The 111,385-nt window shown below is 41.3% G+C and overlaps 8 protein-coding genes and 1 long non-coding RNA gene across 15 annotated transcripts; 8 read left to right on the forward strand and 1 right to left on the reverse strand.

Moving 5' to 3' along the window:
* The first annotated feature begins 392 nt into the window (after positions 1-392).
* atp6v0a2a (ATPase H+ transporting V0 subunit a2a) lies at positions 393-15,247 on the forward strand. Of its 2 annotated transcripts, none has more exons than XM_049604541.1 (20): positions 393-1,069; positions 2,850-2,928; positions 3,115-3,212; positions 5,022-5,159; positions 5,548-5,645; positions 5,751-5,877; positions 7,882-7,964; positions 8,058-8,151; positions 8,224-8,436; positions 9,052-9,202; positions 9,853-9,992; positions 10,077-10,234; positions 10,330-10,420; positions 10,512-10,630; positions 12,328-12,538; positions 12,627-12,746; positions 12,858-12,974; positions 13,074-13,191; positions 13,322-13,493; positions 14,305-15,247. In XM_049604541.1, exons 1-20 carry the CDS (start codon positions 959-961, stop codon positions 14,405-14,407), a joined length of 2,541 nt encoding a protein of 846 aa, XP_049460498.1. In that variant the 5' UTR covers positions 393-958; the 3' UTR covers positions 14,408-15,247. The 2 variants fall into 2 exon arrangements, with proteins under 2 accessions (XP_049460498.1, XP_049460499.1); XM_049604542.1 differs by having other exon boundaries at positions 5,569-5,645.
* Positions 15,248-17,268: 2,021 nt separating this feature from the next.
* Positions 17,269-34,257, forward strand: LOC125905960 (oxysterol-binding protein 2-like). Its single transcript, XM_049604295.1, has 14 exons — positions 17,269-17,802; positions 18,848-19,053; positions 22,770-23,020; positions 23,143-23,311; positions 23,699-23,819; positions 25,041-25,107; positions 25,204-25,341; positions 25,438-25,683; positions 25,823-25,943; positions 26,032-26,135; positions 26,381-26,476; positions 27,319-27,503; positions 27,627-27,847; positions 29,829-34,257. Exons 1-14 carry the CDS (start codon positions 17,636-17,638, stop codon positions 29,969-29,971), a joined length of 2,235 nt encoding a protein of 744 aa, XP_049460252.1. The 5' UTR covers positions 17,269-17,635; the 3' UTR covers positions 29,972-34,257.
* Positions 34,258-34,423: 166 nt separating this feature from the next.
* Positions 34,424-41,438, forward strand: slc35e4 (solute carrier family 35 member E4). Of its 3 annotated transcripts, none has more exons than XM_049604297.1 (3): positions 34,424-34,559; positions 35,589-36,199; positions 38,350-41,438. In XM_049604297.1, exons 2-3 carry the CDS (start codon positions 35,608-35,610, stop codon positions 38,880-38,882), a joined length of 1,125 nt encoding a protein of 374 aa, XP_049460254.1. In that variant the 5' UTR covers positions 34,424-34,559; positions 35,589-35,607; the 3' UTR covers positions 38,883-41,438. The 3 variants fall into 3 exon arrangements, with proteins under 3 accessions (XP_049460254.1, XP_049460255.1, XP_049460253.1); XM_049604298.1 differs by lacking the exon at positions 34,424-34,559 and adding an exon at positions 35,175-35,363; XM_049604296.1 differs by lacking the exon at positions 34,424-34,559 and having other exon boundaries at positions 35,377-36,199.
* A 1,722-nt stretch (positions 41,439-43,160) lies between these two features.
* Positions 43,161-48,388, forward strand: smtna (smoothelin a). 3 transcript variants are annotated; one of them, XM_049604530.1, is made up of 8 exons: positions 43,161-43,377; positions 43,904-44,030; positions 44,730-44,805; positions 44,922-45,050; positions 45,136-45,169; positions 45,996-46,110; positions 46,237-46,388; positions 46,548-48,388. In XM_049604530.1, the coding sequence occupies exons 2-8, from the start codon at positions 43,944-43,946 to the stop codon at positions 46,693-46,695; spliced, it is 741 nt and encodes a 246-aa protein (XP_049460487.1). In that variant the 5' UTR covers positions 43,161-43,377; positions 43,904-43,943; the 3' UTR covers positions 46,696-48,388. The 3 variants fall into 3 exon arrangements, with proteins under 3 accessions (XP_049460487.1, XP_049460486.1, XP_049460484.1); XM_049604529.1 differs by having other exon boundaries at positions 43,926-44,030; XM_049604527.1 differs by having other exon boundaries at positions 43,929-44,030.
* A 112-nt stretch (positions 48,389-48,500) lies between these two features.
* Positions 48,501-63,572, forward strand: LOC125906107 (inositol polyphosphate 5-phosphatase K). The gene is made up of 13 exons (XM_049604526.1): positions 48,501-49,714; positions 50,987-51,622; positions 55,128-55,235; positions 55,411-55,519; positions 55,636-55,752; positions 56,177-56,352; positions 58,265-58,376; positions 58,904-59,013; positions 59,095-59,305; positions 59,422-59,559; positions 59,660-59,725; positions 59,810-59,914; positions 62,323-63,572. The coding sequence occupies exons 2-13, from the start codon at positions 50,991-50,993 to the stop codon at positions 62,785-62,787; spliced, it is 2,349 nt and encodes a 782-aa protein (XP_049460483.1). The 5' UTR covers positions 48,501-49,714; positions 50,987-50,990; the 3' UTR covers positions 62,788-63,572.
* Positions 63,573-66,716: 3,144 nt separating this feature from the next.
* mat2aa (methionine adenosyltransferase II, alpha a) lies at positions 66,717-75,607 on the forward strand. Its single transcript, XM_049604682.1, has 9 exons — positions 66,717-67,026; positions 69,115-69,192; positions 69,565-69,687; positions 70,321-70,433; positions 70,535-70,678; positions 71,287-71,505; positions 71,745-71,927; positions 72,816-72,949; positions 73,049-75,607. The coding sequence occupies exons 1-9, from the start codon at positions 66,939-66,941 to the stop codon at positions 73,149-73,151; spliced, it is 1,185 nt and encodes a 394-aa protein (XP_049460639.1). The 5' UTR covers positions 66,717-66,938; the 3' UTR covers positions 73,152-75,607.
* A 1,084-nt stretch (positions 75,608-76,691) lies between these two features.
* LOC125905613 (prosaposin) lies at positions 76,692-84,951 on the reverse strand. Its single transcript, XM_049603705.1, has 10 exons — positions 84,794-84,951; positions 84,641-84,699; positions 82,579-82,653; positions 78,551-78,676; positions 78,352-78,465; positions 78,180-78,260; positions 77,833-78,016; positions 77,319-77,377; positions 77,174-77,231; positions 76,692-77,082 (listed from the first exon to the last, which is right to left on the reverse strand). Exons 1-9 carry the CDS (start codon positions 84,843-84,845, stop codon positions 77,175-77,177), a joined length of 807 nt encoding a protein of 268 aa, XP_049459662.1. The 5' UTR covers positions 84,846-84,951; the 3' UTR covers positions 76,692-77,082; position 77,174.
* Positions 78,686-87,372, forward strand: LOC125905614 (uncharacterized). The gene is made up of 3 exons (XR_007451670.1): positions 78,686-82,191; positions 83,090-83,239; positions 87,284-87,372. It is a non-coding gene; the product is annotated as an uncharacterized LOC125905614 (long non-coding RNA).
* Positions 87,373-95,727: 8,355 nt separating this feature from the next.
* Positions 95,728-103,608, forward strand: mpx (myeloid-specific peroxidase). Of its 2 annotated transcripts, XM_049603704.1 has the most exons (16): positions 95,728-95,817; positions 95,927-95,992; positions 96,074-96,161; positions 96,368-96,543; positions 96,759-96,891; positions 97,359-97,485; positions 97,566-97,772; positions 97,864-98,227; positions 99,110-99,270; positions 99,364-99,622; positions 99,703-99,873; positions 99,968-100,205; positions 100,307-100,515; positions 100,681-100,718; positions 100,989-101,057; positions 102,672-102,812. In XM_049603704.1, the coding sequence occupies exons 2-16, from the start codon at positions 95,929-95,931 to the stop codon at positions 102,678-102,680; spliced, it is 2,313 nt and encodes a 770-aa protein (XP_049459661.1). In that variant the 5' UTR covers positions 95,728-95,817; positions 95,927-95,928; the 3' UTR covers positions 102,681-102,812. The 2 variants fall into 2 exon arrangements, with proteins under 2 accessions (XP_049459661.1, XP_049459660.1); XM_049603703.1 differs by lacking the exon at positions 100,681-100,718 and having other exon boundaries at positions 102,672-103,608.
* The last annotated feature ends 7,777 nt before the right edge of the window (positions 103,609-111,385 follow it).

A 111,385-nucleotide genomic window follows, 5' to 3' on the forward strand; every position in this document is an offset into this window, starting at 1 on the left:
TTGTAGTTTGATATGGCAACAAATTTGACCAATTTTAGCACTAGTAACAGGCTAAGACACTGCTCATTAGGAGGTAGGCTATTTGTTTGACATTGAGACTATATTACTGTCTCATTCAAGGACATTGGGTCTTAATTATCATTGACAATGTTTAGTTTTTTACACTTAATGGGTCCTTCTGATCCCAAATAGCAAGATAAATTAAAAATGCATACCAAACAAAAGGAGGATAAAACTTAGACAGATATAATTTAGTTGTCTGTACTGTAATCAGGCTGTTAACATTCAAATCAACCCTATTTTAACACCTCTCCTTTACAACCTAAAGAAACAGCGATTATTTTAGAGGATGCTGCCATACCTGGCAACCCGGAGACGCAATCTGTGTCAATTGCCGGGCGACGTAGCGGGAATAAAGGCCGTAGCCTATTTCTGACTGAGGCTTTTTATAACGGACCGTGTTGCCCTCAGCCCCGTTTGTCTCCATGGCGGGTTGCTGATTTATATTTCAGGTTGCCTGTTGCTCGTGTCTCTTTGCCGCCAGCGTCGCGCCGTCGCCGTGTTTTTGCGCCGTAATGACAGGTGTTGGAGGTAAAGCGCCCTCAGGATGACGCCTTTCTCCAGGATCGCTCGATGCAAAAGGTGCATTAGGGAGGTTTCTGCCTTTGTTTTCATTATGGTTATTTAATCTGGCTACTTTGGAGGAGAGGGGGAGACAAAACGGTGCGACACCCAGAGTGAGAAAAATGTCCCTTCTGAGAATCATCAATAGTATTAATAGCCGATAATTAATCCTCCAGGGGATGTTAATTGGTTAAGGGGGGGTTTAAAGCCGCGCACCGACTCGTTGCGTTTGTGATGTCCTGTTGTCGCCTGTAGTGAGCGGCTCGTTGTGCAGCTTCAGTAGGCTACAGACAGATTATAAAGCGGCGGAGCAGATCTGTCTGGCAGATAAAAGATGGTGTTTCGGAGTGAGGAGATGTGCTTGGCGCAATTGTTCCTGCAGTCCGGCTCTGAATATGACTGCATCAGTGAGCTCGGGGAGCTGGGACTGGTCGAGTTCCGAGATGTGAGTAGATACAGATGATGCACACTCAGTGTTTGAATGAATGTTTGTACCATCTGCATGGAACCGTCATTTGGGCCTGTGTGTTGTATTATTATAGTAGGCCTCTCTTTATTATAGGGATAAAATAATTCTACATTTTTCTCTGAGGATGCATGTTTGGGGGAGGGGGTGAATGAGGTAACTTCGCATAGGTGTACATGTCGGGGGGGGGGGGGACCAGGGGACACATCCCCCTCAATCTTTAGACCTTTTGTCTTTCTCAGTAAAAGCATGAAAGTTGCTTTTATTTTGACAAAATCAGAGACATGACATCGCAAATTGATGCAGAAAAAGCACAAAATGGTGCAGAAAAATTCCCCAGAATGCAACAAATGAAACCCCCCTGTCTAAGTGTGTGTGTGTGTGTGTGTGTGTGTGTGTGTGTGTGTGTGAGTGACTTTGAGGAACACCATAGAAAATACATGCTGTGATTAGTTAAGCTAAAAACCTGATTTGAAATGCAAATCAGCACAGTGTGTCAAATTTTTCGAGTCAAAAATACTCGGTTATGTCTCATAAGGTCTTGCAGCAATTTTAGGAATAATACAACTTTGATACAAGAACCAGAATTTATAAAAATGGTGGAAAAACATCCCTCCAGAATACACATACACACTAAGACACTAAGATCTTGAGCAACACCATTAAATAAATACTCGCTGTGATTTGGTATCAAAGACTTTTCAGATTTGGAGATTTCTGTAGGAATTGCATCTCTCAGCGATCTGTTCTGGAAACTGCTGAGAAACCCCCTTATTGTCAATATATCTTGGAAAGCTATACATCTTCTGAATGCCAGATGCCTCTTGTTTGTGGCTGTGATGTTCGTTTAAAAAAACAAAACGGTTGCATAACAGTGAAATAGCTACTGTGGGGGCTAACGTCATCAACATGCAAAATGTAGATCAACTTAACTCACTCTAATAACTATATTCCTACATAACACCTACCTCTGCACAATACCACATAGGCTGTATACTTTTTACCTGCAGTGCTTCAATAAGTAAGACATGATTTCTCCAAAAATCTTTCCTAAATTTGGTTAAAAGGTGTCTTGAAATAGTCTTCAAAAGCATTGAAATTAACTGTCTGATACCTCTAGACCCCCTGATCTAGGAAAGCCATACATCCTTTGAATGCCAGATGCCTCTAGTTTGTGACTGTAAAATTTCATAAGGCCATATTAGGTCATTTCACACAGTGATGTCTGTTTAAAAAAAACATCTCATCACAGTGAAACAGTTACTCTGGGGGCTGACATCATCAAACATGGTATCCACAAGAGTCTCAGCTTTCCGGCCATCACCAATTTATGCAATTACAATCCTGCTGAGGGACGCCGGTGTGCTGAAATATTCAAATACACCATTTTTAGAATAGGCGGAAATAACACATTTGTACTGTTTGAGAAAAACTGCATGGTTTTTGCCCCAAACTGCATGGGATTACCAAAAAGTGGGCATGTCTGTGAAGGTAAGACTCATAGGTGCCAATAGAATGCATTTTCATTGAGGTATCTTGAGGTTAAGAGGTCAAGTGACCCTGTGAAAATGGCCAAACCTCCCTTTTATATGTGTTAAAACAAAAACTACGCCCTTGGATTATAAAGTGTAAAGACCATATCTATCTATCTATCTATCTATCTAAAACTGTGTAACGACGCCATGCTTGTTATTACACATGCACCGACTGATGCAGTAACTCGCAGCTCACCTGACCCGTGATGCTCCTCTGGTTTCAGCTCAACCCGAGTGTCAGCTCATTCCAGCGGCGCTTCGTCAGCGAAATCAAGAGATGCGAGGAGATGGAGAGGATTCTGGGTAAGAGAGAGCACCTGGGGCGGTTGTGTGTGTGGGTGTAGCCTTGAGCACACACCTGGACAATATATCATCGGGGGCTGATCGTGTTTTGTATAAATGGTCTCTCAGAGAGATTCAGACAGCTCGCTCTGACACTCCGGCAGTAATTACCATGAAATAAACCATCAGCATTTTTGTTGTGGACAGGATACCTTCTGAGGGAGATTCAAAAGGCTAACATAGCCGTGCCAGAGGAGGATGAGAGCCCGCTGGCTCCTCCCCCCAGACAAGTCCTGGAGATCATGGTAAGTGTCATTTCAGTCACATTTCACTGTGAAACTGCCCATTTTGTTCACTTTACCTGGTGTTTAATTGAATATATCTATATGCACGCTAGTATCCTAGATATATGGAACATAGCTCTCTCTTTATAGGATAATATTTTACAGGTTTGTGATAACTAGTTCAGGTGTGATGTTGCCTCCTCCACATCATAAGTCTTTAATTTTCCCCTCAAGTAACTTTACAGTTGGAAAAATCATATATTATTTCACACTGTCTGACAGTATCATGCATATCTATTATATCATCTTTCCGCTCTTGCATCTATTTATAAGTGCACCAATCCAGAAAATGGAAATATTATAGATTTTTCCCCAAATGAAGCCTGACACATTTGGTATCTTTAGAAACTTCGGGATCTCTACTCTGCATCAGTAAACCCAGTGCAGGTTTTGGCTATTAGCGTCTTCCTGTAGGTATCAGTAGTAGAAGATAAGACAATAAAATTCTGTATTTCTGACATCAGACTTTCACTTTCATTTCAGCACGTAGCCAATCCTTGCATCATTTATCATCATATTTACTGTTTTTCTGACACACTGCTACAAAATTAAAGTTGAGGACTCACCTACATACTGTGCATGGTGGAGGATGATTATAAATCTGGATGATAAAGCATTTAGCTGGCAAACTCGCACCCAACCTATCAAATTGTGTCAACTCATCCCTGATCTGCAAAGCACTCACAATCACATATGACCCAGATCATCGTCCACTCCATCAGTGCGTTACCTCCCTTCCCTCTGGATGCAGGTATGAGCTGCCCATGTGCAGAAAGGCCCGTGTTCCCACGTGTACAACAGACAACCAAGAAAGGACGGCAGAGGAGATATCTGCACACCAATACAACTGGACTGGACTTATTTAGGACATCAGTACAAAAAAAGACATGTGCTCAAAGTGCAAAAAAAAAAAAAAATTTAAAAAAGGGAATGAAAACAGCAGCAAATGTTTCAGTCCTTGGCTTTTATCTGTGATCTCAGCCTGTGAACCTTTTTTGTGGCTGTCCAGTGTACTTGCATCTGTGTGCGGGTATCTCCTCTGCCGTCTGTTCTGTATAAATTATGTAGAATTCTGTACATCTTACTTGTTTAAACTATGTATGCACTGACTTTGTCCGCCTGCTATTAATCATTTTATTTATCGACAGTGATAAAATTTTATATCTTAAGTTTCACTCCCCCGCTTCATACCATAGTCCCATTTTTGTCTTTTTGTAGGAGGGGCAGGGGATCTGTGCATGTGACTGTATATGTCACATATAAGTGGTATACACATCGTTTAGAGGCTAAGAACCTGATTGGAAATGCAAATCAGCACACTGTGTCAGGTTTTCCAGTCAAAAATATGTATTAACATTGTGTTCTGGGTAGCTGCCTATTCAAACTTTTAACGTTTAGTGTGTCTGTGTGTGAGAACATAATGATGAAAGTAAATGATGGTCATTCCCACACTCAGTTATGTCTCATAAGGTCTTGCAGCAATTTTAGGAATAAAACAACTTTGATAAAAGAACCAGAATTGAAAAAAATGGTCGAAAATCCTTCCAAAATACCACATTAAGACAATAAGATATCGATCATTTCATTGAGGTATCTTGAGCTGAGAGGTCAAGAGATCCCTGTGAAAATGGCCATGCCAGTTTTGTCCTTGCCAGTATCCTGCTGCGAGTCATATTTACTGTTTATTCTCGGCTACCTAAATTAACTGAATGAGTCATCTTGTTGCTGAATGCAGACTTAAGCTAATGTTCACTGTGTGTTGATGTGCAGGAGCAGCTTCAGCGGCTGGAGATGGAGCTCAGCGAAGTGGCCCGAAACAAAGAGAAGCTGCGGAGGAACCTCCTGGAGCTCACCGAGTACACGCACATGCTAAAGATCACACGGACCTTCATACACAGCCGCTCCAGAGTAAGTGTGTGTCTGTCACACCCTGCTTTTTGTTCCAGTCCCACCCTGTTAGCATCACAGTCAAGATGCTTCCCCTCACCTTGCCAGTAGCGTCTTGTTTTCTTGTCATGTTTTGTTTCCCTGGGTGACGGGTGGAACAAGAGCCGCCTTTAATTAAAGACACGGCCACAGTGCAGCCGTTACAAGCAGCACCTGACTCATCCGGGCTCCCGTTTTAGAAAAGGGATACAGCAAAGAGCAGCAATGGTGTCTTTTGTGAGACAGGCATTTGTGAGAATAAACATCACATTCCAGCGTGTGCAAACACCACATCGGCTTTATGTCGGACCATGTAAGGAGCAGTTAATGTAAGCTGTCATGAATGAAACATGTTCCCTTTTATAATTAGCATGAGGCTCTTGGTCCCCAGTATGAAGAATTCCCCACCATGGAGACAGACTCGGTGACAGGATGCACCGGTATGCAAAGACTCGGAGCCAAGCTGGGGTGAGCTGCGATACGTGTCATTTACATCCAAACAACAGGTCGTCTTAATGTGCACTGTCAGTAAGAAATAAACCTTAAAACTAATTTGATCTCTTCCTGCTGTAGGTTTGTGTCAGGTCTCATCCAGCGGGTGAAGGTGGAGGCGTTTGAGCGCATGTTGTGGAGAGTGTGTAAGGGTTACACCATCCTCAGCTACGCAGAAGTGGATGAAAACCTCGCTGATCTCGACACTGTGAGTCAAATTTAATTCAGACTTCTTGATAGATGCCAGGAAAGATATTCTAACTTTTGCCTTGCCTGTTGAAATCAAACAGGAGTTGCTGTCTTTTTGTTTCGTTTTTTAAACCATTGAAAACCTTGTTCTCCATCAGCTTCTTACTCTGAGCAGTGGGGTCCTACACGGATGCTATTTTCTGCTAAAGTTGGAACTTTTGATCATTTCACATGAGAGATTTCTGCAGTCGTGTGTTTGATCTTGTTGTATTCACTGGTTTTGAGTTGACAGACGGAAAAAGGTGATGTCACGTATTTCCATGCACCAATCAGAGCTTAGAATAGCTGCGAGGATGGTTGGCTTATGTTGTGTCTGTAAATCCGATCAAACCACATTGATACTTCATATGGGTTTAAATATTTAGGTTTAAATTAGACATCTTTGAGCTTTAGTTATTTCCAACATTTCAATGTGGGGTCCATGTGGGTGGTAAACAGGCTGAAAAATGGGCCCTATATAAAGAAGAGGAAGATATACTTTTTAATTTAATGATTCAAATTCTTTCACGCTGTTGTCATACACACACAGGCCTGAAATAGACACACAAACAGAACCCATACATGCATGAAATGGAGAGATGTCAGAGTGAGGGGGCTGCCCATGGACAGGCGTCTCTAGCAGTTGGGGGTTTGGTGCCTTGCTCAAGGGTACTGCGACAGTGCCCAGGAAACAAACTGACACCTCTCCAGCTACCAGTCCACACTCCATGTTTGGTCCGGACGGGGACTTCAGCTGGTGATTCACCTGTTCCCAACCCAAGTCCCTATGGACTGAGCTACCACCGCCCCAAATGGGATTGTCCACGGGTTCCATTTTGACTCCATGTCAGTTGCCCACATAGGTGGGTTTATATAAGTGGACCCCACATGGGTTATGCTATGGCTACCTGGGAACCAAGTGGGTATGGGCCCATCCATGGGGCTCACTTGGATAAACCCACCCATGTGGGCAACAGGCATGGGGTCAATGTGGAACCTGTGGAAAGTCCCATATTGGGCCCATTCTTCAGCCCAGTTACCACCCACATTGGCCCCATACACAAGTGTTGGTTGGTTTAGTTATTTGTGAATGTTAAAAGGTAAATGTAATAAAAAGATTTGGATTCAATAAGTGGATTCATTAACGGATTTGAATTCAGTACAATGCTGTTGAGCCTCATCTCCCACCCACACAGTTGTGGTGAAGCAAATTTGCTGAGTTTTGGATCTAAAGTCATAATAAATAAGGATGTTTTTTCAAAACTTCAACTTTGGTTGTGACTTATATAGTAATGAATATTTATAGTTACAATAAAATAGGGAAATAATAGAGAGATAATTTCAGGATTTAGCTGGCATTTCAGTAAAATTATGCTGCAGTGATAAAACAAATGATAAAATGATTAAACTAACGATGACATTTTTTTAAAGGGAAAGAAGGGAACGCCATTACCCTTGTTAGCAAAATGACCAAAATGTGTCCCCCTTGTTGACCTGCCATCTCTCTCCATCCTCCTGGTCCAGGCTCAGACGCCACCCTGTCCGGACCCAGACCTATAATTGATTTATTACTGAGAATTATTCAATTGTGACAGGGCGATTTAGTGGATTCACAGACCAATTGCTTGCGTTAAATCATCTCACGTGATGCTACACAGCCGGTCACATCTGTGCATTCTGATAAGCATTGCTACTCAAGTGAGTGATACACACACACAGGGGAGAGACAAGAAACAAGAGTTGGAGAACAAACTGTGTTTTATAGACAGAAAACTCCCTCAAATCCAAACAGAGGGCAAAGAAAATAGAATATTTTTATAGCACTGAATCATTACCAATTAGCACCTACTGGATACATCCCACTTGTGTGGCAGCAGAGGGGAAAGTATTGTGGTAGCGATACATGTAAAAGTCATATTTCATCACTTTATGATTTTTTATTGTGTTGTACTTGTAATAACTTCCCTGATGTGTGTTGTTTCAGGGTGAGATCAGCAAAAGCGTTGTGTTTCTCATCTCTTTCTGGGGAGACCAGATTGGACAAAAAGTGCAAAAAATCTGCGATTGGTGAGAACGCCATCATTGCATGACTTTATCTTTAAACTCCTTGTTGTATTCTCCTTCATCATCAGCCCACATGTCCGTCTCTGTTGTCCTCAGTTACCACTGCCATCTTTATCCTCACCCTGAGAATGACGAAGAGCGGGCAGATGTGCTGGACAGCTTGAGGACACGCATCCAAGACCTTAACAATGTAAGGCTGATGGAGACACGTAACATTTAACACATTCTCAGTGAGGTGGGAGTAACTGTTGTGTTGGTCCAGGTGCTGCACCGCACTGAGGACTACCTGAGGCAGGTTCTGCAGAAGGCCTCGGAGTCGGCCTACACCTGGGTCGTGCAGGTGAAAAAGATGAAGGCGATCTACCATATCTTGAACCTCTGCAGCTTCGACGTCACCAACAAGTGTCTGATCGCGGAGGTGTGGTGTCCTGTCAGTGACCTGGCAAACCTGCGCGGGGCGCTAGAGGAGGGCTCGGTGAGAGGAAGTATTGATTATCTATTAATGGTGACAGAACACTTGTTTGCAGACGTTTGATGCAGCCTCTCTAAACCCAAAGCATCAATCTTGCAGCTAGGGATAAGAGAATAATCATTTTTTCTCCCTTGAGCTCGTTATATGAATCATCTTTGGCCTGTGAATTGAATTGGCTTTGCTTATCAGCTGTTATTTACTTAATTTGTATCACTAAGATGCATTTTTAATTCTTTCACATTATTCTGGCTGTCAGCTTTTTGGATGACTTCATCTCCTGAACCCCTCCATCTGTCATGTTTTTTTTTCTTTTTCTTTTTTTGGTATTGTTGGCCGAATCATTTGATTTGTTGTTGTTTGCATCGCTTAGCATTTTCTTCTCTCACTGCCCAGTGTGTGCCAGCAATTCCTTCTGCTCCAGGCTGCAGATTTGGTTGTTTTCGGATCAAATTTCTCACCTAGAATTCACAATTGAGAAAAACTTTCTGGTCAGAGGATCACTCAAACCTGGGAAAATTTCACACAGCTGAATTAATGGAGCTCTAAAAATCATCGGTGTGTCTCTTAATTGATACAGTAGTGTTTCTAGATTTTTACACTTTTGTTTTTTTTAAACAGAGAAAAGGCGATGCCACCGTACCGTCCTTTGTGAACCGCATCCCAAGTACTGACACTCCACCCACCCTGTTAAGAACCAACAAGTTCACATCAGGCTTTCAGAGCATTGTTGAGGCGTATGGGGTGGGGGACTATCGCGAGGTAAGCCCAGGTAAGAACTCACACTGTGTTTTGTAAAGGTTAAACTTTAAAGGAATACCAAAATGATCATATGTGTGTCAGTTACTCACTCTGCATTGCCTTGAATTCATAAATAAAACTGTTTTTTCTCGCATGCCTCCAAGCCTCCAATAATGTTAGCATGATATATTTGTTTAGAAAACGTGTTTAGCATAAGACAGTTGTTTTGTCAGTGAACCTTGTGAGTTGTAATGGAGCCAAACTTTGTAACCTTGTCATCCCTGAGACTGTTTATGCTGAAGTGCTTTAAATTGTAAGGATACAGTAAAAATGCATGTGTTTGGGAAGTACTGAGCATACAACTGGATAAATAAGACCTATACTTCACAAGTTGTGTGAGAGTTTGTGAACAGATGTTTTGATAAGTTTTGCTGCTGATAAACGTGGCCCCCATTTACTTTAATTTATCAGGAATTTTCTCTGTTTATGGATTCTCTGTTCACTGTGGAAGAATGCGAGAAAGCAATGTTTTCTTCACGATTTTAGCACAACACAGGGTGAGTAATTGGTAAACAAATGATCATTTTGGGGGTGAGGTATTCCTTTAAAGTGTGTTTTTATTGGGTACAGCTATGGAGAAGTTTAGACTAAGCACACTGAAGACATTTTTCTCATCCACAGCTCCCTACACCATCATCACTTTCCCCTTTCTGTTTGCTGTGATGTTTGGCGACCTCGGGCACGGGATGGTAATGAGTCTCTTTGCCTTGTGGATGGTGCTGACGGAAAAAAAACAGAAGAAGAAACGATCCAGTAATGAGGTAGGAATGAGTTGTTCCTCTCATCCATAATGCAGAGTCTGGTGGTTGTAAATTAGTTTTAGCTGATAGCTCTGTTGATCTCAGATATGGGCGACGTTCTTCAACGGACGTTACATCATCCTGATGATGGGGCTTTTCTCTGTCTACACGGGGCTGATTTACAACGACTGTTTCTCCAAGTCGCTCAACATTTTCGGCTCTGGCTGGAGTGTCAAGGCTATGTTTACCAACCAGCAGTGGACGTGAGTTACACAAAAAAAAAAAAAAACGACACTTAGAGAAATAATTGTGTTTTAATGTTTTTTTCTAATTGATGCTTGATCTTTTCACATTGCAGAAATAAAACCCTCCAAACAAATGCTTTGCTCACGTTAGACCCTAACATCAGCGGTGTTTTCAGCGGACCGTACCCATTTGGCATCGACCCTGTGAGTAAATGCATTCAGACATTACAGTCAAGATATAATCAATTTGTTCACATATCATTTTCACCAAGATGCTTTCTAAATATCCCCTCAGATATGGAACATGGCAGTGAACCGGCTGTCCTTCCTCAACTCCTACAAGATGAAGATGTCTGTTGTTATCGGGGTCATCCACATGAGCTTTGGAGTGGTGTTGAGTGTCTTCAATCACTTGTGAGTGGCACGAGATATACGTCCCTGGCAGTGACCTTACATCACTTTTGTGCGTGTAGTTACAGCACGGGCATCCATCAGTGTCAGGCAGCAACATTTACAGATAAAATTTATTTTCTGAGCGTAGAAACGTATTAACAACTGCCAGAAAGGCTAAACACACAAACTAAATAACCAGCATTGAAGCTCTACTGGATGAAAATGAACTCTATTTATTTGGCAAGTGTATTGGCCCTGAAAATTTGGATCAGTTTGTGCCATAGACCTCCATTAACAAGACTACAGCCATGCTAGCAGCTCTGAGAGGTTGTATAAGGCAAATCTGTGATTCGAGCTAAATGCTAATGTACAAAATGTGCTCAGGGTGCAGATTCCAGGTTATGATTCCCTAAATTTAATTTTTTATCTTTCAAAGCCAGCTACTTCCTATCCAAAACAGCTAATATGAGCAAAAACCTGATGAAGCCATGTTTGTAACATTTCAAATGAAGACCAAATCAAAAGAAGACGCAATTCAGCCTACTTCTTTACTATCAGCGTGATGTTTCCTACCATCACCTGCACCAAGTTATGAGGACGTACAGTGCTCTGCACGGGGCACGTGCTTTTGAATGAGCTAATATGAGCGTATTAACATGCTGATGTTTAGCAGGTGTAATATTACTATGTTTGTTGTCTCATTAGCCCTCCCTACAGCCATGCCACCAGTGTGTCTAAAAATAACTCAGTGAGCCACACTAGACCTGTAGTTTATTTTGAATAATAATTTCTGCTGCCATAAATACTCACTACACTGTAAAAATAATGTATTTGTTTTGACTTTAAAAATGTTAGTGTCCGGACTGCCTTTGAATGTTAAGTTGACTGAATTTGAGACGATAAGTATTAATAATTTTGCAATGATTCAACTTGTCTTTTCAAATTCAGTCAACTAAGATTTTCAAGGCAGCTCAGACACTAGCTTTTTAATCAATAGTTAATTTGTACAGTGTAGAGGACCAAATTAGCAGCTAAAACATGGTCTCAAACAAAAATGATTTACTTCATTCTAAGTAACATTTGCTAAAAACTAAAGTGCACTCCTGTTTTAGCCTTTTTAACAGGTATGCTATGCAGGAATTATCAGCTACTGTTTGTGAACAGTATCACCAGCAGAAGTGAACCCCAGCTTTGTCCACATGGTGTTCTGCCTCGCTATATTTGTATTTTTTTAGGCACTGTGTCTGCAATTTTTGGAGCTTCCTCTTGGATTTGTGCTGCTTATAGTCTGACACCTGGTCGCTACCTTTTTATAAGACCTCACCTGCACACTGTGCCCAAGAATACAGCAAAATAAGAACAAAATACAGGCAGAGGGCAGAGTCTCTGCAGATAAATACACACACACACACACACACACTTCTATACATTGTTTTTAAGGAATATCCTGCATTGTATACCTTTAAGGCAGCTGTCTTACAAGGAGGTCCAATGCAGCAACCACAGCATGGAGTAATATCTCAAGAGAGATATTACAAGGTTTTCTTTAAGGAAACTTATCTAGAAGCCAATGAAATAGGACACATGATGAAGTACCCATGTGTCATATCCCATAAAAATGCTTTTTCCTGTCACTAATGAAACTGGTGCAGTATTTGGGATCTAGTCATTAAAACCTTTCCCTCTCTATTTCCATACTTTGTTCTCTCTCTCTTCAGGCACTTCCGACAGAAGTTTAACGTCTACCTGCTGTTTCTTCCTGAGCTGCTCTTCCTGCTCTGTCTCTTTGGCTACCTGGTCTTCATGATTCTGTACAAGTGGCTGGCGTTTGGTGCGCGAGACTCCAGCCAGGCTCCCAGCATCCTCATCCACTTCATTAACATGTTTGTCATGCAGGGGAAGGATATCACTCCTCTCTACCCAGGACAGGTATGTGTTGAAACATTATCTATTTATCAGCTCTGGATGTATTTTGATGCTTGTTAATGCATTTTTTGTTGTCTTGTCTTGATTCCAGACTGGGCTGCAGATTTTCTTAGTTGTGATAGCTATGCTGTCAGTTCCTGTGCTGCTGTTAGGAAAACCTCTTTACTTGTACTGGCTGTACCGTGGAGGCAAAGGCCTGCGCAGACGCAGAGTATGTGTGATCAACCATTTTGAAATATGTTTGTATGTTCAGCCTCAGTAGTGTTTGGTCACTTGTCAGTACTTCAAAACTTCTAAAATCAACACTGATGTCTCACCTCAGGGTTATGAGAGGGTGAGGCGTGTGAGTGAGGATGACAATTCCACAGCACCATCCTATGAAGATGATGAAGAGGAGGGACTCGATGAAACGCCAAGCAGAGAAGCTCTTCCCAAAGAGGTCACACACACCGGGATGAATGAATTATGTGAATTAAGTGAATTAATCATGAATTAAGTGTAATGTCATATCTATTGTTTGATCTAATCTGTTTTGCAGTTTGACTTTGGGGATGTGCTCCTGTACCAGACCATTCACACCATAGAGTACTGCCTGGGCTGCATTTCCAACACTGCATCATACCTGCGTCTCTGGGCCCTCAGCTTGGCTCATGCCCGTAAGTGCAGTCACGAAAAGTAGTTCACCCTGAGCTGTCCATGTGTCTTTGTTTCTGCTGACTTCTACTTTGCATTTCTTTACCTTAAATAAGAGATCATGTTTGTGTGTGTCTATTTGTGTTGTTTCAGAGCTCTCAGAGGTGTTGTGGGGCATGGTGATGCGCCTGGGTCTGAGGATCACCACAAGAGTAGGGGTGGTGTTGTTGGTCCCTGTGTTCGGCCTCTTTGCCATGCTCACCGTCTCCATCCTGCTGGTCATGGAAGGTTTATCAGCGTTCCTCCATGCTCTTCGACTTCACTGGTGAGTCTCAACTGATGCTAATGCTTAAATAATGGATCTTTAGAAACATCATTAGGGCCCTGATACACCAAGGTGACGGTCGGCTGTCGGTAAGCATCTGTCGCCCTAGTTTTTGCAGGGTGTCCCGCATCGTTGGCACTAGTCAACCCTTGTTGTCTGTTTTTTGGCTGATTCAGTGTATTCAATCGGTGTTGGAGCCGACGCAGCCTGTCAGTGAGTGAAATCTCTCTGATTGGCAGCTCAGCTCAGTGCATGAGAAGAGAAACAACTGAAGTCAAGAGTGTGTGAGATCAAAATAAACTTATGAGTTTAAATATACTTTTTTTTAGCCATTTAGCTCTTAAGCAAAAACAGAAACTGCATAATTGGTCGCTAGCGTACGATAAATATCCTTTGCTCTTTCAACATCAAATTGTGTTATCATGGTAACTGGCTAACTAGCGTCTTGAATCCATCCTGCTGGTCTTACGCGTTTCTTTTTTTAATGATGCATACAGACAACCGCCACCTGCTGGTATGGAGAAGTAGTTCCTGTCACTCAGGCACAGAGCACACGGGCTAGTTGGCCATTTGTTGTAGTGTTTGCGGTGTGTTCAAGTGCAACTTTTTGACTGAGACAAAGGTGATGTGTGACAAGGAAACAGCCAGCTGTCATCGCCACTAGTTCTTTGATGTCGGTTTGGCGTGTCTGGGCCTTTAAGACAGAGACATTGAATTAACAATGTAGTGACATCGGATTATTTTTTCAATGTGCTGAGCTCTGCTTTATTCAGTTTCCTGTGTCCTTACTCGCTTGAACATTTGTCTTCAGGGTGGAGTTCCAGAACAAATTCTACCATGGGAACGGTGTCAAGTTTGTGCCCTTCGACTTCTCCCTCCTGCCCTCCGTTTTTGAACAAGATGGCTTGCTTTAGAAATATGTGGACTCTGATGTACTGCATATGAGTGGAGGCAGACTTTATAATTGGAAAGGATGCTGGATGCTGGAATAATTCACACTGTGATGACGACAACAAACCTTGAAGACAATGGACTGAAACTCACTCTTGTAGCAACGTTTTTCACCGTGACGATTTTTAAAAATGTTATCGGCTGTGCTGACTGCCTTACTACTGTACCCAGCAAACCTCTGGATACGCAGAGGTTCGAAATTCTTCTTCTGTTAATAATTTAATTTTGTAGTTGAGATAACGCTCAACGCTGCTTAAAGTTGGGTGAGTTTAAATATTTTATTTGCATTGTGCTGCGTAAACTGGTTTTGTATTATTTACAACATGGTATTTAAACAGTTATACAGTGCAATGTAAAGTCACAACAATATCTATCAAAGACCATGTCGAGCATCCTGATGTAGTGCCATAGAGATTTATTTCTGACGATGATATAGGGATGCCTTTAGGTCTTTTAAAACTGCTCCTCCAAATGATGAGAGAAAACCTGCGGGCATCAAAATCTGAAGAAGGATTCAAAACATGACAACCTTTCTAGTGAGGCATACTGTCACAAAGCACTTTGCAGAAATGATTGTACAATGACAAGTTTTCACTGACTGTGATGATGCCAAATGAAAATAATCTTCAACTGTTCGCTGTTTGCTTCTTTACTTATTAACGCATTTATTTAAGCATAACCTCCCCTGTAATCGATAGAGAAATGTCAAATACTCCAGAAGAAGTCAAGAAGCCGTGGGCCTTTCTTTGATGATACTGCTTGTTGCATTTGTTAATGATAATTAATCATTGTATTTATTTAAATTATTGTCTGTACAAGAGTCTAATATTTTACCATTTTGATGTGTTGAATAAAGGTTTCAAGAAATGCAAGCAAGTAAAGCATTTGTGTCCAGTGCCATTTTATTCGCTGTGTTATATATTGATTTAGTGGGCAGTTAATTGATGACAAATAATCATCACTATTAATTTACAGGCTCCTCTGTCAGAATCTTAATTGGGTGAATGAGCAAGTGTGTGGTGTTTGTGCCAACAAAGCGCTTGTCTGACAAATCTGATGCTTATCGTCAGCTGTTACACTGACAGCAATGTGCATTTTGACAAGGCATCATACTTAGCCTGACTCTGTTTTTCTGTTTTTCTTTTTACTTTTCAGAGACATGTGTCAAAAAAATGTAGGCTTCAAAAGTCTTAAAGTGACAGTTCACCCCAAAATCACAACCACATATTTTCCCCTTACCTGTAGTGCTGTTTGTCAGTCTAGATTGTTTTGGTGTAAGTTGCAGTGTTGGAGACACTGGCTGTAGAGATGTCTGCCTTCTCTTGAATATAAAGAAACTAGATAGCACTCTGCTTGTGGTGCTCAAAGCGCCAAATGGTAAGATAATCCACACACCTTGCTGTGAGTAGCTTTACGGTACGTAGTACCTATTTTCTCTCAACCAAACACCGCCAACAATATCACCACACAGACAGAACCATGCATCTGCACATGGACAAGAGGTTTGTGCTTCTCAGCTGAGTAGTATCATTAGCTAGCTCAGTGGTGCTGGGTAAGTTAGCAGTAGATGCATGTTTCCATCTGTGCAGTGATGCAGTTGGCAGGCTGTAACTGCTCACAACAAGGTCTATGTTATTGTCTCATGATTCCTGGAAAGAGACATTTCTGTTCCTCGTTCAGTTTCTCAAATGTGTTTTTTTCTTGGCGCTCTGAGCACCACAATTTGAATGCCATCTGGATCCAGAAGAGAAGGCAGACATCTCCACAGTCGGTATCTCCAACACTGTGCAACCCACACAAAAACGGTGTAGACTGAAAAATAAAATTACAGGTTAAGAGGAAAAAATTTATTTTTTGATTCTGGGGTGTACTATCCCTTTAAATACTCCAAAATGTGAGCAGAATAATAGCATAAAAGCATATTGTTTATGTGAGATCTTTGTTTGTTTATTAAGATCCCCATTAACTTTTGCATTGCAGCAGCTATTCTCCATAGGGTCTACACAGGTACATAGTGACAATACTAAACATACATTCATGCTACACAACACAATACAACAATACGTCATAAAGCACATCCACTGTATAAGAAACACTAACAGTTAACATAGTTTACAAAACACACATACAGTAAAGACTAAATAAATTGGCTTGACTGAATCCATCATATTCTAACAGATAAATATCATATAACATACAACAGAATAGAATACCCATGAAACATCTACTTATACTAACAGAATACTATGAATTAGTTAATTTTATAAAGTATATAAGATATAAGCCATCTTTGGAGTGGCTTTAACCTCACAGTGTAAACTAGAGATGCAACACACACAGTATATGTACTATAATGAAAGTCACCATGTAAACATTTGATTCTGATTTAATTTTAAAACTAAATTTTGATTAGAAATGTTTGTTTTAAATCTTAAAATATCTGACTCTAATCTGCAACTAATTATTTCTTTGACTATTCTGACTTGTTTTAGCTGTTTTAATAGGTCTCATAATTCAGTATTTTTTCTCAGATATCTGAAAGTTATCTCAAAATAATAATAAAAAAAACATGTAAATCTTAAATATCTGGCCTTTCTTTTATGTTGCTGCTCTGGCCTTTTGTTAAAATGAATATCAACCCCTTTCTGAGGCAGTATTGCGTCCTCCAACAGACTCCTGCATCCTGCAATGATGTAGAAAACTGCAGTGTATGCCATATGTGTGACACGCGCGCGCGCACACACACACACACAGACGCACGCTATGCACGCACGCACACACAGACCTGCACCCATATGCTACAATCCTGTGATGAGGACGTCATCATGATCTCCCCTCTCTCACATCCACAGGCTTTATTATAACACGCAGTCAAAGTGCAGGCTCAGCCGCTTTATAGTCTCATATAATAATGTGATTGCTCTGTATCTAATTCCAGCCGCAATATTTAGCGCAGCGACCATGTTAACGACATAGATATTTTTAAAACTATCTCGGAGTAAAGAGGGACACTGGCACTGGCATAGCATCACCAAACAGCTGCAAGCTAACAGTAGCGTTAGCGGAGGATACAGTGCGGTGCAGCTAACGTTAGCTTAACCGCACAGCTGTTGACAGGCGGCAACTCCACGCAAACTGCACCGACTCTCCGTCCATCCCGCTGGAGTAACGTTACCGTCCGAGAGGAGCAAATGAACGAGCTGGTGAGGTGTTTGCCCTCCCCGACTCTCCCGGGGCTCCACCTGCCGTGTCTGGACACCGGTACCTACAAAGGCTGGCTCTTTAAATGGACCAACTATCTGAAGGGTTACCAACGGCGGTGGTTCGTCCTCAGTAACGGCCTGCTGTCCTACTACAGGTAACGGTAACTAACGGTTACAGCGACCGTTGGTGCTCGACCTGGCACCTGTTTAAGCTAACATTTATGTCGTTAGCATAAAAAGTTTAGAATAATTAAATGTGTAAGCCACACGTTAGCAGAGTTAATATGTTGCTAAATTAATTTTAAAAAACGTCAAATAAAACTTTTTACGTTAACATTATCTTATCTGACCGAAGAGGGAGTGCCCTGAATGATGCCAGTATAGCTACAACAAAAATCACCTGAGTCATAGCATGAATTAAAAAGAAAAAAAGAAGTCCATTTATGAGTTATGAATAATTAATATATTAATTGAAAAGCTAACCCAGGGTACATACGGTGTCCTTTTGTATTTCAACCCATTTAATGCGTTTGTAATAGATTATAGGTTAACTAAACCAGCAAACCAATGTTAGCTAGTTTAAGCTAATTGAATGCGTTGTAAGCTAAATAATTGTAACATAAATAGCGTTATGACAATTATAAATACAGAAGGGTGATGTAGGAAGAGGTGGATAAAGCCCTTAAAATAGTCTTTTCGTTTCCTGTTACCTTGAATAATAGAGAATTAATCAGTAACATTATGTAGACATAAGTTAAATAGGTTATGACATGACATGCTCTTCTGAAAGAGATGTAAAGGTATCTGACATAAAGGAGCCTAAAAGGGTGCCTTATTTCTTTGCATACTATACATTTTGAATTTGGCATTTATTCCATGTACAAATTGTGCTCTAAAGATAAAATGGCTATCCTCTCTATGTTTTGCATGATACATGTCATACACAAACCATTAGGGAATGATGAACTACCTTAATCATTGAGACTAAATAGGTCAAAGTGTTGAGCATGCATACTGTCCAAAGCCTCCACAAAAATGTAGGCTGCACATTGTCCAAAGCATGACAATAAAAGGATTAATCATGTTTGACAGACTTATTGGGATGCTATTTCAGCAGTAAACTAATTTGAAGCCAGTCTAAAACATAGCTGCCCCCATCTTGTTCATCCTTAGTCCAACTGTTTTGTCTGCTTCCCTCAGGACTCATGCAGAGATGGCGCACACCTGCCGGGGCACAATTCCCTTGGCAACAGCACACATTGAGGTGGGTGACACCTGCCACCTGGTGTTAACCAGCGGAGGCCGAAGCTACCACCTAAAGGCCACCTCGGAGGGAGAGTGCCAGCGGTGGGTCTCAGCCCTGCAGCAAGCTAAGGCCAATTCCTCTATGCTGATGCATCACTCAGGTAAGATGGACATTGTATATTCTGTATGAGTGTCTGTTGAAAATGTTGATGTAATTGTTAATTGGATTAAGCTCTACTAAGGTATGGTGATCAATCATGCAAATTACTGTCCTGGTTGAAAGAAATAATGTGACTTCTTAAAATGGTCAGCCCAGCAAACTAGCCTAGATTTGTTGTTCCTTTTAAGAAATGCCTTGCAGAATGCCTCAAATATTTAAAGGAGCTACATTCCTCACCTGACAAAGTCCAAGGTAGACAAACTAATTTTAGCTGTAACCTGAATGCAGGCCCTGCAGCCAAGAAGACCCACTTACCTAAATGCATATTTTATTTGCAGCCTTTAATGTTATATAAACAACAAGCCACAAGAGGGCAATGCTGCACCATATGTTCGGATGGAGGATGGAGGCGTCAGCCAGGGCAAGTGTGTGATGTGTGTTAATGCAAATTTGCATTTAATCATGTCATTTTAAATCACTTATTCCGTACAATATTCCCTTTTTTTACCACGGGCCACTATCACGTAGTGTAATTTGATATGATATAATGTATTATAATATATCTTGAATGCTAAGAGTCTGGCAGACATTTTCTGCATTGGCTGTCTAACCTTATTTGTTTCTTATGGACATTTAAAATTAAAAACAAACAGGAGCAAAGATGCACAGTGGATTATTTCCCCGCACCGTCTTTCTCCCCCTCTCTTCCACATAAATGTGCACAGACATATATGCAGCTACCACCTCCCTCCCACTCCGTCTCCGTTCTCCCTCCCTGTCTCCTTCAGTATGACGACAGTGAGAGCTGAATGAAATGACCTTCCTTTAGACTCCTCCTCCCGTTCTGGTAGCAGGAGGGGTAAAAAAAAAAAGAGAGAGGGTGTGAGGATTTTCATTGAAAATATTTTCGACCATACACTCAGTGGACAATAGGATGATAAGAGTGTTGCATTTGCAGTGAGTGTCACCTTGTAAGTAACCTTTTAATTATTTTACTAAGAGCAGAATAAGAATTAAGACAGCAGCTGTGTCCTTGCATGTATTTTACGTGTGTGTTTTTAATTGTTGAGTGTTTGTTCATGGAGTTCAGCAAGTTTGGCTGTATTGGTGCAAATGTCTGTGTAAATATTCCAGTTGGATTTCTTAGAAACCAGAATTTGCTTTAAAGTTTACAAAGGGCAGCATAATTCATAAGTCACTGCAGAACAACCGAACAATATGTAACAATCAGTCTCAGCCAGATTTGCCGTATTTTGGCTGATATAAGACCTGCTGCTAATACTGCTGCTAGAGGGATCGTGCTATAAGAGGTGTGTGCCCTTTAAGCATCCTTTACTGCTGAGTAAAAGGTTTGCACCTGCAAGATGCGAATCAATGCTCTCCGTTAGTCTGGCCACATTAGCATATGGAGCGGTGTTTAACTGCCATTGTGTAACAATGGACTTTGCCTTACTGGTGGTGCTTACAGCCAGAATACTAAGCAGGGTTTAAGGAGTTAAGCCCATTTAGATTATAATACACAGCCTTATTTTCTTTCTGAGGTTTCCCATGGTGTAGAGATTGTGTTAGACAGTGCTGTTACTGTTTTGTCTAGATTGTTTTTAATTATTTGCTTTCATCATATATTTATAACCTGACTACAGCAGTTTATGTCAATATCCTGGTAATCTAATGTCTTATTTGTGAAGAAACATCTAATACTGTGACTGTCTACTGTACACAATTTTAAACAGAACAAGTTACATGTTTATATGCATGTGCAAGCACAGATACATGTATTTTGGTGTGTGAGATGTGATTACAGATTATTAGTGCATGAGCCTTTGGTCATGTGCTTACTGGCAACAATAGCAGGGCATATTAACTGGCTACACGAGGATTAGAACAGCAGTAATTAAGTGGATGTTGCAGAAGTTATCTGGCACCTGTCTTGTAATAGCTGTCACATAACCACTACCACTTTTAGACTACATGTAAATAAGTATGTTGTGATATAAAATTCAAAGCTCTCTGACAACCACTAAGTCCAGGGTGAAAGTTTAACGTGTGTGAGGATGAATCCAAATAAGTGTTTACAAGGAGGAGAGCTTGTAACTGAGGTTGTGCTACAGCAGGCTTTCATCATAATACAGTCAGATTCTGATTGCTTCATCTATATTGCAGAAGCTAACAGTGCTTCCTCTGATTTTTAACTCTGATTCTCCCTTCCCACACTGTGTCCATATTGGTGCTCCCTCTATCACCTGTGGGTGTGTTTTCATGATTCAACGATGAGTCACCAATTTGTCTCAGAATCTCCACTGTCCTGCGTGAAAAATAATCCATTAGTAGACAGAACAGACCAGTAAGCCACTCTCCCCTTGATGCATGGTAATATTCCACAGATGCTTTTATGGTTGTAAGATCAAATGCACTATGCATAAATAGTAGCTGGATCAAATTCAGAATGTAATGTCTTAACATCTTGAGCACAAGAAGTCGTGAGATCCTTTTCTATCTACTGTATACGGGTCATGAAACCATTACAGAAGCCTAAAGGATTTTTTTTTTACCCTCTCATTTTTAATCTTCTCCTCCTGAGACTTTGTAATTCCAGTGTGCCCTGATTGTTTTGTATTACTTTTCCCCTTTGATAGAGTAGTAGTAGTTTGTCTGCCTTGCTTTGGTACTCACAGGCAAAGCAGACACTGGCCTAGATTCAGTCTGTGTGCACGGGAGTTTTCAGAGTGCACGCACAATCTGTTTCTTTTAGCAGAGAAGAAATGTTTTGACCTCGAAAAGTTCCATCACATATGATGGGGGCTGTCATTTGCATTTTATAGATAGATTATTTTTATTGAAATAAATGTCTAGAGTATGAAACCAGCATAATCTAAATTTGTACTTCAGACAGTCGAGGTTTATAGGTGTCTTGAAGCTTTTTAACAATGTCTTGGCACAATGTGCTCTATTTCTCGCTCCGACCCTCACACTCTTTCCATGTTCAGCATTACAAGTACTATTCAAAGCCTCAGGATTTATTCAAAAGTCCTGTCAAAATCCAAGGGCTGTGTCTTAAATTCCCCAAAAAATGTGTATAAATTATTGCACAAAACATTTACAGTTTCCATTTGATGAAATGCAGCCAAAAAATACAAAAAGTTTGAGGCTTTGAGGCTAGTTGTCAGTATAAGAGGCTGTATGGTTTAAGTTGTTCAGGAATTTAAAGTCAGTGTCATTATTCTTGTGTTATGATGCCCAGTAATCAGTCCAGTCTCTCTGCTCTCCCTCTAAAATCCCTGAGACTGATGGCTCAGCTCATGCCAGCAAGGGGGTAGAGAGAGAGAAAGAGAGGAGGAAAAGGCTAGTGCGTCATCCTTTTTCTCCCTTTTCTTCTAAAAATAGCCCAGCCTCCTGATTGCACAGGCCTACGTTTCCAGGGCAACGGTGTTCATTCACAGCTTTCTGATCTTGTAGAGGAAGGGGTGTGGGGGATCAGGGTGTGAAGTGTTATTATCTGCCTCCATCCATTCCCCACAAACACTCTCTCAACTCTATTTAATCTTAATTTAGAGTATTAAAATAGCTTTTCCAAGGTCTGATGAGACATGCACTGTTTACTATAATTTCCCCACCATGATCACCCAATTTTTCCAGACAGAATAGCCTCAAATGACACCCATTATCTTTGGTAAATTATATCATTTGTGCACTGCCTTTTTTTGTCTTTGTGTGAAGATGACTCAGGAGATGAAGGCCCTGTACCTCAGGACGACCGAGCCCTAACCCAAGGGGTGCTCAAGACTCTGGCCACCAAGCTAGACGACCTGAGCACCTGTAATGAGCTGATCGGAAAGCACGGCGCCGCCCTCCAGCGCTCCCTCAGCGAACTTGAGGAACTGCGTGGATCCGCTGACAGCACAGACAGAGTGAAAGCTGTTAATGAGCGAGCCACCCTCTTTCGCATCACCTCCAATGCTATGATCAATGTGAGTTCATTCGGCGCAAGCCTCAGCAAGTATGTAACTGGGAGACTTTCTCGTTTTAATGAGGGAATGCAGTTTGAGGGCTCTGCCTGCATCTTTTGATGTGTGTTGTGTTCACACCTCAGGCTTGTCGTGACTTCCTGGACGTAGCTGAATCTCACAGCCGGAGATGGCAAAAGACCCTGCAGCATGAGAGAGAACAGCGTCACCATCTGGAGGAGACCATTGAACAGTTAGCCAAACAGCACAACAGCTTAGAGAGAGCCTGGAGGGAGAATCCTACCTCATACACAGGTGAGGCACAATACTCTTAAGTGGGAAAAGAAAAGTACATGTTGTCTCTTAAACTAAAAATATGGCCCTCTTCTGGCCAATAGAAGTGATAGATTTCTGTCATAGAAATGTGGCTCAGTCAGTCTTATTAAATCTCACACCCACATTCCCTGTTTTTTATTTTTTATGGCAACACACAGCCACTTACAGATCTATAAAGAGGCCTGTTACTTCACTTGAAAACAATTAAGCAATGAAACTCAAGTTGAAACAAGAAAACGAAAGTTTTCTTAGCTATTGTGTATTATGGTAAGATGTAAAGCAGCACTACAATGTGTATATTTCTTATATATATAGATTGAAGAAACTCAAATAACTCATTGCCTTGTCCTGTGTTTGTTGCCATAGGTGTGGAGCGGTCTCAGGAGGGGGACGCGAGTGATGAGAATGACGACGCAGAGTTCTTTGATGCCATGGAGGACTCCCCTGCATTCATAACTGTGACTGCTAGTGGCAACATACAGCACAAGTGAGACATCATCTCTGTACAGAGTTATCTCAGAGCTGTGTTCTCAATTTGCTACAAGTGCAGATACTTTGAACTGTATTTCAATCAGCAGAGACAGGTGCATGAAGTAAAGATAATTGTTTATTACAGATTACAGGTGTACAAATTGACAGATGATTTGTGATGATTAAGATTTGACAGAAAGACTTTGGCGCTTAGACTCTACAGGGAGATTTTGTAATCAAGGGGCATCTACCCTGAGCAGCCGCAAGATAACCCCTCCATGGAGTTCAGACACTGGTGGTGGTGGCTGTTGACTGCTGACACTGCTGAGGCGGATGAAATAACGAAATGATGAAGCTAATGAATTTGTGAAGAGTAGGCAGTGATGTGTCGCTGTGCTATTGGTTAAATGTGATACAATATCTATGTTTATGTGCACAAAATATTCCAAAAAAGACAACATTCCTGCTAAGCTGTTTACATGGCTAATGAAAATGAATATTTTCACTAATATTCCTCTTTTCATCTGTCCATACTCAGATTAAAGTGCACCACACATGTCCTTTATCATCTTAAAACATGGAAAGGTGAAACAGCTGGAGCCACTTTGACTATTTTGGTTCTTTAAAGCAAAACAGGACATGGTGTAGACTTGTTCAGCCAATGTTTGCGCACATCCAAAAACCTGTTGACATCCAAGTCTTTCATAATGTTTAAAAGTAGGTGTGTTTCTCCTTCCGACACGGAAATGTGGGCTTTTCTTTTGGGCATGCATCCCTACCCCAGCTTTGCAAACTGTTGGCATAACAACACACAGAGCTGACCATAAACAGGCAATAGGCCATGCGTTGCAAACTGCACTAAAACCCCCACATATTTTGAATTTGCATTATACATTTCCAAAGAATGCCCCTAAAACCCAAATAATGCTCACACATCCCACATTCCTTAATCAGAAAATTCTATATATTGAAAAGACCTAAGTCGGAACATCCAAACAAAATATGGTGTTTACATGACCCTTATTAAATTCAGAACATTATCATATCCAAAACGATGTTGGAATGTTGCTGTGCATGTAAACATAGCCAATGACAGCATAAATTATGAGTAAGCATATGTGCAAGGAGTGACTGGCAGATGGTATGAAAAATAAATGACAGGCCTCAGCATGCTCAAGTATAGTCTTCCTGACTGAACTTGCTAGAGCTTCACTTAAATGATGTTGCTTTCTCTCAGGCGCTCAGGGAGTAATCAGAGTATGATGAGTGGAGGAATGTCCAATGACTGGACTCACAATGAGAATGTAAGTCCCATTCTAGCTCACTTATCTTACTATTTCTTGCTATACACATCCATATGCACTTAAATTAAAATTACAAATATCGTTTTTGTTTTTTAGGACACCTCAGGCACAAACCACATACAGCTACGAAGAACAAGACGCAGTCGTATTCCTGACAAACCAAACTACTCCCTCAACCTGTGGAGCATCATGAAGAACTGTATTGGCAAAGACCTGTCCAAGATACCCATGCCTGTAAATGAAAAGCATACAATGCGCACATTGGCTGTAATATAGTTTTTGAATTTCAGTGACTTGTAAGAAACTCTTTCTGTCTGCTTGTGATTGCAGGTAAACTTCAACGAGCCGTTGTCGATGCTGCAGCGTCTGACGGAGGATCTGGAGTACAGCGAGCTCCTGGACCGGGCAGCTCGCTGTGACTCCTCTCTGGAGCAGATGTGCCTGGTGGCTGCCTTTTCTGTCTCCTCCTACTCTACCACAGTTCATCGTACAGCCAAGCCCTTCAACCCTCTGCTGGGGGAGACTTACGAGCTGGACCGACTCGACGAGTATGGTTATCGCTCCATCTGTGAGCAGGTGAGACAAAGACAAGCAGACACATATGCTTAGCGGTATATTTTGCACACACAGACACTTGGAGTTTCACTTGTACAAAAACATAAATACAATATGTCATGTATTTTGCCTGACACCAGCTGATACCATTCACCCTCAGGTCAGTCATCACCCACCAGCTGCTGCCCACCATGTGGCATCACAACGAGGATGGACACTGTGGCAGCATATCACTATTGATAGCAAGTTTCGTGGGAAATATATTTCCGTCATGCCATTAGGTAAGAAACAGGTTAATTGACTCTGTTCATGCTGACAGTTAGTCAATGGTATTTTGATGTTTGTGCATTTTCCTTCTCTTCACTGTAGGAAACATTCACCTGCAGTTCCACTCAAGCGGAAACCATTATGTGTGGAGCAAAGTGACGTCAACAGTGCATAACATTATTGTGGGGAAACTTTGGATTGATCAGGTGTGTCTCTCTATTTTAACTGTCAAAACCACAACCTGACTTTGACTTGTGAGGTTGTGCTTATTTTTAAACCAGTAAAAAGGCAAGTACTGTTCAGAAAGACAAAATTGACAGAAATTAAATTAAATGTGCTTTGAGTAGGTGTGTGTTTGTTTACGATACTGAGTGAAGTCATCTGGCTCATCATACCCTTAAAAGTCTCATCTGTTTTTCCTTGCTGTTTTCCTGTCTGTTGCTGTTGGCAGTCTGGGGACATTGACATTGTAAACAACACTACCAAGGACACCTGCCGTCTCAAATTCTCCCCCTACAGCTATTTTTCCAGAGAAGTCCCTCGCAAAGTAAGTCTGTTGTGCTTTTCCATTCTGTGGTGAGTTGTTTCAGATGGGAAACAGACAGCAGCTAGCATCTTTATTGGTTGTCTCCCTTCACGTTTTATTGCATTTACACTGTTTCACACGACAGCTACACAAGCTTGTGTCAAGAAACACTGTTAGCATCGCTCTTGCCTAGCATTGGGTCTTAATATGTTTAACAAATCTTGTATCCTCCATGCTTAGTGCTTACCAGTGAGTAACTCTCAAGAGGTGTCTTGTTCCTGAAAAATATGTCGTAATATCAGAATTATTCCTTAAAACTTAAATCTTCTATTTGATAAGTCAAATATACAGAGTTGATTCAAACATACTCAAAATCTGAAGGTAAGTGAAGATATATTTTGCGAGATTTTCCTAAAAAACAGTCTATAAACTTACATACATACAAACTAGAAGTGTGTGGTGATGTATTTTTCTACAGAGACTCTTTGCTCTGCCTGTATTTTCTTATTATCCTCCTATGACTGTGTTTGAGATGCAAGTGAGGTTGGGACTCTGAAAATGTAGTGACAAGACTGTAAGCTGCACACATCCAAGAGGAAGCTACAAAAATCAGGGACACAGTGACAAATAACTGCAAATATGGCGATCTGAAACACAAAGCAGACAAAGCTTGTTCCAAGACGAGACTGAATCTGGGGTTGGCTTTCAATTTCACTGGTGATAGTTTTTTTTCAAACAGTAACCAACAATGCCTGCATAGTATACTTTGAAGTAAAGTACAACACGGGTGTGAAAATGTCAGCACCGTGCAGTGTGCATGTAACTGATCTCTTCCTGTGTGTCATCTTCTCTGGTGTCTCTAGGTGACAGGAGTGGTGGAGGACAGAGAGGGCACAGCCCATTACATCCTCTCAGGAACCTGGGACGACAAGATGGAGAGTGCCAAAATAGTGGACAGCAGCCAAGGATGCGGAGGCTCTGAAGGCAAACAAAAGACCGTTTATAAGACTCTTCAGCCCAAACTGTTATGGAAAAAATATCCCCTCCCGTATGTTTGTCTTATCTAACACATTTCTACCTTACCTTGAAGATTGAATGTGGCATTTCAGCTTACTCCCCTTTTTCATCTTCCTCTCCTATTTGTCTTTCTCTTCTATGTTTCACTCTCCAGAGAAAATGCAGAGAACATGCACTATTTCTCCTCCTTGGCTCTGACTCTCAATGAGCCAGAGGACGGTATTGCGCCCACTGACAGTCGTCTGCGGCCAGACCAGCGGCTAATGGAGGCAGGTGTGTGGGATGAAGCAAATGTAGAGAAGCAGCGTCTGGAGGAGTGTCAGAGGCTGGAGAGGAAAAGGAGGGAGGCGCAAGCCAATCAGGCCCTGGAGGAAGGTGAGAATAAGGGCCCCTTCACTCAAAAATGCATTTTGCTTACTGTTACTACTTTCATATTTTAGCGTAACTGTGCAGAATGACGTATGTGCAGTTTAACACTAAAAGGCTGTTCTCTAATTCATCTGCTGAAGGGGGAAAGTTTCTCTGTGCTCAGCCTAAATCTAAGTTTATCACGTACAATCAAGACACCAATCATTGTCGTCTTATACAGTTGTTCTCAACCTTTTTCTTGTCAGATACCCCTAAACTGATACCCATTAAATCACAGACCTTCATTTAATAAAATTTCACTTCAGGCACCTCCTACTGGAAAGATTCTGGTTGTTAAATATGATTAAAACCTGTTTTATAGTTGTCAACAACAGCTGGTATAATCGCAGAGGAGTTTAATCTCAATAGATCTAAATAGTCACTCATATGACTCTTGGGGTACTTTTCATTATGCTAACATGTCTCCTCACTTTCCTCACTTGGGTCTCTTCCTCGCGGTTTAGGAAGGCTTAGGAAGAGAAGCCTAGGATACACCTGTGTTTCCTTGCTCAAAGCTTCTCCAGAAGCATCCTCTCTTGAGGCGCATTTAAGGGATTGTAAGATCCTCTGCCATGGTGGAGGGCGAATGATTTCTGGGTCACAGAGGATGCGAGGAAACATTAGTTAGCACACTGGGCTCACTCCTGTAGTTAATTTAATAGTGAAAATACATTTTTCCCCACTCGAACTCCCTCTAGGACCCCTGCAGGTTCCCAGACCCCTGGTTGAGAACCACTGGTCTAATATGCAACTTACACAAATGTGATGTAGAGACTTGAACCTTCCAGTACATACACTGAGAGTGCGCTTTAAGTGAAGTAGGAGACATCTTGTATCTAACAGTTTTGCATCCAGTGTATCCAGTATTTGCATTTTCATATATTCTGGATTTTTTAATAAGTGAGAAGGACGATGAAATTGAACTTTTTTTATCCGACACAAATTTTTATTCAAAGTAAAGTAACAGTTGTTTTAAAACACATCTGGGGAGGATTTTAAGACAGAGATTCTGCCTTTAAGCTGTAAACATGGCATTCACATTAGCTTCTACACAGATGATGGTGTAAAGGAACTGTGTGCAACATTCAGAACATTCATAAAGCAGCAAAACAATGTTTGCTTTGTAACCATACAGTAGAGTAATGGCATCCTAAGCAGAGAGTGCTCCTGTGTGTGTTGGAATTCAAGCTTCTCTGTGGGTTAACGTGGTAACTGTTGTGTCAACATGTTAGTGCTTGTAAGTCGCTCTGAGTGTGTCCCACTGGCTAGCAAATTGCCACTGCTTTGCATTGTGCTCATATGACAGTTATCGTTGATTTCTGTATGGCATAGTCGCATACCCTCCCATTTCCCACAGGTAGCAATGTTAGCTCTTTTGCTGTTGCCAACGCTCTTTATTGAATTAGTACCATTAGCTGCTCGCTGTTAGCTCAGCCAGCTCAATACAGAGAACCGTGTGCAGACTATCCCGCCCCAGGCTGTCAATCATAGACATGCTCTGAGTGTTTCACATAGCTCCTTTAACCACTATGGGTACAGTATGTTGTGGTTGGTGTTGGAGTGCCTGTCTTTTGCCTTGGGCAACAACAAAAACTAAATTTGTATCCAACAAGACTAGAGGTTCCTGACCTTCATCCTTTGTTCTTACTAGAGCCATGAACTGTTAACTTTTTTGTCTGTTTCTTAAAGTGGAACATACACAGTCAAAAGCTAAGTTGCACCTTAACGGCAGACCTGATATTAATTGACAAGGAATTAACTGAAGAAGCCTTTTGGACAAAGCAAAGTTGAGTAATTTGGATTCAGCTTTTCTCTGACAGGTTTCAGATTTTTTAACAATGAAGAGTACAATAGCGAGAATGAATAAAGAAAGTAAGACATTTTGATATTCTAGAAACTAGTACACATTCGAACCACGATGAGTCTGAACATGATTCTGTGTCATTAGGGCAAGACGTTGAGGGTTACCAGCCACTGTGGTTTGAGAAGAGGACAAATGATACAACGGGGGAAAGCACCTACATCTACAGGGGCGGATATTGGGAGGCCAAAGACAGACAGGACTGGAGCCAATGCCCTGAGATCTTTTAGGACAAAAGCACCCCTTACATCCCGGCATCAGACAGGCTGAGTGGTTCATCCTGATGTAAGGACACTCTGTGAGTTACAGACAGTTGTTTGTGTGTGGATGTGACTATGTGAGTGAGCAAACCAGCCGTTGAAAGAAGCCGACACTCCCAGAATTTCAAGCACAAAACAAGCTCCTGCTTCCACTTACTTCTCTATCTCTTCTGCTCTGTTATAACTTGTGTTTTCAGGATGCATGGCCTCAGTTTGTGTGTGTGTGTGTGTGTTGTGTGTACGCTTATTCAGCACCGTAGAGAACTGGTTTATGAGAGTACATAGAGTTCTTATGTGTGCCTATGTGTGTGTGTGGGGCTGAAAGATTCATATATGCTTTACACAGAAAGGATTTCTGTACCAAAACACGTTTCAGTGAGTGAGTGAGTGAGTAACCTGGGAGCAAAGGAGTGCCGCGGAAGTTTTGGTACAAGCACTGAATGTTTTGTTCTCCTCAAAGTTGGAACAACGTGTCCCTCATGCTGAGCTCTGACAGAGACCCCAGGCTTTTTAAAGGACCGTAGCAGGACTGCACATTCTTCTGCGCTTAAAGGATTTTTCACAGAAGACCTTCAGTTATTGAGCCCTCTGATTCGGGGGGATTTTTACTATTCTGGTTCTCAAAATTTCCCAAACTGTAGATTCTTGAAGAATTCGCTGTTATTGTCCAGCCTGACCGGCCTCTAACAAGCACGTACTCGGCCATGAAAACCAAAGCAGATGTCATTCTCTTTGGATGGACGACTGACTGAATACACGTGCTGTTTTACAGACAACTGCTGCTTTCCACATGATTTTGAAATGATTTGTCTATTTGCATAAAAGGGGCACGCCACTTTTTACTAGCATGACGATTACTACACAGCCTGTAAAACCAGTGCATGTTTTCACAGGCTCTGGAATTTGTCGAGTCAGAGAAAATTATTTAAGTGACCTCACTTGAGTGATATCAACTTGAAGTTGTGCCAACTGGAGGCGTACAGTTTCAAAAGTTTACAAAGCTGCAGGTTTTAACTAAAGACACCATTTGAGTTGCATTATGAGAAATGTAGGATCCAGTATTTTTGGAGCTTTACCCATCCTAAGGACTGAAAATCAGAATATCTTGACCTCTCCTGCATCTATTTTTGACCATCTATTAAATTATTCTCTTACAACTTGCCAAACTTATGGAAATTAAAGTTGCTGGAGTACCACTTCAGATATCGCAAAACTGAAGTCCCACTGAAGTATAAATCTGCTTGGCCTGGGTGATTTTCTTCAGCAAGGAATTATATTGGTGCTCAATAGTAATTTTAGCCTTAACTATGTAATGAAGTAGTAAGTCCCCACTGGATTCAGAGATTCTGTACATATTATAAACATCCGGTACACTAATTTTACATGTATCCTTCAGGGTGAATTGTAATATCAGGGTTTATCATCTTGGTAAGTAGCAGCAAACTTGTCTCCCCAAGTACAAACAGTAGAAATGGCTAGCACTATGAGTGGTTTCTATCTTAAAACTGCTTTATTTGGATATGGCAGCAATAACACAACAGCACAGTCGCCTGAGAAGAAAGCATTCCCAGGGCAGGGAGCTTCATGCAGCACAAAAAGTATGTTTTGGTAACAGTAGTCCATTAGCTGAATGATAGTTATGTAAAGAAATCAGATTTATACACATCAGTCAAGGACCAGAAAACTATTAAAAAAGGCTTGGCAGTGTGTATGGTAAGGATGTACATTAGTAGTAAATATACATTCTATAACCAATAATATTTATTTATAGTTTTCAGTTTACTGTGAATTATAATAGGGCATGATGCACACGTAGGATTGCCTGATTGCTTTCTGCCTGTACATAGCAAGAATATACTAGAAATAGAACTGCCTCATGTATAATCACTGTAAGAAAATATTGTTTCACATTACTTGAACATTCACATTTTGGGCACTACTTAAACTTCATCTGTGTATACTTAATCTTAAATGGAGTCAAGATTGTATACCAGTTAATTAGATGTTGGGGAGATTAAATTATGACTATGTGTTTATAAGATCTATATAATACTGACGATGCAAATAAGGTGTTGTTCAAATAAAGCACAATGTTATGTTTTCCTGCAGGTAATGATACATGCTACATAATCTCAAAGGTTTTCATGGCAACATATAGCTATGCATGGTTTAAATTGTCCGTGGACTCTTACTGAAACATGATGTGAACTCACCTTTTGTGCCCAATGACCTCAAAAATGTTACATTTTTGAGCTCCAATAAAAACATAAAGCTGTCACTGCACTGTTGTTTACTGTCAAACCGATGTTGTTCAAATCCTTCAATTCACAAGGGGCAGATGATGCGTCCAGGGAAACAGTGTCTGACATGATGCCTCGAGGTCAACAATAAATGTATCCTGGGAAAGTGTCGCTGATCTGGGCTGAGGTTGAATGTCAGCTGCTGTCATCAATGCAAAATAACAAACCCACACACCAGAAGTGTCTCATCGGACAAACAATTAAAGGTGTGTCAACTCAGTTTGAAGATTTGCAAAAGGAAATATGGATTTCTAGACATTCCATAAACTTCTACTTGTGATTGTACTCTGATATGTCACCAGAACTATATAATAAATACATAATATTATATTTGTGGTACTTTTAAAAACTCCAAAACAATAATAAACAGAACACAGGTGAAAAAGATTAAACAAAGCATGACATTGATTTGGTTCATCTGAACTTTGTTTTCATTGTGTGATTAGCTATTTTCCTCTGATGAATTTAAGGAAAGAAAAAGTAAACCCTCTGCATTTCCGTGTGGTATATGTGATGATTTATACTTTCACTTTCACTTGAACACATTAACCACATCACAACATTAACTGTGAATATTTCAATAAAGTTTATACCCTGAAAGAGTATGATTAACAACTCCATCACCTCATTTAGAAAAAACAGGATGTCATAAAAATATGAACACTGTGTAAAGCCGGTGCAAAGAAGGAACACTGAGTTGTATGGGATGGAGACATTGCACTGATAGGCTTGGTTTACATCACCTTATTGCAGAGGTGTGGACTCAAGTCACATGACTTGGACGGGAGTCATATCCAGGTCAGAAATTCGATGACTTTAGAATCGACTAAACAAAATCAAAAAAGACTTACTTCACTTTACTTGAATGCCAGTGACTCCTGACTTCACATGGACTTGAGCCTTTTGACTTGAAAACACTTGTTACTTTCCCTCAAGCCCAAAGATTAACCAACATCAACTTCAGTCCATCCATCTATTTTCATCCACTTTATCCGGGGCCGGGTCATGGAGGTAACAGGCCAAGCAACCCAGATGTTCCTCTCCCCAGCAACACTATCCGGCACCTCCTGGGGGACCCCAAGGTGTTCCGAGGCCAGATGAGATATGTAATCCCTCCAGCGTATTCTGGGGTCTCCTACCAGTGGGACGTACCCGAAACACCTGTGACAGGAGGTGCTTAGGAGGCATCCTGATGAGATGCCCGAACCACCTCAACTGACCCCTTTTGACGCGAAGGTCAATGTAGATGGACCAGTAAATAAACTCTATTCATTCCCAGCAAGTCAACACTTAATTCCCCAGATCCTTGTTTGAATGAATCAGACAGCATCCAGTCAAGTTACAGGAGAAAACAATGAAGAACTAATGTTACCTTACCTTGGAAAAATAAATATCAAAGATAAATTTGTTTGCATACAAAAAATATGTGGTGACCAACAAATAAAAACAAAAATGCAGAATGCAATAACACATGGAGAGGCAGCAACTTCCAACTTTGTTTAGCATTTAAAGTTGCACAAAGAATAGTGAGTCAAGACTATCGTTAACATAGTTAGCATGCTAATGCTTAGCTAATGTTAACAGCTAAGTAACTTTATCACAAACTTGTTTAACAAATAAAAACATGTTTGAAAAGTATCATGATTTTTGTAAATAATATTATTACTCTTGTCAAAGTGGCATTACATTTGATGAAGTGCTTTATGACTGGTTTAGGACTCGAAACTCAAAATGTAGGACTTGGGACCTGTCAGTCTTGACTCTGGACTTGACCTGGGACTTGAATGCAAAGACTTGAGACTTACTTGTGACTTGTAAAGCAAAGACTTGGTCCCACCTCTGCCTTATTGTTATTACTTTAGGTCAAACAAAAAAAAACATATCCATCTTTTATTGGTACTTATTTGCATGGTGCACCCTGTGTCTGCGGTTTCCTAACTCATCCTGAACACTTCACATGGTGACAGTAGCGCTACTCACCGTTGTCACTGGATGTCTCATGACCATGTGAGGCTCCAGGCTCCAACACCTCAGAACCTGCACAGCAGAGGTTACACTCAGCTTGCACCATGCCTGCACGGAGCGAGCCGCCCATAAATGAGTGGCATTGCCCTTTAAATAAACCATCCAATGACACTGAGGCGCGTCCACTGCCTCGGCTTGCTCTGCTCTGCTCTGCTCTGACAGCACGGTGACCGACCGACGGAGATTTAGGGATGCCGCCTGTACTGTCAAGGTACTCGACGAAGAATAACAAGGTAAAAACGACGACGCTTATTTTGTGAGAAAATGTCACTGATAGCAGTCGTGTTGAAGCTAACGGTTGTTTTACAAATGTAAGCTAACCGCGTCGTGTCGGCGGTTGTTTGGTAGCGGACAACCTGACGTTAGCTAACCTCCTCACAGGGTGCTAGCTACCGTTAGCATGATAGACGTTGAGCTGCCTGGTGTAGAGTGACAACCGGTAGCGGAGGGCTGCTAACTTCACCCACCTGACCTTTTTATTACAGACAAAGACGGTGTTGTGCTGTTTTGTAAACGGGTATTAGTCCGCCCAGCTGTTTGACATAAGCTGCTGTTAATTAAAAACACCCCAACATCACGTATGTAACTGCAACCGCCGTTTTAACAAGCTAACCGTTGTGCGGTGTAATGTTTGAGAACAACAGTGTCAGTTGTCAGGGTTTCCCTTAGCTCCAGTGCTCGGAAAGAGAATCACAAGATCCCCTCCGGCAGTGAAGTAAGCTGCTATTTAAAGCCAGCATGGAGAAAAAACATAACTCATGTGAGCTGCTGCTGCGCTGCCTGGTATATATACGGTTTGTTTACAGGCACGTCCAGCACCTGAGTTGCCCCTTATGTTTACTACAGTGCTGAGGTTTTTGGTGCATCACAGTGAAGTCACCGTCAGTCCATTGCTGCATGTCAGGAGAATAACCAATCCTGTCAGCCCCAGTCGTGGAGAAGGCGCGTACTGTTTCCCAGCCCGCCCTGAACACCTCTCCTCTTTCCTCCCCCTGTGTGCCTTCATGGTCCAGCATATGTCATTTTGTCTGCGCAGGGTAAGTTACACAACCAGCCCGTCATGCAAAATAGAAACACGTGTCTGTAGGCGGCGCTGGGAAACTGCAAGTCTACTAAACAACAAAGACCGGCTAACACCGCAGAGGAGAGAAACAGTTATGTCGCAGGGTGTTTTCACGATTTGTAGCTTCAGCTTTGCCGGTTTGATCATGCATTGCAGTTGGAGATGAGAGGCGCGGATTCAACATGTGTTTTCCTTTCAGAGAGGACAATGATACGAACATGATCAGCGCCGATGGCTTCTCAAAATGCGCGGCGACTCTGCAAGAGAGAGGCAGGAGGAGGCCACCCGCAGAGATGCTCCATCTGCTGTCAGCTGTCATTGTCTGGCTGGTGACGGGGACCACCATCTCCAGCCTCAACAAATGGATATTTGCCGTTTACAACTTCAGGTACCCTCTGCTGCTGTCTGCGCTGCACATGCTGACAGCCATAGTGGTGGACTATGGGCTGATCAAATTTCGAGTGATCCGCCACAGAGCGGACGGAGAGCAGGACCTGACCCCGAGCGCAAAATGTAAGGTGTTCCTGTTGAGCTTGACATTTTGTGCCAGTATTGCTTTTGGGAACATGGGTCTGAACTATGTCCAGCTGTCATTTGCACAAATGATCTATACCACCACCCCACTCTTTACTCTGGCCATATCAACGCTGATCCTGGGCAAACAACATCACATCCTCAAATACACAGCCATGATGCCCATCTGCCTGGGAGCCTCCTTCAGCATCATGGGAGAGGTCCAGTTCGACCAGACTGGCTGCTTCTTTGTGTTCGCAGCAACCATGTTGAGGGGTGTCAAGTCCATTCAGCAGAGTAAGTACCACTTTTACTGTGTCACTCAAGTGTTTTCTGTCCTGCTTGCCACCTCAGACTGTTTTTGTTTTGTTGTCGCCATAGAAAGTAGCCATTTTACTCTTTTTAATGCTGGAAAAAATGTCATCTCTTGCCACAGACATCAGAGGTTATTTGAGGGTTTCCCTCCAGACGCTGCAGCAGTCTGCGGTCCTGGAACTTTTTACTGATTCAGTGATTCACCCTTCAGTCCAGTAAAACACACCCACATATGAAGGTGGAAAGTCACAGTGGCATATTTTCTGGTTTCTTTGGAAACGTGATACAAACAACAACAGGGATCTAGAATGGGCAGGGTTTGTACACACCCTGGGCACATGCTGATCTGGTAATCTTTGTTTTTGAAAGAAAGGCAGAACCCTCTTTTACATTCATGAGTCATCATCTGGTCAGCTGATAGATTCAAGGAGGCTCTGAAAAGTTTCTCTTATTTGGCACTCACGTCTCTGTCTCTATTCATACAAACTGAATTCAAGAAAGAGAGGCCCAGAGCCGCTGTTTAGTAATGGATAAGTTAGAGGTTGGTAATTTCTTAGATCATTTCTCCGAGTAAATAAATAATTGTTTGTGTGTTTTTTATTGAGTGTATTTTTTTAACAAAGTAAACTTTCAGTGCAAAACAACCATTTTGAGATTTAATGTGTGGCTGTAGTTTAAGCAAACATATCCTGGGAATGAGGCAGATTCCTCTCTTGACGTGATGTCATACAGGCTGCCGTTACTACAATTATCCAATGTACTCACTTATCTAATGTTCTGAACTCCCAGGGAAGTTTTGGGAAAGGAATTCCTGTAAAGTTGGTTTCAGTGTGCAGGGGATTAGGTTCTCTAACGTCATTAGTCTCCACAACATTTGGATAGTTGAAATGAGTTTCTAAAAATAAACAGAGGAATATATAATTGTTACGTAACACGAAAGCAGATATTCAGCTTTGCTCAGACGATGGAATGTAAGATGAAAGTAATGCTACATACTTTGTACCTAGAGGAGCACGGGGGCACCTCATGGTTATGGGGGCAGGCTTGTGACTATAAGGTCATCCGTTCAAATACTCCTCTATAGCTGCTCAGTGTCGAACAGTACAAGACTGCACGTGTGTTTAGAAAGGAGCCAGTTTTCTTTCTTAAATAAGGGTAACATAAACAGAAAGGAAAGTCCTGCTTTTGTATTTGGAGCATAGCTGCTGCATATTGCTTTTATTTTAAATCGTGACTACAAATTTGAGTCCATCCCGAGGTGCCAAACTAGCTAGACGATGTCGTTTCAAGTTTCAGCAAGCTATTTTCATCCTCTCTGACTAGTTGTTGTTGTAACAGTTTCCCTTATAAGTTAACTTTTCTCCGATACAGCGCACATGTTTTTGTTTAAAAGCTCAGACTCAAAGCATTTTCAAAGGTTTGGCTCTATATGTCAGTAAACACTATCAAGTGTTTACAGTGAGGGAAGAGTGTTAGAGTGTTAAAGCTGCTTCAGCTCATACTAAAACATCAAGTGGTTTTGTTGATGTGTTTTGCATCCTACATGTCCAGACACCAGGGCCCATAACATGCAAGTTGCCAAACAGGTGCTTTGCATAATACCTTGCCATTTTCCCTGCTGTCAGACAGCTTCAGAGCTTGGTGTCAAATTTGAATAAGCTGAACAGTAAACAGAATACAGTCTGTTGTTGGTATTTGACTAGAAAAACACAGCAGCCCTCTGTCACCTGAACAGTCCACTAAAATACTGCATGTTTCTCTTAATATTTGAAGTGAGAAGTAGGCTTTGAAGTTGCAGAATCAGATATTTCTCCTAAGTAGAAAATATAGTGGAAGACAAATGGGTTTTGTTTTTGACATCTCTCGGGTCGTTTGCTTGTAGTCACATTTGTAACCGCTGCACACATTTCTCTTTACTCTGGCATTTCAGTTCAGGTAGAGAAAATCAAGTTTCAACAAGCTAGTCTCCTCATCCTCTAACTTGTTTTTGTCACTTCTTGAACACAGTTTGTAGTGCATGTCTTTTTGTTTCAAGGTCTCTAGTCAAAGCGTTTGCTTAACACGATACTGTCAGTGTGAGTAAACATTATGTCATGTTCGTAACCACTGTGTACATGTCTCTATTTACTCAGGCATCTTGCTCCAGGAGGAGAAAATCAACTCTGTGTTCCTGCTCTACCTGATGTCCATTCCTAGCTTCTGCATCCTAGCCGTGGCAGCTCTGGCCTTAGAAAACTGGGCTCTGCTGGAGTCACCGCTGCATTACGACCGCCACCTGTGGGTGTTTATCTTGCTCAGCTGCCTCGGCTCGGTCATGTACAACCTGGCCAGCTGCTGCGTCATCACGCTCACCTCTGCCGTCACCCTGCATATCCTCGGCAACCTGAGCGTGGTGGGAAACCTGCTGTTGTCTCAGCTGCTCTTCGGCAGCGAGTTGTCTGCCCTGAGCTGTGCCGGCGCGGTGCTGACGTTGTCTGGCATGCTTATCTATCAGAACTCAGAGTTTATCGTCAGCTTTCTGGACGCACGCAGGGCCAAAGCTGAAAAGTCTGCACTAGTGGATTTTCACACGGCATGTGGAGAGGACTTTGACAAAGTTAATACATCTGAACCAACATATCATCAGCAGAGAACAGATGGGAAACAGGAAGACAAGATAGACTGAACTGAAAGGATGAAGGAGAGAATACAATGTTTGACGGATAAAATAATGAAAACCCAGGCTGTAGTTTGCTATCCTTTTATGTCTGTAGGTGGTCAAGAGCAGCAGAGGGAGTGTGACCTTATAAGGCCATCATACTGAGATGATGTGACAGATCTTTTTATTATTATTTTATTTTTTTTTACTTCCTCACTGTGCCAGTTTATTTCTCCTCTGGTCACACAGAAATCTGCAGAGGGAAAAAGGTTGCCTTGTGACGATGATGGTTAAATTCTCTCCTTCATCTGTAAATCACTCATACATAGCCTATAACGGTATATGCATGCATGAGCACACTAAACTGTTTGATACCTCATGAGGTATTCACACTGTCACTCATACTACTCCACTGTGAAAATGTTCTCATTGACAGAGGGCTGTAATTGAAATTTTGGGTGGCTGGTGTGGATATTGCAGGCTGCAGAAAGCCTCATGTGACACTGAGGCTCAGAGAGCACTCCGCCTCAAATCTGAACGGGCACAATTTGTATAAAAAAATATATATATTAATGGTACTGTTACCTGACATTCACCTGGCCCTGTCATGGTAAGGGACTGGGTTTTTGGCAGCTTTTTTTGTTGGTTTGTGAAGCAGAAAGCTCTTAAATGAGGAAGCTAAACTTTTATTTAGAGTCAGAAGTTACAGAGACAGACAAAGCCAACATTTTTAGTGCAATGAGACGCCTCCTTTCCTCTGCTGAAGCACATTTTTAACAAGAGGCTTGAGCTGTGTGTTTCGTCCTCCCCTATGAACCTCAGTGTGGCTTCCCACTTAAGGCCTAGATTTTGTTCCCAGGCGGTCTCTGTGGAATTAGTCCAATTATTTCCATCTTTTACAGCTGTGCGCTCGCTGCAGCTTTCCTTGATAATTAGGTGCACGAGTTCTCTAAGGAGTGTCACTCAACTTTAGCTGTCTTTTCCCCTGTGGAAGAGATGAGGAAGAAGAAGATTAAGATGTCCTTTAAGGTTGCTTCTTAAATCCTAACCAATATCATCTGTTAGGTTTAATTTTTCACTTTCTATAGGTGAGACTTTTAAAAAAGTTCACATCTGGAAAAACTGACCTCTGCTGGACAGTGTTATGTTTTATCTCAGTATTTTATTTTGTTACAAAACATATTTTATTCCCCCCTTTTAATATTTATGTGGAAGAGAATATTTATTTTTGAATGGCTATAGCAGCCACTGGCTCTGTAATGCTGTAAATTTTGGTCCTCAAGTGTCTTGCACATGCATACATGTAATATTACACTAGATGGCACTAGTCTCTCCTGTCCTGTCTCTCCAAGTCAGATACACGAGGCAGAAGACTGCATGCCGCTGCTCCTGAAAGCATCTTAAATGATCCAGGATGTCTGTTGCTGTGCACTCCCTCCTACATGTATGTACACTCCCTCCTACATGTATGCCAAATGTTTACTTTGAAAGCTTTTTTGTACACACTGTTTGGAAATACTGGTTATGTCAATGACCAGATATGATCACTTCTCACGTACAGTTTGAGCTCTCACAAGACGACAACAACAAAGCCATGCGTCAAAGGTTTTTTTATGACACCCTGCTACATTTTCTGCATACTTTGCCATAAGAACAAACACAGGCAGGACTGTATGTTGACAGATTTTACTTCATATATCACTTCATCATATCAAGACACTAAGATGCATTTCAAAAATCCCTAGTTGATTAAAAATAGAGGGGAAAAAACTTTTGTTGTTTGATAAATAATTTTGTGAGATTGTCATTTAAAAACTGTTGTCAGCAATTCCCAATTACAGGTTTAACGATTATGTACAGTGGCTCATTTCACTGGTTTTACATTATTGAATACCTTAGCTGTTAAATAGGACTTGTGTCCCCCGATTATTAACTCCTGAACTGACATCAAGCAGCATTTCAACAACCACAATAAAACTGCAGCATGTGAATGAAGGATTTTACTGTGTTCAGTAGATGTCAACATGTTTTAAGACATACTCATGTTGTCCTATGATCAGAAATGCCTTGGCGGCCATTTTTTAGTTTTATAATCAGGATCATGGACTTTACAAAGTTTGGCAGATTTGGCTGCGTTCCCGTGGATATCATGACAAGTAGATGATGATGAGCGTGGGGCAAAGAAACCGTTGCACTGACGAGGCACGAAGACGCTGCCTTCAAAGCCTACGTTTCCTGTGTACATACTGGTTTTGATTGTTTGCAAAGCTAGTTTGGTGTAAATAGTTATTTTATGATAATAATGTATTTTATAGTCATATGTGGCTGGTTTTAACTATACTGGTTTAAGAATGAAACATTTGCCTCATGCCTTATTTGGACATACTGTTGGAGGAGAGAGGGGTGATTTGGTTTGTCATTCTGTCCATTTTTTTGATTCACACTTTGGATGCCAACAGCAGCTGCAGGTGCTTCTGTATAAGGACAAAGATATGGGCGATTCATATACACATGATCTGCAACTGCTTGAGTAATAATTCAATAAATGGACTGGTACAATAAACAAACCACCTCATTACTGAATCAGAGTTGTTGCCTTCATCAAATAACCCAATTTCATACCTTTTGCATGTGTTAATTACCTGCAGGAGGTCTGTGTAAAACGAGCATGTTGTTTCCTGTGAATATTGCATCTGAGATGAGTTTTCTTGACATTCTTAGAAACTTCTTATTTGTATTTTCTTAACAATCATACATATTTAATAGACTTATTTTTTGACAGGCTGAGTGTTTTCTTGTCTCTGACCCTTAGCCATTGCTCTGTTAGCTGTTTGGTTGTTTTAACTGTGTACTTTTGTAATGCAGGATGAGGCTGTTAAGCAGAGAGTGAAGGCTCTGTGAATATAGCTTGTGTTCTTCACTGTGCCCTTATCCTGCATTTTTTAAGTTTCTTTAAAAAAAAAATAAGGTTTATATCTTGTATAATATTTTAAACCTTAAAAATAACAAATTTATTTTGTTATTTTCACAGAAATGAACTAAATTCTGAGATATAGGCCCACTGCATGTGTATATAAAAACTTTTTTACACCCCCTCAAATCAAGAAGGCCTCCTGACTCCCCCTTATGGGGGCCAGAATCCCCAGGGTGGTCACTACTAAATAACAGCTCAAAATCACATCTATAAATAGCTGTTTTACATCACCAACAACACAAACTAAAAAGAAATATTAAACCTGAACTTCTGTAATTCAGCAAAAGCTTCACACTTAAAAGCTGGAACCTATGACTTACACAAATAATTCATTTTTGAAACTGTTGCTGACTAATTTTTGTCAGTCATGCCTTTCCAGAAATGAGGATAAGTCTTATTTACAGACATTTGGTGGGTCGCAGTTCATTCTGAATGGGCCGCAAGTGACTCACAAATGTGTCAAGTTTGTCAAAAACACACTTTATTCTGGGATACGACACAGAGCTTTTATTTTGAAGTGCTGTTCCCCACTGTAAAGTGAGTGAATAATAGACAGCTACTTAACAGAAACAGCAAACTACTTGATGATATGGCCAAAAGCAAGTGTGACGCTGAATATGAATATAACTGTGTGGACCTTGAACTAATGACTAAGGACAAATCTGGAGCCCATGATTGGACCAGTTGGGAATCACTGTGTTAGAGTATTAAAAGCACAGATAATAATATGATAATAATAAAAATAATAATAATAATAAATTGAATGGTGGCTGGATTCCATTTAGCTGCTAAAGTTTAGGAGTCCTGGTATTATGCATACTGTCTGTCTGTCACACAGTCTGTAGTGACAGGTATTGAATATGTTGCCATACATTGTGGAGTTATACTGAAGCAATTCTGAGTGTTCACCACATGGTGGAGCAATTTGTCTGATTTATTACATAGCTCTCTATATCTGTCTTACATGTTTAACACTTAATAATCATTGGTGAAGTTGAAGAGTGTGTTTTACTTATGGTTCTTTCCACCGTGTGTGTGTGTGTCTGTGTGTGTGTTTGCGTTCTCGGTCCTCTTGTACAGATTCCTCTACTTCTGTAAACAGAGTGCCTTTTGCCTGAATAAGGCAGTGCTCCTCACTTTTTCCCCCCTTGTTAACTCTTTGTTTCCCAGCCAATAGATTTCCCTGCAGCACCCTCCAAATGAAGCATAACCAAGTGAAAATTGTGAATTAAAAAAAAGTGTTTGGCCTTGTAACATTTCACATGACATCATCCGGGATGGCAAGAGGAGGTGAGATTCTGGTGAGGGTGACGGAGACTTCTCCCCTCCTCCTTTCCTCCCATCTTGGGTGGTTCATGTAAGCAACCTCCACTCGCTCTCCCAACATGCATCCTTATGAAGCGCTGCGGTGTTAGGTGTGATGTCAGGACTGAGCTATCACAGCTCTCCAGACAAGTCTGAAGGAGGATCGAGGAGAGGGGAGCGCTGAGGACTTCTAAGAAACCCAAAGACTTCTACTAGATACACAAGTTTGTATCCTGAAAACAGGTGAGTGACACTGCACCTCAACAGCCACCACTCACTGTTGTCATTTGTCCCCTCTTTATTACATAATTCTTCCCATCTTGTCTCATCCTGACTCCTTCTTTCCCTGCGCATACTTTGACGCTGTTATCAGATTCTTTTTGTAATGGTCCTGTTCCACTACATTACTATATTTGTACGTGTTTTTGCCCCTCCTGTGCTGCACTCAGCCAGTTGCTGCAATACACTGAGGGGTACTTAAGTAAGACAAACATTTCTTTCCATGGCTGTTCAGTTTGTTAAGACTTATAGTGAGTTACTGCAGTGTGATTTAAGCTCTGTTTGCACATTGTTTAGTGTAAATAACTGTATCTGGTCTGTGTAGATAATTCAAACATCTTCAAATCTATGTGTATGATGACAGTATGATCATTCAGGCCAAGTCGCTGCATTTCCATGTGAGAAAGGTGAAGTTCTTCTGCCGCTCTTTTAGTTCATGTCCTGTTCAAGACTCTCAAGAAGTGTATGTATCTTAAATATTTGTCACCAGCGTGTGTTTCTGCGCAATCCAGCAGATTTGCTCCTCAGACATGGAGTCAAAAACTGATGGTGGATCAGCCTCAGTGACCAGTGAAGAACTGGCTGCTATTGAGGATGAAGAGGTTCTCAACAAGATGGTGAGTCAATTATTTGTGACTTATATAAACTATATATGATATAGTTTATGCCTCCTACCACCGTGTAAATGTATCATGCAAACAGGGCTGTAAGAGGAGGGAGGGAATTGCCTCTGGCTCTTTAATGACTGTTTAAAAATTGTGTTTAGATGTCCTTTTGTCATGCCTTTTGGACTTTGTAATGTTTTATGTGAAGTATTTTGAATTATCCTATTGCTGAAATCTGCTATAGCTCTATACAAGGGTTTAGGTTTTGTTTCAGCATTGGGCAGGGGTGTGCACACATGAAACAATGGGTTCTGCTGTCCTCCACCAGAAAATTTTGAGCATCAAATACCTAATTTCCTGCATTCTGGTGAATTTATATGCACCAATATGTGCCTTTTTTACATCGATTTATGGTGTAAAAGACTTTTTATTTTCAAAATAAAAGTCCTCCAACTCCTTCTACTAGTTTTTATTTTTCTGAATACTGAGGGGAACATATCGCCTTCATCCACACCTATGGGTTTATACATAAACTTGCCTTGCCTTGTGCAAAAAGAAAACCAAAATCTCCTAAATGTCTCATTCAAAATCAGCTTTTTGTATTTGCAATTTTCCTAACTCTGACAATAGGACTTTTATCACACCTTCTTTTCGAAAATTAGGTGATCCTTAAGTCAGTTATTAACTTTAACCTGTGCTTTCTCTTCTTAGCTGGACAATACAACAGATTTTGAGGAGAGAAGAATGCTTCGTGCTGCATTAAGGGACCTGCTCAAGAAGAAGAGAGGTAAAGGCTGACTTTTGCTTCCATGCGAGAATTAGCCCGAAGTTACCATTATAATATCTGCCATTATTCCTCTGCTTCTTTGCTTCCTCTCTAAATTCTCCACCATCTCTCATCAGATAAACGGGAGCAGGATCGAGGGTCGAGGCAGCAGGACCTGAGACAGCAGGGCCTGAGCAAAGGAGGGACAACAGGCGGGGCTGTTAGCATAGGCAGAGCGTCCATGAACCAGCAGCCACCAACAAACAGTGAGTTTATGAACACGCTTTTATGATATTTGTATGTTTTATTCAAATGATCTTGATGTTAATTTGATTCTCTGCATGTTGTTAGAGCCATCAGGCCAGCTCTCTCCATCAGCAGTCAGGTGAGTTGATTGTATGATTAGTTTTGCATATTTGGGTTTATTTACTTTACAACCAAACAGGACGAGCATTCATTTAATCCCAGACACGCCCGTATAATGTGCATCATTTAGCAAATGAATTACATTTTTGTTAAAATTATGTTGGCCTTGCATGCAAAGCCATTTTTTGAAGCTTAAAGGAGAAGTGTGTAAGATTTAGGGGGATTTAGCGGCATTTAGCAGTGAGAATTGCCTCCACCTGAAACTTCTCCTGGTCAGAATTTCTTCACTGTTCATTGTTCAGGAGGTTTTTCCCATGAGCCGAATTATCTGCAGAAGTCTCTTCCTCTCCAAAACAAACGGACCTGATGATTAAAACTGATAAAAAAAACACTTAATAAAGCACTTTCATGTTAAAAAGTCAGTTTCTCCTATGCTGTTTGGCATGTTGGAGATGATCTCCGCTGACAAGGGCCTGCTTCCTATGTAGATAAATGCCTCACTCTAAGGTAACAAACACACAGTAATTCATATTTTCAGGTGATTATACACTAAAGACAGCATACTTATTATATTATATTCCATTTCTGCCAATATAACCCCCTAAATCCTACACACTGGACCGCCAGATTTGCAAGATGTTACATAGTGCTACCTGTGAGGTAAAGTCCTAATGAGATATCTATTGGGGGTCTGATGGCTGCTAAGAAAAGTCCTCTTGTATGTTTAGAAATTCACCCAAAAAGGGAAAAAATACTTTTGTCAGGCAAAACATTTGCACAGTTGAAAGATGAGGTAAACTACTTTTTGTTCATGCAGTGTAAATCTCCTTGTTTCCTCTCCTCAGCAAGGCCAGTCCTGCTGTGGTCTCAGCCCAGAAATGTCCTGGTGCAGCACCAAATGTTAAAAATGTCAAACAGATGCTTCTGGACTGGTGCAGGGCCAAAACAGAGCCATATGAGGTAAACATGCCCTGACTCTCTTTGTCTGTGAATTATTGCCCAGTGGAGCTATACATAGCTCTGCCCCTTGTGTCTCGATCTCTGCCACCATTTCTTCTAAACTGACTCCACTCTGGTGTGAAACAGGGGGTGGACATCCAGAACTTCTCCTCAAGTTGGAGGGATGGCATAGCCTTCTGTGCCTTGGTGCATCGCTTCTTCCCCGATGCGTTCGAGTACTCCATCCTCAACCCCAACAAGCCTAGAGACAACTTCCAGCTGGCTTTCAGCACTGCAGAGTGAGCTGTCACTCCTTATATGAAGAAGCAGATGCATCTTGTCTGGAACAAACTCCAGCAGTGCATTGCAGATAAAACAAAGTCACTTTATAGTTCTCTGTCATAGTTTGTCTCAAGTCGTTTGTCAGTGGCGCCCTCTCTCTCTCTCTGTATCTGCAGGAGGCTGGCAGGCTGCCCCCCTCTGCTGGACGCCGATGACTTAGTCCGGATGAAAGAGCCCGACTGGAAGTGTGTTTACACATACATCCAGGAGTTCTACCGCTGCCTGGTGGAGAAAGGCCTGGTCAAAACCAAGAAGCGAGTGTAGAGTCTGACAGCTTTCAAGATTGGCTGTGATTTTAAATTTTTATAAGTAATACACATACGTGTGAGCTTAGGTCAAAAAGATAATATTAAGCACCTTTCTCAACTGAATACTTACATTTTGAGTTGATTTTAAAGGGACCGTTCACCCCCAAATGAAAAACACATATTTTTCCTTTTACCTATAGTGCTGTTATCAGTCTAAATTGTTTTGGTGTGAGTTGCTGAGTGTTGGAGATATCGGCTATAGAGATGTCTGCCTTCTCTTGAATATAATGGAACTAGATGGCACTCAGCTTGTGGTGCTCAAAGCGCCCAAAAAATGAATTTGAAAAACTCAACAGCAATGTCTCTTTCCAGAAATCATGACCCAGTTACTCAAGATAATCTACAGACCTTTTGTAAGCAGTTTCATGCAGGAACTATTTTCTCTCTACTGAACTACATCCACCAACAGTATCTTTGTGCAGAAGGGAGCGTGCATCTACTGCTAGCTCACCTGGCACCACTGAGCTAGCTAATGTCAGAGCTCAGCTGAGGAGGGCCTAATGCATTTTTTTGCGACCCCAAATTAATTGTTTTCAATGAAGACGCGTGGCCAGAGCGCTCTGAGATAAACCAAGTTCAACTTTTGGAATGTAGCAGCGCACACTGCACGTCATGTGACGAGGAACAACAGTCCGACCGATATCTTTTCCTTATTCTGTAAATATTCAGTCTGTGATATATATATATAGAAAAGTTGATCATTTTGGTACAGGGCTGCCAGAGCTTAACATCTGTCCCACGGACAATAGGCCTACACAGTTATAAACAGTGCCTGGAAGAAGATCAGCTCAGCACTCAGGATTTCAGGCAAACAGACTATGATACGTGTTTGTTAAGGTTACTTATTAACCTCAGACACAATCTGTTGCCGCGCTCTTGAGAGTTGGCACAAATGTAGCACCCAGTGCCTGACCTCACGTTTCCCAGGCTGTTAAAGACGTGGCATGTGTACAGCTCCTGTGAATGTTTACATCTCGAGCTGTCATGAGCTTGAGCCTCTTGTCCACAAGTAGATGCGTCCTTCTGCACGGTGATATGTTTGGCAAGTGCATTTTAATAGAAGGAAAATAGTTCCTGCATGAAACTGCTCACAACAAGGTCTGTGGATTATCTTGAGGAACCAGGTCATAATTTCTGCGAAGAGACATTGCTGTTGAGTTTTTCCAAATGTAGTTTTTTGGCACTTTGAGCACCACAAGCTGAGTGCCATCTAGTTCTGTTATATTGGAGAGAAGGCAGACATCTCTGTGGTCGATTTCTTCATCACCCGGGTAACTCACACCAAAACAGTCTAGACTAATAAATAGCACTACAGGTAAGAGGAGGATTATGTGTTGTTGAGTTGGTTTTTAAAAAATGTTTGGGTGAACTGTCCCTTTAAGCATTTAATCATCATGTGAATGTAAATGCACAGTGGCTGCTGACTAGTATCTGTACTGGTTTGTGTGTTAGCAGGGCCTGACGGGTGTCTATGTGCTCTCAGTAGACAGCTGGGGCTTAGGATCAGTGCATTCCACTGAGATTACACATCTGCATTAATCCCAGTCAGAGCCACAGAGAATCTGGGAGCAAATTTTTATCATGATGCTGTTGAGGGCCTGAGGTTGTGAGTACTACAGACACATTTAATAAACATCCATTCCATTATACATACTGTTGTCCTCTGTAACTGATGGTGGAACTAAATGGTGATGTTGTCAAATATAATATTCAGCAAGTCCTCATGTTTTATTTAATACTTTTCAGCGAGGACTTTGGTATAAATGGTTTTCATTTGTGCATTTATAAATCTGCTTTACAAACTTGGGGCTGTGACAAAGTATGATGACCTATGCACAGTTTATCTGCTGAATAATTTAGATACTCTATAGGCACTGCTAGAAGTAAAGTTACAATTAATAATAATCAGCAGCAGCAGCTGAGATTATCTTTTTTTAATATGAAAAATGAGGACAATATAAGCAAAATTTCAACTTAATAATGACGTTATAGAATCAACATAACTTATGGGGTTTGACACAGCATTTTGACACTGCACAGTTCATATGCTGAATTATTTATATACTTATGCTCTAGCAGAACTAAAACTACTATTAATAACAATAATCATCAACAGCAGCTGAGATTATCTTTTTAGAATATACAAAATGAGGAACATATTAGTAAAATCTCAATTTAATAATGAAATTACATAGAATCAACATGGTTTTTATATCTACAGAGATGTAACTGTATAAGCAACAAGCCGGGAGTAGGTATAATTGATTGCATATCACAGATAGCCGAGGTAGCTTTGCCAAACTGAATTTTAGATATTGGCATGCTGATCAATTCCCCCATCAGTGACGCACTAATGCCAGATTAATGCGTCACTGATAGAACAGATGCTCAATTATTTCTGGCCGGATGCACTTTGGCAGCTGATTTTTGTTTTGCCTCTCCTGCTCAGCTCAGCCCGCCCCCTCAGGTGCCCACAGAGAGAGGGAGGTGCACTGAGAGCGCGCGTGATGGGTCTCTGTACGGCCGGTGTGCGGGAGGTGCAGGAGGCGGGATGCTGCTGACCGGAAAAGTGCACATCTGCTCCGGTCAAACTGCGCTGCGCTATAGACAGAGATAAGTAGGATGAGGTGTAATCAGCTCGGGTATCGCAGCGCAAACATCAACATGCAAGAGTCCGGACACATCAACCGTGACCGCCTCCTGTCCTGACAGCCCCGCGGCGCGGTCTGCAACCGTGACGGAGACGTCCGCTGTCTGTCCGCGGTACCGACGGGGGTCGCAGCCGTCCATCCTGCAGGCTGGCTGGGTCGGTCCGGTTCCGGACTGTTTAATCCATCTTTATGTGACAGTCTTGTCGGAGTACTGATTGGCGTGTGAGACAAAAGGAGACAGATGCTGATCCCCACTGTGAATTTGTGAGATCACCTTTGCGGTTCACCTTGGACATCACATTTAATTAAAAAAGCGCATGAAAGGTAAGACAGATCTTTTCTCTGCACCTGTGTGTTGATTTTGTGCGTAAAATTGATCTTTGTGGTGTTTGTCCTGAATCCCAGCTCGCACCTTTGAAGATAATGGAGCTGTCATTCAGACTTGCAGCCTCATGCACTGTGAAAAATGAGAAAGGGGGCCCACATGCACTGTGGTACTTAATCTATGAAAGTTACCTTTTCACTTTTAAAGTGAATTCACCTCAAACCAGTCTGATCACTATCTGTCAGAGCTCTGTGCTGCAGGATACTACTGTGGTCACATGAGATCCTCTGATACAAAGAGATCCTAATTTGCATGTGATGAATGATTAAGAGAGGTGTATAATTTCTGTGTGGGAGGGCACGTAAACAAAATGGTGGGTGCTCCTATCGTGTCAGGCGTTCTCCTCCTCCTCGTGACCTACAGTGTCTGTTGACATTGTCTGATGTGCTCTTTTATCTGCGGCTGTGACAGACATCAAATGGGTAGCTGAGCGGCGAGCAGCAGAGCGCCCCACGCTGTGATGCCATCCCATAATGATCACCATCGGTTCTGTCTTTTGCTCAGCAAAAAGGGTCAGGAGGCTAATTAACGTTGCTAGGCAACAAGGACGTAATCCAGGTCGGAGGTACAAAGTTAGCTCCTGCAGACACTGGTTGGAAATAACTGGGTACATACATCTGTCTTACAGCTGTGGTTCCTATATTTTACAGATTCAAATCACCAATACAGAATATAATCAACTAATCAATTATGGTGCAATATAAAGCAACTAATGCTTACACATTAATGCATCCATAGTTATAATCCAATGTTATATATACAGTTGTAAAATGGGTGCCTTTACTTTACTTTTGATGCTTATATTTACGCACTTTCACTTCACATTTTGAGTGCACGACTTTGCCTTGCAACAGAGGTTTGAGCACTTCTTCAGTCACTGTCTCAGCCCAATTGCCTACTCACGATAACGTCATCAGTGATGCCTGGGGAGCGTGATGTGGACAGGTGCTCAATATTACGTGATAAATCCTCACAGCTCCAGCTCATTGCAGCCAAATCCTTTGCTGTTTTACCTGTTTACTGAGGACCCACTAACCAGTGTTGAGGCTAAGTGGAGGCAGGATCAAGACATGCTGAAGGACAAATGATGCAAAGGTCATTTTATGCAGTCTGCAGGCCACATTATATTGTTTTCATGTGAAATTCTTTTCTCTCAAACACTATGAAGAAAAAATATTGTGTTACAGTTATCCACATTCTCCCTGTTGCAGGTTGATGGAGCGCACGCAGCAGAAGCAAATTAGCACTGACCCTTGTGGTCCCAAAGTGCAACCTGGACCCTGTCCATTGATCGGAGTTGGCCCGGGTTTACCTCCAAAGCTCGCAGTCCAGGAGCCCCCTCTCATCAGCCCACCGGAGGCGCTCAAGAAACAGTCTGGATTGAGCCCCGTGCAGCCTGTACCTGCACCTGTGAAAGTGACAGACCAGAAGCAGTCAGGGCAGACAAAGGCAGGGTCCATACCAACAACTCTGGTGAGCATAAGCCGGCCGAGACCGACTGCTCTCGGGACTAAACCTGCTCCAAAGACAACCAGACTCTTAGTGGACCCCTCCAAGGAAATAGATTTGATCCCAGTTTGTATCCCAGGACCTCAGAGTGCCAATGTCCTGCCGCATTCCCCAACAGAGTCCCCCCTCTGCCGTCACAGTCCTCAGAGTCCCCGCAGCCCTCAGTCTTACACCAGCCAGCCTTACCTGAGCCCCAGTCCCACCTTGCCCCATCCCAACCCCAGCCTCAGCCCCAAATCCAGCCTCAGCCCTCAGCCACAGAGGACCCCCTCACCTGGGAGCTCCACACAGAGCCAAGTGCAGCCCGAGAAGCCAGCAGGAGACAACGATGACTTCAGGTGAGACAAATAATGCCACTTTTATTAAAACGTTACGTAGCCTGTGATGCTTCAAAAGGATTCTGTGCTGTGAATGTTGTTCCCTGTCATGTCTAAATACAGCTGCAGGAGCTGTCCTGCAGTCAGCGGCTGTAAGAAAGCTGATGCGTGCCAGACCATGTCACATGAATCAAAGCTGCACATGTCACTAAGAGCTTTGTGAACCTGAGTGACACAGCCACATTTTGTTGGCAGACTTCCCAGAGGCATACTTCTGTTGTGATCCTTGCTCATAAACATCAGCTGCCTGTAAAAAAAACTTGTTTAAATTTGTGGAACTGTGTTTATGTGGAGGGGAAAATAATGTCTTTGGAGGTGCTAAGATGGCAGCAACCTCTGCCAGGCCTACTGTCACACTTAAAGACACGTTCCTCATCATATTCTAATGGACCAAACTAAGGAAAACAGACAAGTACAACTATCACACATCACAAATGAGGGAGCACAACATCTAGTTAAAATGCAGCACAAAAAGACAGTTATAATACATAAACAGGAAGCACTTTGCTAGCGATATCAGTGAAACATTTATGAGCAATCACACTTACCAAGATCATTGATCAAGCTTTTTCTCGATCCATTAAAAATGACTCAAATTACCTGGAATAATCACCTCAGATTTCAGGTCCTCCTGGGGCTGCGTATTTAAAAGCTTTTCGCCCCTAGTTCTGTTCAAACCTTTTGGACCATGTCTGTCGAATATTGTAAGTAATTAAATTTGGATACAAGTCTATATGTTTATTGCTAAAACTGTTTTCATGTGAGGGCAGAAATCATGACTCAGACAGCAACCAGCCCAGTTTAATGACTGATGTAGTGATGATATCGCTGATTTATCAAATTGGAAGAAAATGAATTGGCAACTAATTTTAACTGAATAATCATTTCAGTCATATTTGAAGCAAAAAAAAAACCCAAATATTTGTTGGCTCCCGCTTCTTAAATGTGAGGATTTGTTATTTTTCTTCATTTTCTGTTATGAAAAAAGTGAATATCTTTGGTTTTTGGAAAAAATAAGACATTAAAGGGATAGTTCAGTTTTGTTTTGTTTTTTTAAGTGGGGCTGTATCGGATACTTGTCCATGGTCAGTGTATTACCTACAGTAGATGTCTGTTGGCACGCCCCCAGTTTGGAGAAGTGGCAGGAGTGCTGACACAGACATAAAGCAGTGTACTGCTGTGGATGGGGGCAGCAGCTAAACATATTTAACCACCTAAAAACAGTCCCACCTAAAACAATCAATGACAGTTTAGCTGTATGCTACATTTAGGGTATTTTCACTGCTTTACCTTTCAATCAGACAGCCTGCTCCAACAAAGATGTCGTTAACTGTTTCTGTCTCCATCTATGCTCTCATCAGCTACCAGACTCCTTTGAATAAAATACAGTCATTTTATCTCACTTCACACAAGACCTACTGGTTTACCGCTGCCTCAGTCAGTTAGTTTGTGTTGCTGTGTGACTTTGGTGAATCTGAACTAACCATTTTAGCTAAAGACACAGTCATGTAATATCATCAGGCCTTGACTTGTGTCCATGTAGCTCACTTTGCCACTCATCACCCCTCTTAATCCAAAGCCAACGGGAAGCCTTTTCAGCGGCTTCCAAGATGTTCTTGATGGCTCTGTGTCGCTGCAGATCCCTAAGAGTCCCAGGACCCGGTGCAGAGATCGTCCTGCGAAGCCTCTGCAGCCCACTCACAGCAGGCCTTCCACCCCTGCCTTCGACACTCTGCCACCAGAGCTGAATACTTGGCAATACTCAATACACAATAACACAAACAAAACAACTGATTGAGGCAGCTGCAAACCAGCAACTCCTGTGTTCAGCAATGTTGAATCACTGTTTTTCTCAATGGAGTCTGGAGTCTGGCTTTGAGTGATGTAATTCAGTTCCCCGTCAAAAATTGCTGTCTGACAACCGCACCGCCACAGCCCAATATGATAATCATCAATCATAATCATAGGTATTGCATCAACTCACAAATCTTGCATTAACAGCAGCAGCACGACTTCGCTTTTTTATAACAGTTATTAATGTAGCCAGTTGCCTCTGCTGAGCAAAGTGTTTAAAAACTGAAGCTCATTAGAATATACTTGTGTTCAAAATGGTACAGAAATGTCTTAATGGTCTTGCTGTCTTCAGTATCAGTGCAGAACTTGCTCAGAAGCTGTCATATAAGGACCTAATTAACAACCTTGCAGCCAGGAAATGCAGACAAGTGTGCCTCTGTAGAGCCTCCAGCAGCTACTGAACACCTGTTCTATAGTTCGTCAGTAGAGGAACATACATGCAGAGTTTGTAAAGCTTTGTGACTTTTCAAAGCAATTACCACTCAGGGCACCTACTGTAAATGGCCAATAGCAGCCGTGTCTGACAGTCAGGTAAAGCAGTGAAAATATTCTCAATATAGCGTACACTTAAAATGATATTGATTAATTTAGGTGTGACCTTTTTTTAGGTGGCTGAAATACATTTTGTTGCGGACCCCGAGCAATACATTGCTTTGTTTCCAAGATGGTACTCCTGTTCTCCAAACTGGAGGCGTCTTTACCGCCATCTGCTGCATGTAATACACCGACGATGGATAAGCACCGCATACAACCCCACTTCTAAAGATCTGACCTATCCCTTTAAAGCAGGGATTCCCAACTGGTGGGTCACGGGTCCTTTCTTTTTTTAATCACTTAAGCTTTATTGGGTTTTTAAGGTAACACAATTGCACATATTTTTTGCTCAGAGTACAAAAACACCTGAGTAGATAAAATAATTGAAGGCCTTTCTAAATGGACCGCAGGTGACTCGAGAGTGTGTCAAGTTTGTAAAAACACACTTTACTTTAAAGTACAATGAATTTCCGGCACAGAGCTTTTAGTTCAAGTGCTGTTTCCTGCTGTAGAGTGAGCAACTAATGGACAGCTACTTAACAGAGACAGCAAACTAGTTTGAAGACATGTTCAAATGCAAGTATGACACTGAATATATTTTCCTCATGTGGACCTTGAACTAATGACTAAGGAGAAACCTGGACCCTGTGGATGAACCAGTTGGGAACCACTGCTTTAAAGGACACCTTGGATCACCTTGGATTTCGGGAGACTGTAATTGTTATTTTTTCAATAGAAAAAATGATTAATTGAATATATAAATGTTAGTTGCAGCCCTAATAAGTTGCTTCTTTTTTGTGTAATGAAATGTGTTGTTGGTAGTTTAATTGGAAAGGACAGTTTGCTCCATCTCTGGTTCTCTCTCTCCTCTGACACACTCACACACACCTTAGTCATCATCGAGGTACAAAGCGGTGCTTAATTGTGCGTATCTTTTTTTTTCTATATACAGCACCACGGGTAAAAAGCTATTTCTCTGAGGATTACAGCACAGATTATGTCCTCGCTCACCCTACAGTACACAGTATAGAGTGCTCAAATCTAATGCAGCATTTCCACTGTTTCTATCCTCTGAAAGGGTCTACATCGTCACGTGGAACGTGGGATCAGCTGTCCCGCCAGATGACATCACTTCTCTGTTCGGACCAAATGTTTCAGATGGGAGCGTTGACATGTTTATCATCGGGTAAGCAAGTATTTCCACCAGGCTCAGCAGTGCCAGAGAGACAGCCGCGAGTGCCCACTCAGTCATCTGTGTTCATTTTTGATCCGTCCCCTACTGTTACCCGTCACTGTCCTTTTTATTCATCTTTCATTTTCACTTGTTAATGACTTTTCTCTACTTTCCTGGCAACAAACAGACTCCAGGAAGTCAACTCCATGATAAACAAGCGGCTGAAGGATGTTCTTTTCTCAGACCAGTGGAGTGAGCTCTGCATGGACACGCTCAGTCCTTTTGGATATGTTTTGGTCAGTCCAGACTCAAATCTGTTCTCATAAGTCACACTGTAGATTTTTTTACTCCTGTACAATTTGTACCACTATAAAACCACGGTAATATATTATTTTTCATGTCATCTGTTCAGGTGGCGTCCCAGCGTATGCAGGGAGTGCTGCTGCTGGTTTTCTCTAAGTTCTGCCATCTTCCATTCCTCAGAGGTGTGCAGACAGAGAGTACGCGCACAGGACTTGGGGGATATTGGGTACGTGCTACGCATTGAAACGTGCTGTTCTGAATTCTGAGATTTATTACGTTGCAACATTTGTGGTGGGTTTGTGTCAGTGGGATTTAGGGTGTGGGGCGGGGTGTCGAAAAGGTGACGCGTGTGTGCTCCCTCCTGCCAGCAGCAGGCGCGTGCATGCGTGGGTGCATATGTCAGTGTGTGACCCTCCTGTGCGTGTTGATGTCAGCATCACCCTGGTGCAGTCTCCTTCTCTTTGAGGTCAGTGCAGCAGCAGGCTGTCTGGCTCTCTGGTTCTGTGACTCTGGCAGAAAAAACATCCTGACTTTGTCCCCGAGCACAGAAATGGTTGATACATGCTGGTGTTTAAAAATCGCGTTATTTAATGAATAACGGGGTACATTTATCACTGTGTCCTCTCTCTGTCCTTTTTTCTTACTCTAAGGGGAATAAAGGGGGTGTCAGCGCTAGGATGACAGTGTTTGGCCACCCGGTGTGCTTTCTCAACTGTCACCTGCCAGCTCACATGAGGAACCTGGAGCAGCGGATGGAAGACTTTGAAAGCATCCTGCAACAGCAGCAGTTTGAAGGAGGGACTGCCACTGGTGTGCTGGACCATGAGTGGGTGACATCATTTTTTAACATCTGTTTATTGGTGTTTTAGTTAACATATATGGAATACTTATATGGAATATTAAAAAAAAACAGCACAGAATTTACATACATGGACACACAATAGGATGCATACAATAAATACACTGTTTAAATATTAACAAAGGTACGATGTTGTTTAACATGGTGATTATTGACATCTCACAATAGGGGTTACCGAGTTATGTAGCAAAGGGTTAAGAGGATACTTACCACCTAAGCTGTGCATACTCAATGAAGGGTTGCCAGGTTTAATGGAGAATCTCAGTGAAACCTCCCAGAATTTTTCTCAGTTAATCTTAACAATATGACCTCCTGTCTGTGGGTCCTTGTAGGGTTTTATTTGATAATTATGATATCTAAACAACTGCTGTATTTGGTGTAGTTAACTGGTTTACTCATATGACCTATCCTTCAAAAGCTTAGCTCCTTGCAGTTTGATTGACATGGACCATTTCAAGATACAACCATCACTACAGGTTCAATAAATGCCTTTGTCTGACAGAATAAACTCACCCAGTATGGTTAATCATAATCCACAGATCAATAATATTCCAACAAAAACGGTCCTCATGCACTCTCAAAGGTCCAGACGATCTGAATCCAGCAAAACAGTAAATCCAAACATATTATAGATATCCACAGACTGCTGTTGACTCATTTGAAGGGGTCATATTCCTCTTGTTGTTGTAGGTATTAACATCCATTGGCGTGTAAATATAGCGACTCCTCAATATCAAAATGGTGGCTAAACTCTGACCTTTTGGTTGACACCTCACTTGAGCCAACAGGAGCTTCCGTGCTTTACATACATTGTTTTTCCCCCTTTTTTAAAGCACCTGGACAGAACCTTAGAAAAACATGTGAAATGTTTATTTTCTGATATTGTCATCTACTTTAAATTTGGACTAGGTGAGGCTTCGTGCTATGATCCCATTGTGGTTCCAAGCTGATACCTCCGAGTGTTAGTCATCTGTAGCATCTTTTTTTTTTTTTTCGAGAATGTATTCAGGCGAAGACCAAAAAAGCTTTTATTTCAGTGTGTTGAAACTTATATAACTGTGATTCTGACTGTTGGGGAAAAAACTTCAGAGAGTTGCCTTTCAAATGAGACAATGCATGTACATGCACTGAAAACTGAACAAGAACATCTTTCAGTTTACTGACTACTTGGTGTGCCTTGGATTGGCGATTTAGGTGAATTTTACAGGAATGGTAAGAGGTTTTAAATGTGTTGCAAAACATCTTTGATCAATGTAGTGTAAGAATGAGGTTGTGCCTTTTTCTAGTTCAATAGAATTGATGTGTGTGCTAAAAGGTTGCGAACTTTGCCACAGTGGAAGTGAGTCCCTTTAAGAGCACTATCTTCTCTCAGTACCCCAAATATAGCCAACACTGGCTCAGGTTCTATCATTTGTCTCAGGATATAAGACAAAGTTTTAAATACTGAGTTTCAAAAATTTGACGAGCGTCATTAATTCAGCTAAAGAGAGGTCACCCATATAAAAGATGAACACCAACATTCACCCGTCAAAATTCACAAATAGATGTCAAACATTCATTCAAAAAATATTCTGTTTTAGTTTTTATTGGCACCAAAATATTTCAGACCTGACCTGAGCTGTAACTTGTGGCAGCTGCTCACTATTGATAAATACATCTTAGGGGCCAATATTACATTACTGAGCTTAAAGTCTCATTAGTTGATCTTTTATGTGTCTTGAGTTTCAAGTAACAAACTTTTATGACTGAAGGTGTTACAGCTTTCTCAGGATATTGCAACAAACATTAAATTAAGTATGATATTTAACAGAGCCTTTATGTCAACATCCTTTCCTTTCTGTAAATTGATATGTCATAATTGTATTTCGTCTGTCCCCAGTGTCGTGTTTTGGTTTGGGGATCTAAATTTCCGCATTGAGGACTACGACATCCATGTGGTGAAATGTGCTATCGACAGCAATAAGCTGCCTCTTCTGTGGGAGCGAGATCAGGTGAGGCATTTTTAACATGATTGCCTCTTCACAGACATACCTGGATTTTTCTGGAAGGCTTTACAGCATTTGTTTGTCTCTTGATCCCTGACTACAGCCAGCAGAGGGCGCTGTGGCACAAAGTGAATAGATATCAGTCTGTCAGGGTGAATGAGATTCATCCAGACACATCCAGGTGTAATTTCAAAATGCCATTTGTCTCCCCACACTTTCAAACTCTTTATCATTTTTTTAACCACAAAAATTGTGCTTAATATGCTGCTGCTGAACCAGCTGTCAGATCCTGGCTGAGAATGTGAATTTGCCTGCAGAGTTTGCTCTGATATACTCCCAAAAAATGCCTCAGAGGAGTTTCTGTAGTTCCTACATGTATATAGAAATGCAGGAAATAGAATTCAAATCACAGATTTTTTTCCATACCCCAGGCACCCTGTTTTATTGTGCCACACCCACCTCTCAAACCAAAGTTATGCCTTTGTCCAGGCATGTGACCTGCTCTGCTTTTCCATCATTTGTCTGATCTGCAGCTCAACATGGCTAAAAACACAGAGTCCATCCTGGAAGGCTTCATCGAGGGACCACTCAAATTCCCACCCACTTATAAGTTTGATGTGGGCACTCATACGTACGACACCAGGTTAGTTATTATGTCATAACGGCTGTTAAAGTGTTTCTGCCTGCTTTGACAGTCTGTCCCATTTTACATATTTTCTGTTAGTGCAAAAAAGAGGAAACCTGCCTGGACAGATCGCATCCTCTGGCGCCATCGTCGCACCGGCTCCCCAGTTCCAACCCACAATGCAGCACTGCAGCGGGGTCTGACCTCGTGGCTGGGTGGGGCAACTAAAGTGCAACAGCATGTGTACCGAAGTCACATGGGCTTCACCATCAGCGACCACAAGCCTGTGTCTGCCGTGTTTTCACTGCATGTGAGACAGTAATTCCTCAAATACACTCTCACCACATTCATTAATAACATCACTCTTTGTTTCACTTGCTTTTGTTTTACTTACCTGTCTTGTGCTGTTTTTTTTTTTTTTAATAGTTCCCATTCAGGGTGGATATGCCCCTGGTGGAGCTGCAGGTGAACAAGGAGTGGTGTAAAGTCTCAGATGCTACAGTAAGATTCACTGTTGCATCGACTTATCAGCGCAGCTCGTGGGACTGGGTAGCAATATACAAGGTAACTCTCAGATTGTTTTGCTCAGAAGCTCAGGATAGATTCTTACAATTTGATGCCCAGTCTCAGGATTTGAAGTGATCCATTTGTTGCTTCTGCACAGGTCGGATTCAGACATCATAAAGATTACCAGGCATACATATGGGCCAAGGGAGAGCACGCAACACAGGTGTGTCACACAGTCAAATTCACACTTTATTTGGTGCGACAGCTGAATTCACAGTTAATTTCTCTCTGTTCCTGTCTTGACCAGGTGATATTTGCTGAGGAGGATTTGCCGAGAGATGACTGTGATTACATCCTGGGTTTCTACAGTCATAACATGAACAGCATTGTCGGCTTGTCGACACCAATTCAGGTAACAAAAGTCAGAGGTCATTGTCAAAAAGAAAGCCATCTCACTGCCTCTTATGATGCATTCATGAATGGATATGCACATACATACTGCCGTACATATGTGGACTCCCAAGCATTAACACCATACTCCCACAAGACCAGGCTGCAGGGTCAAGAGCAATAATGAAGTCAGCCACTGATGTTGGGCGTTAGGCCGACTCACAATCTGCCTTCCACATCATCCCAAAGGTGTTTGATGGGCCTGAGTTCAGAGCTCAGTGCAGTCATCTGACTCCATTCAAATGCACAAACTTATTTGGCTGGATAACTACAACCCAACCACAGTGTTCCACATCACCCAAAGTGGACTCTAGTGAAACCACACCCCATTTTTTTTAACAAGCATGGCCGGCCTTGAGGCAAGGAAAAGCACGAGGCACATACTCACCTATTAATCATATTGTTAAAGTAAATAATTTGTTATGCAAGATGAGATGTTATATAACTTATTTGTCAAAATATCATCTTCAAGATTTATAGCTGTCCATTGGAATGGACAGGGGATCTGAGCGTGAACAGGAAAATACTGCCCTGATTTCTAATGATACAATCATCTTCTAACGCATCCTATTGCTTATGTACACAGAACATTTGCCTCAGAAGGGTTTGAACACACTGTTTTGTGCAGGTACTTCAGAAATTGAGGATATTTTGAGTAGTGATGACAAATATACAAAATATATATGCAGTATTGTTTTTTTAAAGCATCACTTTATTCATTGCAATGAGTTCATTATTCATGAAAAATAAATGTACTTGTGTTTTTTGTTGAAAAATAGGGTCTGTCAATGTCCATACAAAGTTCAAAAGTTAAAACAGTATGACAATGCAGTGCAAGTATGTGGATTCTAAGCATTACAGTAGTCATACCTGACTGTTAAATAACAGCCTCCACCCCTCAGGGAAAGTTTTTCGACAAGATTTTTAGACCAGGCTACAGAGACATGAGCAGTTGTGGAGTCAACCACTGATGTTGGGCAATAGGCTGCATTCCAGTTCATCCCAGCGGTGCTGGATGTGCGGGCCAGACAAGTTCTTCTGCACCAAACTAGGAATTCCAGTGTGCCCAGATGTGACAAGTTAAAACAGAGAAGGAAAGTACATCTACTCAGATACTGTCCTTAAATACAATTCTGAGATATCAAAGTTGTATGGTGATCGGTGAAACCCTTGAGATGTTATACACCTTTATGTGATGATATTCATTACCTTATAGAAGCTCAGTTTTAGTAAGTTTTCCAACTTTTGCCAAGAGGGAACTTTAGATATTGGTCCCTAGATGGTGTTCACCGAGTTTCATGCAGATCGGTCAAACTTCCTAGGAAGAGATTGATTTTACCGTAAGTGATTTTCAAAAAATTCAAAATGGCGGAAAATCTATATAACCGGAAGTTATGGGTTCTTGAGGCAGATTTGTTCCTCATGAGGAGAGACATCTCTGTGCAAAGTTTCATGTCTCTATGACATACCGGCCATGAAATATGCCCATTCAAAGTTTGCAATTTCAATCGGTTGCTATAGCGACCCCCTTTGGCCAATTGATGTAATAGTGCTTCATTCGCATCCTCCCATGACCCTCTACCACTACGCCAAATTTCACATGGATTGACCAAGTCAGGGAGGAGAAAAACGTGGAACAGAGACACAGACACACACACAGACAGAGTTTTCATTATATAGTAAGATAGTAAGATTAAGTGGAGATTTATTTTCGTGAGGACGCATCAAGTAGATTGTCTTGTTTTTCTCCGTTCATCATTTTGCAGCTTTTTACATATTTTATTTTGCTCCTCACTTACATTTGGGAACTATTTAATCTCGCGCACCTTACGTGTAGGTGATAAGAGTTATGATGAAGTTTGGCAGAGTGGTATATAAGATGTGAGGTGCCACTCCTGGTGTTATCCTGCGTTCTTTTTGGGAGAGTTAAGTGGATCAAGTCACTCCCAGAAGCTGTCCCGACAGCCCTTTGATAGATAATTCAGTAACTAACAAGTTTATAGATAAGACAGGAGGAAGAAACCTGCCTTACGTTATGATTTATAATGTTTGTTGTTTGATATGGCAACACATTTCACCAATTTTAGCAACAGTAACAAGCTAACACACTGTTAATTAGTGCTTGGAAGTACTTGTTTGAAGACATTAGGAATTTATTATCAGCTTGTTTTAGGACATTGAGACTTTATCATTGTTGACAATGTTTAGTTTTTTTATGCTCATTATTATCAGGTCCTACTGATCCCAAATAGCTGGGAGAAATAAAAAATGTGAACCAAACAGAGAGGTGTGCCCACATATGTTTGGTCAATTCCTTTTTGGCGACCTTGTTCATGACCTTATCCTCTCTTGATTCCTCCATCCTTACAGATCAAGATTCCAGTCCACAGTCCCACCGCACATCGCTCTGACGGCTCAGACATCAGCTCAGAAGACGACAGCACTCTGGTTCTGCTGGCTCCAAACTCCCGCAGCCCGAGCCCTAAAACAGGCAAACACCACCATCGCCACCGTCGCAGCCGCAGCCCTGCTGTCCCTGCTCTTACCTCCAACCCCCTCCCCTCCCTGCAGGGCCTCAGCCTCTGTCCTCGCTCCAAAGAAGGCCAGACTCGCAGCCGCTCTCCCTGCTCCAAGAAGGAGCGACTGGTCTCCCCCGACACTGTGACATCCCCCGTCATCAGCCCGCTCAGTCCCCGCAGCCCTGTGTCTCCAGGCAGCGGGGTGACTGCACCGGAGGCCCTGGTCGCTGCCATCTTAGGTGAACACAGACCAGCTCAGGTTAGCCCCACAGGGCTCAAACAGATAGGGAAGACAGGGGAAACAGACACTGCATAGAATATAGACATCAATAGTTACAAGGAGGTGCAGTACAAGGAGAACGATGGCAATATCCATGCATTCAGCATCTGATCTGATCCCACAACGTCACTGTGCTCGTAGAAGCAGCACATGTGGTGACTCCTAATGTAGTTTGCAAACATTCCACATTGTAGCCCTGCAGCTCTCTGTCTCAGACTCTACCATCATCTCATACACTGTGTGTATCTTGGAGTCAAATGTGTCCAGACTCTTGACAACAAGTGCTTTTATAGACTCATAAGCTATATCATACATAAACATATTGAATGTGAAACCAAAGTTGGAGTAAACATGTGATGGATGTGACCAGTTATTACTGACGGAAATATGGATCCAACAGTCTGGTATCAAAACAAGGACCCTGGACCAGAAGTATTGATGGTATCATAGTTCATAATAGAGAGAGTGAGCGTGTGTGTGTGTGTGTGTGTGTCTGTGTGTGTGTTGGGGGGGGGTGTAGGACTACATGTTAAAACTTAAATGTGTGAAACATTTGGACCAGATGACAACTTTTAACTCTATAGTTCTTGGTCTGTATTCATGAAATTATTCAGCAGCAGAGGTAGAGCATTTACAACAGCAGTCAGTCTGAACTGTACGTGTGAACATGTGACTTTAATCTTAGATCAATGTTACATTTCTTAGCAGCTTTGTGAATACAGCCCCTGTTCTATAGAGGTCAGTGAGCGTGTGTCAAGGCTAATGTGTTTGTTTTTGCTTCAAGGAAAACAGTGTCGTGTACCTGTGTGAGTGTGCAAATAAAAGAGGAACAAACAAAGTTAACGGTCAAAATGCTGTTTATTGGGCAAACACAATCGCGCCGTTAAGAAGAAGTGTATACATAGACTCAATTCACTTAATGACACATAATCAGTCTGTGAGGCTGGGCAGCGACAGCTCGTCCAGCAGGATGTCAATGATATGCTGATATCACTTCACACACACAGATGGTGTGAAAAAATCTGACATTTTTCAAATAGAAACAACCAAACAGAATTGAAACATCCGTACAATTAGTTAAAGCAAAGAAGATCTTGAGGTTTCTCAGAAGCGTGTGCGCAGCTTATGGTTTGCCCTGATGTTTGTAATCAAGATAATCAGTCTTTGGATTAGTAAGCAGGTCTAAAACCAAATATAGACACCAGGGAGGAGAGGCAAAACAAGCCGCACACACACAAAGGAATCATCCCCTCAATAATATCAGTTGAGCAGCTATAAATAAGGCATATGATCCCAACTGCATAGCTGGCTGCATACGGGGCCAACCCTCAATCATCATTACAGATCCAATGAAGCAACTGCCACTGACAGTTTTTTCCCTCTCCACATATTGAGCGAACAATCAAACTGTTTAATTCATATGACATTGTTGGAGTGAATGAGATGGGATTGGGAGATTTTTAGATGAAGGGTTCAAATAAGGACAAGGCCATTCTAAGTCAGTGGCTCCCAAGCCAGGGGTTAGGAACTGAGAAAAATCTGAGGAGCCTCCAGATGATGACACAGATGTGGAAAAAAAACTTTTACATACAAATTTCTATCTTTCTGCTATTTTCCTATGAATTATCAGATACCAGCACCTCTTTGGGCATCTAGAAATCCTTAAGATACTTGATATTTTTACCTTTCAGGCCTTTAAAATCCTTGAAATAAGTAAAACACTAGATACATTCACTTCTTTAAGTGTCAAAAATCCCTAAAATCCTAAACAAAGTGAAACACTCAATACATTCACCGTTTTAAACCTATTAAAATTATTAAAATATGCAAAATACTTAATAGTCTCACCTCTTAAAATCCTTACAATACGTCAAATGCTTGATATTTTCTGCTCTTCATTTTGTTGCATTTGCATATCTGCACTCTGACTCTATTTCTGGTCTATACCATTTGGATTTTTATTTCATGTTATCTTTTTTTTTTCATTTAATTCTGTCTTAATTGTAATTCTGTGTCTGCTGGTTGTTTTTGCAAGTCACTCTAATTCTTGTCTTATCTCATGTTAAATTGTTGCTGTGTTTGCCTCACCCTCCAGCGCTTACCAGTCCTCAAACAAGAGGAACAGGCTATGCTTCCATCTCTTTATTCCTCTAAAAATCCCCAAATAAGTGAAATTCTTAATACGTCCGTTTATTTCTGGTCTATTCTTTTTGTGTTATTTCATTTTATCTATTTTTAAATCCATTTTTTATATTTTAATTGTTTTGTTTTCTCTTTTATCACCTGTTGATTTTGGGTGTCATTCTAATGCTTGCTGTTGCCTATGCAAAGAACTTTAACCTGTTTGAAATGTGCTGTATAAACAAAGCTGCTTTGCCCTCTGGCCTCTACAAATCCTCAAACAAGCAGAATATTTGATACTTTCACCTCTTCGAGCCTCTAAAGATTCTTTAATGATGTGAAACCCTTTATCCGTCAGCTGTTTAAAGACTCTAAATGTTCTTAAATTGAGACAAATCTGAGATTGGAATATTTCAGCCAGTGGTGCAGTGGTAGTTTACGAGGTGGGTGTACGGCTAGATAGACTGGTTAGTTAGGTTACTGAAGGGGATATACTGTACTATATATTCCAATGGCTTTTTGGCCGATAAATGGCCAGAAAAAGAGCCGGCTATGCCTTGTATACCTGCGTGTACCCTCCACTACACCACTGATTTCAGCCCTCTAAAGCCATAATCTGTCATAATGCCTTAGAAACATAATCAGCTTTAATGGCCAAGTTTGTGATACAAGGAATGTGACTCTATGTTAATGATGTGCATACAAAGAAACAGACATACAGCTAAAACAAGCACAACACGGCTGAACAAAGCAAATATAATTGAATATGACGCTAGTGTGGATAACTTATTATTTGGCAAATGTCTGTTAACTGGGGCGGCAGTAGCTCAGCACATAGAGACCTGGGTTGAGAACCAGAGGGTCACCAGGTCAAGCCCCATCAAGACCAAATATGGAGCATGGACTGGCAGGTTGAGAGGTGCCAGCTTACCACCGAAGTGCCCCCAGGCAATGCACCCCATCCAAGGCATCTGACATCTCTCCATTTAATGCATGTACAGGTCCTGTTTGTGCATGTGTGTGTATTTCAGGCGTGTGTGTTTATGTATATGACAACAGAGTGAAAAGTTGAATTTCCCCTTTGGGATTAATAAAGTATATAAAATTAAATTAAATAAAAAACACAATTTGTATGCTGCTAAATGACCCTGTCGCTTGACTAACCTTAGTGCTACTGTTGTCTCGCTGCTCATATTTGCTTTTGCTTGTGTCTGTTTCCGTGAAGCTGAAATGTAATGTAATATAAGATGTACAGTACTGTCTGTTTTTGCTTTGCTGAACTGTAATTGAGTTTGCCCATGTCTGTGTTCAGCTTATGTCTGTCTTTGTTTTGTTCTTATCATAACTGATATGGTTTGCCTCATGGTTATTATTCTTGAAGTTGTTTCTTGCTTTTAGGCTGCCAAACTCCCACCTTGCCAGGGACGACAGATGAAAACTAGCCTTCTGGGTGATTCTGGAATATTAACAGTCATGTTTTTAACACCCTGAGAAAAATATAATAACTATAAAATGTACAGATATAACTATGCATAAAAAGGTATATCACAGTGGAGTGTTTAAAGCAGTAGGAGAGTAATGGAGATGGTGCTGGAGTAAACATGGGATAATTGCTGCTGCATATAGCCTACATTTAGTAGGTATTACGTCATTATAAGGGCCATGAGCCAAACAGACTGATAACCACTGTCCGGGTAAACACAATACTGTATGTAATACTGTTGGGATGGTAGCCTGGAGTTACTCATGTAGTACTGTTAGCTCAGGGACTGTTGTTTGCTAATTAGCTCACGCCCATTTGCACCACGTGGTCTGTGCCCAACAACAACATTGGCTACGGAGAAATCACTTGAAGGGTCTGAGGAAGTTGTTCAGTCAGATAAATACAGCCGTCTGGACCACGCTACACTACACCCGGTGAGCTGAGCCCTCAAACAGCGTGGTCACCCTTTGCGTGTGTGAGCAGGAGATACAGGTAACAGCTGTGGAAACACCCACCCGGCTCCTTCTAACTACAGTATCTGAGCAGCTAGCTTGTTAGCTAACAGTGTGTTTATTGGCTCAAAATGAACGGCCACCAGAACGGTTTCCATAACAACTGCGATGAAAACGGCTTCCTCTTCACTTCTGAATCTGTCGGAGAGGGACACCCCGGTAAGTTTCTCATTTATATCTCTGCTAACATGACAATTAGCCTGATAGCATAGCCTCTCACACAAGGTCAGGTTACTATGTTACTGTTAGCGTGTTGTTGTATGTCAGCTGTCCACTAAGTACCCCGGTCATCCTCTCTGTAACGTTAACTAAGTTACCCATGTCACACTTATTTTTTTTAAAGTGGGACCTCGTGGTGTTAAAGTGGCTTAGATACATGTAACCCAGACAAACAACAAAATGAAGAGAACAAAAGACTGTTAAGGAGGTTACGTTAATTTAAGTTAACTTAGAGCGCCCCGGCTACATGCTAACAACACGGCGGCTAGCTGTTAAGCTAACATGTCAGTTGGGACTGTTGGTGCCCGTCACTCACATGAAGCTCCACGCTGCCTTCTTACATGAATGTACAACATGAGCTGGGGTGTTTTTGTCGGCAAAAGCTAACACCACAAAACCACAAACACAGCTAAAGCTTCTTGTGTTAAGTTTTCACTTTTAATCAGACAGTATAGCTAGCTAGCATACGTTGTTGCATCATTTCAGTATCACATTACTGGATGGGACATGTGCTCTGTAACTGTTCACTGGAAGTACCTATACCTTCCTATAAGTTATTGCGTCACAGATTTTAACCTTAAAAACTGCACTTCAACAGAGAAAATACCAGTCAGCTGTAATATTCACTTAATTGCCCGGTTATTAGCTGCACCTTCCCAAAAATGAATGAGATCTGATAGGACAACAACCCCTCCACATATCCTAATTTCACACAATGTTCATTTTGTGTTGCAGCTGTTTTTAGAAAGACCACATTCCACTTTAAAGTCGTTTTTGAGCCTGTAGAAAATGGTGTTATGCTGTTAATGTCAGCAAGGGTAGAGGAGATGTTACACTGCACCATTCAGCCTCCAAAATGTCTAGAAACACCTCTCAAAAATAAAACAAAAAACAACTCTTCTGATGGTAGGATTTTTTTCACAGCTGGTTTAATTGACTTAGTTTTAGCCATGTGTACCTAATAAACTGCCAAACGCGCATGCATCTGCAGCATACAACATTTTTAATTGCAGAATTTCTCAGCAGCTTATCGCACAATACGGTGCAGTTTTCAATCTTCCATCGGGGCAGTGGGGGCAGCTTCATTGTAACAGATAATAGGCTTACCAGTAGTCCTAAATATAGGTACTGCAGGGGCTGCTGCTCAACTGTGGGTGTAACGCAGCCACATACACACTTTATTGTTTAAGAGAACGCAATGCAATGATGTGCCTCAGAGTGCCCCTTTGCATTTGCATTTGGGATATGTCTGAACAGCTTCAGTCGTCCTTGACATGCTGTCACACCGATCCAGAATTGTGGGAATTTTTACTGCACAGTTCACGTAGGAAAAGCCTCTGGGTGAAGGAGGTTGAGCTACTTAACATTGTAAACTCTTGACCCAAGAGAGAAAAGGTCAGAAGTTATTGTCAGTATACAGTGAGGTTGAAATCATTGCTTTTTGGTTCACTCATGTCCAAAAATGTATTTAGACCATCTTCCTTCTAATGCTAAACCCTAACTAAGGGATCACTAGTGTAAATAATTGCATCTAGTAGTAATTCATTTATAAAACCCTTTTGCCTGTGACGTATTTGTTTGTCCCTAAATTTTAACTCGACACTTTCTTCATGACAGCTGTATGTAGACTATTAAATCAATTCGGAAACATAGCTGAATCATGAAACAGTTGCAAGTATAGTACCACATCTTAAACACCTGTGATTAAAACCCGTTAAGTTAGCTCTGCAGATCAGATCTGGACGCCATTGCTGCTGGAGTGAAACCAGTCTAACACTATTATGTTTTCATCTGTCTTGCGTGGTAACAGAACCTCCAGATAAACAAGCTGGATTTATTTGATGAAATTTGTCATTTTTAAGAATTATTTAATCTCTCTTTGCACCAATTTACAATGTTTGTATTTTTAGTGGCGTGAAATTTAGCTTGGTGGATAATCCATTTGCTTTATTTCAGTATGTAATGTACAAAGTGTTTTCATTTGTGTTGATAAGTGTTTTAAAAAAATATTTCTGTGTTGTTTTACAGATAAGATTTGCGACCAGATCAGTGATGCTGTGTTGGATGCTCATCTCTCACAAGACCCTGATGCCAAAGTAGCATGTGGTAAGTCAAGAAAGCAAAGCAGGTCGACCCTAAAGGCTGACATTTACTGCACATTCATTGTTGAAACCTGCATGTGCAAGCTAAAGCATTTCCCAAAACAAAGGTGTGGTCCATGCAGTCATGGTACTTGTTGCATCTTTTAGTTGCACTATTGAGATTTTGTTTCTCGTGTATGCTATAGTTTTCTTTGAGGTAAAGGCCCAGAGAGATGTAGGTGATGAAAGCTTGAAAATTCTCCAATGGGTTTTATTTCAACCGTAGACTTAGGGCAGCTTTCCTGTGGCTATGACAACCTTCCCCTCCTTGTTTCTAAAGATCTATTACACTTAGTCTTACTCTCATCCCTCACACTGCATTTCATTGTGTCCACAGAGACTGCTGCTAAGACGGGGATGATCCTGCTGGCGGGGGAGATCACCTCCAGGGCCAACGTTGACTACCAGAAGATTGTCAGGGACGCAATCAAACACATAGGCTATGATGACTCCTCCAAAGGTACAGTGCCTAACGTTGGGACAATTAAGATTCACAATAGGACTGCATCAGTACTATAGAAGTAGCAGTGGTAGCCATATTGTCAGAATATCAAATGAGAAGTATACTGTATTGCTGACTCAAATTATCCCACATTGCACTATGAGAAGTAGTGAGCAATATTTAGCAACCAAGGGCTAACTATCAGTACGCACTGTGAAGACTGAAAAGAGGTAAATGTAGTAGCCTTTGGCGTGTGAGTGACCTGAGTAATGTCTGAACATGTTTTTGAGTGAGTAAGTGAATGATTTCCGACACAGTCAAAGTAGCCGGTGGCCTCAAACCAGTAAGGTTACTGGAGGCACTCAAAGTTACGTAACCAATGTACTGCGTTATTTGGGAGATGCCTCCAGCTTTTTAACTACAGTCAAGCGGATGGTTTCCATTCTACCTGACATTACACTATTGTGAAGGAGAAGAATCTGCACAAATCTGCTCCATACGTGTTGACATGCAATGTGACAAATGTCACAAAGTTCACATGTAAAACTGCGAGAGAGTTTTATAATTGAAGTGCATATTTGCTGGAGGCTTGGTGAAGATTGATATGCACAGTGAAACAGTTTACTGAGGTTCAGTTGTCGTGTTTCACAGGCTTTGACTACAAGACCTGCAATGTGCTGGTGGCCTTGGAACAGCAGTCCCCCGACATTGCTCAGGGTGTCCACCTGGATCGCAAAGAAGAAGACGTTGGAGCCGGTGACCAGGTTGGAGGCTTTATACATTCATGTTTGTGGCTAACTGTAGCAGGAAATGTGGTGGTTGTGATGTTATTTTTGACCTCCCGTCTGATCTGCGCCTCTCACAGGGTCTGATGTTTGGATATGCCACTGATGAGACTGAAGAGTGCATGCCCCTCACTATTGTCCTGGCTCACAAGCTCAACGCCAAGATGGCTGAATTGCGCCGTAATGGAACTCTGCCATGGCTCCGACCTGATTCCAAAACTCAGGTACGGCAAGGAAGCAGTTCCTCCACTTCTCCTTAGTCCATCTGCATCGCTTAGAAAATAAAACACTGTATTTTTTCTGCCTCCTGTAATATTTGATTTCTATGCGCTTTCTTTCCACATATACATTTTCAAAGACGGGGTGCAGAGATATACATCTGAGTTGCATAAATAATTTTGTCAGTTTATATTTTTTAAGCTCATTGTGCAGTCTATAAGATGTCAAGAAATGGTAAATACCAATTTGCTCTGAGAGCCCAGAGCAATGTCTAGAAAATGTCTTGTTTAAGTCCCAAAACCAAAGCTGCTCAGTGTACAAAGGCAGAAACGGAGGCTAAAACAGATGCGATGATGACCTCACATCAAATACGATACAGCTCTTAGGCTTTGGGGCATTTTAGAATCCCTTTGGGAAAAAACACACATAATTTACAATTCCATATTTACATTACTAAAGGCAAATGTTTGTTTCTACAAGCTGTTTTACATATATTTGTTAAAACCTGGAAGGCTCTTTCCCCAAACAAATGTAAACAACAGTAGACCGTTACATCCTATTTACATTTTTTAAATATTTATTTTTCATTGTTCAATGTTTTCTTTTTTTCCAGGTGACTGTTCAGTACAAACAGGATAGAGGCGCCACCGTGCCACTGCGTGTCCACACCATTGTAATCTCTGTGCAGCATGACGAGCATATAACTTTGGAGGAGATGCGCAAATGTCTGAAGGAGCAGGTGGTGAAAGCAGTGGTTCCCAGTGGCTACCTGGATGATGAAACCGTATACCACCTGCAGCCCAGTGGCCGCTTTGTCATTGGAGGACCACAGGTGAGATAAAAACTTCTTTTAAACTGTTTACCTCATTGATTCTCCTGCACAGTCACATCAAGACACCTGAAATTAACAGACACATTAAAGGAATCTGGATTTCTTGTCACTACATTATGGTCCATCCATCCCCATGTACCATAATGTATTACTGAAATAGCTGTTCTTGCATGCTTCACTCACAGTAAACAAAGTGTTACATGTACACAAAACTCAAAGTCCCGTGTTTCTTCTCGCAGGGTGATGCTGGTCTGACTGGCCGTAAGATCATTGTTGATACCTATGGTGGTTGGGGTGCCCATGGAGGCGGAGCCTTTTCTGGGAAGGACTACACAAAGGTGGATCGCTCTGCTGCCTATGCAGCCCGCTGGGTGGCCAAATCTCTGGTGAAAGCCGGGCTCTGCAGGCGTGTGTTGGTCCAGGTGAGCGTAAAATATATCACAGTGCTAAAGTGAAACCTTGCCCGAAACTATATATGATACAGCATCATAGACTCAACCACCTGTAGGCTTAAAGATGGCTGTTAAAAGTTGGTAGTTTTTGGGGCGTTGGTGGCTGAGTGGTAGAGCACGCGCCTCATGTGCAAGGCTGTTGCCACAGCGGCTCGGGTTCGACTCCAGCCTTTGGCCCTTTGCTGCATGTCACTCCCTCTCTCTCTCTCCCCCTTTCACACTTGTCCATCCTATTGATTAAAGGCTTAAAAATGACCCAAAAATATTTTTCAAAAAAAAAAAAAAAAGTTGGTAGTTTCCCACTTGCACAGAGCAGAGACCACAGTCGGCTTGAATTATTCACTCAAACACCGTTGTGTTGTCTGTCACATTCTGCTAGAGTGATTTGTAAAGTTTTTGTGGATGTTTTGATGCCCTTTTCCTGCTCTGAAATCAGTTCTTCTTCACTGCTCTAAAACAGCAGTTGCCACACGCTGCAACTATTTGTGTAGAGTACTGTTTCAGAGCAGTGGAGAAGAAAAAATGTCCAGAAACACTGCAGTTTTATCTGGGTGTGAATGTACTTTGAAATTTATTAATAAATTACGTGGTATCAGATCAGTACATACACTCACGTACCCACCGATACCCGGTATTGTGGTTTAGGAATGGCAGCACTTGCAGATAATTTTTTTTCACAGTCCTTTTCAGTGAGTTTCTGTTCATACTTAATTTCAGATGGAAATTAAAATAATGAGGAAAAAAACTTAGTGAAGAATATGCTGAGCGCTCTCTGTTTTTTTTTTTTGTTTGTTTGTTTTTTAATTGTCCCTTCTTTCTCTGCAAAACTCTTAATGTAATCTTTGAAAACTGTTTTAGGTATCCTATGCTATTGGAATCGCCCATCCACTCTCCATCTCCATCTTCACCTACGGGACCTCCCAGAAGAGCGAGAGGGAGCTGCTGGAAATTGTGAAGAAGAACTTTGACCTCCGTCCAGGAGTTATCGTGAGGTATGTCGTGGTGTTTAATTTCAGATTTCAGCCAACAAACATGCAGTTAACACCCCCGCTATGAGGTTTCTATAAATCATTGTTTTATCTCTGTCTTAGGGATCTTGACCTGAAGAGGCCCATCTACCAGCGCACAGCAGCCTATGGTCACTTCGGTCGTGACATCTTCCCATGGGAGGTTCCCAAGCCAATGAAGTTCTGAACCCCCTCCAACCCCCTCTCTTATCTCCAGGCGGGCCTTAGGTGTACTACAGATGAACCTTTGTGTCTGTCTACCTTTCTCCTCCTCCTCCTCCCTCTATTTCCTCCTCACACACACAGCCACATCACCACAGCCTCTACTTCATGAAAAGATGCCCACTCTCCACAATATTGCACACATCTCTGTGAGATTATGATAGTATTTCAGTTGCAGATATTAAGTTGAACAAACGTGTTGGATAAATTGTGCGTACAAATTTGAGCAGAGCTGCCAGCTTTTATTCATCTTCTGGCAGCTCACCTCATGTTTTTTTGTATGATTAGTGGTCATCTAGTTTTCTGACAATGCTCATCAGGAGTGATTAATTTAATCTGTGCAGTATATATTTAAACCATATTTATAGCAGATTTCCACAAAGACCATATGGGTATTTGCCATTGCTGATGATGTTTTGTGAGATGATTCTGGTATTCATCAGATTTTAAACTCAGAATCTCACTGCAGTTTAGTTGACATGAACAGTGGTTGGCATCCTCTGTTGCCTTGTCTTTAATGGCAACATGTCATTTCCCATTTTACCCAACTCTGTTGGGTTAATGGCAGTTGAGAATTGCAAAACCATCAGCTGTGTTCCCCTCACATCCAGTGTTCTTGACATTTTGTTGGCACATACAGGGTCAAATACTTGTCCAGTGAACTAAAATCTGCTCCTTTTCTTATTTGTGCTGACCCTTCAGACCACTTATTTTCTGACGTTTTACAGAGAAGTCAGAAGCTGCTAATGACCTAGTGGTTATGTTGGGCTGCGCCATGACATCACTCCATTTTTTTGTATTTATTTTGTTAGTTTATATGTCATGTGAATATTACAAATGATGTTCAATGTGTCAACTGACCAAGATAAAGGCATGTTTAAGTACTCATCCCTCCTGGGACTGACTCTGGGTGTAGCTACAGAGAAACCCAGCACAGTCACCTCTGGGCAGGGACTGCCTTCATCCCATGGCAACATCCTACTTGAAATAATTTATACAACTACACTACTGTGGGACCTAACAGTTTGACCAGCAAGGAAAGACAGTTTAGCAATGTGTGCCACAAGTTTTTTTTTTTTATTTATTTATCTAAAGATAGTTTTCCACTCAGTCACACATGTTTAGGGTACTGACACCTTCAGTCTCACATACGCACAATATGAAAGGTTGAATGGCACGGAAGAAACAAAAGAGCAGAGCCACAGACAGACCAAGACGTAAGAGGCAGCACACAGTCGCCGTAATGAATGTAAGACATGGTGATACTGTTCTTGTCTTCTCGGCAGAGTTAGTTTAGTACACATGAGGACGTGGGATCAGAATATGATATGGTTACATTTGTGGATTTTCAATCATCCACTGGAGTTGCACAGCATGTTGGTTCTTGAGTTACCAGAAGTGGAAAGGCCTCTATTTCTAATGTTGTATATACAGTAGTCCCAAAATGCTTGCTGAGCTTGCAGCTGAAGCTTTTGTTTTTAATTTATTTATGTGTTTTTAAAGAAAACATTCTTGACACCATACCCCATGGGTCGTGGATGGCACAAGTCCAAATTTTCCTGATTAGTACACTTGAAACGATCTTGGTTAGTCAAGGTTGCTCCTCTCCTTGTTCTTTTTTAAGACTGTTTTGTTGAGATTTAAGTGAGTAAATTAAAAGATAATGATGCATGCCAGAGACTCTGGCCAGATTTGAATATACAGTATATGCCTTTGAATGCTTTCCTGGTTGCCCCTCTCTTAGTTAAAGCTAAGCCAAATGTAAACCTGTGTGAGGTTGTTATTAAATCACCACAGTTGGTACTTAGTGTGAACTGTGTGTGCAGTTAGTCAAAGTGTCCTCATCGTGTAGCTAGGTGGCACTGTGTCCTTATATACATATACAACTGAAGTTAAGATTGTTTTCTACTTTCAGAGCACTGATGTGTGTCTGTCTTTAGCTTGGCTCCTCTGCCACCACCATGTGGCTCTTTGAGTGCACTGCAGAGAAACCTCAGACAGGAGCCATACATTGTTGCTGAGAACATTTTAGACTGTCTGTTTGATTATTTATCCGGTGAAATGATCCACCTCCCAAAGACGTTTTACAATATGTTTGCATCTCATCTACAGAAGAGACAAAATGATTGGTTGGTGTTGTACAGAGAAACCAGCCTGTTTACATGGTCTCCTGTGGGGGGATGTTGACGAGCATTTTTTTCTATGTTGATTAGAAGTTAGTCTGTCATTGTGGTTGCTGAATGTGTAAAAGTGCCTTTTCTCATTTTTTTGCAATGCCCCTATCCTTATATATCTGACTCCCTACCCTGTTTCTACCCTGAGGTTGCAAAATCTCCCTCTTCAATAATTCATGCTGAGGAGTTTGATTTGTTGTTGAGTTTCTCTTTCAAACCCTTCAAATAAACTGCACCATTCCCTGTGCTCACTGGCTGTGCTGTTGGTTATTTATTTTGTGTTGTGAAGCAGATTCATGTGATTCAATTATGACCCATAACAGTTACTTAAATGATTATTTGTATATAGAGGTTCTTGCCAACAGCAATTACAATGTTGTTGATGGAGATAAAAATGATAAAACATGAAGGCAGAAGTAGGTATCAGAATCAAGAGGTTGAAAACATGATCACTTCCTCTGACAGAATATAAGTACCTTGATTTAATCCCATGAGAGAAGTTTCATTTCTGGCTTTCATACTCCTACTGTGTGAACGTTAACAGCAGTGATATACCTATACAAACCCTTACACTCGGTGATAGACTTTTGATTGAACAAAGACTCATTCACTTCACTTTAAAAATGCAAATACAAAGTTCAAGTTCAGAAAACATTACCACTAAAGTTAGACTTAAAAGGTTTTGTATGTGAAATTCAGAGCATGAATATAGAAGCAAACACCTATTAGCTATGTGAAGAATGAAGTCATGCTACCTCTGTGTATTGTAAATATGAGCTTCTCTTAGGTTTGTTGCAGTAAACTGGTTTGGCAGCACATGAATGGTAGGGCATGTGTGTATCTCACTGACTAGATCATCGCCACTGTGCTTGTGCAGCAGTTACAGCTGATATTAGGTCGTCCCAGAGACGTAGCACCCATCTTCTGGTTCCCCCTTGTTAACACCATTAGCTCTGCCAACACTGTTGCCTAGCACTGTTTATGGAGTTAGCTTCGTTAGCTGCTAGCTGCTGACTCAGCCACCTTCATGTTAAGAACCGTGTGCAGACAAATCATGCTCTGAATTTCTCATAGAGCTGCTTTAACTACTTCACCAGGGTAGGGATAAAGACCTGTAAAAAAAGAACTGCCTACAAAATACAGAGTGCTGAATGGTATAAGCATTTGAACACGTAATAGCCGAAGAGAAGTCAGACCCAGTGATGGTTTTTTTATCATTTATTCAGATAATTCTCCTGAAATCATCTGACTGTATGTGAAAGATTACAAGAAGAAACTTAAAAGCAGATGGAGCCATAAAACTTTATATGTAGAGGACAGTACACACATCTAAAAAAAAAAAAAAAAAGTGAAAAACATAAAGTTCTTATCAAGTCGACAGAATATTTGTGAAAATTCTTCCTTTTGTACGAATCATTCAACTTTCTGATCCTACAGTTGAGTCTTCATATCTGCTCCACATTCCTTTTACTCCTGAACTTCAAATAATGCCTTTGTCATGATAGTTTGTCCGGCTAAGACCTGGCTTTCTTCACTCAGTGCAGACAGTATGTACAATGCAAAATCAAAAAAAATGCACTCAGATACCATATCAGTATCTGAAATGCTATCAGACAGAATGCCACAGGTGTCAAGCAGTTAGAGAAATATTTGCAGTTTGATGTTGAAAGATCTGGGTCGTCTTTGGGGCCTTCGACTCTGACTCATATTTTTGGTCCCACACTGAAAAGAGAAATTTGGACATATTTTGTAGGGTTCTGTGCGTTCTATTAGGATTCAAGTTCTCACAAAATTGTCTTAAAATTCCACCTACCTTAATATTTTAAGGTGTTGAGAGGCTTCCAGGCATATTTCTGACAGTAAAACATCGTCTGCACGGAGTAGACAAAGCGGAAATGTGATCACTGCTGAGCATTCAGACATTGAACAAGTTTACAGCTTGATAGTCATTTACTTACTCCACACTTGAGGGCAGTCCTCATGTCTCTACACCTGTATGCTGACAAAGTGCACGGGTCTGAGAGTAAAAGGAAAAAAGGGACATTTGAATTTAGTCGTTGATAGACAGAAAATGAACTCATCTGGATAACTGATCATTCTTTATGTAAACATTTGCCGGTTCCAGCTTTTTAAAAAAGTGTTTTATAAGAGCTTTCTCACTTCAGCCATTTTAAATTGTCAGGTTTAACTAATAATATAAAAGATGGCTACATTAAATGTACCAATACTGTAGCGAGGTGGCACTTTTAATATATTTGTTATATTGTAATTGTATTTGTTAATAGCTATTTTTTAATTTCATGGTTCAAGTTTACAGATAAAAAAGCCACCATCTTGTGTATTGTTATAGAGGGATGGGGTGGAGTGAGGGGGGCTAGATGGGCTTCTTCACCAGGGGCCCCCCAGAATCTAGGATCACCACTGTTAGGCAATGAAGCCCTGCACAAATCACTGATGGAGAAGCAGACTGACCTACAAGTGGAGCCTCCTGCCCTTTACACAGGCGGATTAGGGCGCAGATGGCCTGAGGGGTGGCGTAGCCCAGGATGGCGTCTATGACCGTCTTGCTAAATTTGCCAACCATGGCCTCGCACTGGACTCGGTAGGAGGGGGGCAAAATCTGACAAAGCTCCTCCAGCAGCTGGACCACAGCACCCTGCAAAAGTAATAAAGAGGAAGGCGCAGTGTGTCCCAAAGAAGTCGTCAGTACTGTCTGGAGGCATGTAGGCGTCTACTTACATGTGTGGGTGTGCAGGACAAAGAGATATTGTGTTTGTACATGTGCATGTGTGTTCCTCCACTGCAGGAGCGTGACTCACCTCAGTCATTTCTCTGGGCAGCAAGTCCTCCAGGGTCTTCATGAGAAAAATGCAGAAGGTGCATTGTGTTGTGGGATCCACCTGATTGACACAAACAGCAGAGGGAGTTCAGCACAAAGAGCCTTTCAACATAAAATGATTCTTGTGTCTCTCTGTGTTGTACTTTACTGACATTCTCACTTGTCACAGCAACCTGAAGGGCCTCCCTGACAAAATAATGGAGCATCTTCTCTCGCTTGTGACAAGAGCCACAGAGCCCAAGGATTTTGCAGACATCTGCTGGTTTCTACAGAGAAAAAGATGTGTTAAGAATAGACCTCACCATGACACACCATTACTATTCTACCACTGCTAACATGTATGCAACTTACCACAACACCAGTAAGGAACTGGATGGCCATTGGAAGCATCTTCTCCACCTGGTCTTTGCACAGTTTGGCAGCAGCTGGCCCTGGCAGGTGGTCGCACAGATTTTCAATGCCATCCATGATCTTTTTCTGAAATAAATCACCAAATTAGGTTTGTGGTCTTTAAACCTGGTCATATTACGAGTATAAATCTAAAAATTATCATTGATTTTAGAAAAAAAGCAACAGTGTTCATCCTGCCAGCCACAATCAAAGGTCAGAAGACTGAGTGGTTGATTTCCTGCCAAAATTAAATGTATTGTGCCCGTGTTTTTAATGTCCTTCACCAAGGCATTTCTCTTTCTCTTAAATGTTCATGACAAGATAAAACAAACAATAACACAGGGATAAAAAAGGGGTAATCTTTGAGCAGATGCAGTGCAAAGCCAGTTGCATTGTGGCTGGTCAAGGTTTAGCTTTTATCATTGAAGCAAACATACAGTCAGGTCCATAATTATTTGGACAATGATACAGTTGTCATCATTTTGGCTCTGTACACCACCACAATGGGTTTTAAATGAAACAATGAATACCTGCTTAAAGTGCAGACTCTCAGCTTTCATTTAAGGCTTTTTTTTTTTCAAAAATGTAGTATGAACCGTGTAGGAATTACAACCATTTCTTCACACAGTCCCCCGACTTTAAGGGCTCATAAGTATTTGGACAAACTAACATAATCATCAATTAAACAGTCAGTTTTAATACTTGGTTGCAAATCCTTTGCAGTCAATGACTGCCTGAAGTGTTGGACACATAGACATCACCAGATGCTGGGTTTCTTCCCTGGTGATGCTCTGCCAGCCCTTTCCTGCAGCCGTCTGCACTTCCTGCTTGTGTTTTGGGTGTTTTGCCCTCAGTTTTGGCTTCAGCAAGAGAAACGCATGCTCAATTGGATTCAGGTCAGATGATATGACTTGGCCATTGCAGAACATTCCACTTCTTTGCCTTAAAAATGTCTTTGGTTGCTTTTGCAGTATGCTTCAGGTCAATGTCCATCTGCACTGTGAAGCATCGTCCAGTGAGTTTTGAAGCATTTAGTTGAATCTGAGCAGATAATGGTGCCCCAAACACTTCAGCTTTCATCCTGCTGCTCTTGTAAGCAAGACAAGACTTCACTAGAATAAATACAGAGGGTTTATCACAAGATGCAAACCATTGGTTAGCCTTAGAAATGGAAGGCCAGATTAGAGTTTGTCAAAAACCGTCTAAAAAGCCTGTACAGTTGTGGAACAGCATACTATGGACAGATAAAACAAAGATCAACTACCAGAATGATGGGAAGACAAGAGAAGGAAGAAGGGAAGGAACTGCTCATGATCCAAAGCACACCACCTCATCAGTGAAGCATGGTGGAGGTACTGTTATGTCATGGCCATGCATGGCTGCCAGTGGAACTGGTTCTCTTGTATTTATTGATGATGTGACTGCTGACAAGAGCAGCAGGATGAAAGCTGAAGTGTTTTCATTGTTTCATTTAAAACCCATTGTGGTGGTGTACAGAGCCAAAATGATGACAACTGTATCATTGTCCAAATAATTATGGACCTGACTGTACACTGAGTAATACATAAATAGTTATAATTAAATAATTTATTAAAACAGATTCTATGACAAATTTGTTTATTTTTATTTGATTTTACTTGTCTTTTAATTATTTTATTTAAATCATTTAAATTTTACGTTACGTTTTTTTCACAACAGTGAAGCAGTCACTACCCCCTCACCTGTCAACCAATCACGTGCCTCCAAACGGCTCATTAACGGCTAGTTAGCTAGCTAGCTCCGAAGCAATAAAAAAGATAAAAGCCTCTTTTTGCTGTTTACAAAGCAGTTTCTTTCTCCAAGGGACATCCTCCGAGTCACAAAGCTGCCGAGGTAATTGAATTTAAAAGCCAGCCTCTGTCATTAACACCAACTTTCACTTAAATGCCAAATAAAAGAGGCTAAATAGCGGGCTAGCTAGATAGCGTCTGTGGCCTTGTCAAGCCAGGTAAGGCATTGTTTTGGCAGTAGCTAACAAGAGCTAGCTGGCAAAATGTGGTAGTAGCTAAGTGATGAATCTAGACGTTGGGTATTTTAAAACAGTAATTTCTGTAATTAACATTATATGTAAATACTCTACAACCCTGCTGACCTTACAATGAAAAAAAGTGAATTATAATGAGGCAAGTTTGTATTATTATTCAAGCTATTTCCCCATTTATTGGTTCCGCTATGTATTGGTTCATTAGGCTATCTGTTTAATCATGTCTCATTTATACTTTTATTTGATAACTTGTGGTATCCAGCCTTGCAAATATGGTAGTTTCAGTTTTACCTAATGATCATTTTAAGATAACTAAGATTTTTGCTGCCAGCCAGACACAATGGAGTTTGCATCTGTTTGTGGTGCTTGTAGCAAAATTAAATTTAACAAACCTCTGGCCTCTTTGGGCAGACTTTTGTTTACTGCAGGGGTGTCCAACTCATTTTAACTTGGGGGCCACATGCAGCAGTTTGACTCCAAGTGGGCCTGGCCAATACACCATTGCATAATAACCTATAAATATCAACACAGCCAAGTTTTTCTCTTTCTTGTAGTGTAAAGAAGTACAGTGATATTCTGAAAACATTCACAAAACAGATGATGACCAGCCAGAGAAAAATAAGGTTAATGTTAAAAAAAACATATCTCAGTTTTTCCTCCTTCGGTCAGTCTGCTATTTTTCCATAAATCACCACACCAAACTTCAGTGGAAGCTATTGAGGAAGAAGATGAAGTCATCACCTGCCTCACAAATCATTTACAAATCTAAAGCTTTGACAGTGCCATAGAAATACGACTCCTCCAATACTGTTTTAAGATAGAAGTCTGATACTGATTTTTTTTTTTTTTTTTTTTTACTGAAGCTGCTAAATGACAATATTTTTGCACAAAGTTCAATATTTTTAAATAAAGCATGATGAGCATGCATTGGTTTTTTTTTCTTCAGAGAGCTGGAGTCTGGTCAGTGTGGAAAAGCCTCTGAAGTAGCATTTTACATGAGGTAGTTACTCCCTGTTGAACTTGCTCCTGAAACCTGGCACCTCATAGAAAGAGCATCAAAATAAGGTGTCGAAAGTCATCCTGTGAGCCAAGTGGACCCTTTGGCGAGCAGGTTCTGGCCCACGGGCTGTATGTTTAACACCTGTGGTTTGCAACAGAGTCTGAAACTGTTTGACTACTTTTTCAATGCTTTTAAGGTGATACTTCTTATTGTGTCAAACTATCAGCGTCATTTACAGGGATGTGTTCTACATACTAGGTGGCAGTGGTTTTGTTGTAACCACACTTTTTGTTGTTGCATCTTTACATTTTGCCTTGTGTAGCAATCAGAAATTTATAACATCAGTGAATTAAATGTTATGTATATACTGAGACAACTCTATCATTTTTTTTTATTCACAGCTACTCAGTTTTCCAACCCATGGTTTTCACCAAAAAAGAGGCAAAGGTGAGGTGTGAAATCTCTTGAAGTCTGACCCCAAATAGTTAATAGAAATCATAGAAAGTAACCAGTTTTACTTTTCTTTCTTAGATGGGACTCTCCACAGACCAAAAGCTCAGAGAAAAGAGGAACTTTAAGGTCAGGTGAGAAACGATAACTGCCTGTGAAATTTCATTTCAGCTTTCATTAAACATAGAAAAACAGGAAGTGGCTTAGCACCAAAAAGAAAAGGAGACCTTTACTGTGCATGTGTGAATTTTCACTGTATGCACGACTGATTATAAATGATTTGCATCTCTGAATGTGAAGAATGTGCTTCACCTGACAAAAGACCAGGTGGAATTTAAAGTGTTTTTTTATATTTATTCAATAAAACTATTCAACCACAGATCGTAGCAAGCACTTGAGATAGCACATTGTGTATTTTAATCTGGACTTATGAATATGGACACACAGTATCAATGATAATATCAGTGAGCAAATATTAATCCTCTAGAATGTGTTTGCTGCGACTTTTGTACTCACCTGGAGGTCCGCATTGGAAAACATGTCAGCGAGGAGTGTAAATATTTGGGTGCAGTCCTGGCAGACATCCCCAGTCTGAACAAAAAGTCAAAGTCACATAAAGAAAATAAATGAAGGCCTTGAACTGATTCACTCACTTCCACAAACCACGTGCCTCATTCAACATTGTTGCATGCATAAGATGGATGTGTGAATGTTACTTCTTGTTGTCAAAAGACTGCTGTGTTTAATGTTACTCCCCCTATTTCATCAGGAAAAATTTCCGTGGCTGCATCAGTTGTGCTAGATTCAAAAGGGAAACATTAAAAAAAGTGAAAGTTGTATACATTAAATCAGTGTTTCCCAACCAGGGGTCCCTGAGGGAGTTCTAGAGGGCCCTTAGAAAATGTGAATTTATATTTTGACTTTTTACTTCACAATAGAAGTGGGCCCAATGTGAGTAAGTGTGCTTTTCATTGCACTAACTTATGCTTCCTCATATCCTCGTATCCTCTCTCCTCCTGTGACCCAGAAATCCATCCCCCTCCACCATCGTGGAGGATCTACAAATCCCTTAAATTTACATCAAGGACATGAGGAGAGAGGAGACTTCAGGAGGAGCTTTTTCTTGCATGCAAGAAACACATCCTCGCTGGGAGTAGCCAAGACGTGAAGAAGAAATGTGAGTGAGGGAAGCGAGGAGACACATTAGAATAATGAATCTGAGTGACTATTGAGCTTGTAGGTTTCACTTCCTCCGAGGTTATCCACTCAACTGTAGTTAACAACTACAACAGTTGTTGACAGTAGCTGACAAAATTCTGCTCCTAATCATAGCTAACAACAAAAATCTTTTCAGATGGAGGTCCCTGAAGTGAAATCATATTCGTGACCTAATGTGTATCAGTTAAGGGGTCCATGTCACCAAAAATGTTGAGAACCACTGCTTTGAATCCTCTAGGAGTGGAAGTGTGTCAGGTTAAAAAGACTTCCTGATTTTGAAGAAATGCAAATATCAGTTTTCTTAGTGAGAGGTCAACACTATTGCTTTAAAATGTCACAACCCTTTTTATTTCATTAAATACAGTTTCACTATTTGTAGGGTTTCTCTTAAAGAGTGGAACAGTGGTGTTGAAGTTTTATATTGTCCTGTGGTGCTATTATTATACCTCTAAACTCTACTGAACTTAACTACAATTTTAGGTACTTGTACTTTCCTTGATTATGTAAATTTCATGCTATTTATACTTCCACTCCACTACAATCCTTCTGACTCTTTTGAATTGACTGCATTTATTTGTTAGATAAAGATACTAATCACTTTAAAGATTAAGATTTTACGTTAAAAAAAACCCTTATTATCAGTTTATAAAACACAATACATTGTTTTAAATCAGTGGTTTCCAACCATTCTGCTTGTGATCCAAAATGATAAAACAGTATCAAGTTGGGTGGGGCCCTATTGGGATGTTTCAGATGTCAAGAGTTACTTCCACTCTGAACTCCTGACATGATTGAACCACCTGATTGTAAAGTAGTTCAAACTAGCTCAACCTACAGCAGCTATGACAGTAAATGCTAAGTGCTAAATCTGTATTAACAATCTGAAGACGTCCTATGTAATAATTGCTCAATCACAGGGGCAAAACATGTACTTTAACTTTGATACTATAACTGTGACTTGCCGATAATAGTTCTGTATTTTTACTCAAGCAGGATTTTAAATGATTTACTTGTAACGGAGTAATTTCATTTTAAGTAAAGGATGTGAATACTTCCCCCACTACTGCAAGAAGGTGTTAAATGCATTGTAACATACAATTTTATTACGCAGATGCGTTAATAAACACTAAATGTGTTCATAAACAATATCTACAAATTCATAGGAGATCCTTAATTTCTTATATTTACATGTGTTTGTCTCAAGTTGATATTTGTTATTTGATAGTAAGCTCTAATCTCTAGGATATCTAACAGACATGATATTGCAAACCTGCACATTATAGTCAAAATGTGTGTTTTGTTATTTGTTTGAAATGCAAAATGTAATTTTGTTACAGGTTATCAAAAATCATAAACTTACTGCTCTAAGGTCATCTGGGACGGTTTGCAAACCATCAACCTTGAAAGCTGAAGTCAGAGCTGCAGAGGGAAATAATCATTAATACTTGACGCTTGTCTTTTTGGCTATTCGCTTTGTAAGTCATCATCCTAGTAAAATTTATTATAATCTCACCGCTGCCTTCCAGACAAATGAAGAGAAGCAAAGCAGTCTTGAACAAGGCCATCCTGTCTTATCTTCAGGCTTTTATTTGAACGTCTTCCCTCCTGAGGTCTGTACAGGGAACTGTGATCGCAGCTTATATCTGATAGGGCCCACCTGCGACCTATAGCCCCCACCAACCAGAGTTTGAGGGGGGAAAAACAACCTCATGCTAGTGTGATAAAAAAATATTTTCAGTGTAGCGGAACAATTTTTTTTTCTCTGTCCCTCAGTAAGCTAATATTAGTCAAGTTTCAGATTCAGTTCCTCACATCAAGGTGCAAAAACCTGCTACTGTTTATTTTAAAGATTCAGATGTGTTTGCAGAAGTACTGTAATTATTTTTGAAATATACAGTGGCTTCTTCGTGTCACCTACAGTTTGGTTCATTTTTGCTGTGAACACTGAAATATATTTTGCAGTTTTGTCTGCATCAGCCACTCCACCATAAACGTTCACTGAAGTGCATCGTAGGATAATCAAAGTTGGAGTTATGGTGAAAGAAGCTTTGTTGCCTCAGCTCTTTTGTGGTGAAACACAGAAGTCCTCATTTCTCCTAGTACTACTGAAAACTATAGCTTATGTACGTTAACCTGTGCCCACACTAAAGCTAACAGACCCACTTGTTTCACACCGTAGACTGATTTCTAATTTCAGTTTTGATCAGATAAACTCTGACGATACATGTAATCCCCATGCTTCAAAATGGCCCTCTCAACTTCAGAGATTGTAAGGCATCAACAAGTAATTAAACATGTTAGGCAGTCAGTATCACCTCAAATCTCATCTTCAGATGTCTTCCAAACACACCCATCATACGGAATCTTAGGTTTACGCTTTGACAACGGTTTACCTCTGATTATAGGTTACTCCTATAAAGTTAATTTGTGCATTTAAAGCCCATACAATGTATAGAGGTTTAGGTTTGAAGGTTTCATCCTGTTTTGCTTAAAAGCTATGTGTTTTATTAACTGCTGATCCCCACTGTCTCGGCCATGTTACTCTGGCAACTCCTAGTGGTGGCTTTAAATTAGACACAAGAGACATGTTTTTAGGGAGGCAATGCTTGTCTGCCTCTCTGCTGGTCCTCCACCTCTTCGGTGTAGACTGAAATATCTCAACAACTGCTTGATGGATTACCAAACAGTTTTGGTCAGACATTCATGTTCCCCAGAGGATTAGTCCCACATATTGTACTTTGGTTATCATCTGAATTTTCCCCTAGCGCCACCAGCAGGAATTAATTCAAACAAAATTTTGTACAGACATTAGTGATCCCAAAATGGTACACCCTAATGACTATGCTGATTTCCTGACTTAGTGCCACCATGAGGTTTACATTTGTGGTTCTAAGTGAAATGTCTCAACAATTTTTGGATGGATTCCCATGAAATTTGCTTTGGACATTCATGTCCCCATCAGCATGAATTATAATAGCTTTTGTGATCCCTGAATTTTCACATGATGCCATCATCAGGCCAAAATTTAAATTTTAGTTTGGTTAATGACCAAATGCCTGAACAACTAATTCAGGGCTGCAGAAGGCCGGAGTGTGTCCCAGCAGGCTTAGGGTTAGAGGCATGGTGAGCCCTAGGTGGGTCAGCAGTCTATCACAGACTTCAGATTTTCTGTAATCTTGACAGCCATAGTTTTAAATGTTTTATTTCGCCCTTGTCTGTATCACGTCTGCCTCAAGTGCTCTGCCATAAAACAGCTTAGCTAGATTCTTAAATGTTCAGTCTCAACCCTCAGTTTTCAACCAAAATGCTGTGGAGGTCAACGTTAGTGGGAAAAAATCTTGCCATTATGACGTGTCACTGAAAGTTGTTGCTTACGGTAATTTAAGTGTCTTTAAAATAAAAACTAGGTAAGCACATATCTTAGTGAGCACTTCACATAGCACAGTTGTATTTCAGTTTTGACTAAATAGTAATCCTTGGGAATGTTAAGTTGTAATCACCTGGAGGTCTGCACTGGAAAGCAGGTCAACAATGAGTTCAAATATTTGGGTACAGTCTTGGCAGATGTTAGATTACAAAAATCAAAGCCAACACCTTAAACTCATTTTTTAACTTACACACACCAGGCGCCTCATTCTACATTGTTGCATGCATGAGATATGTGTGTGATCGTTACTTCATGTGGTCAAAAATCTGTAATGTTTAATGTTCCTCTAAAGCTTATTTCATGAGGAAGAAATTAATATCTGTGGCTGCATCAGTTCTGCAGGACTCAAAAGGGAAACATTTGAAAAACATGTGCAAGTGAAAACTGGTGCTCTCTATGTGTTGATTTCATGTGTAAGTTGAACTTTAAATCTTCTAGGAGCGTAAGAGTGCCAAGTTGAAAAGACTTCCTGATTCTGAAGAAATGCAAACCTCAGTTGTCTCTGTTCAATAAGTGCAGAGTTTCTCTTAAAGATGAAAGAGTGATGTTGAAGTTTCACACTTTCCTCTGGTTTAGGTCGGGGTTGGAGAATGCTGTCGCTTGTCACTGGGCCCAGTAGATTCATGATCGCACAGCCTGACACCCACAGCAGTGTCCCTAATGACAGGTAAAAACATTATTTAACATGAATCCCAGGCTCCACAGGTATGCTCATTCAACTTGCAACATTTCATCAAAAGAACTGATAAATGTGTGGTAGCTCATGATGATGCACTGTCCTCTGCAAACTCTATTCATACACTTTTATTACCTCACTCAATGATGCACTCTAGTGTTATTGTTTTAAAATAATTCCTGTAGGGTAGGCTTATTATTACATAACCACCTAATGTTTTTTACTGTCATTTTCACAGATAATTATCTCAGGTATTGCCATTATAGTGTTGGAAGTGATTGTAAAACCCTGGCTGCGATCCAACTGTCACTCTCATCTCGTAAATCGTGTTCCCCTTGACTGACTCTATTGTTAATTTATGTTCCTAAAAGCTTTTGGTTTACTCTCATCTGCTGCTTGTTGAATGTGTTCAGACTCAGAGCCGTGTCATGCGATAGAGGCCCATTAACCTTCTGCTTCTCAGATCACAGCTCATCAAAAGTATCTGTTGGAGGACACGCCTCTGTAAATGAAAGCTGTATGAGCTGATCTATCCAACTCCTTAAGGATATACTGAAAATTTAATTTTACCCAAGGGCCAACCTCCACAGCTGAAGAGTGAAGCCAGTGCGGAGGTGTCAGAGCCTGCAGTTCCTTGAATGGCCACTTGAGGGCGGCTCTAGATGTGAGACAATCCCCACAAACCCCCAAATGTTAAATTGCCCAACCTTACAGCATGTTTAAAGCCTGGTACAGAAAAAGAAGTTTTGGTCTCTGCAGCTAGTTTAGCTAACGGTGGTGTTGGGCCGTCTGCAAGGTGTTGCTACAGTCTCTGAGTCTGATCCACCCCTCACTCCTCCACAGCTCCACCCTCTCAGCCAAATATGGTCACTTCTTGCTCCAAAAAACCCCCAATGGGTAATGTCACTGTGGCTACATCCATTTTCTTTTTACAGTCTATGGCTTTACCATATGTTTTGCACTCAACTAAAATTCTGTCAACATTATAAAAATTAGCATTAGCATTCCCACATGCCAACAGTAACCTGCTAAAATGTCAGCATGGTAACATATTTATTATGTTAATGGTAGGCATGCTAAGATGCTAAGCTTAGACATATCACTTAGCCTCAGAGTGCAGCTGAGTATATAGCTCATACTAAAGGTTATAGTTCAGCTTGTATTGTTGAAAGCGCCGTAAAGTCTGACAGTATACAGTAACACAAGTTGAGTTGGAGTTGTCCTGAAATGGTCACTGAAGCAAATATAAACATTTTTGATGTGCAGTGTGATGTGTGACATTTCTCTCAGAATACCAAAGCTGTCTCCATTTTTTTTCCATTCCTCTTCGTAATGAGCATTACAGTCAGTCAGTCAGACATATTTGCTGTCTGACCGTAGTCTTTTAATGTAGGAAATTCTGACATACAAATATATTTTCTAAAACTGTCTGAAACACAGAGAGCACTTACTACTTGCTGAAAAAGAGTCTTTCCACTGCCATGTTGTCCACTGTGTATTGTGTCACTTAGATAGTTTAATATGGTTTCCATACCTAACATAACACATCATGATATAAAAAAGTTTTCTAGTTGTGGTGACTGTGGCTCAGAGGTAGAGCGGGTCATACACTAATGAGAAGATCAGAAGTACGATCCACGGCTCCTCCAGGTGTGTGAGTGTGTTTGAATGGTTACTGAGAAGCACGTTGCACCTTGCATGGTAGCCTTGGCCACCAGAGCATGACTGTGTGTGTGTGAATGGGTGAATGTGATATAGTGTAAAAGCGCTTTGAGTAGTTGGAAGACTTAAAAAGAGCTATTTAAGTGTAGTCCATTCACCATTTAAAATATCAGAAGAATATTATGAGTCTCACTGTTTTCCTCAATAAGCCCGATAGTCCCAGAGTCAGTTATAGCTGGAGTGATTCAGTATCTCTGACATGTTTAGCTGTTTACAATCAGTTGTTAAAGGATTCGTTGTTGCCCTAGTGCCCTCCAGTGACTTTGTGTGTGGATGTCCAATTGCTGCCTTGGTGCCTTTAAGGTTTCTCAAACGTATCTCGTGGCTTATATTTATAACCAGTAGTTTATGGTAGCACAAGTGTTTCATTCCAGTAATTCAAAACTCTGCAGCAGGTCTCAGATAAGTGTGTCTTTCTGGAATTGTGTACAGTAATACAAACCAGCTCGAGGTGGAAAAAGAGATTTATGTTTGTGTTGCTACTATGTTGGTTATCTGAGCAGTTTCACAGCATACAGTTTTACTTCCTGCTAAGCATATAGTGAGGTTAGCAGCCTGTCACACATTTTTAGGGGAAGTAAAAACAATAGGCGCCGAAGGAGACTGATAATAGTTTTAGCATTGTCTTCATGTGCTGCTGAGTGATCCAAGTACCTGGCGTCACAATAGTTGTTGGGGAATAATAGTGGGCAGGATTCCATGACAGCATTGCAACACGTTGTTCCTCTTGTTGTTTCTTCCTTCTAACTTTCCAAGTTGGTATTTTTTCCTTGTGTCACCTCAGCTTGTGAAATCGCTTTGACATTTTGCACCTGGCTGCTTCCTCCAGGCTCTGAATATGCACCAGAATCTGCAAATTTAAGAACTAGTCCCAGGTGAATTAAGGACTTTTCTTCAAATATAATTCATCTACATAAAGGAGATGCTGAAGCCTTTTTTGCATGTGCTGTCAGTCACCACAAAATATTAAGCAAGTATTATAAATTACAGCTGCAGTTTACTACTGTATGGATACAGTTTTATACTGCATGTGTTTATTCACATAACCAGAATGTTTCTGAGGTTCGACCAAATGTTAGTTAGGTAATTAGTTAGTGGTCATTTATTTTGGTCCTTGTTAACAACTGTCCAAAAGGAATGCACATAATAAAGAATAAATAAAATCAAGACATTGAATTAAAAGAAGAAAAAGTACACAGAAGGAAAACCAAAAAATGTAGACTGAAAAGGTGAAGGCTGAAGCTTATTATGCCTACTTTTTTACTAAGCACATTCTCATAAGTAACTCATTTATTACTAGGTTTAACATCTATGTTTCCAGATGTTAAGAGGCCTAGAGGTGAAAAGGTAACCTCATTGAAACCACTAGCAAAGAAAAGATGTAAGATGTTTGGACAAGATTAGTGGAGCAGCTGCTCTGTCATTAAGAGTACAATAGGGTGGAGGCCTTAAAAAATAAAGTGTTTCCCATGATTTAAGGCACAAGTATCAAGGCAATGGGCTCTAGTTTCACAGACCGGGTGAGGCGGGGGCGCAGCGCACCTGCGGTTTGCCAACTGGGTGTGGCCAGGCGGATTTTGCAAGTTTGGCACACCGTGCGCCTGGCGCAGCTACTCCTTTTTCCCACCTCCGTCCCTCCTACCTGCGCAAGTCGGAAAGAGGGAGGAGAGAAAGCGTGGAGTGGGTTTTACACACATCACACCAATCAAATGAGCCCCTCTCCTCGCCCTTAAATGCGCCGTGCGAAGGCGTAATGAGAGTTTACTCAATTCACCATGGCAGAAGAGCAAACACTGCAAAAAGTCTCACTCTGTTTCTTTTCTTTTGACTTTTCTAAGATGACAGATGCTGAATATATACTCCCTATCTGATGCTGTGGCTGTTTGTGGTTGGCTGAGAGGGCTGTGAACTCATTAGTTTGTAGCTGTGTTAATCAAATCAGGTTGGGTTTCCATTACCCATGCCAAACGTGCCAAATGGTGCCAATCCCCTTTGATCTGACATCAGATGTGACGGGACAGTCGATATAGAGATACATTTATGTGCTGATTGCAGATAGTTGCATTGAATAGTGTTTTGTGGGTATTTATTGCATTATTATTAATGTGCCTGATATTCTGGAAACCTGCCTGTGAGGTTTTGGTGACGTGTGCGCACTGTCCGCTGGTCAGCCAAACTTCCACTTACATCGGCTGCGCTCCGCCTGCGCTGACAGTAGACCTGGTTTCAGCTGGCGAGCTTTTAGCGCACCTTCGGCGAAGCCTTTTGGCACGAAACTGTCACTGCGCCAATCTGTTGACACCTCCCCCTGCTGCGCCGCCACACCCATCTCAGTGCACCTTGGTCTGCCAAACTACCAAACTGAGCGCGCCTCGGGTTGCGCTGCTTGAAACTAGCTCTGCGCGGGGTGCGCCACCCTGCGCCACCCTGTGCTGCGCCGGGAAACTAGAGCCCTATGTGTCTATGAAGATTCTCAGTCATCCAGGTCATGGTCATCATAAGTGCTGTGTCGTAGGCAACTGGACTTGCTTGTGTTTCTTGAAATGACTGGTACAAAGTTGTAGGCTTTAAACCTCGAGTGGGTGTGAAGGGGTCACAGGTGAGCTCTTAGACCCCAGACACCCAGACATAAGCAGAGTAATGTTGTGTATGCAGTTCAGTGCAGCCAGGAATGCACAGATTTATACATTGGGAAAACTAAACAAACACTCCACAGCACAGCTCCTCAGGTCAAGACTCAGCTGTCCACCTACATCTACAGCAGAAGGGACACTCCTTTGAGGACAGCAATGTGGACATCTTGGCCCAGGAAGAAAGATGGTTTGAAGAGGAGTAAAAGAAGCCTCTTTTAAATATTTTTTGGGCTTTTGCCTTTAATTGACAGGAGAGAGTGAAATGGGGGAGTGAGAGAGAGTGGGGGGATGACATGCAGCAAATGGTCGCGAGCCGGAGTCGACACCCCAAAAGAAGCCATCTATGTCAAACTGGAATGACCATTGTTAAAGAGCGGGGGTGGCCACCGTCACGACTTATCACCCACCTACAATGCAGTCTTGGGACTGAAACTGAGAGCCCACATGTAACCCCTACGACTCTGCAAGGGTTCACTCCCACACAGGGTTTAAAGCCTGCAACTCCGTACCAGTCATTTAGAACTGAAGAAGCCTCTTGGATGAGAGGCGAAACGTCTACAAGAAACGCAAGCAAGTCCAGTTGCCTACGATATAGCACTTCAAGGCTGTAGTTACAATAGTCCTTAATATTTTTAAAAATGAAAAACACCTGTAGAAGTAACATAGAACAAATGCACTAATACAAATATAGGGAAGAGCCCACCCAAACAAAACCTGCTATTACAACCTGTTCATGATGCACACTTGCAAACCAATTGTGTATTATATATGAGGCTGTATATACACTCTGTCTGGGCTATAATTATCTGTGCACAAACATCTCTATAATATTTAATGATAATATTTGTACATACACTACTCTTATTGTTGCAACAAAAGTCATGACCAGGACCTAAAGATACTGAGGCACAACTGTGAAGTGGGTCTGGGGGAAGTTTGAGTCGAGGTGTGCTCTTCTTTTCTGGTGTAATTTAGTATTTTATTGAAAATGAATCTAATTTAATGAAACATTCTATACACATACATACACCCTAGGCCTATTGGTCTCTGAACTGAATTTGTCTTTGTGTGGGAAAAAAAAGGAAATACATATGAAAAAAAAACTAGATGTGACTTTGCGTTCCTCAAACTGGCTTTGAGTTTAGCAAGACACCACAAAACTAAAATGACGCAGCTGTTGAGGTCCCACTCAGGTCAAATGTAAATACATTTAATAAAATAAATATATGCACTGACTTTATTTAGTGGCATTGAAGGCCTAACTTTTTCTTAATGCTTTGGTAAACTTTTCAGATGTCGTGCAGAATGATAAACCTGTTTAACAGTTATGAGAGTTGCCTATTGTTTAAACGAGTATTTGTTCTTGTTGTGGAAACGAAAGCATTCCCTGGCTTTTCGTGCAAGCCGATGCTCACATTTACTAACCTCAGTAATTTTGTCTGTCTCGGTGGTGAGACAAGATGTCGATCATTTTTGCCTGCCTCTTATTGTCAAGTGAGTCTTGTTCATGGATGTTTGGCTGCAGGACTGATGTTGTTTAGTACCATTTCATATTGTGTGTTCATAAGGCGCTTTGTTTTGTACATGCTGGACACAGAAGTTCCTGCTTGGGGGGCTTAAAATATGATTTCAGTCTAATCAGTAATAGGGTAAGATTTACTGCATGCTGGAAACTCCTTGTAGCATAATCAGTCTGGGATAAGGCGCCTTGAATTTATTGTCTCCATTATCCAGTGCTCTGCTTCCTTATCATTTTCATAGTAAAGGTGAGGTCAGTATGAACAACTTTGTATACTAAGATATTGTTACTGTAAAGGGCATAAATGACTCATGCACTGTCCAAAACAGCTCTGTTTCCTGGACCACGGGGAATTACACTCACCACCAAGTGAACTATGAGGCATTGTTGAAGCTCCCTCTCACTAAATGGTCATTTACAAAGTGATTTTTTAATTTACATCTATTAGTAGTTATGAAAGTCTTGCTCCTCTGATGGTGCAGAATAGCTGCTTGATTTTTAAAGCAGAATTTCTCATTTCCATCGAAAACACAAGAAACGGCCCACTAACCAACCCACTGGAGAAATATGATTTGTTGCAAAACCCTGAGGTTGACTAACAATGTTTCAGCCATCACTGTTAATTTCTGCTTTTTCAACTTCCTTCAAAGAAGGAACCTCGCGTGATTAGTGCAACTCTCCTGTGGATGTTGCAAACACAGTGAAGTGCTGACAGAAATGTCACCCTGCACTTTGTTAGCGAGCAGATGAACTGAACTCTCATTGACATGAAAAAGGTGATTTAAAATATTCTTTGTCCTGCATCATGTCAGTTCATTTCACATATTCTCCTTCATGTGTTAAACTAATAAAGAAAGCCACAAGCTCTCAATCACCTGTACTCACTGATGCTCGCTCACGATGGGAAAGAACATTTTTTGTAAACCTGAAGTATGATGTGCAACCTGTTCCTCAACTTTTCAACAATGTTTGCTGCAGTGAATGAAGCCATATGAGTTAAAAATGGTCTTTAGATAATTCTTATGCAAAGAAGGGGGGTAGTGTGCACATCCTGCCCCCCGTAGTTGGACACAGGTACAGGACAAAAAAAGAGAGGTTGTCCACATTTAAATTTGCAGTGTTTGCTTGGTGAAGACCTTGTAGGCTAAAGCATTGCATTAATACATTTTTTTGGTGTTCAGATATATGTTTTTTCTTTTGAGTAAATTATTTTCTCACCTGTCTTGGTGGAAACAAAGGCCAAAGATTCATATCTCTCACCTCCTGATAGAAAACATGAAGTCGCAGGAGTTATATTTAACGCCAACATCAAAAAAAGGTCCTGTAGCCCGTGCTGTGTGTGTTTGTCCATAGCTGTAATCTGTCGTTAAATATGTGATGCTGTTTTCCTCATAGACATTTACCATTTTAAGGTCTTTTAGACTGTCTTGGAGTCAAATAGTATATTATATAATGCTCTGGAAAACATGTCATTCATTATATCAGTGACATGTAAGGCTTTTCATGGCCGATGTACTTTCCTTAAACGCCTGTCCTTTGTTCTGTTGTCAGTGACAGTTTTGCAAGACAACTAGGAAAAAGCCTTTGTATTAACAGCAGCCTCAGGGCTCCCCACCCAAACACAGTTACAAGGTAAACTTGTGTTGACCGTATATCTGTCTTTCTTTTTCCTCATTGCACAACCATGTTACTTATTTACCCGGGATGCCCCGTGGTTAACACAATAAGTTAATACAATGAGAGTAATACAGTGGTGTGAATTCCACACCTTGACCTGCCAAAAAAAAAAAAAAGGTGAGGAGGATGTGATAAGTGATGATATATTTATATTATTTTAGTGTGCAGCAGTATTTGATTTTTATTAGTGAATTCCTTCCTCTTTTAAAAAACTTTCTCAAGTTGATCAGTTTGTGTGTGGAAACACTATGGCAACATCAGTAAACAACAGGAGAGAAAAAAAAGAAAGAAAAACACACAAAAAAATCCAAATCCTGTCATCTCTCTGCTAATCTTATAAAAACTGTTGTTAAAAACTATTTCTCCAGTTAGAAAAGTCTCGATCAAGTTATGTCAAATAACATGAAAAAGGAAAGTTTGTACACAAAGGAGAAGAACATCAAAAATAGACAAAAGTATTTCTAAAATTTGCCAGAAATGCTTCTTAAACACATCAATATTATAATAATGAATTAAAAATAATGTATTCAAATCTTTTCATACTACAATACTAAAAAAGAAAATAATAATTTAATAGCACCAGCATATTATGGCTGTTACCATGACAGCCACCATCACAACCACCATTGGTACTTATTATAGTTTTTCAACAACTTCAGCCCTATCAGTTGGCCTTCCTGTCAGAAACAATAACTGATAAGAGAAAAGGTTTTCCTTCAGCACAGAGAGAGGGAAGAAGGAAGTGCTCTTTACTGACAGTAGCTTCACCTGTACAACCCCTTGGGCGAGGCCTCGGTGCCTCGCACTCAATATAAAGAAGGTGACAGTACCGCTAACTCCACATTGGCAAGAGAAATCTTCAAGTCTATCTTCAAAGACGCAGGTAAGAAGATTTTGTTTTTTTGGTTTGGATGCTTGGATTGCTGGAGAAATAGTTTTTGTGCATACCTTTTGACAAATGCAAATAATTTAGTTTTTTTTGTGTATTTTAGAGATGCTTTTCTCTGTCCTTCTTCTGCTGGGCGTCTGCCTGGTTCCTGCTCACTCCAAAGCAACAGGTAGGCTACGTTCTTCACTAACATTGAAGTCATTTTGTCACAACTGATGAACAGCTTGATAGATGTGTTGTCTCTTTGCAGGAGAACATCTCGGCAGTCCTCTCCTTCAACAATGTTTTGAGGAGGCCAAGAAAGTTGTGGATGATGCCTACAAGTACTCCAGAGAAGAGTGAGTTCACCTCATGGAGTTTTTCATCTCACAGAGTGAAATAGTAGATCATCTTTCAAATTAATTCAAGTATGAATGTACATGTTTCTTTAACATGCAAGCCATTCGTTACATTAGCTCTGTAGCTCAGTACTTGCAAGAAAAGGTTACCGAAGCTCCAAATAATTTGCATTTCATTGTTCGCCTCTATGACTCTTCTCCTCCAGGAGTCTGAGACGAGTCCGCAGAGAGGTGGTGCGCCCTCATGATGCTCTTCGTCTCTTGAAGCAGCCCCGTGGTGACACACGCTCTGCTGTTAGATCTGCAGACTACATGGCACAAACCCTCAGTCTGTTGCAAGCGAGGGTGCATCACAGGAGCAGACGCTCACTCAATGCAACAGGTCAGACATGCAGCACGCAAACAAAGACAATACAAACAGTGCCTGCATTGTTTTTCTGACAACTTTTCCTGGTCTTGGTTTAGGGTCTGAGATTTTCTGTTTCCTAATGTGGGCATAGTGAATGCACTTCAAAACTGTCATGAAATACAAGATATATGAAGTTGACATGCACGCACCCATTGTGACATCTGAAATATGTCTCTCACATTTTTCAGATCTGCTGTCTGAAGAAGATCTGCGGAGGCTCGCCAACATAACTGGATGCGCAGCTCGAGTTGCTATTCCATCATGCCGCACCACACCAAACCTCAACAAGTATCGCACAGCCACCAGTGTCTGCAACAACCTGTAAGAGAGACACTCAAGTTCTTTTATAAATTCTTGCTTTTTTAAATGTAAGAAGCAGTTTGTATTTTGACGTCTGTGACATAACATAAAAAAACAGATGTAATTCATATAATATCAGATCTCAAATTTAAGTCCTTTTCTCAAACAATTTAACCAGGCACATTTCAACATTAGCAAATGTCTTCATTGTCAACTTTGTTTCCTCTTGCTTGTCAGAGTAACAGTTTCCCCACATGCATACTATATTTAGTTAAAAAGCAATTGTAGCATTTCTTTTCAAAAAGCAATCTGTCTTGAATTAATGGAAACATGTCGGGTTAGTGAGATTGAATGTTGCTTACATTTAGAGGAAATGCTTGTGAAATAAACCTAAACATCTTAGGCCATACACCACAGAAGTTGTGTACACTTCCCCTCGATTTCTCAAGCAGCATTTCTAAACATGAATGTCTTCTCTTTGCTTGTAGAAAAAACCCTCGCCGTGGAGCCTCCAACACCCCCTTCGTCCGCTGGCTACCTGCCGAATATGAAGACGGCATTTCCCTACCGAAAGGGTGGAACAATCGAACAATCAACAACTTCTTCCTGCCACTGGTACGACATCGAAATCCCAGACACTTGTTTTGATTACATAAATGCTGATTTAAAATTTAACAATTCTCCTTGGCTCTCAGGTGCGACAGGTTTCAAACAACATCCTAAGCACAACAGATGCAGGCGTGGTCAGCGACAGAGAGTTCACTCACATGGTGACCTTGTTTGGGCAGTGGAACGACCACGATCTCACCTTCACGCCCTTCTCCCCTAGCATCCGCTCCTTCAGCAATGGGATCAACTGTGATGAGAGCTGTGAGAGAACTGAGCCATGCATCCCCATCGCGGTTGGTGTGACAGCATAAATCCAAACATTGAGATGTTGTTTTCACTAAAAGCTTCTCTCCATAACCTTTGGTCTCTCTTTCCGACAAACAGATTCCCCCCAACGACCCCCGGTTGCCCACTGGCCCAGACAGCTGCATCCCTGCTTTCAGATCCGCCCCTGTTTGCGGAACTGGATTCTCGGCCTACAATTTTGGCGGAGAGCCTGAAAAGAGAGAGCAGATCAATGCCTTGACAGCCTTCCTGGACCTCGGCCAGGTGTACGGTTCTGAGGAGATGCTTGCCCGGGATCTTCGCAATCTCACCAGTGATGACGGCTTGCTGCGTGTGAATACAGAGTTCAGAGACAACGGCCGTGAGCTGCTGCCTTTCAGCCCTCTCCAAGCGAACATGTGTGCCACTCGCAAAAGAGTCACCAACGATACCAACGCCAGAGAGGTGCCCTGTTTCCTTGCAGGTTAGTCATAATGCAAGTTTATTGTAACTACTAGCTTCATCAGTGGTTAATTAAAAATTTATTAATGCTCTATAGATCAGCAATAAGCCTTAGGAGTAGTAATAGGAAGTTTGGGTTATGAAAAAATCTTGTATATCATGTTTCAGCTGTCTGTTGAAATGATCTGGTAACACTTACTTAAAATTCCCCTATTTACCATTTACAAAAAATATGTAAACACCAGTTCAAACACATTGCCCTTTGCGGACAACAAAAGAAACCCACAAATGTATTTTCTTTGTTAAGATTTTGAAATTATGATAATCATCATATTATCTTAGTTTAATTTCGTTTCAGTGTATTATGGTCCTTTTCCTGATAACAAGCTTAACAAAAGAAATTGCTAGTAGGCTATGCAGATGTCTCCGTAGCTAACTAGCTAGCTAGCCAACGCTGTACTTTGATTTTCTGATTTGAGTATGACAGCCCCACATTTTGAAATATTCACACGTTTTCCCCAGATATGTCCAGCTGTGAAGTTGCGGCACTTGTTACTGCTCCTCTAATTTCAGAGCAGACTGACAGGGTAGGAACATGGGTTGCTAGCGTTAGCCTACAGAGCGCTACTTGTAGCCTGGTAATGAAGCGGTATCCTTTTATATTTGATGACTTGTTTGATCGATTGATAGCGTTAAACTTAAGTTGTAAACACATTGCGAGTGTTCTGGCAACAACGTACACCAGCAGTGTTCTTATATGTATAAAGCATTAAGAAATAATGAAATAACCATTAATAAAGTCATTATTTACAACTTATAAAGTCCTAATAGAAAGAGGTGCCAATCTAAAGAAGAAATGAACACTTCTGAACAACTATTTGTTGTGTACATTTCTGTCTGTAAGGTGATGTCCGTGTGGACGAGAACATCGCTCTGACATCCATTCACACACTGTTTATGCGTGAGCATAACCGCCTGGCTCGTGAACTGAAGAGAATAAACCCCCACTGGGACAGTGAGACACTCTACCAAGAGGCCCGCAAGATCATGGGTGCCTACACACAGGTCGATAAACCTGAGAATCAGTCAGCATTCATGATTGTATATCTCCGTACACTCTTCTGTCTTTTACTCAACATAGATCTCTGTCTCTTGCAGGTGTTTGTGTTCAGGGACTATCTGCCTCACATTGTTGGTGACGTTGAAATGCGTAGGCGGCTTGGCCGTTACCCTGGATATAATCCCAACGTTGACCCCAGCATCTCCAACGTCTTTGCCACAGCAGCTTACCGCTTTGCCCACTTGGCCATCCAGCCAGTCTTATCCCGTCTGGATGCAAACTACAGGGAGGACAGTCGGTTCCCAAGTGTCCCCTTGTTCAAGGCCTTCTTCACCCCCTGGAGGATTGTCTTTGAGGGTGAGTTGTAAAGAGCGAATAGTAGTCACTAAGTCGCTCCGTCTGAAACTGTCGCCCTAACATCTATTTGATCTCTCAAGGTGGCATCGACTCTCTGCTCCGTGGTTTAGTCGGCCGTCCTGCTAAACTGAACACTCAGGATCACATGATGGTGGATGCTCTGAGGGAGAGGTTGTTCCAGTTTGTGATGCATCTGGCCTTGGATCTGGGCTCTCTCAACATGGAGAGGGGACGCGACCACGGCCTGCCTGGTACATCCCTCACTCTGATTTTCTTTTCTACGGTTTCATCTCTTTTTTAATTGTCGTCATCTGCTCTTTGCTCACTTGTTGTTTACTCTTCCAGGCTACAATGCCTGGCGCAGGTTCTGCGGCCTGTCTCAGCCCAGGAACCAGGCAGAGCTTGCTCGGGTCCTGAACAACACCAACCTGGCTCGCAGGCTGCTGCAGCTCTACGGCACACCCGACAACATTGACATCTGGCTGGGAGGTGTGGCAGAGCCGTTTGTCCGAGGTGGCCGTGTGGGGCCTCTGTTCGCCTGCCTCATTGCTCAACAGTTCCAGAAGATCCGCCAGGGTGACAGGTCAGTATGTGTGTGCAGACATACACTGATGCTAACATAGCCACACAAATAAATGCATTCCACAGTCTCTGTTGACAATCATCTCTTGTTTTAAAAATCAGGCTCTGGTACGAGAACCCAGGTGTCTTCACTCGGGCTCAGAGAGCCGCTCTGTCCACCGCCTCCATATCCAGAATCATCTGTGACAACACCGGTGTTACGTCTGTCCCCACTGATGCCTTCGGTGTCATCTCAAACAGGAACCGGCTTGTCCGCTGCGGCAACATCCGCCGTTTGAACCTGTCAGCCTGGAGGGACCCACCCTGTTCAGGTGAAACACTACTGGGCTGAACTGCAGGGGAAGACTCTCAGCTCTGAATTCACAATCATTTGTCACCTACTGTATTTTTCATTCTGATTTTAACCCGGTGTGTTTATCTCTTCGCTAATCACTTGCGTGAAAATCGGTCTTCACATGTGGTGTTTGATCTTGCAGGGCCGGGTCATAGCTGTAAGGAAGTCAGTGGAGAAGAGGTCGGTTTTAAGTACAGTACTAACAAGTAGTAGTAATATTTTAATGAAGCCAAACCTCCTTAAAAAAGTTCACATTCAGATCATGCAACACCTGTTGTCCCTAACTTTTTATCATGTTGGTGAAGGTGTTCCTCACTCCAAACCATTAAGTATCTATCTGTGCTAGTATCAGTAAACCATTCATGGTTTACTGATACTAGCACATTTTGCAAGAATTCCTTAAATTATGAGGGAGAATAAGTTTAACTTCTAGATCTGCTGGATTTACAGACTGTGAACGAACTGGATCCCCAGGACTTCGAGGACCTGCAGGACGACGAGGGCCTCCTGGACAACGAGGTAATCTATTCAGTTATCGTCTGTTTAGCCTTTTGTACATTTTATAGAATTCTCAATGCTACAGAGTCTTCAATCTTCATATTTATCAAGATGAAAACAAAACATTCACAGGTTTACCCCAGATATAAAATTAACAAGCCCAAACTCATTATTCTCGTATCTGGTCAACTTCAATGAAGCACATGAACTATAAATAAACATACGTCATATAGAAATCTTCAAATGCAGTTTATCTTTGTAAGGTACACCCATCTTTTATCTTTTTAGGCAACTTTACTTTTTGTCCACTTTATTATAGCATCTCTATGAGGGTGATTTCTTTAACTAAACAATGCATCATGTTTTAGAAAAGTGGTTGTCAAACTTTATTAAATAACATACTCCCTGCAAAAAAGTGTACGTGTCCAGCACAAAAAAATGTTTTTGTTAGAAACACACAAAAGTAAAGGTGAACGTGATTGCGTTTGTTGTGGCTGGATAGTTAACAGTCGTTAAAATATAAAATGTGGTTTATCGATTTCACATTTACATTTTTGATTTAACTTATTCTAGCATAGTTATTTTAGGCGGTATGTATCACAGATGACTCACATACCCCCCTGCAGTACTCCAGAGTACCCCTAGGGGTACCTGCACCTGTGAGAAACACTGATGTAGAAGATGATCAAATATTTTGTATGGAAAATTGTCTTTAAAATAAATAATAACTATGTAGTGGAGTACAATATGTCATCCAGAATATAGTGGAGTAGAAGTATTAAGTATTAGCAAAAGGAAATACTCAAGCACAACCATCTCAAAGGCGTACTCAGGGCCCTGACGCACAAAGCTGACAGTTGGCCATCAGTCAATGTCGGGTCGTCGATGAGCATCTGTCGCCTTTGTGGTGTGTCCCACTCAGTTGGCATTAGTCAGCCCTTGTTGGCTTTTCTACGGTCGATTTAGTAGATTGAATTGGTGTCGGAGATGGTGGAGCCTGTCAGTGTGTGAAATCACTGTGACTGACAGTTCAACTCTGCGCACGATAAGACAAATGGAAGCAAGTAAATCAGCCAAACAGCTAAAGTCAAGAGGAAGTGAGATCAAAGCAAACATGTTATATTAGGTGAAATTATTTTTTTAGCCACTGAGCTTTTAAGCAAAATCAGTTCATTATTGTGTCTGCTATTGTTCACCTGCGTACAGTATCATTTGTCCTTTCAATATCAAGGTGCGTTGTTAATGTGCAAACTGGCTAACTACAGTAGCATCTTGAATCTGTTCTGTCAGTCCTCTGACTTCTCTTTTTTAATCACTAATGACTACCACTGCCTGCTGGTGTGGAGAGTTATTTCCTGTCATGCAAGTGCAGAACATACATGCTGGTTGGCCGTTGGCTGTAGTTTTTGTGGTGTGTATAAGTGCAACGTTTTTGTTGAGACACAAGCAGCTTGAGACAACACAGTCAGCTTTGTCGCCACAACTTCTTTGATGACAGTTTGTTGTGTCAATTGAGTAAATGTACAAAGTTACTTTCCACTTGTAGATAATTCATAACATAGCAGCAGATCAGAGTGTTTTATCAAACCAGATTCAAAGCCTTTTGAAATAATCTATACCTTTGTTCCTCTGCAGGTCCAGTAGGACCCCCTGGCCCGAGAGGCCCTCCTGGACCACCAGCACATGACATCAATGCTACACAGTCTCAATCTGCCTTCGCCGTCCGCCTGGGCGAGTACAACCCATCCTCAGAGAAAATAATTCATTTCCATCAGGTCATCTACAACAAACAAAACCATTACAGCACAAAGACAGGCATGTTTACATGTGTCATCCCCGGTGTCTATGAGTTCAGCTTCCTTTGCACGTCCTTCATCAGTGGGGGAAATATCAACCTGCATCGTAATGACGAGATGGTGCTGCACAGTGTAAAGGTTTATCAGGGAGGTTACCACTTGTCATCAGGAGACACGGTGCTCCAGCTGGAGGCGGGAGACACAGTGTGGCTTGAGGCCAGTGACGGGACCTCTGGCCTGAGCACCAAGAGCTTCTTCTCTGGACACCTGCTCTTCCCTGTGTGACACAAGCACTCTCCAGACTGAACCACCACCCTTAAATATGCCAGTGGTCTGTCTGCTTCAGGATGTTATTCTTTACTCAGCCTTTCTGCACTGATTTTCTCTTTCCATTAATCACATCGTCATAATATTCTATCAAATTTTGGGCCAATGGACCAGACAAGGGCACATCATGCAGCTGTTTTATATTTCTCTGAGTAATTAAATATATATAGTTTAAGCAAGCAGCCAAATGAACAAATCAAAATGAAATTTACTGCAGCAAATTTACTCAGCTCTGTTACAGCATGCAGTTTATTGGATTGGAAGTTAGTCTGTAGCCAATTTTGATGGCGGGACCAGTATTATTATGAATATTATGTGCACTGAAGAAATTTAAGCATGCCATGAAAATATTGTGTCTTGTGCTTTGTCTGTGAGGCTTGTTTTACTGTAACTTTATCTGTTATATTTTCAGTTCTATGAATAAACAAAAGAAAGTGAGCCACTTTTAATGTTGTGTTCATGTTTTCATATTTCTGAGACATTAGAAATCAATTCAGGCATCTTATGTGAGTCACAAAAAGAGAAAAGACTAACTAAAAGGTAATTTAAATGCTGTTAAATTGGGCTTATTTAGACGGTATGAAAGCACAGGACAAACACACAACATTATGGCATAAGCGCAATTTGTGAATTAAAGGAAAAATGCATCATTTTAATATACAGTATGCCTCCTGTAGATGGAGCCATTGTTCTTTAAACAAAATAAATGTACACTTCATGTGGTGGCAGAACTGCTTTATCCTGTCAACTAGGACTTGAAAGCAGTGCATCTGAAAAAAAAAATGTTCCCATCAAAGTCACAGTTGTCCTATTTACATCTCATAAGTTAATCCTTAAGTGACCGTCCTCTGTGAAAGCACAACACAAAGTTATAAGTCAAGAGACAGTTTTGCAAAAATCCCCTTCTTTCATACTTAACCTACATCTTCAAAATGTTACATCTCATTCATAAGATATAGAGAAATGCACCCCAGTTTACTTGCTATTCACTGTCCCCACCATTTTTAAACATGCTGAAGTTATTAAGGGTCACTGGTGTCAGAATGTACCCGCGGTGACCTGGATACGGGGGAAGGATAGACAAACTAACACACTAACATTTGCAACTGCGGTTAGCTCACTGAATATTCTCCAGCCCACCTGGGCTGCATGTGTTCACAATGTGAAAGGAAAGTGGAGCGTCAAGATGAAACAGGTAATGCAAACTTACTGTATACAGGAAGGGTCAGTGCTGAGATTTAAAGGGACAGTTCCCCCCAAAATCTCAATCTGGATTGTTGGTGTGAATTACTGATGTTGGAGATATCGTCAGTCGAGGTGTCTGCCTTCTCTTGAGTATAATAGAACTAGATGTCACTTGGCTTGTAATGCTCAAGGAGCCTGTTTATACCTGATATTAACATGCGTCTTGGGTGATCCAATCACAAGTTGGCAGCTCTACATACATGTGTAAACAACCACGAAGACACATTGTGACTCAGTATAACCACTTGTAGTGGTGGTCTTGCAGCGTAAATACTAATGCAACCCCTACAAGGACTATGTTATTACTCACTCATGTTATCTCCACCTGTACCAACACAACCACTAGCATGACTAACAAGCAGCTAGCAAGAATGGAGGTGTTATGCTGCTATGCTAAACCTGGCTTTTAAAACGTCATCAGCCAAGGCTAGCGAGCCTGTAACTCAGTGCCTCTCCCTACGTGTTGCATTAGACGTGAGTCTCCCTCGTGGCATGCTGCTCAGCTCAAAGGCCCCTTGTGGTCTCCCTCCAGGTGCAAATAATAGTGGCTAATGAGTCATTACCACCAACCGTCAAGTGTGAGGTCAGTGCTGACCATGCCTCCTACCACCTGCCTAAACCACACCCCCAAGACACTAATTATACTACCAATTAAGCTACCATAACAGGATGTAATAATCTTGTGTGGGGCCTTTTGACCCTCTAGCGTAAGTGACACAGGCAGTAATGGAATCCGAACACAAGTCATTAGCTGTAGACACATGATATACACAGGTGTTACAACGGTGATGTGTCTTGACTGTCTGCTTGTGTTCGTGTCACTCAAACAAATGTTAATACCAGGTGAAAAGAGGCTGAAAGATACAACTGAAAAACTCAACAACAGTGTAGATTTAGTGTGGCAGAAAGGAATGAGTTCCTACATTAAACTGCATCACAGGGTCTGTGGATTATATTGAACGAGCAGGTCGTAGTTTCTGGAAAGAGACGTTGCTGTTGAATCTTTCGAACATTATTTTTTGGCACTTTCAGCATCACAGGCTGAGTGCCATCTCGTTCCATTATATTGAAAAGAAGACAGACATCTCTTCAGCCAATATCTCCAATACTTGACAACTCACATCGAAAAACAACCTAGACTGATACTACAGATAAGAGGAAAGAAAATATCTTTGATTTTGGGATGGACTGTCTCTTTAAACTTGGGACCTTGCGATGATTGATAATACGCTCATGAAGCTTCAGCTTGCAGCCGGTTAGCTCTGACTGTACCCAGCTAGCCTCTCTCCAATCTGCAAAGTACCTCTAGTGTTCACTACAAACAAAAAAGTTGGCAATAAATTGTGAGCTGTTTTTACGGGTTCTTTGTGCTTGGCTAATTCTTGCCTCTTAGAATTCTGTTACTGTGACCGATCAAGACATAGTCTAAGTAAGAAGATGCAACATTTTTAACCTCCTATCATTCACAGCTTGTTTCAGCTGCCACCAAGTGGCCAAAAAAAATTGCAGGTTTGAGTCTGACTGACAGTCGTCATCGTTTCATTTTACCTAAAGACACAGCAGCGACATCCCAGTTCAGTCAACAGTGAAGTTTCAGTGCTTCCACCAAAGAACGCTGACTTCCAGTGTGATCTATGTTTTGTGTTACCCCCAGTGTTTAGTCTGTTATTGTCTTGGCAAATAGAGACACATAAATCACTGCTGAAAGTCCAAAAAGAGCAAATAAATCTCTTTATCGCTGGATTAACTGGAATTTCTCCCTGCATCTCTGTGGTTGTGGGATGTGAGGACATACTGGGAGTGAAAAAAAAGAAAGTACATCTGCATGAATCATTACACAATGTAAAGTTTTCTGGGCTGTTTCTTGATAAAGCGCTCCTCCTCCTGGTTGCAGAGTCTACAGTGTATGTGCAGAGTGCCACGTAGTCCACCAGACTGTGTGTGTGGTGAATGTGTGTGTGTGTGTGTGTGTGTGTGTGCAAACCCTAACTTGGTGCTCCAAGAGTAATGGAAACCCAGTATTTATGAAGGAGGAGAAAATACTTGAATTGTCTGTTACTCCTTTTGAGCCGAGATGAACCTGAGTTTATTCGAATAGGATGTGTTTTGCAAATGGGTAGAGGGAAAGTCAACAACCGGAGGGGAATGTAGGAGAGTAAAAAGCTGTAAAGGACTTTAACAAAAGCAGAGATGTCAGGGGATAGAAGTTGTGAGGTTTAAGTAAAGAGATGTGATTGGAGAGTCTTGGGAGTAGACCAGAGGAAGTGGTCCTTGCGGTGGATGTTTTGAGATATGTGTGCGGTCTGGTTTCGCTGTGATGAGATCATAATGATGACATGAAAATGAATAATTGAATGCAAATGGAGAAAAAGAAATTGAACCAGAGAAAATTATACTTATTTTCAAACTGATGCTGGATTCGAGGAAGCCGCCAAAGTTGCAGCCATGTGGGTTTTACATCATATGAGGAGCACATTTAATAAGATTCACCTTATATGTAGACACCGGCTGCTGTAAATGCTTAAATGTAGGCTACACGTCTCAGGCGAAGTGGCAAATGTCTGCCAGATGTTGACTCAGTGATGGCACTGAATAATTGCTGTTGGTTTTATGGTAAATTTAGCATCATGAAAGGACGGAGATCTTTTTTCCCCCCTCTGTACTCAATGACGTGTCTCATGCAGGAGGCCCTGTCACTATTTTTCTTCCGTATTCTGCGACTCAGACGTGAATTTATTCAAATTCTTTCAGCACAGCCGAGTGCCCAGAAAGTCAGGAATGGGGGTGAATTCCAGCAACGTGGACAAAAGAACTCGGCTAATTCCTTGCAGATGTGTTTCTTGAGTTGTGCGGGGGAACACTGTGCTGCCCTCGCTGGAGAGAAGTGGGACTCTGCATGGAGAAAGTTCAATGAATTACGAGTGAAAAAAATCAGCGACCCGGTACAGCTGGTTCTGGCTGTCTGTCTGGTGTTCCAGGAGGGAGAAAGGAGGAAACCTAGGAACACATGCACATAGTTTTCACTCCCTGTATGCAGAATAAAAGGCGTGTGTTTTAGTCATCCCCAAACAAAAACACAATCACATATTGGTTAACAAAAAAGTAAAAGTGTTTAATACTGCAAACAAACACTACATGTTTAAAGGACAAAAAAAATGCTCGAGGGCATCTCTGAAGACAAAACAGGAAAGATTTAAAAAAAGATCAGCCAGATTCATTTCTGCTGTTGCTGTGATTCAGTTTGGAAATATGTCTGTATGACTCTTCACTTTTTAATCCTCAGAAACTGGATATTGTGAAACCAAGTCTGGGTTTCACAAAAGCATCTCCCAGTTTATCTTCCAGTGAGCTGCTGGAATCCTGTTTCAGTATCAGACATTTCCCACTTATCTTTAACTCTTGAACAGCTCACATAAGTCTGCAGGGAGGATACATTTCCAGGAGCTCATATAACACCACTTGGCTCTGATTGGCCCTTGCAGCTTACACAAGCTGCAATGTAACATCACGTGACTGAGATGATGTGCGCCTTCCGTTATCCAAGAACAATACGACCAGTTTAACTGTAATTTACAGCATGACTTAATCAGCATACTCTACTATTAAACAGGAGCCATTCTCAGGCTGTGAAGTATTTTTAGTCCGCTCGTGGTTCTTGCTCTCTTTCTCAGCTACTGTTTGGGCAGAATAGATGTTCGATGGAATTGTAAATGTTCATGGTGATTTATAAGTCACCATCACACTGTATTTTTACAGCTCCTGGAAAGTTGGTTTCATCAGTATTTCTCTGTAATGTTAAATATGCAACAATCAAAGTTAAAGGAGTTTTTTTAAGCGCAAGTAGCTTTTATGAGTGGGCCCCTATTTTGCTTGTTATAATAATGATGATAATAATAAACTTAATTTACACAGAACCTTTCAAAACAGTTACAAAGTGCTTTACAATAAAGCTAAATACATTTGAAATACAGGTAGAGTGAAACAAACTCAAGTGTCACAAAGTAAAAACATAAAATACAAGAAGACCGAGACTAAAATCAAAATAATACACAAGAAATTAAAATTTATAGCAAGCTTAGATAAAATCAGGATATGATTTTCAGTAAAAGTAACCCAAGTTTTTAGGAGAGACTTAAACGAAGACCCTGACTCAGACAGTCTTCATTCCTTGGGAAGGTTTTTCCAGAGCCTATGGGTCCTGACTGCAAAGCTCTGTCCCCTTTTAGTTGTCAGCCAGGACTCTGATTGCTCACGTACACTCACGTGAGAATGCAGATGTAGTTGCATCAACAAGCAGGTGACATGATACACATTTCTGATGTAGGGGATCTATAGGTGATGGAACTGCACCTAGAAATGCAGCAATGTGCCTAATAAAGGCAGGCAGGAAGAAGACTGCTTGGCTTGTTACTCAGCCAGTTTGTTAGACCTCAAGGATATAAACATTCTGGTAAGAAATGTTGAGTATAAACATAACATTGTATACAAGAAAATCCACACAGCACCTTTTAGATTTTATAAAAACAACTGTAATTATTATTTATTAAGAATGTAACAATCAAAACTCAGATTATCTGGATCTTTGGCACTGTATGGAAACAGATTCACACCTGTCATTTGATTTTGCTTCAATATTGCTTAACTGTGGTACGTGGAGCCATGTGACATCACCTCTTTCCAGTTTAGTCCCGCCCACTGTTCTTGTTGGACACCAGCAGTCATAATAAAAAGCTGATCGAGGAAATGTGTTTTCCGCACCTTTAAATGTGGCTGTGATGGTCAAACGGCAGGGCAGTGTCTAAATAAAGTTTATAGGACGTGTCAACTGAACACGTCTTAAGGAAAAGTGTTTAAAGGAATACTTCACCTGCAAAATGATCATTGGTAGTAAAGCAGTATAATCCAAGTCTCATTTATCCAGTCGCATTCTCAGCACTTCTAAAACAGATGCATTTTCACTAAAACCTCACTATTACGAGTAGCGTGCCAGGGCAAGCTCGTGCATTTAATCTCTGCTCATGCATTTCATTGGGTTGTAGAGGCACTCTACTCGTCAGTGAGAGACTGCTTATGCAGAAGTGTTTTTAATGTTGGTTTTAGCAAAAATGCATGAGTTTGGGAAGTACCGATCATACTTATATTGCACAAGTTGTGTGAAAGTGTGTAAAAGTATGCCTTTAAATAGTTGCTGTTGCTAAAGGCAGCTCCCTTTACTCCATCAAGATTCTTTCCAGTTTTTGGATTCTTCGTTCACTGCAATAGCATGTGAGAAAAACATGTTTTCTGTATGAATTCAATCTAACAATTGGTAAGTAATTGATATTCGTTCATTTTCCAGATCCGCTTATCCTCTTGAGGGTAGCACGGGGGCTGGAGCCTATCCCAGCTGACATTGGGCGGGAAGCAAGGTACACCCTGGACAGGTTGCCAGACTATCACAGGGCTGACACACAGAGACAGACAACCATTCACACTCACATTCACACCTACAGACAATTTAGAGTCACCAATTAACCTGCATGTCATTGGACTGTGGGAGGAAGCTGGAGGAAACCCTCGCTGACATGGGGAGAACATGCAAATACAGCACATGTGGAAAGTGACAATAGTTGAGTGAAGAAATAAAAAAAGAAAGCTTGACGGAGAAGTTTAAATGCCGATGACAATCATAGCCTGATTGGGTGGGCGTGATTGTCAGATTGTTGATTGGGAAAAGTTAAAGAAGTCTGATTCAAACATTGACAAGGTGTGGGTGGGCGGGGGTTTCAGACACTACTCCATCATTTGACAGCTGAAGCACTGACACGTTTAAGGAATAGTTTGATGCTTATTCACCTTACGGTGTAGAGTTGGATGAGAAGATCGATACCAGCTGTCTGATAAATATGAAACTACAGCCAGCAGTCAGTGATCATAGCTTAGCCTCCTAGCTTGAGCAAGGCCCTAAACCCACAGCTGCTCCAGTGTTGCTCTGCGGCAAACAGATCAGTCCATTGTTGTACTACAGGCCATTTCCAGATGTAAATGTGGGTGACTGTTTGAGTGGGAACATGATGTTCCTAAAAATGAAAACACTGTTCTCAGTATTTCTATTCTGGATTAATAACAGTTTATTAAATTACTCCATATGACCTACTTTTCCCCATGTTAGAGCCACTTGCCTCTATACTGTCTCTATAGGTGCTATCAGCTAATACTTTCAGTTGTAGCACTATTTGTGTCCGTATGTGATTCTTATACTGGCTCATTCGCAGACATAAGAACAAAATCTGAAGAAATAAGAATGTAGAGTTCGTCTAAGGAAATATCATAAGCCCCCACTTCCCCAAACAACTCCCGCAGGAACTGTTAAGAAAATGGCATGCAGCACTCCAATATTATTTGCAGTCATATGCCCCGAGTGTCTGGATATGGGACACTGATGATTGATCTGTTATGAGGTCACAAGGGATCTGATTTGTTGTCTATAGACTTCTAGTACTTTGTTTTTAAAGATGCATAATAGCTCACTCTGGTAATAAATCTCTTGTATGTTATGGACAAAAGTCTTCCCATGTAAACCAAATTTTTGGCTTTGAAATCACTCGCTGTTGTAAAACTTTGTGATTTGAGAAACTGTAAAGTCTTTGTAAGCACTTGCTGTGGTTTAGCAGCCATGATGTGGTCAATTGTGTAGATGCTTGAAAGAATTTCCTGGTTTGCTCGACTGAGGAAAACGCAAAACCTTGGATTAAGTTTCCCCAAGCTATGCATTATATCTGGTGTTCATGGCAGGGCGGTGATTTGACTGGGCTGCTGCAGAGGACTTAGATTTATCAGGAGAGGAGCGTGGGGTCACCAGCCTGCCACCACATGCAGTAATGCAGATATCAGGTATCACCACAGCCTCATCTTGTTTGTTGCTCAGAGCAGACTAATTATGACCTTATAGAAAATGACTGTGAGATGCATGTGATGAGTGTTGCACGTTGTCAGCAAGGC

The sequence above is a fragment of the Epinephelus fuscoguttatus genome, linkage group LG18 (genome assembly GCF_011397635.1).
Source record: "Epinephelus fuscoguttatus linkage group LG18, E.fuscoguttatus.final_Chr_v1".
NCBI lineage: Eukaryota > Metazoa > Chordata > Actinopteri > Perciformes > Serranidae > Epinephelus > Epinephelus fuscoguttatus.

What these genes read in the sequence shown, in the direction of transcription:
- atp6v0a2a (XM_049604541.1), top strand. Translation starts at nt 959, where the DNA reads ATGGTGTTTCGGAGTGAGGAGATGTGCTTGGCGCAATTGTTCCTGCAG. An exon ending in CTATCGCGAGGTAAGCCCAG is followed by an intron (nt 9,203 to 9,852) that starts GTAAGAACTCAC and finishes TCTCATCCACAG; the next exon opens with CTCCCTACACCATCATCACT. An exon ending in TTGAGTGTCTTCAATCACTT is followed by an intron (nt 10,631 to 12,327) that starts GTGAGTGGCACG and finishes CTCTCTCTTCAG; the next exon opens with GCACTTCCGACAGAAGTTTA.
- LOC125905960 (XM_049604295.1), top strand. Translation starts at nt 17,636, where the DNA reads ATGAACGAGCTGGTGAGGTGTTTGCCCTCCCCGACTCTCCCGGGGCTC. An exon ending in TATGCTGATGCATCACTCAG is followed by an intron (nt 19,054 to 22,769) that starts GTAAGATGGACA and finishes CTTTGTGTGAAG; the next exon opens with ATGACTCAGGAGATGAAGGC. An exon ending in TATTTCCGTCATGCCATTAG is followed by an intron (nt 25,944 to 26,031) that starts GTAAGAAACAGG and finishes TCTTCACTGTAG; the next exon opens with GAAACATTCACCTGCAGTTC.
- slc35e4 (XM_049604296.1), top strand. Translation starts at nt 35,572, where the DNA reads ATGTGTTTTCCTTTCAGAGAGGACAATGATACGAACATGATCAGCGCC. An exon ending in TGTCAAGTCCATTCAGCAGA is followed by an intron (nt 36,200 to 38,349) that starts GTAAGTACCACT and finishes CTATTTACTCAG; the next exon opens with GCATCTTGCTCCAGGAGGAG.
- smtna (XM_049604530.1), top strand. Translation starts at nt 43,944, where the DNA reads ATGGAGTCAAAAACTGATGGTGGATCAGCCTCAGTGACCAGTGAAGAA. An exon ending in CTCTCTCCATCAGCAGTCAG is followed by an intron (nt 45,170 to 45,995) that starts GTGAGTTGATTG and finishes TCCTCTCCTCAG; the next exon opens with CAAGGCCAGTCCTGCTGTGG. An exon ending in CTGGCTTTCAGCACTGCAGA is followed by an intron (nt 46,389 to 46,547) that starts GTGAGCTGTCAC and finishes CTGTATCTGCAG; the next exon opens with GAGGCTGGCAGGCTGCCCCC.
- LOC125906107 (XM_049604526.1), top strand. Translation starts at nt 50,991, where the DNA reads ATGGAGCGCACGCAGCAGAAGCAAATTAGCACTGACCCTTGTGGTCCC. An exon ending in TTCTGTGGGAGCGAGATCAG is followed by an intron (nt 58,377 to 58,903) that starts GTGAGGCATTTT and finishes TCTGATCTGCAG; the next exon opens with CTCAACATGGCTAAAAACAC. An exon ending in CTGCCGTGTTTTCACTGCAT is followed by an intron (nt 59,306 to 59,421) that starts GTGAGACAGTAA and finishes TTTTTTTAATAG; the next exon opens with TTCCCATTCAGGGTGGATAT.
- mat2aa (XM_049604682.1), top strand. Translation starts at nt 66,939, where the DNA reads ATGAACGGCCACCAGAACGGTTTCCATAACAACTGCGATGAAAACGGC. An exon ending in TGATGCCAAAGTAGCATGTG is followed by an intron (nt 69,193 to 69,564) that starts GTAAGTCAAGAA and finishes TTGTGTCCACAG; the next exon opens with AGACTGCTGCTAAGACGGGG. An exon ending in ACGTTGGAGCCGGTGACCAG is followed by an intron (nt 70,434 to 70,534) that starts GTTGGAGGCTTT and finishes CGCCTCTCACAG; the next exon opens with GGTCTGATGTTTGGATATGC.
- LOC125905613 (XM_049603705.1), bottom strand. Translation starts at nt 84,845, where the DNA reads ATGGCCTTGTTCAAGACTGCTTTGCTTCTCTTCATTTGTCTGGAAGGC. An exon ending in CATTTGTCTGGAAGGCAGCG is followed by an intron (nt 84,700 to 84,793) that starts GTGAGATTATAA and finishes TTCCCTCTGCAG; the next exon opens with CTCTGACTTCAGCTTTCAAG. An exon ending in TGCCCAGAGAAATGACTGAG is followed by an intron (nt 78,017 to 78,179) that starts GTGAGTCACGCT and finishes TTACTTTTGCAG; the next exon opens with GGTGCTGTGGTCCAGCTGCT.
- mpx (XM_049603703.1), top strand. Translation starts at nt 95,929, where the DNA reads ATGCTTTTCTCTGTCCTTCTTCTGCTGGGCGTCTGCCTGGTTCCTGCT. An exon ending in TGCTCACTCCAAAGCAACAG is followed by an intron (nt 95,993 to 96,073) that starts GTAGGCTACGTT and finishes GTCTCTTTGCAG; the next exon opens with GAGAACATCTCGGCAGTCCT. An exon ending in GAGGGACCCACCCTGTTCAG is followed by an intron (nt 100,516 to 100,988) that starts GTGAAACACTAC and finishes CTGGATTTACAG; the next exon opens with ACTGTGAACGAACTGGATCC.